The sequence below is a fragment of the Strix uralensis genome, chromosome 2, assembly GCF_047716275.1.
Source record: "Strix uralensis isolate ZFMK-TIS-50842 chromosome 2, bStrUra1, whole genome shotgun sequence".
NCBI classification, from domain to species: Eukaryota; Metazoa; Chordata; class Aves; order Strigiformes; family Strigidae; genus Strix; species Strix uralensis.
The window spans coordinates 115,383,811-115,527,989 of NC_133973.1; the positions used below are offsets into that span (position 1 = coordinate 115,383,811).

The following is a 144,179-nucleotide window of genomic DNA, read 5'->3' on the forward strand; positions in this document are numbered from 1 at the left end:
TTTCTCTTGCAGCCTGATCATCATAGTCATTATATAGTTTGTTAAACATCATGACAGCGTTGCCTACAACAGTTGCCAGTTCCTACATTCCAATGTGATAACATATCTTTAAGCACTGTTACCACAATTTCCACCAAGGTGGAAGTGTGAACATTTAAATCATCATTTATATGTCGCAGCAATATAGTCACTTGTCCTTCTGTCAGAGAACGTGTTCGTCTCATCTATTATAACTGAACGCACTTTTCAGAAGTGTTCTCAGAAATATTCCCCATGCTTTTAAGAGCCATGATGCCCATTATCTCATTTAAAGTAACTATAATTATCAATGTGCCTCGAATCATTTTCGACTGTGGGGTATTACTTTGCCAGAAAACAGAGCAACCCAATATAGCTGCAAGCCAGCTTTTCCACTTAAGCAGGGTCAATATAATGGTTTGTAGTACAAACCTTTCCCAGGATAACATACACCTTTTAGTATTTTTATTACGCTTGTCTTGTTTTCTGTTCTAAGAACCCTGAGAAGTGAGCACACTGATGATATCCTCTGTGGTCTTTTGAAGAACTTCAGGTACTTTATGGTGGCCTAAAGAACCTCAGTGCCTCTCACATTCATCTCATGCTTTGTCCCCAATTAGTAAATGAAGACGGGCATGAAACCACTTTTTGTAGATGTAATCAAAAATAACCAAAAGTAAAAACCAAGTGCACTGACCTCAGATCATTTAAAAAAAAAAAAAAAAAAAAAGAAGATAAAAAAGTACATATGCAGAAGTAAAAAAACCAGCATGTTTTGTTAAAGGAAGCAGGAAAGAGACACAGCAGCTACCAAAAAAAGTGTGAGATGTACATGCAGGGAAACATCTCTCCCAGACAGACAGTTCTGAAGACCCTGAATACTGAGCCATTTATCAGACAGGAAAGAAAGGAGCCCACTGGCAGAGGACAACTACTGAGAGCAGCCTTGGCTACTGAGAGCATTCGGCACCCAGGGGAAAAAGGGTTGTTCTCAAACATCTAAGACCATCAGAGTTTCATGCTCTTCTACCTGAAGAGAACACACTGTGAGTTATAAGAAAATTTTCCTTGCTATAATAACCTGCAACAAGGAAAAAATTCAATTGCTACTACTTTCAGGTAAGGTTTTTATTCTGGCTTGTGCCTGTGTAGAACTTGTATTTGATAAGGGCATCTTCCAAAAAGGTATTAAGAGGAAATGGAACCATTACTTGCCTGGATAAGTTGTCCCAGTGTTTAATTATCTTGCTATTAAATGTTTGAGCTTAATTTTGAATCTGAACTTCTCTAACTTCAGCTTCCAGACGTTACACCCTTTTCTGTTAGATTCAAGAGCCATGTGAAACCCTGACGAAAGTATGTTGTAATCCAGTCATCTCTTGATCTTCTTTTAGACTAACTGAATAGAGTAACTTCTATAAATCCTTCACTATGAGACATTTTCTCAGGTCTTCAATATAATTTCTATGACTCTTTCCTGCAATCTCTCTCATTCTCTTTACCTTTTTAAAACATGCTGGCATGAACTGTATCCAGATTTCAAATACTGATCTCATGGGTCCCCTGTCCAGAAGTAATATTACCTCCCTGTTTTTGTTCATGATTCTCCTTATATCACAGCAGCCCTCTTTGTTATAGCTCTGCACAGGGAACTCATATGCAACCACCTTCTTCCTGTGTAGAGTCAATGCTTTCCACTACGGAGAGCTCCCCATGACATAGGTATGACTACATCATCTCTTCTTAGAAATACAGTTATGCATTTAGCTGGATGTATTAAGAAAACAAGTTGTCTGACCAAGCTGTATGGCCAAAAGCCTCCCTTCTTAGCGCGCTGCCTTCCTCTTCATTTACCATGACACCCATCTTTGTAACATGTCCATTCTTTGCCAGTGGTCCTGTGGGTTATTGAATGACTGCAAATCTGGCACAGGCTCTGTTGGAAGCTAGTGTTTTAAGAGCTTGTACCAAACCAGGTATTAATCCCCTTCAAATGTTTTTTAATGAAAATTGGCACTTGTGTTATAATGACATATGATAAGACAAGTGCCTGTCAAAAATCTGTTGCATCTGTGGAGGAACAAAATATATCTTCCCATTGTAATAACATCAAGTCTGTGTGACAAGACTTATTTTATATTAAATTGATATAGAATGGCAAGTATTCTTTTATTCTCCATTTCCTTTCTTTCCTTCAGAAATGGACAAAGGACTTTTTCAGGATAAGGGAATAAACCCTAAGCATTCTCTATATAACCCTTACTTTAGTTATGCTCCTAATAGTTTTCAGCTTGCCTAGCAATTGAGAAAAAATAAGTGAAGACTTGAACACTTGGTTCACCAACAGGAGGAGAAAAAGAACGTAAAAAAAAAAGGGTAAAATTGGATGTGCATGCCCAGGGTATTCCAGCTCAAAGATTCTGAAAGGTCAGTAATAACTGCATGATTTTGTGCATGGGCAGAGCTTGGCTCATTACATGGTCTAAGTGTCTAAATGACACTCATGTCACACTGGAGATTAAATCAATGTGAAGCTAGCTCCCTGTCAAAAAGAAAAAATATTGGCAAAGAGGAAGGAATTAAGAAGAAGTGACAAACACATTTACAGAACCTCAAGTCACTTCTCACTTTGCAGGAGAGAATCCTTGAAGTAATTAAAGGCAGGCCCAAGCTAGGCAGAGAGCATTCATAGAGAAGATGGATACATATTTGAAAGTAAAGCTTACCCATATATTTATTGCTATCTAAAATTTAATGCTAAGCAATAGAGAAACTATAGAGAAAAGTTCAGGAACAAGGTAACTGGACTGTAAGCACTTTAACAGTATGTATAACTGTCTCAGTGTGACAGAAAAAAACATAATAACTCTACACATTTGCATATAGAATCCTACCTATATGTTACTTTGCTGCTTTACAGAATATTTATTTTTCAACAAATTTTATGCTTAATAAGTTCATCTTTCAAAGTTTTTAATATTTTTCTGAAATTTAAAATTCATATTTTAAATATCACTGTGGATGTTTAAGGAGGATTTTAAATTTCCTGAAAGAAAATTCCAACAAAAGTAATTTCTAAAATGTACACAGGCTCTTGTCATATATTTGGGTTCTTCACACTTCCTTTATGCAACTAACCATAGAATCATAGAATGGTTTGGGTTGGAAGGGACCTTAAAGATCATCTAGTTCCAACCCTCCTGCCATGGGCAGGGACACCTTCCACTAGACCAGGTTGCTCAAAGCCCCGTCCAACCTGGCCTTGAACACTTCCAGGGAGGGGGCAGCCACAGCTTCTCTGGGCAACCTGTTCCAGTGCTCAGCACCCTCACAATGAAGAACTTCCTCCATATATCCAATCTAAATCTACCCTCTTTCAGTTTAAAGCCATTACCCCTTGTCCTATCACTACATCCCTGATAAAGAGTCCCTCCCCATCTTTCCTGTAGGCCCCCTTTAAGTACTGGAAGGCCACTATAAAGTCTCCCCAGAGCCTTCTCTTCTCCAGGCTGAACAACCTCAACTGTCCCAGTCTGTCCTCATAGGGGAGGTGCTCCAGCCTCCTGAGCATCTTTGTGGCCTCCTCTGGACTCGCTCTAACAGGCCCATATCCTTCTTACGTTGGGGGTCTCAGAACTGGACACAGTACTGCAGGTGGGGTCTCACAAGAATGGAGTAGAGGGGAAGAATCACCTCCCTCGAGCTGCTGGTCATGCTCCTCTTGATGCAGCCTAGGATACAGTTGGCTTTCTCAGCTGCGAGCACACATTGCCAGGTCATGTTGAGGTTCTCATAAACCAACACCCCCAAGTCTTTCTCTGCAGGGCTGCTCTCAATCCACTCATCCCCCAGCCTGTATTTGTGCTTGGGATTGTCCCAACCCATGTGCAGGACCTTACACTTGGCCTAGTTGAACTTCATGAGGTTTGCATGGGCCCACCTCTCAAGCCTGTCCAGGTCCCTCTGGATGGCACATCCCTTCCCTCCAGCGTGTCAACCACACCACACAGCTCGGTGTCATCAGCAAACTTGCTGAGGGTGCATTCAATCCCACTGTCCTTGTCGCCAACAAATATGTTAAACAGCACCGGTCTCAACAATGACCCCTGAGGAATGTCACTCGTCACTGCTCTCCACTTGGACATCGAGCCATTGACCTCAACTCTCTGAGTGCGACCATCCAGCCAATTCCTTATACACTGAGTGGTCCATCCATCAAATCCATGTCTCTTCAATTTAGAAACAAGGATGTCATGTGTGACAGTGTCAAATGTTTTGCACAAGTCCAGGTAGATGACGTCAGTTGCTCTTCCCTTATCTATCAATGCTGTAACCCCATCATAGAAGGCCATCAAATTTGTCAGGCACCATTTACCCTTAGTGAAGCCATGTTGGCTGTCACCAATCACCTCGTTTCCCATGTGCCCTAGCCAGGAGGATCTGTTCCATGATCTTGCCAGGCACAGAGGTGAGACTGACTGGCCTGTAGTTCCCTGGGTCTTCTTTTTTTCCCTTTTTAAAAATGGGGGTTATGTTTCCCCTTTTCCAGTCTGTGGGAAATTCAACAGACTGCTACTTCTCCAATATGATGGATAGTGGCTTAACCACTTCATCCGTCAGTTCCCTCAGGACCCATGGATGCATCTCATCAGGTCCCATGGACTTGTGCACCTTCAGGTTCCTTAGATGGTCTCGAACCTGATCTTCTCCTACAGCGGGCAGTTCTTCATTCTCCCAGTCCCTGCCTTTGCCTTCTGCGACTTGGACAGTGTGGCTGGAGCATTTGCCACTGAAGACTGGAGGCAAAAAAGTCATTCAGTACCTCAGCCTTCTCCATGTCCCAGATAATCAGGTCTCCCATTTCCTTCTGGAGAGGGCCCACATTTTCCCTAGTCTTCCTTTTATCACCAATGTACCTATAGAAGCTTTTCTTGTTGCCCTTGATGTCTCTGGCCAGATTTAATTCTATCAGGGCTTTAGCTTTCCTAACCTGATCCCTGGCTACCTGGACACTTTCACTGTACTCCTCCCAGGCTATCTGTCCTTGCTTCCACCCTCAGAAGGCTTCCTTTTTGTGTTTGAGCTTGTCCAGAAGCTCCTTCTTCATCCATGTAGGCCTCCTGGCATTTCTGCCTGATGTCCTCTTTGTTGGGATGCATCACTCCTGAGCTTGAAGGAGGTGATCCTTGAATATCAACCAGCTTTCCTGGGCCCCTCCAGGGCTTTATCCCCTGGTACTCTGCCAGGCAGATCCCTGAAGAGGCCAAAGTCTGCTCTCCTGAAGTCCAGGGTAGCAAGCTTGCTGTGCACCCACCTCACTGCCCTGAGGATCTTGAACTCCACCATTTCATGGTCACTGCAGCCAAGGCTGCCCTTGAGCTTCATACTCCCCACGAGTCCCTCCTTCTTGGTGAGAACAAGGTCCAGCATAGCACCATTACAATCTACAAGAGTTGTTAGTAGAATATGAAATTTCCTAATAATTTTATTTAAGTTAGTACAAGACTACATATGGGGAAAAATCCAAAGGAAAAATAATTCCAGGTAAGAGTGTACTAAGGACTGTCACTTGACTTGGTCCTCCTTCAGGGTGGTTTTTGTTATATGGATTAAAGCCTAGGAGCCTATAAAAAGCCATTAAGAAGAGAGGGAAGGAATGAGCATGGGGACCTGCTGGATTTTCTGAAGGAAGGCCTGCTAGCTGGTAAGGCCCCAGGTGAAGAACATGTGAACGTTTTACGTAAGGATCATTTTTTCCTCTTTGAATTGGGCTGTTTGATTTCTAAGGACAGCTCTGTACTTACTGAGTAAATCAGGATGCATCCCTAAGCCTGATGCTCCTACTGTTCAGACCAGGAAATCACTGGACCAGGTGATGTTTTTCATCTCTCGGCTATATGAACAGGCTTCCTATTCATGGCACACAGGGTCCTGAAAGCAGACTTGCCACGCAGGACATGGCTGAGGCACAGACTCAGAGGCAGTTCCTATGTACTGCCAGTCACAGCTACCTGAATGAAAGAAGTGCACGTGCCTCAACTCATCCAGACCTCCTGGACCCTGCAGGCCACAGACTGCCTGAAGAGTGAGCAACTTCCAAACTATACCCTGAGATAGATAACAGCACTAGACTTCACAGCTGATGCCTCAGGATATGCCAAGATTATACAAAGTCATATTGTGTTACCTGAGATAGGCCAGGGTATCTTTGTACGTCACCATGGCAGTCACAGCGTCAGACAGGGATCCCAGCTCGGGTCCAGAGCCAGTACAGCCTGACCTCTGCTTCCTGTTCCAGCAGCACTAGGCTGTTCTGTGCTAGCTTGAGGGTCAGCAAACATCATCTGTATCAGCATGCTCATGAGAGAGAGACAGAAATCAGTAGCAAGACAGTGGTACAAGATCTCTTTAGCTATGACCCATCAATAATTTTTGCATCTGTTAATTTTCACAATGTTAAAAAAGACATTTTCCTCTAAATTACAAGTGTTCTGTAGTGCTACAGGGTGAAATCCATGGCAATGCCATCTGCCCTAATGACCAAGACGGTCCACCATCTCACTAATAGAGACAAACCGGCAATACAGGATACAAACATTAGCTTGTTTATAATGTGTTGTAATTGGAATGAAAATCATTCACAAATTAACTAAGTGAATAAAAACAGCTCTCCAAAGTCCTAAATTAAAATATTTAATTGAAATGCTGGTCTTCCCCATTTGTGATACAAATGTTTAAACAGGATGAAGAAAAGCTTTTGCATTTTTTAATGTAACTGTTCTAAATGTAAGAGTGACAGATGCTGAAACATACCAAACATACTGAGTCTAGATCAGAGGAAAGTATTTGTTACACTGTCACATAAGAAATCAGTGGATAAATCAGGAAGACAGCCATCAGCAGCAAGGTGATAACCACTTTTAATCCTTGTTATAAAGCAGGAGGGTCACTAGGAATATGAATGAATCATCTGGAATGATCCAACAAAGTTTCCCAAGGCTTAGCACAGTGATTGAGGTAGACTGGAATGAAGGATGGTGTCACGCGCACTTGCCGAGCACGTTACACAACAAGGGAGAAGGAAATCTTCCCTCCAGATTCCAGTTGGCCGTCAGGGCCACGTTTTCCAAAGTGCTTTAGGTATATGGTGGTGTAAATGAGGAGAAGGCATGTTTTCTTAAAACTGTCTGGGCTCATCTAAAGACCAACTCATCCCTTTATTTTGGCATGTCCTGGAGGACATGCTTCTCTCCACTGACAATATGGGGGACCTTGGGAGGCTATCTCCTGCACGCAAACATCTCCAGCTGGCGTTTAAAGCTGGTTGGTGTGGTTCCTCTGGCCCAGTGGTTTCTATGAAAGCTCATTTCCTAACTCACTATGCACTATCCCATAAGTGACAGCTTTGCCAATCTGCCCACGTGTCCCTTAATGTCACCCTCTTAAGATGGCAGGCATCCCATGCCCAGGCTCCCTGCACGCTGCCAGGTGTTACCTGCTCTAGACCTGCTACCGCGCGTCGCTCCTTTAAATCTTTCATACTCTTATTTTCATTTTCCTGCGGTTACACACCGGGAGGCTCGAGCCATGAAAGGCGCCTCTGGAGATCAGCCCTGCTGCTCGCTCAGGGTCACTCTGGGCCGTATCATCGGGTTTTGAGGCTCGCCGGGGATGGACACCCCACAACCGCCATCTCTGCCTCTCTGAGGGCAGTCGCGGCGTTACCTCAGGGGCGCTCGCGCGGGGGAGGGAGGGGGGGGGGGAGAGGGGCGGCGCGGGGGAGGGGGGGGGAGAGGGGCGGCGCCCCCCCCGCTCCTCCCCGCCCCTCTCCCCCCCCCCCTCCCGCGCGCGCGGCGGGAGGCACCTGCGCAGGCGCGCGCGCACGAGGAAGCCCCCCCCTCCCCACTCCCGCCACACACACGCGCGCCGCGGGCGCGCGGAGGGGGCGCGCACCTGCCCTGCGCCCTCCGCCGTGAGGGCGGCCGGTCCCGCTGCCGCCTTGAAGGGACCACGGCGACCCCTCTGTTCCTTCTCCTCCTCCTTTCCTTCCTTCCTTTCTCCGACCCGCCGGGGGAAAGCCCAGGTGACAGCCGCCGGGGGTGCGTGGGGCGTGTGGTGGTGTCCGCGTGTGTGTGGTGACCGCGTCGAGTTTGTAAATTCTCAGGGGATATCCACACCCCCCCCCCCCTTCCCACACGCACAGCCCGGGTGGGGTTTCCTCACAGGGGGTCGGTAAAGGATATCCCCCTCCTCCTCCCCATCCTGGCCGTTCACTCCGTGACCGAAAATAAGCCCACTTTGAAATCGTGGCTGCAGAATAACGGGGGTTACACCGCCCCACAGCCGGCCCCCACCCCAAATTGCAGCGCTTGGTGGGAGGGGGGTGTGTGTTAGCTGTTTCATGGGCTCCCTCCCGTGCCTGTGCCTTCTTCCCTATGCAGGTGAAGGGAATTACCGTTAGGATCACTCAGTTTCCGTGTGTCGGTCCCTTGGCAGATAATCTCGGGCAGTTTTAAGTATTTTTTCCCCCAATGTTTTTATTTTTTTTTTATTGTCACATTTATGTAACAAGTGCCTGCCTGCACATATTAGATTGGTGTTGCTGTCTAGGGCGTTGCATGCTCTGGGGATGCTGTAACCGGTGCTGTGTCTGACTATTAAAAAAAATGTCTTTCCGTTGAAGAAGACGGGGTTAAAATGAATGAAGATCTGAAGGTTAATTTGAGCTGGCTGCCTCAGGATCATGTAGAAGCCAGCTCTACCGAGAATGCCTCAGCTGCAGGCTCCTCCCTGGTTCCTGTCGTAGACCCAGAGCCAGAGCTTTTGGTAAACCCCTGGGACATTGTGTTGTGTACTTCAGGGACCCTTATCTCCTGCGAAAATGCCATTGTGGTTCTTATCATTTTCCATAATCCCAGTCTTCGTGCCCCCATGTTCCTCCTGATAGGCAGCCTGGCGCTGGCAGATCTCTTAGCGGGCATTGGATTGATCATCAATTTCGTTTTTGCATACCTTCTGCAATCAGAAGCTACGAAACTGGTTACGATTGGACTGATTGTTGCCTCTTTCTCAGCATCTGTCGGCAGCTTGCTGGCTATTACTGTTGATCGTTACCTCTCCCTGTATTACGCTTTGACTTACAATTCAGAGAGAACTGTCACTTTTACCTATGTCATGCTTATATTGCTCTGGGGAGCATCTATCTGTATTGGACTGCTGCCTGTAATGGGCTGGAACTGCCTCAGAGATGAATCCACCTGCAGTGTTATCAGACCACTCACTAAAAATAATGCAGCTGTCCTTTCGGTCTCTTTCTTGCTTATGTTTGCCCTCATGCTGCAGCTCTACATTCAAATCTGTAAAATCGTGATGCGCCATGCCCATCAGATTGCCTTGCAACACCATTTCCTGGCCACTTCCCACTATGTGACCACCCGAAAAGGAGTGTCTACTTTGGCCATTATTTTGGGGACTTTTGCTGCTTGCTGGATGCCTTTTACGCTCTATTCTTTAATAGCAGATTACACCTATCCTTCTATATACACCTATGCCACCCTCCTGCCAGCTACCTACAATTCCATCATCAATCCTGTAATATATGCTTTTAGAAACCAGGAGATACAGAAGGCACTTTGGCTCATCTGTTGTGGCTGTATTCCTTCTAACCTGTCCCAGAGAGCAAGATCACCCAGTGATGTTTGATTGGCAGCTAGGAGGATGCTCCTTAACATGTTACTTTCCAGACATTCTTGCGATGCTGTCTTTGGTTTAGATGCATTCATTAAATGGTGTGTGATGGGTTCATATAAAAACCACAGGATGCACTGACCTTTTTGTAAACAGAAAACCCCAGTGACCAAAATGAATCAAGTGGTTTAAGGGAGATTTCCAAAATCAAAATAATCAGTGTTCTTACAGATTTATAATGTTGCTCAGGGTCTTTTTGTTATATTACCCAGACTTTGCCGTGTTTGCCATGATTTTACATTAAGTTTGCTAATTAAAATTAAATTGAAACAGCATACCTCCTTTGAAACTGTTTATGTGATTGAGTTTAGTCATACTGCATGTTACAGTCTGTTGACAGGATATGTTTTCCCCTTTAATTCTTTTTAAAACAGAAAAGAAACCCCAAGTCCTGTTACCCCATTGGTATATCATCCGAATACTCTCAAAATAATGGCCAATTGTACTGATTTATATGGTATTTATTGTAATAATCTCAGTGCAACAAATTTGCTCTCAATGAGGAAATGCTTGTATAGCTTTTTACTTTACATCTCAGCATGAATTAGCTTGATAATTGTTTTAAAGGGTTACCTGTTCTCTCCTGAGTTCTGGCCGGATGTTAAAACAGATGATATGCTTTGCCTTCCTTTTCAAAAGTCAGCCATATGTTTTCACTTAGATATGGGACATCAGAGCTCATTATACTATTTTAAAAGGAATTCAGGGGGGATTTTCAAATTGATGAAACAATATGGCCTCTTTTGGCTGTGCATTTGTAATAGATGCAACACTAAGTTTCTCAGACAAGTTTATCTTTTTAGAAGTGTATAAGAAAATATCTAACAAAATAACCTACAAATTGCTTGCAACACGTATTTAGCATCTTCATGAAATGGTTTCCCTTAAGTTTGTTATCAAGCCAAAGCTATTACCACTTGTTTTCATTGTTCTGCTATATGATTTAAAATACTGATGTTTATAAACTCTAAGAGCATATCTGGTTCACAATTGTATGCAACCAGAACTGCAACACGAAACAATATTTTCTCCTTTTCTGTCAGTTTCATCCATTACTGATTGTGATTCTTCACACTGTACACATGTCAGCTCACTTCGTTACAGGATGATAGTTCTGGTCTAAAAAGCAGAGCTTCCTCTCATGAATGGTTACATTTCAAACTGCTGCTAACCTTTTACCGAAGCCGCATTAAAATGCACTAGAAATATAACATTGTTTTCTAATTTGAAGACTTGATTGTCAGAGGGAAAATCTTCCTGGCAGATGTCTTCGTGAAACTTAAGGTGTACCCTAATGTCAGTGCATGGGAGTTCATAGTGCCACTTCCATTAGTGTTGATGGGAGCTCAATGTGTTAATGCCCCGGCATCAGTAGGAGGTTATATTCCCTTGAATGTCAAAGTCAGCATACCGTATTGTTGCTTCAGTATCTTACATTAAAGTTTAAAAAAACCCCAACAAACTAAAGTGTAAAAATAGCAATATTTACAGTTGAATGAAAAAATATACCTGTATAGTATAGATAGTAGACACAACTGTGTTGCTGGTCTGGATTTCTCCAAATGGAATCTGTCCTTTTCACATGGACATTTGGATGACTGTAGCTTTTTGTGGCAAAGTTGCTGTGACGTTAAGAATCATATGCTATACACAAAGCTGAATCTCAAATGTGAATGAGTTGTCTGTAAACAAGGCTCTGTAGAGATTTTTATGAGCAATAATTAATTTTAGTTGCAATGCTGGGTTCAAATTCCATTATTTACTTGGTTCAACCTTCATGATATTTGGCTCTTACTTTGTAATGTGATTAGTTTAATAATTGCATGGCATGGTCCAGTAGAGCTGTGAACTTGCAGCTCCCTTGGCTTCACTGCTATTTACAGATGCTCAGCACAGTTAGACTATGGCCCCTGCTCAGTGTAGGATATTGGTGTTCTTTATCTACTTCTGAATGCTAATGAAACTCTAGTCATTGCATTTTGTTAGGAATTTTTGTATAAGAAATAATCACTTCATAAATATCCATTCTATGTATGCCTGCAGTTTTGCAAGTATGCAAAGTATTGGGAATAAATGGCAGTAAAAGTCATGAGCTGAATAATGTAGAGAGGCTGAATAATGTAGAACGGCTCTTTTAAAAGCAAAAAAGAAGTTAAAGTAATGCAAAGTTTCTCCCTCCCTCTTTCCCCCCCCCCCCCCCCATTTGTTCTTCTGTATCAAATTGCTAAAAAGTGTCATGAAGATGAGCAACTACAACTGTGACCAAAATTCAGTCATGAGGACAACTGTTGTTTTGCTTATGCAGACCTGTTCTTATCCTCTTGGATAACCTCACAGGCACTAGTGGTTTTTTCCCACAACACCCGGGTGGTAGGGAAGCCAGAAGAAAACAGCACAGGGGGAGATAATGTTGTCCCCTCTTCTCGTGCTGGTTCACCTAGTGTCGTTGTCATCTTCCTCACTCCACAGGCTGCTGAAATCTGCAGAGGCTCTCCAGAGTGCCGGGGGAGCCGACCTTTTCCTTGTGCCAGAGCAGAGAGATTTGTAATTGGAAGCTCCTCTCCTGAGGAGCAGTGTGAGTCGAATGCAGGAAAGAAGGATTAATTATAGAAGTCCCACAAAGCTAGCTCATAGGGATGTGATTTGCCCTTGTTTGAGGAGGAGCACATGGTTACCTTTTGCCACAGACAGATGAGAAACATGATTATGCCTCCCCAAGTTACTGCTGTGACCTCCAGTGAGGATGCTGCCTCTTCCAGAAATATGTTCTTAAATTGAGACTGTGCATCATAGGCCAGAAAATCCTTCTGGAAGTCAATGACATAGGTGTGCCCACAGCTGTCGGACCAAACTTTAACTGGTTTGCAGTACTGTATAGATGCTGTATAACACACCTCTGAACGAACTCTTCGGCGTAGGGGCAGAGCTGTGGGTACAAAGCTGCCTACCTCACTTGCACAAAAGAAACGCTTGACAGACAGCCACTTTTCAGACCCTGCAGCATTAAGCAATTCTCTGCTATCACCTCAGAGTAACAGTGTAGGCCCTGGTTCTGCATGGTGAGGTGCCAGTATCCACCCAAGATTCCTCTAAAACTGGCAGAAACCCAGCCAGCTTGCAGGATTCTGTCATTTTGTTGTCCCATCAAACAACACCTGTGCGTAAGACCAGGGGTGTTAGATTCACCATTCTATGTACAGTGAAGTATTTTTCATATCTTCATCGTAATGACAAAGTACATTTTTCTTAATGCGTATTTTAGTTTAAAGAATTGTTCATTTGTATTTATTAACACACTTGACCCAAAGTTAGTAACAGGTTGTATCTTGATGGGCAAAATTTACTGTAGTCAGTTTTTTCATATATTCATCCTCAATGCTTGGGAGAGGATTTTTTTTTTTAGTTGTCTTTTTTTCTTTTAAACCATTTCTCCTAACAGTAAAATTTCAGCAATAAGGGGAAATATGTTTTTAGCAATAAAATCCTTCATGTTGCGGATACTATAAACTGCTGAGTAAACACAGAGCAATAGAGAGGAAGCAATATATTCTTTAGACAAAAAGTAACTTGCATAAGCAAAAGTCTTCCTTTGTTAAGCAGTTGCTATTGGACTGATGTAACACAAACCAATGAGAAATAGTGTCCCACAATTACTGAGTTCCTGAATAGAATTACTCAATAACCTTCTACCTTAGTTCTTGGATCCTGAATTCATGCTATTTGCAAGAGAGAATTATGTATTGCAGTGGGGATTTTTATTCTTTTCATTGTTTGGCATTTAGTTGAACAGCATTCTATGGATAAATTTGTTGTGTTCAGGATTCCCGATTGTAACTTAATACTAAGAATACTCTTCACTAAACAAAAACTGAGAATACCTGGATTTGTCATGCCCATCAAGATGGATATGATAAATGGTGCTAGCCCATCCTGAAGACAGTTTGGCTGTTAAAAGAACAAGGCTATGGTATCATGGAAAAAAGCCCCCTACCAATACCCAAGGTATCTGGAAGCAAGCTGAAAGGCCTGCTGTCACTGCTGCATCTTCCTACCGTGGACACTCAGTGACATAAGAAGCTGTGACCATCCTTCATGTTCAGGGGCCAGTCTTGAGGCATCTTGAAGTCACTAAAACCCCTCCGTGGACAGCAGTGAATTTTGGCTTAGACCAGCCCCTGTTCTGTCCCCAAAGAGTTATTTTTATATTGCCTCATTTTCTTAGGGATTGTTTAGCTTTTAAAAAATAAGATACTTATGGATTCATCTCTCAAAAGCAATGAGCAACCTGCAGTGTGACTGGAAGTTGGGTTAAAATAGCATCACTACAAACCAAGCCCCTGAAACATAACTACACACTCATTACTTTAAAAAAAAATGTGGTTCTGTAACATTCAGAACCGTATCTGCAAAATGTTGGCCCTGACTTTTATGGAGAGAAGATATGTATGGTCTGCTTTTTGTATGTACAATAAAGAAAGAAAAATAAGAATTGGACAGAGTGGTCGCTATTTCAAAAAACACCAGCTATTCTGTCACTTTATCAGAGAAACTGTATGGTTCTTTGTCCTTGAAACAGAAACCAACTCTGGAAATTTTCTAGAAAATCCTGAATACCCACAAGTCAGTGTAAAAGCTTTGTAGCAAAAGTAGGAGGACTAGCATGGTTGCCAGTGCAGAACAGTTTGATGTAACAGCTCTGTTGTGAGTGGGAAGAAGAATAGTATACCTGCACACCAGCTGTAGACAGATCAAGTCCTAGGTGTATAGGAGTAGCACCAGAAAAAGACCAACAGCATTTCTTTAAATCATACTGCTGCAAGAAGACAACTATGTCAGATAGACTTTCACTGGGTATGGATCCTATGTTGTAAGAATTCAAGAATATTTTTAAGTGCTACTGGCCAACTATTCAGGAACAGGTATCACAGTGGTGTACTTGAGGGGGATCAAGAATGCAGCTATGAAAGACATAATTAAAGATGATGTTAAATATCTACACGTAGACTCATCACATCTCTTAGGGAGAAGATCTGAGAATCATTTCAAGGTTTTACTTTGCTGCCTTTTGGAGCAACTGATTCTAGAACAAGAGGTTGCTCCAGTACGTAGATTAAATGCAGTAAATAATCTGTCCTTTACAGGAACAAATAGCTATTTGCTGTCAGAGTTGTTGTTTGCAACTAGACAACATCTTTTTAATAATACCACAGGAAGCCACTTTACAAAAACAGTTTGATAGCTTCAGTGGTAAACTTGGAAAAGCAAAATTTTCACATGCTTAGCATATTGCACACTTAGTGTATTGCATGTCAGCAAGAAGCCCTGTTTGAGTAGCAGGGCTACTCAAAAACCTGTGAAATTTGGTGCTTAACCAGAAAAAAAAGGCCAGTGCAGATAAAAGTGCATTACTATAACTGGGAAACACAATTTTAAACAATATTTCAATTTCCTGATTCTTTTTTTCTGGTTTTTGAATGCCATTTTATAAAGTGGTGATTTACCCTCTCTTTCAGTGCCACATTTACTTTGGCTTAGTGGTGACCCAGAGATGTGCAGTGGAGAAAAAAAAAATCTCTTAACTCTGCTTATTGAGAGCGGACTAAAGGAAAGGGGCATGATTTACATGTCATGAATAAGCAATAGTACAGGAAGGATAAATTAGGCATGTCTCCCCCATCTGTCACTAAAAGAATGATGGGACTCCTAGTAAACTTGAAAGGTCCTATATCTGGAAATACTTTTTTGGTACAAAAGGAAATTACTCCATAAAACTGGGTGCTACTGGCTTCTTCAGACCAAGAATTGCAATTCCTTTTAATTGATCAGAAATGTGGATGAACTGTAAGGATATGTGCTTTCATGTTAGGTGGATGATGAAAGATGAGAGGATGGTGGTCTTTATGGCTTGGCGAATCTGGAGGGAATGGATGCTTGAGCTTGGATAGGAAGGATGCTTGAATAAATGCATCCCCTGTGAGAAGGTTGTTTTGAACTGTCCATTTTGAACCCTACCTCACATACACAGAGCATGTGAGACGGGCCCTGGGGCTGCCGTTGTTCTGGGGTGTAGTGCAGCAGTTCCGTGTCCTTGAGGCGGGCAGTATTGCTGTTCCTGTTGAATGGTGTCCAGAGAACAGAGAGGAGGAAATAGAATCAGAAGTGAGATACTCCTCCATTGAAAACTTGATCTCAAATGTTTAACTCACATTATTGTCTTGTTAGCACAATCTTACAAGGCTCCACTTGAAATCAGAAGAGGGTTTTTTGTGAAAAAATACGGAAAATATGAAAGTAGAACTAACAGCAGATTATTTTACAGTAAGTCATTATGTATTTCTGTTTCTTCTGAGGAGCAGCTGAGTGTGTAACTTTGCAGTAACTGTTTCCTTGAGAACAGTATGCCTTTGCACTAAAAAACTAAAGAAGTCCATGCTGCAGTTTATTCACACAATTATTGTGATCTTGTAAGCCAGACAAGAAGAAACAGTTGCATATTTCACTGTTACACAAACTTCTACAAGAGAAGGAAAAAAACAAACCTGAATGTAGGTTAAGTGAAACCATATTGCAATTAACTAGTGCATCACTGCTGTGATGAAGACTAATTCAGAGGCATTGAAAGGATAAGGGGAGATTTTTCAGTGGAGGTTCTTTGCAAATGGGTTGAGAGAGCAAAACTAATTTTAAAACAAAGGTCTGTTAAGCTTGCCATCCCAAACTCCTTGAATTGGCTTTTAAAGAAATTGTCCTCACCTCCCCAAACCTTTCGTTTTGCACTCTACATATGCCAAGGCCATTTTTACAAACTTGCTGGCATGCTAGATATTTAACTGGACAAGATAGTATTATGGATTTCCCCCTCCCAGGTAGTGGGTAGACTTTTATGTCCCAGAACTAGTGAACTGATTTGTTTATCTGCTACCTCTAAGTAAAACTGACCTTTCTAAAAAGCATAGAGTACTTGCAGACATTGACTGCACATTTAGCGACTTCATTAAATTGCTATTATAGAGTAATTCAGGTGATGGCCACAGGATTACGGGGTGGGGAGGTGTTTCTGGTTTTTTCTTTCTTTTTTTTCTTTTTTTTTTATTGTTCCCCAATAGGAAGATGTTTGGCACAGTCCTTTCTGTTTGAAGACAAACATTGATTTACAGTTGGACTTGATGATCTTAAAGGTCTTTTCCAACCTCAATCATTCTATGATTCTGAGAACCTGCCTCTCATAAGTACAGTGTTGCATTCTTTGGTAAAAGCTTAATTACAAAGGTTTTAATAGTTTGTTATAACCCTTTCAAATTTATCAGCAGCACTTTTTCATTGAACAACTTCAGTGAGTGTTTGCCTTACACTGGAAATTTATTTGATACACATGCGGGGTGGGGAAGCAAGTGAACTGCTACTGCTTGCTTTATACTGGTGATACTCTTTTTTTTCCTCAAACCATTTGATCCCAACTATATGATCTACCATGATGTCTGAGCAGAGGCCTAGTCCCGGTTTCTCAAGGAAAAAGCAAGCCAATACTAACTGCACATGCTGAAGACTGCATCCTGCAAGGATCCACCTTGGAAAATGGAGTGGCCTTTCACTTTTAAGGAATCGATGTCAACAAAATAGATTTGCTTTTTTAAAAGGTATAAACTAATTTTTAAAAGGCAATACTTATGTCCACGTTCAACTTAAAGAACTTAAGTACTAGTTACATTACATGTGAGTGGAGAAACAGTTTCTTAGAGTATTTTGGTATGCCATTAACTTAATTATTATGAGCTATCATACTTAAATAGCATCATTACATACTTAAATATATACATAATTATTATGATTATTTAATTTACTTTTTATATGTATGATATGCTAGATGTGCTCTATGCCTCTGATGTTGTAATGGTCAAAGTGGAACCTCTTTGGCTAGGCAGTTTCATGTGATTAAAGAAAAACATTGCCAAACTTGTATGAGTGTTGCAAACACTGAAAGATTCAGTGGTAAGTAGTTGGTATTTCAACAAACAAAGACAATCCAGAGGTTTTGGAAGAGAGGTGAATTCTCATGTGTTTAATTTGGACAAAATCCCACTGTCAGCTTTGGGATTACAGGAATGTGTTACATGGCCACAGATGGGACAGAATACAAGAAGGATATTGATCACTAACATGAGCCTATATAGCAGTTATGTTCTGTGCACCCTGTTCTCTCTCTCTCTTTCATAGGTGCTTTGGTGACAGGACTGCACAGGTCATGAGCAGTCCTCACAGTCATATGACACAGGTGCACATTTTGCCCTGGCTGATGCTGATCTGGGGAATATTGCAGTATCAAAAAAACCTTATACATTTATTTTTAAAGGGGAAGTGAAACACACATATGCTTCAGGGACTTTCTAGGAAAAGGGACTCGGACCTGTAAGATTTAGGACCTAGGTATGGAGCTCTTAATGTATTGATTACTTCTAGGCCCCATAGAATTTTCCTCTTACTTCAGTGTTTGCTAAGATCATCAAAATAATCAAGAATTCAGCTTCCACTGCTTTCAGGGAAGAGATATTTTATAGTATGCAAATGAAAGCAACATGACCCAGCCCTTCGAAAATTGAGATAGCCACATCCTGAAAGGGATGTACTTTTGTGTCCCTGTGAAGCTTTGGGGAGTTGCTCCCCATCCATGGGTTTTAGTTTTGCTGCTCTTTGGTTGCCCTCTGACAGACAATGTACTCCCTTAATATATGAGCAGCACTCAAGTCTGCCTTGTGGTGCCTCTGCCCCAGAGGGCTCATGAGAAAATAGCACAGAAGCGAGGCTGCTCTACAGTGTTGATTGCAGAGTCAAAGCCTGCTGGGTTTGGAAGGGAGCTCTGCTCTCAGCAGGGAGCTTTCTGAAGACATGATAGAAAATAGTGAGCCTTCTTTAGTCACATTCCAACCAAATTTCAGCTCCTTTCTTTTATATTTCCTTTTCAATGTAAGCAGAGACTTCACTTAGTCTGGGAGGAGGAGAATAACTCAGTGCTGTGAGTTAGCATGTTCCAGCAGGCACCTTTTTAGGCGGCAGCTGTCCTAGAGCAGCATGGCTGAATATACAGTAGTCTACTTCTGAACCCAGGCTGGTCCCACAGCTTACAATGTATAGGAGGAAAATGCAGTTTTCCAGAATGTGGAAACAGTGATTTGTGCCAAAAGTGTGGAATGGGTATTGCAGCTGAAGAGGCAGGTAAATTGCCTAAATTACATACACAGCAAAATACTCGGGCAGTCTCTAGGGTGACTTGTATGTGCTCAAATATATTTTCCATTGAAGCTGATAGCAGTCCCATGTATGTATGGAGGAGGAGAAGAATACAGACTTTTCTGTTGGGCCTCATCCAGAACCCATCGAAGGAAACAGGCATTCTTACTTTTGTCATTAGTTCTCAAAAGAGCCACATTAGACCTCTATCCATTTCGTATGTCTGCATCTTTTTACTCTTTGGGGCTAAAATCTACAGTTGTGTCGTCCTTTGTTTGATCTCAGCTTTACTGTCACAGCCAAAACTTACAAAAGTTGGTCGTAAATGTGTTTACAAGTAAGAAGACATTTCATAGGATAAAATGTTATAACTGTGCCTCTGAAATAAAGCCCTAAAACTGTATTTAACTTCAGGCCATGAAATTTGGAATACCCTGGGCTAGTAGAACCATTCGTAATTTTCTAGACTTACTAACTAAACTCCAACTTTTTTTTTATTGCCAAATGAAATTAAAAACAACCTGTGGTTTACCACACTTATCTCATGAAATTCTCAGAGAGAACTTTTCCTAGGAAACTTCATATGATTCCTGTAAACTCCTGATACTACAGACTGCAGTGTGGTGCCATGCTGAATTCTAAAAGCTTTAGCAAAAGCAGTTGCATGGGGGTAGTTCTTACACTACATATCTCATTAGGAGCCAGATGGCTTTAAATTCTGCATGATGCGCTTTTCATATGAGAACCAATTACTGGTTTAATACATAAAGGTCTGTGGTTATTTCTTATACTAATTGAAGGGTTTTTTTCATTTAACTGTGGTTGAGGTTTGAACCATAGCTTGCCAGTATATGAAGTAATTTTAAAAGAAAGTGAAACATCTTTGCCTCAGTTTCCCTTAAGAATAAAGCTTTGGATTGCAACTACAGAGCTTCTTGTTGTTACAAGATAGTAATTTAATGCACTTTATTTAAAAAAAGGCACAAATTATTTTGTTTATAAAATGTTACAATTGCACTATGCTGTAAGAATCGGTTACTAAATATAAACTGTACAGTTTTGTAGTCAACATTGTAAGTGTTTAGTCATAAATGATTGAAACAATTACATGTTTCAGTTAAATGTTAATTTTATATGTGGTATATGTAACCATAAATAAATTTTCCTTTCTAAAAAAAGAATGTTGTCTGATTCATTTCATTGAATTTCACATTCTGTTTCAAATAACAAAACAATATTCTTTCTGAAAATATAAATTCAAATATGTTCCAATGCAGAGAGATAGCCGATGACACTAACTAAACTTGAAGGATTAAATTCAGATGTGCAAACTTCAGTTATACTTCTGTAGATCCCCTGCATCCACTAACACTGCAGAAGGAAATACCAGGCACTACAGTTTTGTACAAAAAGTCTGAAAGAAGAGCTAACAGGAATTCTTGAATGTAGAGTTGCAAATGAAAGCCAGGGTGCCCTTCCAAGTTTACTTTTCTTATCCAAGTTAATTTACCTCTACCGCGCTTCTCTTCTGACACACTGCCATTTGTTATCGTTGTACACGCTTAGTTTTGGGGAACAAAATTCAATATGGATGTACAAGAGGATCTGCATTGGGCCTTGCTAAAAGTATGTAAATACTTAATATTTGAGTTAGAGATCATTAACTGGGAGAGGTAAAAGTTGAAAGAAACTATGTTAACCTAGGAGTTTTTTTAGAAGTTCGGTCCTGATCCTCCAATTAAGTAACTGCAAAATCGGATGCATGATCAGAGTTCTGTTTTTCCAATTTGACTCTTATAGACAGGCTAAAAGAAAATGGTGGACTGTCTCATTTTCCAAAATATTTTTTTTAAAAAAAATCTGTATTTTAATTCTTCTGAATGGTTTTCTTGAATACCCAACTTATTTTCCAGCCATATAAATTGATGGAAAGACCTACATCTCTAATGGTAAAACTGACTATTGTGTACCGAAGCCAGTGAAAATGTGACTTCTGAAAGAAATTGACCAGTGGCTGACAGATACCCAGGTAAGAAATGGAGAGTGAGGGTGCTTCCTTTGTACTGTGGAGGACTACAGTCCTGCAGCTCAGCTGTATCCTGGAGGAGATCTTAGTGATGTTTACTTCTACCAGACACAGCTGTCCTTGCCACCTCTCACAACAGACATGCAGGCACCAGCTACTTTTATCTAGAGAAGAAGAAGTTGGTATCATGGTGCACAGGTAGAGTCCTGGTTTGTGTCTCTGCAGGTGAACTACAGCCAGAGGGACTATAGCACAATGGTGATCAGGATGTATTTGATAAATGGTTTTTGCTTAACTAAACATGAACTGCAATTACACATTATAGACCCTTAGGAACTATCAGCCATCCATTCTACTAAACTGGAAAATGAATAAAAATTAATGGGAAAAAACAATAGAGAGGGAGGGGAAGTAAATGTTTCACCTAATGGAGAAGCCAGTATTGAAATGATGTGGCCAGGACTGTTTGGGGATCTCTTTGGTCTTAACTGCTGAGGCCTAAAGTAGAACAATAAACTGAACCTGTTCTGACCATACAACATGTGTTTAAGCTGCTTCTGCAGTCAGGAGGGCCAGGAATGAGCCGGGAACAGCAGGGATGGCTGGTTCAAGCATCTTGGCATTGCTCTGTTGGTGCCCCTTCCGCACCTGATAGCATTGGCATCAGCCTAATGGCTTCCTAGCAGTCTCAGATGGAAGTATCATTAAGAAGGCAAAATGGCTGACTAAATCAATAAATAGAATAGTAAAAACCTGCCAAAACTTAATGGTACTCAGCCAGAATTGTAAACGAATTCCTATTAGAATGGTGGAAGTATTAATGGCATTACACAACTGGTAGGTAACCTGGCTGTGTTTTTGTTCAGTGCAGATAACGTCCTGCTTACAAAGCAATCCAGCAGTATCACAAGCTCAGGAAACAGCACTGTTACTAAAATAGTGTTTTGGATTGACTGGGAACATTAGGTGCAATGCTTAGACCACCCAGTAACAACTACTTTGTGCCCCCTGCCAAATGTATAGTGCTTTATGCACTATGGTCGGATATCAGATATGTCAGCTAAGTCTGGAACTAAGCAGAGGGTAACAGCAGAATTTTTAATAACAAGTATGCAACAGAAAACTTCTGTGCCCAATAATAAACAGTATATTTACAATAATAAAATAATTGAAAGCTGTCAGGACATCAAATAATTTCCATGCTACAGTAAGCAAAGTAAAGTTTCTTTATATGAGGTCCACAAGTGCAAATTAAGAGAGTGTAGTGCAGTGTTACTTGGTTCAAGGAGGCTTGGCTGCAGCGTTCCAGGTACACATGCCTGTTCTTACATACTTCTCTTAAGCGTCTGTAGGTCACGTCAGAGATGAGCTGCTGGGTTAGGTGATCATTTGTACACAGTGCAGCGTATTTTACTAAATTCTTATGAATTATCTTATTTATAGCAGGATATCAAAGACTATCTACAACCTCACCACTGTCCTATAGCATAAATCTTTGTCTATGCAAAACATGAGGCCCATGCAGTTAATGGATATTTTACGTTCATCCCTGAAAACTGTACAGGAAATACCATCAATCTGGCATATATGAAAAAGACAATTTCATTTGCAGGTACTCAGGCTTTTAAAAAGCTCAAATTCATATATACCTTTTAAAGTTATTTTGAAATTATCTAGGATCATATGGATTTAAATATTTTTTCCTCTAGAATTGCTTTTAAAGCTGGCAGCTCAAACCTAATTTTGTTTTTTTTAGATTTTTTTAATTGAAATGTCTTCCTCATAACAGATATGCTCCCTGGGGTTGTTATTCTTTGCATTCCTCTGACTTGGATGTGAGCTGAGCAAACCCAGTGCTGTACAGCATGTTACAACCAACACTTGGTTACTACATGTAAATCAGCTCTTACTTGAGCATCTTCTGCTTGTGGATTTTACTGGGATTTTGTTCTTTCACATCTGCTGAAGTGTTTCATCCCCTTATTTTGTGATAATTGTAAAGATGGCGGCCTTTCAATGCAGGGCATTCTTTATATGACCACAAAAGGTATTTTGAAGTCCCAGGACACTGTCTTCCCACCAGCGGCCTAGCAGAGCTGGTTTCATCTTCATTTTTTATCATGATGTATGGGGTTTAAATGATGCTTGACAGAGAGACTATATAAATACATTTTTAAGATGCATCAAGTTTGCCATCATCATCATTTTGAGCTGTCAAGCTCAAAAGCATCCCCTTACGATTTCCAGAACAAGGATCATCACACTCCAAATCATTCAGCTTACAAGGGGAGTGCAGAGGATGCGGCAAGCTAAGGTGGGAGAGAGCCCTTACAACTCCGGTTTCACGCATTAAGTGGGTCTAATTGGGAGCGAGAGGATTCCAAAAATCTCAGACTAACCTAAGGATTCCCCTGCTCCCCTGGATATTCTTACTCTTCCACCTTCACAAGAGGGGTGACAAAGAGGGGGCTGGTGTTCAGGAAGCCTTCCTGTTCCCCCCTTCTCTCTTACATGCCATCCGTTGCTGCAGCCTCCAGTTCCCGTTTCACTATTTCCAAGATCTGGCCTTTCTCAGTGGTGCAGTTCGAGGACATCCATGGACATCACTGTTAGCCAAACCGTGCATCTCCAAGGGCATCAGGCAGCAGAAGGAAGCATTTGCTATTTGTCAGTTTAACCCAACAGAAAAATGTTTCCAAGCAGATCAGACAGACTCACTGCTCTTGAGAGAGAAGCAAGGGCAAGCTCCCACTTTGCTCACACTGACCAAAAGGCAGGGGACTATAGGAGAGGAGGGGTTGGTCCCTGCACAGCCTGCAGACTCGCCCTTGGCTCTAGTACCCTGCAGATACAGCTGAGTTCACCGCCTGGCAGGGTAGCATATGCTGCGCTGAGCCAGGGCCACGCAGCAGCAGCTCATCTCTCCCTTGATGCTTTGGCTCCTTCTGCAGCGTAGTTTCTTGTTGAAATGGACTCCAGGATTTATTCTCAATGCTGGACTCCCAGTCCCTTCAGACAGCTTTCTGTGAGACTACTAAAGCAGATCTGGGTGGTGGTGGTGGTTTTTTTTTAATTAAACAGCCTATTTTAAGTTCTCTGGAGTTCTCTGTGCTGAGGATGGGTTTGATTTGGGTTTTTTCCTTCCCCTTCTAGGAACAAGTCACAGAAAAATGTCATGACTCCTTAATGTTTGGTCCATTTCATTCATCATGCTCTTTCTGGACAGTGTTTGCCTTCTGTCCAGCCACAGCTTGTGCACAGCATTTACAGAAACGCAGTTAGCCTTGCCAATAGATGTGTCTGGTCTTAGATCTGAAAACCCCAGTGTCTGCCATCACAGGGTAGTTCAGGCTGGCTCAATTTTGGCAGCTGCATGTCAGCTCTGGGTCTGCTCTCACAAGCTGCCCACTTCCCCAGGAGCAGCAGCAGCCCTCCTCAGGTGGCAACAGTGACCTACCTCTGCACCCTGCAGAGCGTTTGCCAAAATTGGCCGTTTCTGCTAGCAGAAGGGGAGGCCAAGAGAGCGTTCCTGGGGTGCCTCTGCTGTGGTCGCCACACTGCTGGGGCCTAGGAAGCCTGGGGTGTAATGGGCAACAGGCACTGGTCAGGGATGCTGATTTTTGCTGATTCCTGCAGAGATGCAGGAATAGACATTTACTTGTCCAGCAAATGTTTGCTGTTCAAACATCCTAGATGATGCATCTCCTAGAGGGGAGAGTCACCAGGCTAGATGGGTATGTGTCATAAGCCAGACTTGTCCTGTGGACGTGCAGCTGGGTTGTGCTGGTAGGAGTATGTACACAGCAGACCCACAGCAGCTTTTTGGTTTCAATTCAGTGTTTTCTTCCCCTGTGTATTTAATTTGTCTTACCAAGGAATGTTTGTTGCATTCTTCTTCAGAGATGAGATAAAGCATTCATCAGACCCAGTAGTTTCCCCTATACTCTAGCATTTTTCTGCTTCTACTTGATTCTATTAGAGGCTGTTTTAATGAGCATTCATTAAGCACACACGTCTCTCTCCAGAGATCTAAGCAGTGGAATCTCCATCATTTCTACTGCTTCACAAAATGATGCAGCACTTTGTTTTAGTCAAGTTAAAAACAGAACAAAATGCTGCTTCTGTGTCCCTTTCAATCATCTCACCTTCAGCAGTCATTTGCAAAAAGACTGTTGCTTTTTCCTCTGCTTAGAAGTTATTTTTTACACCATTTAAATGACAGCTTAATCATATGATAAAGGACTTCCCCAAGCACAGGTCTTTCCCATGTGTCAAAATATCAGTGGATTCCCTATTTAACATCAGCTACAGCTGCGTTGCAGCCGTAGGTGAAGTTTCCCCTGTGAATAGCTTGCCTGATACTGTATCGGTGTAGAGAGCACATCCTTTTAGAAAGCAGTTCTGAGACAAAAGTCAGCAGGCCTCAGAACCCCACTGTGGAAATCAGCAGCAAAAGTCCTGAGCAGCAGCTAAGTACCTGTAAAGATGTCAGTATACAGGGCCATACATAGCATAACTCAGGCTGTTTATGATAAAGTAGCAGTATTATTTTTAAAGATACAGAAACTTTGGCAAACACCTTAAAGTGTTTCACAGCAGATGGCAGTGGAAGCAGAAAGAGATCATATCAAACATGCAGTAAATACAGGTATCTGCTGCTCTTCCTTCTTGCTTCCTTGTCTAAGTGCTTGCTGTGAGAACGTGGCAGATAAGACTAGTGCTCTCTGTCACTGTGCGTTTGCGGGATTAATGCCTAAAAGAAATTATTACAGTGAATTTAACATCTACTTAAAATTTTTAACAATTTCTACTCCTCCAAAAAGCTAGGTTCCATCACACTACCTGTGTGTCTCCCTGGCAGTAGCTTATATCATCTGGAAGAGCTCACCACCACATAGCAGTTATAAAGCTTAACATAAAATGACCATGTTGTCAAGCTTACAATGTAAAACAGGCTGGCTTCAGCCTTCTAGCAATGCAGAAGCAAATAGCAGTGTAAAAAAGCTGGTAATTTGAAAGGCTTCCAGTCACAGGATAGGGGAAAGATACAGATACTTCACAGATTCCATGAAGCTTTGGGCACTGTGCACCACCTCCCCTTGTGCACTGTGGACACGTCTCCTGTCTGAACCAGTGAAAATCCAAGGAGAGATGCAGCATCTGGGAGTTTCTGGCCAATGGATCAGGTTAAAAGCTCTAAGAAGCCTAAAGTTTACTTGACCCATTAAAAGTTACGAAAAGCTTCATCTCCAATAGGGTTTTACCAGACGCTTGATAAAGCAGATGAAGAATGGCCTCATTTTTTCCTGGTGAAGACAGAGCCCAAGAGGTATTTTGCAACGAGCATCCACTGGTTCAACTGCAGCAGAGGTACTATTTCCTGCAGAAAGGTCACAGGCCATTTGCAGCTTTCTGAGTCAAAAACAATCCTTAAAACTCCAGCTAAAAAAACCACCTAGCAGCTGTGTAAAGCACTGTAATTGCCCCTGGGTTGCAGCAGCTGACTACGAGAACCAGAAGTAGAAACAAAATCCAGCCCAGGAGAGATGACAGATTTGTTGCTGATGGTAAAACCAGAGCAAATGTGTAAGTAGAAGAGCAGGACTGCACTTTGTGTGCACAGCATCACGACTGGGTTATGGTGTTTCAGAAATAAATGGGGCAATGAGCTGCTGTGTGTAGTATGGGAGAGCTCATGCTCTCTACAGTGATCATTGTAAAAGAATTCAGGAAGTAATGCAGAAACCTCTTGATATCTCTGCTTTCCCTCTGGTTCGCCATCAGAGGACTGGGTAGCTGGTAAGGTATGGAGATGACATTTGAGATGAATGCGAGACAAGAAACTGGGAAGCCAGCAGGGCAGCTGAGAGGGACCAGGCTTGGACCAGCCTGGAGGAAAGGGTTTTAATCTTGATGCCTGCGCTTTGAAGCAGAGGGCAGGCAGACAAGTGGTGAGAGGAGGGCACAGTCCTGGAGGTACTAGTAGCCCAAGACAACATCTTACCAGTGTATAAAATCAAATTTAGCAGATGAGATGAATAGAGAGGAACTGATGGGAAGCTTTGACATTTATATAAAACATATAGACATCTGTGGTTTTTCCTACAAAGGCTTTACAATACCCAAATTGTCATCAAGATAACTGAGATCAGACTGCTCAACAAATCAAGATCACCTTGTGCTGCATTTTGATGTTAAGGGATTTGTTTTGTAGACACACACCCATGTAGGAAAGTGACAGTACAGGTAAGTCATAGGTGGTTCCACAAGAGCCTGTGAGGAGACACTGTTTTGGGTTTGGTTTTTTTTTTGCAAAGTTTGATCCAATCTGTCCCACAGTGCCCTAGTAATCTTGAGTCAGAGACCCATAACATGGTCTGGAAGGCTTAGACCTTGGCAGAGCAGTAATTCATAACAAGGAGGAGGAGATCAAACTCTGTCCAAGTGTCAACCTCAAAAAAACTGCTTACAAAAATAACTTGGATTGCATGCAGTACTTAGTGCAGTACTCCAGGTGTGTTTTCAGACCTGCTAAGTCAAGGAGAATAATCACTGCTGGTTGTGCTCTTGCTAATGCCACCCTCTATGTCGTGTCACTTCAACAGGCCACTGCTGCCCGCCAGGACCTTTTCAGCCAGGACTGAAGTGTGGATTTATTCCATCCCAGGTGTAAGAATTTGCATGTATCTTTGGTGAACTTCACGAGGTTTGTCAGTTCATTCCTCTAGTTTACCAACATCCCTGTGAACAGCAGCCCTGCCCTCCAGGTTACCCATTCCTCCTCCCAATGTGGAATCAGTTGTGAGCTTACACAGATCCTGTCCTGCATTTGGGTTACTGATGAGAGTGTTAGGCAGTACTGGCCCCAGTAGCAGCCTCTGAAGAGCAGCTCTTGGCCTTAGCTACTAGCTGGGCTTCAAATCAATGGCCTTTTGAGCTTGACAGTCCTTCTATTTTTTCCATCCACACTGCAAGTCCATCCATCCACTTCCTGGTCTGGCCACTAGTATTTCATGTGGAAAGAGCATTGAAAGGCTTGCTGAAGTCAAGGAACAGCCTTGCTGCTCTCCCTTGTCCACATGGCCAGTTTTTCCACCAAAGAGATCACTGTGACCTTGCTAAAGCTGCACTGGTGGTTCCTGATCACCTTCTGGTCCTTCGTGTACCTGGAAACGGCTTACACAGGACTTGGTTCAAAATCTTCCCAGGGACTGAGCCTGTAGCTTCCCATGTTGTTGCACTTTTTGAAGATGGGCATAAAATTTGCTTTTTTCTAGTCACTGGGAAACTCCCTTGATTGCCATGACTTCACAAAGACCTTAGAGAGCATTTTCACATACTGACAACAGCCTCGAGCTTCCTCAGCTCCCATGGGTGCCTGCTGTCTGGACACCCTTAGGACTAATTTCCTAAAGGAGGTTGTGGCTCGGAGACGATATGAGGAGAAGGCAGACAAATGGTGCAGCTTGACACAGTGTGCCAGATTTTATGGCGTGCCATTATGTAACAAGTTTCTGTGCCACCCCTATGATGGCAGGGTGCCTGTGCACATTGTGGGGCACGAGCCCTGGGGCAGCAACACCGTGCACTGAGCACAGCGAAGGCAGCTCTTCCCACCATGCTTTGAACCCAGCTTCCCCTGCAAGTGTGAAGATCCCAAACCAGCCCTGGGCAGGAGAAAAGCCAAAGCCTTTTACTCTGAAGCCACATTTTGAGATTAAGAGTCCCACAGCGGCTGCAAGGCTTTGGTCTGATCAGATAATGCTTTTCCAGACAGACACACAGACGCTGTGCCCCATCAACAAGCAAGCAGCTTCGCCAGACAGGCAGCAGCCCCAGCACCCTCCTCACGACACCTCCTGCCCCTGCTCTGAGCCAGCCCTTCGGGGGTGGGTTTGTAACACAGAGCCTTTCTTGTCAGCACAAACTCACTCCTCTTCCCTCTTTCTCCTTGCTCAGCACAGCTGCCCAGCCCAGGCAGGAGATATCTCTGGATGATGTGACACATTGGTCTCTTGCTCCTTTAGAGAAAAACCCAATGAGGCTTTAAAAAAAAAAAAAAATATTGCCCCAAATGAAAAATTCAACTAAATTTCGAGCAAAACTGTCACAGGAGAAATACGGCTCGTTCTTCCCCAGGGGCTGGAGAGCTGCTTCCCAGCAGCCCCTCAGCAGTGCTGCTGGCTCTCCCACCCTTCCCACTCCTGCTTTGCTGTCACCAACCAGCAGCAACAGAGGACATTTGATTTGGGCCCATGGGTCAAATCTGTGCATCGGTGTTCAAAGGAGAACACGCTTTTGAAACGCTCCCAGAGCAGGTACCTCCAACTACGTCTTCGTAAGTTGAGTCCTTGAATGGCAGGTGATCTTGCCTTTTTGTTTTGTACAGCTGAGGTGAGACAAGCCCCAAACATTGCAACCCAGTCTGTTCCCATGCTTGTAAAAGTATGTTTTTACATAGTCTGAAAAAGAACATTTAATGTTTTTACATAGGAAAGAATCTGAAAAAGAACATTTATGGACAGGGGGAGGCTTGAGAACACAAGTTATTTTGCTTATCCAACGAAAGCTGAAAAGTGACATGAATTAATACAGCATCATGGAGAAAATAGAAGGTCAGAGGAGCACAGGGATCAAACAGAAGATGATATAACATGAGCTAATGGATGAAAGCTGAAGCAAGTCAGAGCCACTTCAACAGCAAGGTATGTAAGTGTTGGAAGACATACCCCAGGAAATGGGAGATCCCCCATCTCCTGACATCTGGCCTTGCTGATGGGATGTCTTGAACCACACACAAACTACTGGAGTTAGCAAAGGAATAAATAGCTGTAAAATTAAAAGAGCTTATAAAATATTGATTGTCTGGCTTGATGATCTAGTGATCATTTCTGGTGTTAAGTGATAGGAATCAATGATCGTGGTAACAGCAGAGCCATGGGCACAGCCTCCACAGGTTACATACTGGATCCTCCTCCTCTACCTCTTGGTATCAGCTGCCTTAAACAGTAACAAACAACTTCAGTGCCTACATTTGGGGGAGGGCAGAGAAAGGATGGGCCCCTAGACATCTGTTTCACTTTTTAGGTGATGCCCTTCATGATTTTAAGTATTTCACCAAATAGTCATAACATTGGGTGCATACAAAAGGTAACAAACACTTCAGAATTTTAAACATTACACAAACATCTGCCTTGGAGCATGAGCTTTGGAAATAAAATTCATTAAAATTGGACCAAGGTCTTCCTTGGCCCACAATGTGTTTATGTCCTATCAGAGACAGAAACAGTATTTAAAATAAAAAGTTAACATTTGTGTGTCAGTCTCCTCAACAGGTAGACCAGAACAGCAGAAAGATCAGAGTTATGGCATGAGGCACCATTAGCATTTGGATTCTGAGTGGGAAAAATCTCCCAGCACCATTAAAAGCATATCCTTTGTGAAACCAAATGGCTCACAGTCACTCAGCTCCAGGCCAAGCCGTAGCCATATTTCAAGTCCTCGGGGCCAGATCATCTGAAACAGTTAAGGCAGGACTGTGTCTGTAGGGTACCTGGCACAACATACCCTGATCCTCACCTTAGAATTGCAGATAACCAATGCTTAATACAAATGAAAAAATATAAAGATCAATCACAATTATCGGTTCACCATGATTTATTTCTCTGTTTGAAATAATTTGGGGGTATCAGTCTAGTTGGTGGTGACTCACCCATCATTGCTCTGACATTCAGCAATTTTATTCACAGACTGGAAAAGAACCAAGAGCACGTAAGTAACTTAAAGGCATCCTGTCCTCCCTAGGACTGAGGCACAAGGAGTCGCTTGCACAATTTCTGGATGGAGTGAGCCTTCCAGTCTCCAGGACTACTAACATGACATATTCAAAACCACTGAAGTCACAGGGGAAAAAAAGAAAAAAAAAAAAAAAAAAAGGAAGAAAATTCTGCCACTGCCAGCATTACCAATCAAGTACTAATGTTTATGAAATAAAAATTCTTTATGGCACCTGGTGTTTTGCTAAACTAATATATACTCCTTAATACTATTTTTACATTAACTCTGGCATTATCTCTCTAAATATAATTTTGCTGCAATAATAAAGTACTACACACCCACGATTAACCGAAATTCCCATTCCCTGCTCTAGCTTGACAAATGGATCAAACCGCCTGAGTAAGCGAAGTAACAGCTCATTTGTCACTGTCCGAGATGGTTGTATAAACCACTTCCTAGGAGTCCTCTTCAAACTGATTTTCTATCTGATTTTAGGATTTTGTCCTGTTGAAAAAGTTTCACTGAAAGCCTACAGAACATGCGTTTTTAAAAAATTTTCACACTCAAAAATATCTGATGGCAATCTCCATGTGTGCTGCCTGGACTGACTACCACAGGCCCACCATCAGCCAAATCCTCCTCCCCTGGCAGCTTCCATCCCCATCAGTCTGGGAGAAAAACATTTCCCCAGTTCACTTGCAGTCAGTCACTGGAAACCCCGAGTAGTAACTGCTGAGCAACATCTTAGCCCACCCTGAAGCACAACAGAACTTGCCCTACACCAGACTCTCAGCAACTTGCCCTCGGAGGAGTGTGAGGCTGCTGGTGAGGTTCATCGCTCAGCCTGGGGATGAGGGAGGCTGGGGGGAGACTTGTCCCAAGGAGAATGTGGGTTATAAACTGGGCCAAGTTTCACCTTAAAAAAACCCCATTGTTTCCTAACTTCAATGTAGAAAATTAAAAAAACACACACACAAAAGTGTAAAAGATGTCCCGCGCTGCCACTGAAACCTGGGCTCTCTGACCTGGGTTATTTTACTGGCCACCAAACCTCTTTTGCTGCTTTGGGTAGGAGGAAAGTCCTGGGGACGATACAGAAAGGGAGGCTGGGGGGGTGGGGGTGGGAGTGTGCTCACATCACTCCCTGAATACTGTGGAAATGAGGGTGGGTGGAGTCCTGTCCATGTGAAGCATATTCCACAGTGGACTAACAACAGCAAACGTGAAGATCCATATGTACCAGGAATAGTAGCACACACACATTTACATCCATCACCAGTCTGCTCTGGAGCAGCTGAGGAGTTCCTGGGGAAGCCTGCTCGGTGTTGGTGTTTCCACAAGCCGTGTCTGTGCAACAAAATGAAGTACAGCTTACCTACACCCAGCAGAGCTGCATATGCAGTGGCTGGGTGTGGTGTACCTGCCACCCACCCCTGGCAGAGCATGAAATCTTGCATAAGCTAAGTCACCCTGCCAAGAAGCCAATCTTAGGATGCACCAGAGCGTATTCTCACTTGAAAGACAAAGAAACTGAAATAAACTGAAGGAAGATTTGTCTTTATGAGACCAGCTCCCAGGGCAGTAGGGCTTTTCCTTAGCTCTATAGCACCAATAAAAAGGAATTACAGAAGCTATATTACTAAAATTATCTTAGGCGCATGCATACTCCTGCAAGAATTAGGAAAATATTAAAACCAGAGCAGCTAGTAACAGCACTATCAGATCTGAAGGACTTGCCTGCCGGTGAGACAGATACCGGTTGTGTAACCGTCTCTCAAGAACACAAGCACCAGGGGCTGGAGGACACCAAAGCTGCTGCGAGGCAGTCCTGGCCTGAGCAGTGGGGCAGAGCTGCCCAAAGCTCAGGCAGGCTGTGCAGGACAAGGTGCAGTGCCACTTCCCTTTTTGCCCTGGTTTTCTCTCTTCCCCGTTCTGGCAGGTATCTTCTTCTCCCTTGTTTCAACTTCCTCTCTGCCTCCCACCAAAGTAGTTCAGGAATTAACAGGGGATGCTTTTTAGCCTCTTTGTCATTACATTTAATTAGAAGACACCCTCATTTGCTTTGCTTTTGCTCTCCTGCCTGGCAGAGTAATTTGCATTTCACAGGCAATTCTCAGGTCTTGTTGAACATCTTCTACCTGAAGTGAGCAGCACAGAGAGTCATGCTGAACAGCTTGACGGCAGCAGCTGTGGCACAGCCAGAGCCAACAGCTGAAGGAACACTGGAAACCCTACAGAATGGTTAAAAATTAACAAAAAAGGAAAAATGCTGAATATGTGGTAGGCCTGGGCTATCAAAGGTCAGTGCAGACACAGAGAGCACCATGACTAGGTGGCATACAGAGAACAAACCAAAGCCCTGAACCCCTCTCCAGCATAGAGTGATAAATTTATAGCAGTTGCACCATCTACACCCTTTGTTTGTAGTTAGGTGCGTGCCTGAAATACCACTCAACAGAGAACACCGTTCTTGAATCCCCACCTCCTCTTTGAACAGCGCAGCAGTGAGGCAGCGGTTCCGTTTCCACGCGCCTTCGTTGTCTGGCTTTGCCAGTGCTGCTACCCAGAGCGGTAACTCGTACCGGATCCAGTGCCGAGTCACTTCTTTGGCTTTGTTGCACATTTCCATCACCAAATCATAACAAGTCATCTGCTTTCAGAAACCAGAGAGCTTTGCGATGCCATGCCCCTTGCCAGCAAGTTAATAATACAGCAACTGTTTGGTGTTCAGCTGAAGATGATCACAAACACTGCCATAATGTATGAAGTAAATCAGATTTTTCAGGAACAGTTACCTTCTCAGTGGATGTTAAATACTAAGAGCTTTTCAGATCTTTTCAGGTCTATAATAGTATAGATCATGCTGTACCATTTCAGATCGATCTTTACTTTTGTCCATGCCTATTCTTAAACCATGCTTCCGTGGCTGAAACTTCCAACCTTCAGTTGTTACAAGTGCAATTTCCAACTTTTGATATACACAAGCATTTCTTCAAGTCCACTCTTGATCCTGAATTATTAAAATTACTATTGGGCCAGGAAAAATTAGTACATTACTATGGATGTGTCAGACACACCCTTTGCAGTAAGCATGTACATGTGTTCACCTGGTGTCCAGCACAGGGCAGCCTCTCCATCGGAGAAAGTGGATCTTCACTAGAAGTGGATGAAAATGCAGCAAAGCATGCACACATCAAATCCTGAAAGAGATTCATTGTTGAGAAGGTAATTTAGGAACAGAATGATGCCTATCTGCTGTATTTTTTGCCACCTGTTCACATGAGGTTTTTTTGGTCTAGTTCACTTCAAGAAACTGCAGTCCTCTGGCAGAGCTGAAATGCAAATACAAATTAAAATGTCAGCCCTGGAATTTGTTTTGGCTAGCGATCTACAGAGATAGGAAGATACAATAATTGTACAATTTGCAGTTTAGGTGCTTAAATAGAATTATCTGTGGATAAAATGAAGAAAACTGCCTTGAAAGAAATAATTCATTGAAATAACTAATTAAATGGACTACATCTTTAAAAGAAGTAGTATCAGAATCTGTTCTCTTCTCTACAAAACATCAATCTGTTTAATTGAATTTGCAATATCTAAAGCTATCTTCTGTATTTTATTTGCCTAGATAGGGTACAACCAAAGAAATCAACTTCCCCATGACAGCATGAGAAATAAGGAATGCAAGGTAGATAAAGGCTTTAAATGATGCAGTAGACACAGTTTTACAGAATAGCCTGTCTATACATGTATCTGCCGTAGACACAAAAGCTGCGATAGAGAAGGTTATTAACCAAGCTGGCTCAACACTAATTTCTGTTCTCCAAGAAATTCTGAGAAAACCTTAGTCTAGAAAAGTCACAGTTTTGAGTGACTCACTTGGAAACCATTATATGTACTCTGAAAAAGGTAATTTTTCAAGCTATTAAAACAGCTCACCTGAAAAGCCTTCCAAAATTTCATCACGTGCCCAGCCCTACCATCCCAAGGGTGAGCCTGGTGGGACTCTCGACGTTCTTTACAACATGAGCTAGTGGACAATGCTCAGCAACCCATGGCCATCTTAAACTGAAGACAGACATGGAGAAATGGGCTCTGCCTCTGGTTCCCAAGACCTTTCCCAGCAGTAGAAGGGCTCTAGGGTTCCACTTCAAGGCACAGCAATGGTTTCCCTAGGAGGCACAGACATCCCTGCCCATTTCTCTCACACACTTTTCCTTTGCCTACCTTCTCCAAACCATGCTTGCCCACTTGCAGCTTGTCCTTTAGTTGACTGTTTGTACCAGATTTCTCTGCTTTTGGTACCAGCAATCCCAGCTCCATCCCTTCAAACTCCCCAGACCCCTCCATTCCCAGCTGTAGCCCCCTTGGTTAGCTGTTCCTTGTTCCTTCTTGGGCAACCAACCCTACTATGAGATGATTATCATGCACCTATTCTCCTCCCACAGTTTTGTTGTCCTCCTCTCCCTCCTTCAGTGCTATCACACCTGCTGGTTCTTCTTGCATCTTTGTAAGTTAAATTCTCGGAGATTTAAGACAGACCTAACTTGGTTGTGCAAAGCCAATTAAAACGAGAGGAGGAAAAAGCAATGTAAAAATACTGAATAAAGTTAATCTTAGATTAGTGACTGTGTTCATCATACAGAAGAAGAGAGCATCGGGGGGATGAGAAACAGCACCACAACTTGGACTTGCGGAAGCTGCAGAGATCCAGCCAGAGAGTCAATTCTCCGGTGCAGTTCGCTGTGCTCTGCTACTGTGAATCACCATAACTGCACAGCATAAAGTGTTATGTACCAACTGTGGGCATTCAGTCAATTTTAATTGCATTTCATGTTGTGACAAGCATTTGGAAAGAGACATTGTTCTGATGGAAATGTTTTCTTTCATTGTCACCTTTCCCATCTATTTAAGATCAAAGCAAATTGTAGAAAAATAGAGCCTGAAGAAAAGAACAGAACAGCTGAATCAGATTGTTATACGGCTCCTGTCAGCTCAAAGGAAAGAACAACAAAATCCAGCAGCAGCAATGTCTTTCCAAGGCACGGTGCATACAGACTGTGGTTACCCTATGGGCAGACCCAGACCAGAAGCAAACTGGATTTGAGAATCACACCATATGCCATAAGAACGCACTGGCACCATGGTCTTTGCTGAGATGGCTGGGTTTAATCTGAAGCCATTCTCTGCTTGATATCATCACAGCGTTAAACTGAGTACAGTTTGGTCTATGGCAAATCTCTCTGCTCATGGGTGGGCTTTGAATTAAGAAAGAGCCAAGGCTCCTGTTCAGGGACTGTAGCTGCCCACCAACTAGCCCTCAAATTTGGGTTAGACTGCAGGGATCACCTTTTCTTTCTGTGTTTATACACCACTTAGCATCACAAGTTTCTGGCCATAACCTCAAACACTAATAAAATGACAACGCGGCAACACATTTCTTGTTCTAAAAGAACAAAAGCCCCATCTGGAAACTGCAGATATATCAAGTTTATTAAGAAAGGAAAAAGTGTTCCTTTTTATGCTATTAGTACTATTAGCTTGTAATCTCTTCATGCAGTTTAGATATTATGGAGTTTCAGATTTAATATTCTGCCCAGAGGAGGATATAAAAGCCACTATTGATTTCCACTCCCTGTAAGCAGGCTTCATCTCTATGTAAATTAAAGATTCTATAACATATTTCACCATATAGATTAGTTGTCATTCAAGCATTGATCTAGCTTCACACCAGCAGGCTGACTTATTGGCAAGTTCCAGACAACAACACACCTCATGAAATCTGGTTAGGTCTTTGTGCATTACCACTTGCATCTACAGACGCATCATCAAACATCCTAAGGAAAATGTGGGATGGATTTCTTATGAGAGAAGGAGCAGTGTACACAGTAATGCTGCAAAAAGCATCACTCACGGTCACTGTGCCAGGGGAAAAATTATCCCCTTTCTTTTCACCAGAGGAGAACAGGGGAAGATACTGATGTCTTCTATCTACCAACTATTCGAATCCTTCAAATAGTTGGAGAAGCTCCAGAAAAGAGAAGAGAAATCGAAGCAGAAGCATGAACACGCCAGGGTCTTTTACACAACACCCCAGCTGGCTTCTCCCCTGACAGCATGCCTGGGGAGCAGGGAAGGTCAGCACTGCCAACAGCTCTCCCCGTACCGTAGCGAGGGTGTTTCCTATGTGCTCTTCCCTTGGTGAACAGGAAACATTTGCTTTGTCCTCTTCAGAGTGATGGTGGAGGCAGCGGTGGGAGCCATATCAGTCATTGCAGTTTGGGAGGGGAAAGCTTAGTCCCATCTTGAAGATCCTAAATCCTACCAGAAGCACCAGGAACCGCATCAAGCCCCAAGCAGCTTGGCCTGACCTCAGAACTGACCCTGCTGTGAGCAAGATGTTGGACCAGAGACCTCCTGAGGGCCCCTCCTACCTGAATTACTCTGTGATCCCATGAAAGAGCAGAGGAAAGGCTTTCTACTCATTTCCACCACACAAAGGGGTACTGAAGTCTAAGGAAACAGCATTAGCTCTAATGCTGAACATATTTCCCTTCTTGGCTAAGAGATGTGTTCCCAACTACCTCCCCATCCAAACCTGTGCTTGCTCGCAAAAGAAATGGGAAAAACTTCAGTCTGCCAAAACCTCTCTGTCCCTCCAGTCCTTTTCTAGAAGGCAGCCACAAAACTCTCTCCTCCTTGAAAACCAGCTTCATCAAACTCAACAAGGCCCTCAGATTATTCCTCATTAGGCTGCTGATGGGCATTAGAAAAATCTGTCAGCGTGGCAAAACTCACAGCACATCTCCCAGGCAAGGCTGGAGGGGAACAACCAAGGTTTTCTAGTTTCATCTTAGGCTCAGCTACAGCCCTCAGAAGTCCAGTGATGAAACCTGCTGTGCAAGTACATCCTATACAACTTCCTTTTATTACTGTTTAACCAAGAAGCAGAACAGCACATCACTACCAGCCATACACCACCTCCCCTGTAGAAAGCGGGACTTAAGACCATTTCTAACTCAAGCATTGCGTTTACAGCACCACAGCTGGTAAGCAGAGATACTCAGCATCTCTAGGGCTTAAGCACACAACTGAAGGCAGCGGGCACAAACTGACACACAGGAGGTTCCCTCTGAACATCAGCAAACACTTTTTCACAGTGAGAGTGACTGAGCCCTGGCCTAGGTTGCCCAGAGAGGCCGTGGAGTCTCCATCATTGGAGATATTCAAAAGCCATCTGGACACGGTCCTGGACAACCAGCCCTGGGTGACCCTGCTTGAGCAGGGGGGTTGGACCAGGTGACCTCCAGAGCTCCCTTCCCACATCAACCCCTCTGTGATTCTGTGAATGAAAAGTTTAAACCATACATCAAGCTGCTGCAATTCACCCCCCTCTCTCCCAACTTCCCTGGAGGCCTCCTCCCATTTCTGCAGTCACATCAGCCCAGAACTAGGGCAGGCTCAGAAGACTTGTGAGGACGTTTACAGGCAGCAGCTCAGCAGAGGTGCAGTAACTTCCTCAGCTGTCATATCCTCTCGTCAGTGCTTTCAGCTTCATGGCAGTTTTGTATTTCAGAACGTCTCTGCCTTGTTCCAACTTCCGGGGGACTCTGAGGCTCCAGAAATCAGCACAGCTGCACATGCACTGAGACTTTGGTGTAAGCCCACTTTTACTGCAGCACCACTCAGCTACTGAGATAGGAACACACAGCTGAAAGTTCTGCAGAGGACAGTTCCCAGGGTCTTTGTCCTCCTGGAGGTAACAACTTCGTAGAGTGGAACTCACATTAAATCTCTTAATAGCTGGGTTTCTCTTATTTCAGAACGCTTGTCTGAACAGGGCAGTGACTCCACAGAAAACACATTCCTCAGGGGGAAAGGAGTTGAAGAGACATTGTTTTAAGACAACCGGCAATTTTAAAGACAGTGAAACTTCACCGAGGTACACAGGAGTATTTGCTCTGTGGTTGTATAGAAAAATAAAGGCACTGAGAGTGTAGGGACTAGTTAAGTGCATGAATCTCCATATTTTGAACTTCTTCACCTCCTGTCTGGCTTCTCATACAGGTACATTTTAATTAGAATGAACTCTTAGGATTGCCCCATTTGTCCACAGGAGGTCAGTATCCTGCTACAGAAACAGTCCTTCTTACCTGATGTGTTTGCAAGGGACAGAAATCTTACAGCAGCACCTCATTTTCCTGTCACAGGATTTTAAGACTTCGGGTACAAGATGAAAACAGAAGCCTAGTATGGGTCCATATTGCCAAAGGAAGCCCTCTCCTTGCATGTCCCTTCTCAATCAAGCTAAGGTTTTAATAAGGTCACACAGAGAATTAAAGGAACCTCAAATGTTTTGTTTTCCCAGATATTAAGCAGACTCATGCAGGGTAAAAGCTGCCAGGGCCCTCCTGCCACTCTCCTGACGGTTGTAGGAGCCAAATACCCAGTTCCCCTCTCAGGTGAAGCAGCATCTAGTTGGGCAGGGAATTCCTAGGTGATGAATAAACATGTTCAAACATTTTCATGCTTCCTGCATTATCTGGCCTTGCATTTTAATCAAATACCAAAGTCTAATTGCCAGCTGATATATTTTTACTATCTAGTTAACCCTACTTGGCTGGTTTGCTAGGATGAGCTCCAGGGAAGGCGCCTGTTTAGGCTGCGACACGCTGCGTAGGAGATGTGCTGCACCACGCTGCTTTCAGAAACACTCCCTCATTAGCAACGCTTCTTCAGCAACTGCCAACACTTCGCCAGACGTTCAGCACATCAAAGATACTGGTATTTGCTTCTCCCAGGCTGAGCAATAGATGATGTGGAAGGATGACAGCAGTAGTGGACAGGAGTGGCTGAGTGTAGCAGGGAAGGGTAAACAGCTGTGAACAGAGCTCTTTGGCAGTCACATGTAGATCACAGCTACTGCCAGGCACTGTCCATACCCCTATTTTAGTTTGTATCAGAAGCACTTTTGAAGCAAGTCTCCTCATTCCCACTTGCCATGCTTTAATTTCTGTCACAGAGCAGCACATGAATTTGATTCCTCCCAGACACAGCTGTGTGAGACCTGCTCTCACTGCAGCCGGTGACATTTACTTCACAGGAAGCAGAACTCCTGAAACCTGGTTAGTGCTGACCTGCACCCCCTGCTCCACAGACCCTTTGAAGCCCACTGCTGAGTAACACAGACACGGTCTGACCAACTAGCCAACATCATGGCTTAGGCCGCAGTTTCACCTGTTTGCAGTTGGGGCCTTGTCATCCATTAATGTCAAGGCAATTCCAGTGGAAGGAAAGTAACACTACCACCAACTCTGCTTGCCTTGGTGTTTCCAGTTTGGGCACCAAATGGAAAAACTGAGGCATTAAATCTGATGAGGTGAGACAACCCCCATGCCATGTATCTCAAGTCCTGGAATGTTTAAGTTCTGTATTATTTTAACTTCTGTGCTAACAAATTAATGGTGCCTCCACTATCTTCAGTTCTGTCCTGCCAAGACCACCAATGTTCTCAGAGGGAAACTTTGCTCTTTCCATCCTACTACCTCTCCGTTTCATTCCACATATGCTTCCTGAGCCAACAAATTTTTCTACATCCTTTCTACAGCACTGGGATCCCTGTTAGCATTCGAACAGATGGGTGAGAATAAATGGTTGCTGCCTGAAACCCAGAGAGAAGCAATACCTGCAGCACACTGGTAATTACAGCCATTGTGCAAAGCTCACACCTGGAAGCCTTAAAATAGAGCTGCACTTTAGAAGCATGCTTTACCCACACATTCCCTAAATATCCTACCACCCTGAATATTCATGTTTTGCTTTCTGAGCAGGAAACATCCCCAGTTCACTAGACTCCTTTAATAATTCTTGTACTCATGAATTCATGAATTTTAAAAAAGACTTATTCACTATTTAAATGTCAACTTAAGTCTATTTATCCTAATCGGGTATCGAGGCCAGCAGCACTTCCAGTGCCATTAGTACTCTTGTGTCTCATCTGATCAGTGAAGGAAATAAAAGCTGAAGCAGGCAGATGGCTGAATCCAAGAGAAAGGTCACTACGTGCTGCAGCTGATAAGGTGAAGCAAATAAAATAGGGAAGGTGATCTTCAGGGAGAAGGTTAAAACTTAGCCTCACCATTCAGAGGGTGTTTCTGTATGGAGATAAAACAAATACAAAGAGAAGTATCATCAATTATTCACCAAAACATCTTCTATTGTTTAGCACAGGAAAATCCCTGGCCTTTCTATTCTTCCTTATCTCTGTCTTAAAAAAAAAAAATCTCTATTTTCCTACCTCCCATTTAAGAGACAGAAGAATGCCACAGATCTCTGGTGTTATTCTCCCCATTTAAGTGAGGCATCCTATATTTAAATGCTTTTTCTCTGGCAACACAGTAAATAAGCAGCAACATTACAGCTAGACAACTCTTATGCCTCTCACGTCAAATAATTCTAGTTGTTAGCATCTGCCTCACAATTTGGTATATTTTAACCAGGTTTGAAAATCCCTAAAGTGAAGATTTATTATCTCTTTCAGCAAAGTATGAAGTAAATCTCTCATGCCATATAAATAATTCAAATAAATTCTAGAAACATAGCAAAGAATATAGGTCAGGAGGGGCACCACAAGAGAGGAATGGAGCATCCTTTACTTAAAGCATGTGGCAGACCTAAATTCAGTTTCCTAGACACACTATGACAACTTAAAGAATGAAGATGGGTCTTAAATAATTTAAAAAGCAAAGGAGGACTAGACAGTCACTGGGGGTTTTGAAGAAAATACAGAAGATGAACAAAAATTAAATAATTAGGTTTTTTAGATAGGAATTTGTCTGATGGAAAGCTGCCTTGTACCCAACTGACATCTTGCTTAACTTTCTTAAAAGATTTGTGAAATGTCACAACGGTGGTTTTCAACAGTTATGGCAAATCAGTGACTGGTTAATGGGAGAAGCAATGAGGCAGCAGGATCCATATATTTTAAAGTAAACCTTAAATGCCCCTGGAAACCATTGACATTTATAAATAATCAAGATCCAGGCATATGACAGTATTTCGATATACACAAGGCAACATAGCACTGCACACATTACATACCTTGATGTTATCTTGTCAGTCAGATTAAATATTTTGATGAACCTATACAAGACTTCTTCCCAGCAATGCACAAATTTCACTAACTGCTGTAAGCAAAGCCCTAAGCCTTTGTTAGAGCAAAATGTGCCATAAACAGAAATCATGTAGAAATAAATTTATGGGGAAACTTCTATTGACAGTCTGGAAAGTGTTACTTTGGTTGTCACAGAATAAGAATCTATTCAAGGGAAAGAAACCATGGCCAACCAACCAAACCGTTAAGTCCTGCTGAAGCAGGGAATGGAAAGATCCTTGGCTGGTAACACACAAACCATTATTAAAAACCAGAAGGAAAAGATTCAGAGAAGGATGCAGAGAGACAGGCTGCAGGCAAAAGTCAGCACTGGGCTATTGTCTTCAGGAGCAGAAAAGCATTTCTACAATGGCTGGTGACTGTGTCCAGTTTGTGAAGGGTGACAAGCAATGGACACAGGCCATTCAGCAAGCCAGAGAAAGGTAACTGGTAAGGGACTAAAAAGTTAAATTCACTAGAGAAATAAAACATTAACAGCGGGATTACTCAGAAAACTGAATAAGGAATTAATCAGCACTGGCGCACATCAAGAGAGTGCCTAATTTTCAAGAACAACAGAGAAAACAGTTGAGTTCTGCCATCCCCTTCAGTACAGCTGGTAGGACCCCTCTTTAGAGTTGCTGTCAAAAATAGATGGGACAAACTGCCCCATACTGACAGGCATTAGTGTAACTGTCAGATTCCCAGCCCTCTTTTCTTCCTTTATCCTACACTGCACTGGCAATGTGAGGAAGTGCTGAGCAGGGCAGATAGCTTTCACCTGGTATGACAGTGTGTGAGCAATTGAAAATGCTGAGTGACTTGGAAAGGCAACACATCTCAGAAACTGTTGAGACCTCTCAGAAACAGCTGCCCTCAGCACGGTTCTCCAGAGCACTCTGCATGTGACCCCTCACCAAGAGAAAAGCGCAGCAGCAGTCCCTGCTCTGGCTAATCAGGTAAGAACTTCTCTATCTGCAGCAGTAAGACTTAATCTCCAAAGAGACTACTATATTTAGCTAAGAATCTCTTAGGAGCTACATGCTTTCTTATGTAGCTGAAAAAAAGCCCAGTCCAGCACAAACCTATGAGACTGCTTTCCCCATGTAGGAACACGCACCTATGTCACCCACAGATGAGTACACATTTCTCCAGAGAAACCTACAGAAATTTGACAGCACATGAAACAGTATTCTTTGACTCTATTAGTAGAGAAAGCAAAATATGGAGTTCCTTCTCCCTGTTTTGTACTTAATACATTTTTTTCAGTGTTCTCATTTTTTCTCTTCACCTCTTCAATAAAAGACGGTTGACTGGAAACCCACAGTAGTTCCAGAATTCCCACACTTCCTTTACAGTCCAAGAGAACTGGGAAGGGTGTTCAGTGACAAGCTCAAGTCAGTCCTGACTATTCTGTGGCAGACACTAGGACCTCAGGGACTGTAGCAGGGATCATAATTTATTTTCATTCCCTGTATGTCATGGAGCACACTGACAATGCTTAAGTACCTGAATACAGAGCTGCCTCAAGATGCTGAAAATCCCTGGGACTTGTGTGTGTTTGTACGTAAGCACTCATACCAGGAGTGCCTCAAACTCAGAATTAACAATTCAGGCTGGCTGTCTCCACAGGGCAAGAACCTTTCCCCAAAGCAGACTACAGCAGGTTGGATTTCTGTTTATTTGGTTTTTCAGGAAGAAAAAAGTGTAATGTCACTTTCTAAAAAAAAAAAAAAAAAATCACTGTCAAAGCCATCTTTGGATAAGTTGTTCTAATATTTATTTTACTCTGCTGCTAGAAAACAGTACCTCAGCTCAAGATTGAATTTGTGTAACTTCAGCTTCCAGGCACAAGATCCTAATGAAATTTTCATTATCAGCAGGTTTATATTCAGTTCAGCTTACAGTGAGATTTTAAACATTTTTAGAAATTACACATTTTCTGTATCCTTAGACGTGATATTTCAAGTGGAAAGGACCACCTCTTCATTATTAAAACAATGCCCAGCACATGAGAGAGAACATACCTGCAAAATACATCACAAGAACCAATCCTCCCAAGGAATCATTTCCCTTCCTCCCAACTCTACCTGCATACCACAGACGAGCTCAGTTTTGAGCTTGTTCTGAACAGCATGCACCTCAAAGATTTTTCTTCTTCATGTAGTTCATCTTAGTACAGAGAAAACTGAAATATCTAAAAATCCAACTGATGTCAGTTTAGTCACACTGAAATATTTTTTTAACATTCAGAAGACAACCGTAAAAGCTGTAGAGGCAGTATCCTGAGTGATCGTCAGTCTTAATTCCAACCCCAACTGATAAATGAGCAGTTATAAATGCTTTACTAAGATAGCCTTTGAACCCAAATTGCAAGCTCATATATTCAGTTTCTATATAGAATTGATGTCTTTGCTCTAAATTACCTGAATTAAATTCAAATCAAAGATGGAAAATTTCAGCAAAATTAAGAACCAAGTGTCAGAGGACTAGAATTTTCAGTTGAATAGAGTAAAGAGTAATTTATTTCCCCAGGAAACAACCAAGTCTAAGATGCATAAACAAACTGTTTAATTTACAATTAGGCTACTATATTACACAATTGATTTATGTAAGTTCTTCCCAGTATGATGAAAAGCTTCTCCTGTTATCATACCAGGTTTTAACATGATTACAATTAAAAGATTAAAAATATTTTCCAAGTAGGCAAACAAGGGTTTGCATTTTACAATATTGTGCTTGGTGTCATTAACCTACAAAGACTCTTTCTTATTAAAAGAAGTGGGGAAGGGGACTTGCTAATACAACCCATACATTCTGCCCTGTTCTTTCTGGAAGGAAAGTTGCTGTTTAATGCATTTCACTAAAAAAAAATTAACTTCCCCACAGGTAGTTTTAATACCTGTTTACACCAGCCAAGAACTTCAACTTGGAACTTGAATCAAGGTTGGAAAAGAACAAAGTAGTACACGTGTTAGGAGCAGCAGCAGTACCTTAAAAGAGTCTGGTTTTGTAGACTCCAATCTCCATCCCAGTAAAATCATGGTTCCTGGGATCACAGATAGCATCTGAAAGCTTTCCATTTCCATTTCCGTTATTTATCGATAAGGGATAAAGATTAGTAGCAAAATCCTACTAATCTAAGGAAAGACAGACAGGCTCAAAAATGAGATTTTATTCATATTTGTAACTTATTCACAACCCAAAGTATGATAAAACTGATTAAAACAGACTAGAATGTTAGTTTACATCACTAAATTCAATTCACATTAATAAAATACCCAAAGGAAAATGACAACATTGCAAGTTCAGAAAAACAGGTTGACTACTATGACTGAAAAATCTACACTATCTTAACCGGTCACAATTGATTCCTTGTTTAATGCTTATTATTTAAAATTAACACAAATTACAAAGTTTCAGACACACCCAACTTCTGTGCTCATAAAATATATCTTCTGTCATATCAAATTTCAGTAGATTGGAAAGAATTTTCTGTTGAGATATTTTATTTCAGCACATATTAAAAGAATACCGAGTACTCTCCTCACCTACACAGCGGTGTAACACGGCAGTCCCAGTTGCACTTTTAGCCAGCCCATCCAAAGAATCATTTTGCAAACCACTGTGCAAGCACACTGTGATGATTGGAACAAACCATCTCTCATACAGTGATGAAAACCACCATCAGTCTATGGCCTAAATTCCATCCCCTGTGGTAGACACACAGACCTCAGACTCCAGGACACAAAATAAAGCAGACTTCAGCTCTGTATTTTAAGGCAAAGACAAAACCACCTCCAGCTGAAACAGAGATGACTACCTTCAGCTGCCACCAACTACCAGGAGTTGTAGTTGCTCACCATTATGCAGAGATTGGTCATACTTTATGAGATAAAGTTTAACACCAACATCAGGGCTGCATATTACCACCATATTATGGTAGCATAAAGACAGCCACCACAGACTGAACTCACACGCAGATTGAACAGCAATGCAGTAGCCAATAGTTTGCATGCAAACATCGTGTTACTGTTACGTTCTCAGGACTAAAACTGATTATTGCATAAACACAAGTTAGATAATTATCTTCCAGTTCTCTTTTTATTTTACATACTTTTTTAAGAACAGACAGGGCCTCACAGAACAAAGGGGCTTTACCAAATGTTAGACCTGGAATTACACAGACTTCAGTTACAAAGATTAAAACTGTAATCTGGTAAGGAAAGAACTCTTTCCCTGCTGTGGATACATATTTAAAAGCCTCATTAGGCAAAGCAGCAGCCTGACTCTCAGTTCAGAAGAGAGAAAAAACAAAAAACCATTTAATCTTCTACCGAAAAAAAAAAGTAATTATTTTTAAAGAAAACAGAGATAGCCAAAGCAGACTGTATGGCAGCAACTGTTCCTAGGGAAGGAGAAAACAAGGTTGTGTATATACATGGCATAGTACCTAAACAGCCATCAACTGTTTTAACTGCCAATGTTTTATCAATGGGATGTACTGGGAAAGAAATACATTCAAAGTAATAGTAGTTTTTAGTAAACGTGCTACAGGAAACAAAACAATCTGTCATGACTATACATGTACAAAATCAACAACAAAACTTATTTACGAACATTTATACCTACAGGCATAAAGACTAAGTTTAATACTTGTGAAATGTATCTGATGGCTAGATCTGGACTGTTCCAATCTTTAGTAATCACAGAGTAACATTATTACACTGCAATAAACATATGGCTTCAATCGGGTCTATCCTGAATCTAGCTGATCTGTAATGTAAAACTGAAAAGCTCTACAAGTATTTTAACTTTCATTTGTAACATGGACATGCACCCACTACCTACCTGAGACCCCCCCAGCACTCTATCAAACAAGCAGCCAGCAACCTAGAGCTGGTACTATTACAGACTTATCCTGTCTGCTCACAAAATGTTAATTCTGGATCATGTGGACTCATTCTTCAAAACATACATTTCATCATCTGCCACATTTTTAAGATAAAAAGAAAGATTATATATAATCAATTCTGTATGCAAAAAGCCTAAGCCCAGATGTGATTAAAAATAGACTAAGGTGGGCATAATTAGTTAACTCAAAAAAATCTTTAGAAAGTCATATTTATGGAACTCAAAACCGCCCTCAAAGGCTAACAACCAGACCAATTCACAAGTACCTAAGTTGCTTACATAACTAAAAGAATAAGATGTAAAGTCAAAAAAAAATATATTTTATCCCTTCAAGATCAGGAAAGTAAAATAAAATGCTGGTTCTGTAACAGTGCAACAACTGCAGCATATTTTGCACGCAGCACATGATTCGCTACATTTAGTGGCACTTAAGTATTATGCGGTAAATACTGAAAGTAAGACAAGTTTCTGATCTGCATAAGCATAATCACATCATTATTACCAGTGTTGCTAAGCTACAGCATTTCGAATAATACCAATTCAATTTTAGCACTTCGATCACTAGTCTTAATACATGTCAACGTCCTGCTTTACATCTTGCTAAGAAAGCAATCACTGCAGCCAAGCATTTAATGAACTTGCCCCTGGGCTTGGACCAGGTTCAATCTGACCAATCGTTCTCATCAAACTCTGAATCATCATCAGAATCACTGTACTCCACAGCAATGCGTCTTGAAAGGATGGTCGCCACATCATTTCCAACAGGCTCACGCTTTGCTTCTTGCTCACGTTGCTCCTGCACCTTTTTCAGCTGAATTCCTGTAGAGACAATTACTCTAAGTTTTCTGGCTCAAGAGATTTTAAATTTCATATTGTCATTGGTGAGTTTTTTTATATTCTAACAATATATTCAGGAAGAAACAAAAGAAACCACTGAGTTAGAGAGCCTCCCTGAGCTAGGAAGAGAGAAAGACAAAAAAGGCAGATTGGAATCCATTCTCAGAGGCTGAATACTTCTAGACTTCTAAAAACACCAACAATGTGTTAAAACTAAGTATTCAGGACTGTACAGGTCATTTTGATCTGAAGATGAAAGTTTTCACAATTGTATTTGGAAGTATCATTACACCCACAGCTCCATGTCGTAAGCAAAGTCAGGAACAGCCATTAGTCACTGGTGAAAAATCAGTGGGCTGAACCCTGGTGTTGGATAACTCAGTTCTTCTGAACAGAAGCAAAAATCCAGGTACATCACTGGCTACTTTACATAATGAACACAAGTACTGTTTTCATTTGATTATGTTCACACAAACACTAGAATGTGTTTGACAAAGCTGTACATCTTCACACATTAGAAAAAGATCCGAAGTCAGGGTTGGCAAATGTTAGAATAGGTGTGTGGTACCTGTGGTTACCTAATCTCTCAATGACATTCCGCCCAGCTGGGAACAGAAGCCATGAACTCAGGTCACTGGAAAACACAGTGCTTTCATTGAAAAACTCAGCTTTTATCAAGAACTCAGTGTCTACTTACCCATTCGAATGGCGGCAAGAAGATCACTCCGTGCATCGCTTATGGGCGGCTGAGCAGGTTCATGACGTTTTGCCTCTGTAGCTGGAGGAGCATGCATTGGGGAGGAAGAGAGGGATGAACCCAGAGCAGGAGGGCCCGGAGGGGGAGGAGGTGGGCCGGGAGGAGGAGGGGCAGTGGCAACAAGCCCACTAGAAGGAGGAGGATGAGTAGCTGCGTATGTAGAGCCAGTCACCAGCCCAGAATGGGACAGTGGCACAGGAAGCTGAAGGGGACTAACAAATGCAGTTTGTGCTGAAGGAATCATCGGGGGAGGAGGAGGAGGGGGAGGACCTGTAGGATTGTAATAATCCACCATCTGAGCTGGAAGCATCCTGTACAAAACAGAACAAAAACATTTAATGCATTGAAAGTTAGGACTTACAGAACCATCACCACGTAAACTGCTCTCATCCAACCTCAGGTAAAACAAAAACCAAAAGGAATTTTAACTGGTGAGTTAAATACGCAAGTGATCATAAACCTATGAATTTTCAAATATTGATTATACATTGAGATTTAAGTCAGATGAGGAAGTTAAAGGCAGTGTCCTTTCAGCACTCCACAAAGTGAGATTTTTATCTTAATACTCCTGCCTAGTTAAGCATAAAGCTGTATTTGTTACTAAACAACTACTCTGTGACAGTATTAAGTACAGAGCCTATGATGAAGGGACCAAGAAACCTGTAGACTACGTGCATCATTTCCACAGAATATCAAGTGTTAGAACAAATATTAAAAGATAATAAAAGATATAGGCATGGAGAACAACGGAAAAGTATGAATGGAAAGATTTACCCAAAGGTGTATCACGCATCTTATGTGCTTCTTTAGCCAAGTTCATCAATTTAAATATTAAATTGATACATTTGATTGATACTTCAAAGAGGAGGTACAGGGAAGAACTAATTTCTCTTATAAAATGCCATTAAAAGAATTCTTAAGCAGAAAAAAACCCGGGAATTAATGTAAGAGTTATGAAGTAGGTAAAGAACTAGAGACAGGAATTGAAGGAAAGTTACTGATGACATTCAGTGATACACATCAATGTATCACAGCTGTGATACACTGACAGTGGTCATATACCTAGGGACTAAGCACAAGTATTTCTGTTACAAACTGGAAATAACAGAGAAAATGCAGGTTGGAGCAGTCAATCATAGCATAGCTGAGTCATCTACAGCATGATACAGTCATGAATCTGGCAAATGCTATCTCAGGACGCATCAAACGAGGCTGAAAAACCTTGGCTTGCTTAGTTTAAGATGACACAGGCAAGACTGACTTCAAATTTCCTGGGGTTACGACTTGGAAGTTTAAGCTATTTAAGCAAAGAACAAGCAGGCATAGACTGGTTAGAGAACAGATGTTTTCTTGCTATCGAAGAGGCAGTACTCTGGAGCAAGCCTTCCTTCAGAATGCATTCTGGCAAAACATCTACACAGGAGTTTGATAAATTCGTATCTTGAATTATGGATGTGTCTGTGGCAGTAGGGAAGTTGATTCAGTGTCTGAGAAGATCCCTTACAATTCTGTCATAAGCTCCTTTAAAAAAATCATTTCAGTGATACAACACAGACTGCCATGTTGATCGCATTCAGCAGTACTTTTTCTGCAAGTATCCTGAAGTTCAAAATATTACTCAAATTATGCTGTAACTATTTTTCACTTTAAAGGAAAATTATCCCCTTTTTAATATTATTTTAAGATCCCTTAGTATTTTACAAGTGTATTGATTTCACCACATTCAATACACAGTTCATTACTTCTGCTTTCACTATTTCTTCACTTAAGCTCAGTTCATACACAGAAATTACACCAATTTTTTTCTGTCCTCCCCAGGGAGATAACTAATGCATTTGGGGTCTTTTCGCACGTATGCATTATATATTACGATGGTTATGAAAAACATTCATCCCTCCAATTTTGTCAAGAATCCACTGGAATAAATCAGGAGTTTTACCCATATTCTGCTGGTACCACAGGTACTGAGCTATGCTGGCCATCTGAAGGCTGGGGTGGCGGTGGAGGTGGTTGCTGAGGTCTGTTTAAAGTAGCATGTCGTGCACTGGTGGAAGGTGGCCTGTATTCGTGCTCATGGCTTTGGGATGCTGCCATGTACTGTGGGCCATCTCCTGTTCCATATGAAGGCATGGCTATCTGCTGATGGAGGGAATGATTCGGAGTAGCAGGATAAGAGTAATCTGTAACATCAGATGCATGGGACCTAAAATTAAAGTAAATGGATGCAGAAGAACAGATTACGTGAGTGTAACAGGGCATTATCTAAATAGCTCACAAGAAAAGCTAAGGAGAATGCAATCGGAATTATTTTTCTTGCAACAGGACTCCCTGTTTGTCAAGCACCATTTCCTTGGAAGTCACAGAAAGCACAAGAACAAATGCAACAAAAAATCATGGTTCAGCTTAACACGACTTGAAAATAAATTAGTCTGAATTAGTCAGCATAAAAGGACTGAAATCGAATGTTCTCAACATTTCAGCATACTAGCTGCATGCAGAATGTCCTCCTATAATGCAGACTTTTAAAAAGGCAAAATATTCAGAGTTTTCTCCAGATTTCAGAGTTCTTTAGTAGTCAAAAGGAGGCATACTGCTTTTGTCAATGATTTTGACAGTCCATTGTTTGAAACTATAATACTTATCAGGCCTGCCTTAAGTTAACAATGGCAGCAGAAAAAGGAAAGCAGTACTGCAAGCACTCACAATTATGCAGAAGAATATATTTTACCAAAGCAGAGAAAACCAATTTCAAAAGTTAGAAAATACTTTTTATTTTGTTTGCACAATTAATTTTGCTGGAAAAGCTTAGAGAAACTGGGAAATGTAAATATTAGTTGAGCAGAGAGTTCATAAAGATACAAAGTCTAGGATGCTCTGTCAAATAAGCCCAAGAGAGGGAGCAAAAGGATCTCTTCATCCCATTACTGCAAAGAGTTGTTTTAGTAATGAACAATCGTGCAGCCTGGCTTTTAGTGAACACAGTAAACTGACGCACTTATCTGTAAGACTGGAAGCAAGGTAAGCAACAAAAAGCCAGGGCTTTGAGTAAAACAAAATGACAAACCCTTTGGGCATTTTGTCCTCTTTCGTGCTTCCTGCCTGTTCCATTTTCTTTGCGTCACTCATGAACTCAATGCCCATTTTCCTTCTCTCCCACTCTTCTTTTCTTGTTCTTACTTTTCTCACATTAATTTGCTGGTTTCTGTTTGGGTTCAGCTTGTGTTTCTCTCTCTAAAGTACAATAAGTATAACAAATACATTGTAAATTGCCACAGTCTGGACAATGGATATCAATGTTTAATGTGCAAATGAGATGAAACATGAGCTTTTTTAAAATTTAGCATTAAAAAAAGAATTACAATATAGCCAAATACACTTCTTTGGGACATTGTTTATAAAACACTGCTCATGCAGTAGCTGTCAGCATAAAAATTGTCTCTGAAACCAGTACTTATTTCTATATGTATGGTTTTTGTATAGCTTAATTTCTACAACTAAGACTACCCCAAGATAAAAACCAGAAAGTCTTCTCTCCACCTCACTACCACTCACAAAATTAACCCTTCACACACGTAAAACACAGATTTCAGGATTCAATCACTGATTCACTGGAATTTCAAGTTCTCCATACATTATAAAATTTGAAAGGCTTATATAAGTGCAAGATATCTGTCATACCACAACATCTATATCCAACATAATGATGCATCCTATAATTTCCACTTAAAAATCCTACAGATAGAAAATATTATGGATATCTGCAGTCAAATACATGTTGACATTGCTGGAAGATAAATCACTTCAATATGATTACTTGAACTCAAGTATCCTGGAAGTAAGGTGTTAAAGCTAGAAAAAGAGTCAAAATGTGTCAAACGGAACTTGTGATGAAAAAATATATATCTTGCACTTGACAGCTGAACATCAATGTCATTTTACCAGATCAACCTATCAAAAGCATAGTCTTAATAAAATATTGCAGACTGACAAACAGGAGACAACATTTTGCCTTAGAAACCGTGAAAAAAAATTGGCGATAGAAGGATTTTAAACAGAGAGAGAGGGTCTGAATATATTATTGACAGAGCAGTAGCAATTTTCTTTAAATTTTCTGTTTCAATTACAAAATGATTACCCTTCACAAAAGACCAAAACATTACATATACAAAGGTCTGAGCAGATTTTATTTTTTTTTTTAATTAATCTCCACTGGACAGCAAACTAAAGGTATCAGTCCACACCTTGGCAGTGGTGACTGCTTCCTCAACCTAGCCATTCAACAATTAAATACTAAATTGTCACACACCTTTTCCAGTAGATTCTATTTATTCTTAACGTTACTGCTAACAATTAACCATGACAAAGGAAATAAAATAAGTGGGAAAATCCTCTAGTGAGACCAGTTCAGTGAAAGAACTCAGACTTCCATGCACACCAGGGAAGGTAGCTCCCACTGAGCTCAAAGGGAATCTCAGCCAAGGAAGATGACTTCTGCTGTGTGCCTCCAAGCAGAGATTTCTGCTGTTTCAAGCAATGATGTTGCATTTGGGTTTGTACGTTGCTTTTTAGACAAATATAACATTGATAAAGCTAAACTATTCCCCCATTAAAGCATTCTGTTAGAGGCAAAGTATGCTCAACTGAGTAGATGACAAAAATATTTATTAAGCTATCAGCAGCATAACATATAACAAATTAGACACAGAGGAAGAGGTACTGACATTATCTAGCAGAGGCAGACTTGAACACTTTTGCAACTACAACTACTCAAGATCAAACATAAAGCATACAGCAAACACTTATTTCACTACAGTATATAACATTATGACAAAATGCTCATCAAGAAAAAAATCATTACAGAATTTGTTATGTTATTTATGCTTTAAAATAATTTTGAGAAGAACTTTAAAACAGGCACTGTATGTTTTGACTATTCTAACTATTCCCAACCTGTAAAAACACCTAATTCTATTCAGTATTTCTGAACATACAACTGTGGTATAACAAACAGCTTTGCTGTAAACAGACCTAGTATCTGGGGACAGTGATCCCTCGGAAGATGCTCCATGGTACACACTTTGAGACAACCTGTTGTCAGGTCTAAGCTCTTTGTCATATGCCATCATATTCCACTCCTGGCGTCTGTTCCTGGCTTTTCTAACCTTTTTCACCTCACGGGTGGTGCCATCTATACGCTTTTGCTCCTAATGTTCAAACAAAAGAAACAAAGCATGCAAAGAGAGAAAAAAAGGAAAGGAAAAAAGCTGGTTAAAATGCAGTTAGAGTGCATGAAAATAAGACCAGATTTACAGATGAAGCCAAGTCTTCATAAAATTTCTCTGCACTGAAAATGAGAATATCTCCTTACACTATGAACCTCATTAGTAGTACAACTGCTGCTTTGCCCTTCTTCTGTAGGATGCACATGCTAGTGGGATACCGACCTACCGATTTTTCCAATACAGTAATGATTTTAAAAGTCAGAAAGTTTAACTTCTTCCAACATTGTATGTCATTGATCTAGACCATCCTGAAGCACTTGTAATTTCCTTCTCCTGCAAATCAATCTTATGAGATTGTTAAATATGCTCAGGGTTATTCTGGTTATTGGTTAGGGTCACAATCACCTTGAGGCCTTGGGGAAGCATGGGAAAATTAGAAACACTTTCCTATTTCATAGTCTATGTGAAATGACTTTTTTTGTTTGCTTTAACTTCCTCTCGCTTCTTAGATCTGACTAACTACCAAAATTCCTCCTAGTTTTTCCTCATCGTTGTTTCCCATTATCTTATACAAAAATAAGTGACACTAATCCTCTCTACAACGTGACAGTAATACTCAGGCCAGTAATACATTACAGCTTGACAGCTTCATGACAAACCAGTCTGGTTCGTTTTTTTATTCTTTCTAAATAATTTCATGCCCAATCAATGCCAGTGTTTATCTATGAGTAAGAACTCCTAATAAGCAGGACTCAATGCTTTCACACCTCTGAAATGTTGTCCTCACCTACTTCCAACTGCTCAGTATGAATAAAAAAACCATATTGGTGCTTCAGTAGAAAAATAAACAAGTTTGCTCAGTCCAAACTGAGAAGAGTATTTATGGGCTACTCCTTTTCTCAACATTTATGAGGGCATTGGATTTTTTTTTTTTTAATCAGCTCTAGAGCCCACATCTTAGACTACTAATTCATAAATAGGTTAAACATGTTTTATCTATTAATATATCAGTATTAAGCTTTTGGCTGCTAGAAATATAGTTTCTCAGGGAAGAATTATATTGATATTGTGAGAATGCAGCCATATGCAATTGTATCTAGAGTTTGGTAAAGTGCCGATATACAAGCATTTTATTGTGGAATCCCTACCTTCAAAGTAAAGGATAATAGTTGGAAAGCCATTCTCACCAAAAAGAGAAAAGTACATCACAGGTGAACACAGGTATTTTACTCAAGCTGTCAAACAGCACTGAGTAAATAATTCTGACCTGCTGATCCACCTCTGTTAACATTAAAAATGACAGAGAAAAGTCTTTCTGAAGTTCAGCCTCCAAATATTCCAACACTTGCTCATTCGTGGCCCCTACAGTGAACAGATTTTTAATCTGATTCATATTAAGTAAAGATCATCATCTTGGTTCTTAATTATTCCCTATAAAACCTTTTTCCTCCCCAAACTTTTTAAAATCACACCCTTTTTTATCCAGGTTATGCAAGGATTTACCATCTCCTTTAATAACACTTCTTCATATTACAATTTTCCAATACAGAAACTGGAGCAGAAGGGAGACAGACTCAGTTGTGCTTTATTTTAAATATATAAAGTTTTGCTAGACACCATGGTTGAATATATGCTTGTTAAAAGCTTTACATCTGTCTTCATTTGATTGCTATAAAATTTAATTTGTCTTAATTTGGGACTTTTATCCAGGTTCATTTATTAAGATTTTGTTACTAAATCATGCTAGATTTGAAAGGAAAGTACAAGTAACCCTTTTGGCTTTGGTTTTCTCTTCTCACAGAATAACAACTCCATCCTCTAAGGGTCACAACTACGTATTTCTTACAAGTTTCTAGATAAAGTAAATATCCACCTTTTGACCAATGTATGATGCTGCTCATAAAACAATAATTTTGATACAATGCCTGTACAACCAGGACTAGTTACATATGATCACTTACTTAAAAGTTTGGTTTTAGAGATCACCATGTTTTTTCTGTAGAAGGTAAATACACATCCATGTATGAAGAAACAAAATAAACACAAAACTTAGTTTGTTTTTATTGGATCAGATTTCAGATGGATAGGTTGTTCCAGACCAGCATCTGCAAGTGTGCTAATGAATAAATATGCTGGAACCCTTTTTACTCAAATAATAATAAACCCCACTGGTATTGATTTTTGGATTAAATATTATCTAAATGCATCTCTAAAACATGTAATTTCTTCCAAAACAGTAGGGCAGGCCAATTACTAGCAGCTGACAAAACTATATATACCTCTAACTACATACACCTCTAAGAGTAGTTTTAAGCTGTTCCAGTAATGCTTCCATTACCTTGACAAACAATGGTGATAGCTCTAGTTTTAGTACTTAGGGCAATGACAACAGAGTTCTAGGGAAGCTGAAGCTTTTCAAAATAACTACAGTTAGAAATATTTCTTAGGAAAGTTAAGCAGCATTAAAAAGAGTTACTTCCTGTAACCAAGTATAAGAGAAGCTGTGGCAGACAAGTGGATGCCATAAATTAAGCCAGAAAACAGGTACATCATTCAGCTGCTGGCAGGAAGTGATTTCAGCAAACACAACAAACATATTAAAGCCCTCAAATGTAGTTAATTTTAAGTTTGATATTTGCACTGAGAGTTAGTAAATGATATTTCAAGCATCTTAATAAAGAGTAAGAGCTAGTAACAGACAATAGCTTCAGCAAGTACTTGCAATACTTTCAAAAAACTAGAAGCATGAGCCTAGACAGTTTTCCTGAATTCACAAATTTACAAGATCCTATCAATCACAAGTCATCAAGAATGATTTCTGAAATACAAGCCCTTCAAATGTAAAGATTTCTACTTATTTAAATAACTAATCATTCCTCGGAAAAAATGGCAAACAATAAAAAGCAAGGTAGAACAACTTTCCTTTGGTTAACCAACAGTTAACAACTGGTCTGCTATGGTCATTCAACTCAGAATATTACTGATATATGCACAAGCCAAAACTAACTTCATCGAACTCTTAGGCACTGATCTACTGAGAGTTTGATGGTAAAAAAACCCCAAAGACTACACCACAGATTTTAAACTTAAAGAATTAAAATTACAGTTTTCTTCAGAGAAGAAGTTCGCCTGAAAGCTAAATCAGAGAAAGCCTATGTTAGATTTTTTCAGTTAAAATGAATACGGAAACAATAAATGATATTTGAAGGCAGGAAAATGAAACTCCTCACAAACCTTCTGCTTCAACGGCTCAAGCATGTAAGGCAAATTACAAAAATAATATTGGAAAACTGATTCTCTGGTGCAAGTACTCCTCTCAGGCTTCACTGATCACCTGAAAAATTGAGGCTAAAAACCAGCTATATGTGGTCAGCTGAGTAGGGCTGTATTTGGACATCTAGCTTACAACATGCTAAACAATACACATCTATTTCACCTGCACAGTTTCTTAACAGCTTTCGTATTTTGTGCTTCTGTAAAGCACAAATTGCATTAGGAATTCTCACTTAGTAGACTCAAAGCACAACTTCAGTCACAAAATTGTTAATAGATGCTCTGGATTCATTCTTGATTCCTGGTCACTGGTATTGTACGGACAAAACCAAAAGAAAATGACAGTCCATACGCAATCTGTGGAACAAACAGTGCCTGTGAGACAGCTCACCTAAACCCTCCAGCTCTCTCAAGGTTCCAGATGATAAAAAGCTCATTTGTACACCAGCTTCTGGAAAGCTAAGAACCAGATATCTTCCTGTCACAAAGTGACATCTATTCATGCAAACTCAAATCTAGGCTTTCTTCTCAGTTGTTCTTGTTACATATTTAATCAAATCAAAGAGAACTTCAGGTAGAATTTATCAAGGGGTATTTCTGTGATGTATGGCTATAATCCTACGTGACTGGAGTTGAGCATATTTTACATCTGGTATTATAGACAATTAAAATCTACAAAAAATATACCATGGATGGAAATAAGTGAGATGTGTTGCCTAAATTATAGTCTAAGTGCAAGTTTATATATAAAGTGATTTTGTAAAAATCTCTAAAGCTATCAAAAAATTTTCAAGTGATAGTCTGATAATTTTTTAAAAGCTTTTTTATTTTTTCCTTTTTAATATTAAATCAGAATGAAAAAAATCGCAGTTGACAGTTTCTTTCTATCCCTTAGTGAAAAGATTTAAATTTGAAAGGAAAAAAGTGGGAGGAAAAAATCCTAAGTGTGCAATTATCCCTATATATTTTTTCATAAAGAAATACTGAATGAAATTTTAAAAAGCAACTAGAGAATGAAAGCTCCTTTATTTCCAGTCTTTTAATGAGCTCTGTGACTTATCATACAGAGAATATAGTGAGATTATAACCTTCCATATACATTTGTATACAATTGTAGAAATAACCAAGCAAATATTTTCCAATACTTTGCTTTAGACAGTAACTTCTACTGAAAATGTTTACCTGGCTTTTTCAACTCTATTTAATATTTCAATACTGAGATACCTGTCAAAAAATAAATCATTTGACTCGTACTTCTAACAGGAAGATCTGATTTATTTCTTCCAGAACTTTTAAAATCATGAATTCACAAAACATTTTAGTTAAACCAACTCTTCATGTCTTGTTTAAAAACGTTGTAGTCAGAAAGTTTTGTCTAGCAACAGCAACAAGGATTTACCAGAATTTTATAAAAACATAATAGTAAAACTTTCCAGTCATGCCCTACAATTTGATTTCTAAGCAGGAACCATACATATCAGCACATTATACACATGATGCATATACAAATACACATTAGCATGTATATTCATGTATTAGACATGTACATACACGTGTATAATACATGTGTGTATATGCTGATATATTATACCTGCTTATATATACATGTATAGGTATGCTAATTTATATGATATATATGCATATGTGTTCATACACATGTGTATATGTATCTATGTGCGTATGTGTACTGCAAACTAAGTTAGCTTCCTTCTATTTCCTCTGAGCAGTCTGTGCATCTTGTTTGGATTCCTTTTATTTTAAATCCCTTCTCTCACTGAACCTATCTAAAAGGACACCTTCTGCCAGATAAGACAGGCAGTCATTGCTTCAAACTTTCCTTCACTTTTTTTTCAGAATTATCTTCAAAAATCTTACAGCCCTCAGATGTGATAAGAAAACTGACTGCCAAGAAGCTGCCGAAATAGCAACTAATTTATTCATTCAAAATTAAAATCCATTAAGAAAATCTTGATGGCATCAGAATTCACATCTTGGATCAAACTGCTGAAGATATCCCCATGAGGACTGAAGACACTTTTCTATAAAAAAAGCCTTTTTTGTTTGTTTTTAACTTAGAATAAGCCAAGAATATTACTTCTAAATTAATCCTCTCACTGCTGAACCACAGAACAATTTTGCTGTGTATGATCATCTTACTAACTTGTAACAGGTGTAGAAAAGTGAAGGGTTACTATCAAGGAATTAAAAAACACAACAAAACATTTATTTCTGGATAAGCTCATGTTTTGCTACAGGAGTTGACGCTGCTGGATAAAGAAGTATGAAAATAAAGGAAACCATAATTCAAATTCCTTTTTTTTTTCCTTCCCCTAAATCACAGTGTCTTTTTCCAAAGCACAACAGGACCATTTTACTGAGTACTAATAAGCAGATACTGGCAAAGGATTAAAGAAAGTATCGTGGAAGATAACTACAGTACTGCTAAAATTCAATTCGCCAACTTCTTAGAATAGACAGTATGAGCTATAAAAACTGAACCAACTGAATCTACAGCCATGTGTCAAAAGGAATAGTCTTTCCATGCACACAAACTAAGTTTGACCAAGCAATTTTTATGCCTGGACAACCATACACAAAATTGTAATACATTTGCTATCATGTTTCTGCTTTTACCTTTTGTCTCCTCTTTTCTTTTCGCTTATCTTCAGTATCTTGTAACATTTTTTCTTTCCAAAGATCAAAAAAATAGGAAGGATCAGTATAGAATTTCAATCCATCTTTCTTATCATCCCTGGAAATACAGTAGAAGAAAAGCTAAGGAAATACAATTTAGTATTTTTCAAGCCAACAAAACTCACCTTTGATGATGATTCAAGCTTCATCTTTTTTGCATTATAGGATGACAGCATGCCAAGTGCATTAAATGCCACTTTTGGTAGTTACAACTTAAAATTGCCTTGATTCATGCCAAGAATGTCAGGGTAAAGCAGTGGAATCCACAGCCTTTTGGGAGGCACACTCCCAGGCTATGGCTCAGCAGGAGCTGGTTTGGCTCCTGCATCAGCCGCTCACCAGAGTGACATTCATGGGTGCTGCAAGAAGATCAGTGCCAAGATAGGATGTGTAGGGGACAGAGGAGTTTAAGAATGGAACTCAGCTGTCTCAAAAGAACTGTAAAAAAGGAGTATTTGGCTCAATCCAGGCAGGTCTTAAGATCTGAATTTAGGAACAATGTAGGTCTGAGACCTTCACCCTTACAAAAGGAAGCACAAGACAGTCACTGTTCTCAGTGGGACTCTCCTAACTAGGGGAAGGGCTAGGAAAGTGGTGGCAACTGAAAGGCTGAATCCTACCAGACTATTCTAGGAGGATTCAAGACAGAGCTGATCTGGGCTTGCCAGCTCCAATTAGCAGCAGAAGCCAGGGACACCCAGACTAAGAAGCCACAAAAAAAAGGTATGCTATCAAATCCCAGTTTGACCCCATGGCATGGAAATAGGGAACCTTCTAATATCCTAAACTCCTGGAAAGCAATAGGTGTAGGGGGAGTCAACATGGCAGGGCAGCTGGCATGGTCCAAACAGTATATGACGGTGATCCCAGTCTAGCTTGCTAAACTGGCATCTTTCAGACTCCCTTTAGGCTGTGGGCCCTAATTTCTTCCTGGGCAAATTTTGATAGCAGGTGAGTACTAATTTCTACCAGCAAGATCAAGAGCAATGGAGATCCAGCACATGGAAACCTTACAACCACTAGAACAGGGTACAGAGAGCAGACCTTGTGCACTGCCCGGTCATACGGCCGTAAACCCCTTACTTTTTGTGCACTAGATCTCCTCACTACAAACGTCTAACCTACTGAAGGGGGTACTGGGCCACTCTTCCACCTCTCCAGCTGTGGTCAAACTACAATTTGAAGTTCATTTAAGCTTTGTCCAAGGCAAATACAAATAATTTAAATTCAGCAGATGTAAAAGACATTACAAGAAATGTAGTTTAAGTAAATTTCACTGAAGGATCCCTAATAAAACAGGAATAACAAGAAAAAGGTCCCTGACACTGTCATCCAGGTATGTATTAGGACATAGCTGTGCAGAACAGCTGATCGATAACAACTCTTAGGAACTGGATGTCTATAAACAAATGCTACCATTGTCTGTAGCAGCAGCAAAACCCACGTCCTTCAGCTACAAATCTAACTATTTTACCTTCCAAGTAAAAGCTCTTAAAAATGAAATACACTGCAAATGCTCTGCTATGTCATTCCTAAAAAAATTCAAATTTACTGCAGATTGAGCGTCTGCTTTACGCAGATACTTCACAATCTAGTACCTCTCAAAAGTTGAAGGACACAGTAAAAACAAGTCCACAACCCTTCAGACCAACAAATTATACTCATTTCATGAGCAACAATAAACTTAAAGGAAACAGGAAATGAAAACAGGAAACAAAGTCCTGCTTGTTGCTATTTTATTCACCAGTAAGTAACCAGGAAAAGTATATGTTGGAGGGAAGAGGGAGAACAGAGGGAAGGCAAAAGCAACAAATCCATCTTTCTGGATTAATGAACCTAAGAAAGCAGTTTAGTATATTAATTTTCTTTTTACTTTTTAAATAATCAATAGCCCTTGCTCTCTGATTCTGTGCTGCCATATAACACTTATGCTGAAATACGATGATTTTTGTGAGGTACAACTCATTATTTTACGTGTGGTAATAGCAATTTTTATTTCCATGAACAGGGAAGTCCCTGAAAAAACAAATATCAATAACCAATACAGCTTTTCCCTTCTGCTGTAATTATTCTTTGCATACAACTAGGAGATAAAGGGCAAAGTACAAGAACACAAACAATATTTCCATACCTATAAGGTGAAAGAATATTCAGAGGTGGTGGTTTGTCACTCTGATTATAAATATCAGCCACTGGGTTAGGAATGCTGTTCTTTGAAACTACCTGCTGATCTTGAATTGTTGAGCTCTTGAATGCTTTCTTCATATTGATATCCTGTAACGATACTGTTAGAAACAAAAAATATTTATCACAGGTCTGAAATTAACATAAGTGGATAAAACGTCCATTTTACACTAGCTATTTAAAGTATTTTCAGCAAAATATAGAAGGAAAACTGAAAGGTTTTTCTTTAGTGGATAATCAGCATATTTAAGCACAAAGGCATATAAGAATTACCATAATAAATCAGATTTAATTCCCACTTGGTCCAGAACCTCACTTAAAATAATGGCACTGTGGACTGTGTCTTGGAACATGATGCAAGAATCCTGTCACATGCAGATGCCAAATGATCCCCGCTTCTTATGAGGTTTAACCTGGACTTCCAATAGCAGAAAGACTGGCTTCAAGCCTGAAACACAAGGTCTGGTATTCCTCTGACATAGCATGCTTTATAATTACATGTGGTATCCATATACGTTCAACCCCATTCTAAGTTTAATTAAATTATGGCCTCCACAATCTCCTGTGAGAGCTCCACATCTTTTACCATCTTTGAGCTCCAAAATCTTTCCATGTAATTGAACATCACCTGATCTTAAGTTTTCCTCATCTCTCTATAGAGCAAAAAAACTTACCTTCTTTATACAGTCCAGTAACATACTTCCATTTTATCTTTTCATGTACACAACTCTGGGGAAAACAATACTAGCCTTTTCATTCTTTCTTTTTAAATGAAAGCTTTAAGTTGCTTTTAATTGTTCCTGTCACTTTTAGGAAGACTTCCTTTCATTCTTAAAATAAATTTTCCTGAGATGGAGTGACCATTGCTAAGAAGATGAGGATAGTGCCAATCACAATTTAAAAGGGGTAGTAAGCTCTCCACGTTATCTTCCATTCTTAGGCAACCTGAAATACTGTTTTTTGACTGCAGTTGAACAGAGTGCTGAAGTTTTCACTGGCTTCTCTACAATGACACTAACCATTTCTTCAATTGTTTTACAACACTATAAGCTATATGAGTAGTGCAAACAAAATGCACTGACTTGTTTTCTTTTTATTCCCATTGACATTCCATCTAATATTTCTTGTCCATTCATCTAATTTATCAAGTCTCAAGAACAAACTGAGAATTTCACATGGTAACTGAACAGTACCGGACAAAAGTTTAATATATTGATGACCTGCAAAACCAGAAAGGCATGAAATTTAACACACACCCTGTAAGGTGCACTGTTGTCCTTTGTCATGATGGGAACCAAATCCCACTCAGACTTCTCTATGCAACTGTTTTTGTTACCTGTGCTGAGGTCTTGTCTCTCACTCCAAGACCACTTAGATTCTTCCGTAGCTTTTAAAATAGCAAAAAATTAGAAACAGAGTATTTCATTCCAAATCATCATTCCCCCAACCACATCACCTGAAGTATCAAAACATCATTTTTGAGAAACTACTTCCTATTTAAACCTGACTATAAGTAAACTAGTAAGGTATTTCATGCAGTTTTTTCAGATATATACATCTGAACTGTTACATTTTTGAAGGAAGACATTCAAAAGAGCAAAACCCCCATTTCTCTGGGGCTTTTTAATGCAAGTTATTTAAATGATTTTGAAAATGAAACCTTAATTATTTTAAAACTTTTTTCAACTGCAGTATTAATTATAGATATATAAATTTTTTCATATATACGCTATATATTAGTAAGAAATCACTGATGCAATTAAATCTAAAGGTTTTTTTAAAATCAACCTAGCACTTGATATTTTACTTAAATGCCTAAGCTACACACAAATATATTTAGTATTAGTGACGGTAGAATGAATTATTATAAAGACTTCTACAGTGAAATAGCTAATAAAATTTCCTACTGACACTAAAATGACAGCGGCTTGTATCTATAGCTTATTAATGTGAAAGACTATTAGCAGTACAAGAGTAATAACTGATGTCAATTTAAAATAAAAACTGATTAAATTCTCAGTCCATACACCAGTTTCTCCTTCCAATAGGCTGCTTTTAATTACTCTTCAAACTCTGAAAACTAGCCAGGAGGTACTGCATAATACAAATGAGACATTAAAAAAACAACAAAAGCAAAACCAGCCTCTGATGAGGACTGCATTTCCAAAAATGTTGGACTTGAATGTCATGAAGACTGACATCATCCACCTCAGCACAGAGCAAGCTAAGCATATGAGTATCTTCTAGTTGCTCATATTACCACCACAACATGCCTCAAAAACTATGCTGAATAGTGACCCCAGAATAGCTTACTTTATGTTCCCATATAGCTCTTGACCTTTAAGACAGCAACAGAAAGGTGCTAGTATCAACTGTGGTACTCTACCAGTTAACATGTTCCAAAACCAGTAAAAAAAGACTTATAATAATTTTCAGACAGTAACAAGCTAAAAATGGAAGGGTAAATATCACACTATTAATATCAACAGTAACATTTAATATTGGCATTAATAATATTAAATATAATATATAAACTACACAAATATAAATATTAAATATAATATGTAGACCATATAAATAGTACTATTAAATAGATCACAAGTAGCATTAACTACTACTGAATATATAGTACACTATTGTCCTGATGTAGCAACATTTTACTAAACATGAGCAATCACCTAAACAGGGAGTACATGCAGTGGCTGGTCAGACATGTAACTGAACATGGAAGCAAACATGCATGTTACAGATTTTAGAGTTAGACAGAGAAACATGTTTTACACATATAAGTGCTTTCCAACAGTGTAATGATGTTACTTAAATCCTTTAGTTTTACTGTGTATTTATGAAGTGAATGACCAAACACGTAAGCAAGTGAGGATGTATTTTAAAGGAAAGCTCTTTCTAGTGACTAGAACGTCCTAGAGAATTTCACCTAGTTGATGCAAACACACAGGGCCTCATTTAGCTCTGTAAAGAGTATTATAAGATGACTGCAGAACAGACACTACCCTGAAATAAATGTAGATCTACTGTCCCAAAATTTTTCCAATATTCTGACTTATTTACAGTAAGGTCTAGATTTATTTATTTCTGATTAATTACACTCACAAACTAGAGGTTTTCCCTGTGAAAAAGGCAGCTCAATGCCTCTATTTCTACAGGGGCTTCTTATAATACTCAAGAATATTTTTTTTTTTTGCTCTGCTAACATGATTTTTCCCAGCTTGCCTTACTGAGAAAACAAGATGAAATACCAGTTCAGGATTACTTTGAAAAGACAAGAGATTGTTGTGTAGTTAAATACTGTAGTCTTGTCAACATCACTTCTGGTTCAACACTTCCATACAATTACCTACCCTCTTCTACTGTTGAATCCAGCTGGGTAACTTTGACAGCAAGGCGATCAATTCTGTCTTGAAGGGAATTTGCTCTGATGTAGAAGCTGTTGGCCTCATTAAACAATTCACCAAATATGTCTTCAGCATGTTTGCCTGTGTAAGAAGATAGACAGGGAAATCCCTTTGCTAAAGGCTTACAAAACAAGACAAATGGCTTCAGTATCATGAAGTTAGAATAAAACAGAGTAGCTGTGGTATCATAACAGGGTAGTTTGTCATTCAGCAAAATTTTGGACAACAGATTTGTACAAAAATGTCAAAATATGTCAAAAATGCTGCCTGAAGCCTGTTTTCCTGGATGTCCTGGTTAGCCTTCTACTTAAACAGGGAGACTTTCAAATTTTAATCCTTATGTGGCTGAACTACTGCCAGGTGACACACAACTGATCATTAAAACATGCCTCTGATGAAAATAAAGGTCCAAAGTTACTGCTGTCCATAAAAACTTCTGAAGTAAATTCTGAAATCTAAAATCTCGCAATGCATGATCATTAAGATTTAATTATAAGCATGAGCACAAGCCAACATCAAAATGAAGGCAAAGTGAAACAGATAAAAACCAGGATCCTCATGCAAGGCAGCCCACTCACCTCTACAAATGCTCACTGTATACACCTTGCTGTCACTGGAGCCATTTGAGAGTAAGACAGCACTGACCACATTTACCCATGGCCAGTCTGGACTTGATATAGCACAAAAGAGGAGCCTACAACCTTTTCAGCTGCCATATTTTCTCAATCACTATGAGAATGGATAGTCCAGCTCAAATCTGCAGCCTTGGGCACTACCCTAGAAGTGCTATAGCAGACAGGAGTGCCACATGATAAACTCAATCCCCTCTTGGTCCACAAATCCTTGTGCACGTCTGTTCCCTTCCTAGACCTCCCAAAGTACTAGGCATCCTCATCCAGTTTGACTCTCCATCTGTCCCAGTATGAACCTCTCAACCACTCTGGATCAGAATCCCCAATTTAACACTTCTCCTGCCCCAGAATCTCCCCTACAAATTTCAGATTCCACCCAAATTCACAGCTCCTGCTCACTCAGATAATACCTCACCTACTTGTCTCTCAGATCCTCCTACCCAGATACTGTTGCTTCAATTAAGATCTCTCCCTCCACTGTTTCTGCAGCCAACACCCCTCAGAACATCGACACTCCATCAGTTCACTGTGCAAAAAGCAAAATCCTGCCTCCTGCATTTAACCATGCTTTTTAAAACAAAAATAAATTTTAAAACCCTACTTCTGAATTAAACTCATCTTGTTATGACCTGTATCGGGATGAGTCTGAAGAGCAGAAATTGAGATGAGAAAGTGAAACCTTGTATAATGGTTGGCACAATATGGAATATGTATTAACCACCTAAATGACAATGAATTCCAAAAGAGCAGCAATTGCTGACATTTTAAGTTGGGTCCTATAATAACCAATCTTAATATCTTACAAAAAAAAAGTACAGACATAATGAAAATGTCAGTCAAGATCCCATCCTGTGAACATCTGGAGACCGTAACTTGAAGTAAAAAGAAGCCACTCGTAGGAAGTCAACAGGATCTTCCCCTTTCTTAGATGGTTTACTTGGAGGGGTGGGGGGGGAAGAGAACACCACCACCACAGTAATATCTGAAAGTACTGTTTGTGAACTACAAATGAAAAAAAATTAATTTGATTGCCATGCTTTGAGTGGAAGACTTTATCAGTAACAGATTTCTTCACTAAACGGAGTAACTAATCTAAAGTGTCAAGATATTTTGGTACAAAGCTCTGCTTTGTACATACGTGGGAAGTGGATAGGCAAGGTGTTCTGCCTACCTGCTCCTATCTCCTCCTCCTCCAAAACCGAAGTCACACAACCACAGAATAGTTGAAGTTGAAAAGGATCAAGTCCAACTCCCTGCTTGAAGCACAGTCAGACAGAGCAAGTTGCCCAGGACTGCATTCAGTTGGGTATAGAATACTTTCAAGGATGGAGGCTCCACAGCACCTCTGGGCAACCCATGCCGGTGTTCAACCACCTTCACACTAAAAGTGTTCTCTAAGTGCTTCCCAGCAGCTAGCTGAGATTCAATTATAATCCTCATTTGATTTAGTTGCTGCAAATGAAGAGGTTACTCCAAGACCTTCAGCTAAATAAAGCAAGTATTACACTCTTCAGCCACCAGTATTCAGAGCTCAAAGCATCAATAAATTTTAATGGATGTTAGTTTATGTTAATGTATTGAAATCAGCCTGCTGAGGGAGGACTGCCGCATTCTAAGATTAAGCACATCACCCCTAAAGTAGTCAAGCAGACAGGTGCTTGTCAGTTATCTTTCAGGAGGCAATGTAAGTCATAAAGTTGATTTGTGAGAAAATACTTCTTTCAATATTGAATTCTATTTTTATTTTCTTTTTAAACACTTGCTACTCTAACACAAGTGAAAGACAGGTTGTCAATCTCCTGTCAGTAAAAACAGTGAGATGGTAAAGCAATATTGGAACACACTATTCTAAAACTTACTGCATCACGTTAATCAAAGTAGTATTTCTCTAGTGTTTTCTATGTTACCATTTTTTAAATTAGATTTTTAACAATACAGAAACAAACACAAAAAACCCAAACTATCAGAAGTTACAAGCATGTGTCTTTCAACTTAAGAGCTGATTTTGGTACTATAAGACAGTCATTTAAAAACATGAGGTGCTTCCCAATATTTAGATTGCTTTAGGGCAACCTAAATATGAATTTTAAAACCACTAAAGGAATCACATAGTCTTTCCTCCTAAAGCTCCCTCCAAACACAGAACTAGTTGAAAAGAAACTTAGTCATGGTGCTGACTCACCAAATCCCCCCTCTCAAGAGGTTTTAATATCAATTAACATAAGTGCCTCTTTCTAGCACTTCTACAGGTCATCTTCACAGATCTGTATATTTGATTACTCACAAAATAAATTTGCAAGCATTGTGAGACACTTCTGGAGATCAGTATTTCACAAATAATTGCAAGAATACCTCTACCCAAATTCTACAGTAATTACATGAAACATCATCTGGCCACATCAATTTATAACATCTCTAGCAGAGATGAGACACCATCTGAATTAATTATAATTGATTTTCACATTCTGCATAAGGCATGCATTGACACATTGAATACCTTGCCCCAAAGGTATCTTTTGTCAGCAGTCAAAACGCTCAATGCTGTAACAGAAGAGTTCAACAATGGTGCTGGCTTGTCTGAAGACTGGAAATCCAACAGTGTTTATTATTTTGGCTAGTTTCCTTTCACATATTTGAGTCTAAAAAGTACAGCTTTCCTTTGCATTCCTTCCACAGCAAAAGTACATGGAAGAACACATTCAAGTTAACAGATTTACAGTGCATTAAAAGGATTACAATTTTTCACACCATGAACATGCGTCATCAAAGAGAAAAGGTAAAGCAGTGTCATCACCTGGCATTCAGGTGTCAGTTCTACGAGACACTGGAAGAAAGATGATACTGGGACTGTCCCAAAGGCAGCCAGTGCTACACTATTACTCTCCTCAGGGTCCTAAGTAAGGACTGAAACATCCTGCAGAACTAGCTGGTGTTTTGTAAACCAGAATTCACCCAGGACATGACCATTCATCATAACATGGAGCAGAAGACAGTGATTCCACCCACCCCTTTGTAACTGGATTAATTAGCATTAGAATCATGCTTCCCCCCTCCTACCTCAGGTTTTTTTTTTTAAATAAGCAAAAGTGGTAGGCTGCTACTGACCAGGTGTTGAGTCTTACCTGCCTCCTCATAGCACCTCAGCATAATAATACCAAAAAAGCTAACCTCCCAACTCAACTGATTTAACAGTGGTAAAAAGCAGTCACACAAAGTTGGATGCAGCATGCTCAGGCCTGCATGCAAACTAGTAAAACTCTGAGCCAACGGCCAACAAATTGGTGGACATCACTCTGTGTGAAAGAAAAAGCCTTTCAAATCCCCACAGACCACGCTTTCCTTCATTTTCTGTTGTACAGCAAAACATATTCGGTATCACTTGCTATGGGTCAAAGAAAGTAGCTCTGTACCCATGTACATGTTTTATACCCATGTAGAAATAAGATTTCAGCCTGACAGGTAGTATCTGAATGAATGGAGAAGCCAAAGATACAAAAATACAAAATATTTGAAGACTCTCAGAAAGGAAAGAAGTGGTAATGCAACTTGAAACACGAGTATGTTAGTGTACAGGCTGAAATCTAATTAAAAAAAGCTCAATAAAGGAGTAACTGTACAGTTTTTAATATTTAGACTTCAATGACAATGAGATGTAATTTATTATTTCTTCCCCATATATACACATATGCAAAACTCAGGATCAAAACCATGGTGCAATAGATCCTGTTGCAGAGAGCAGCTTTTTTCACTGTTTAGAGTTCTGTGGCCGTCAGACCAAACTCCACTGCCAAAAGTAAGGGAGTATTTTGTGAAAGCTTTCTTCAAAGTCTTTGCTCCATGACTATGTTTACTAGGTAAAGCATTATGGTACTTACAGGCATGGGCTGCAAATGCTCCCAGTCCTGTCCCGTCTGCACCCCCCCCCCACCCCCCCCAAGATTCTCTCCTCCCAAGTAGAGGTGAACCCCCGAGTAAAGCTTTTGCCTTTTATATAAAAGTGCAGTTTCATACAGAACGCTGCTCACACTGCCTGTGTTCCAAGCCAGCTGGCTGCAAATGCACGCAAATCTGAAGACGTAATAGAAAAAAGCTCCACTAAGAGCACATTCCTCTTGGACAAGAACTTGTTCGTGTCTCCTGAAAAGAGCAGAGGCAGAAGCAAGCCAAATTTGTACGCAACAGCACAGATCTCCCGGTTTCTAAAATTCACACCAAACTCAGTGCAACATTGAAAAACAGTGTGACTGCAAGACAGACCTGTACTTGCTCTCTCTCTGTGCTTCAAGCTGTGTGAACACCAACAAGCTCTGATGCTGTCAGCAGGACATACTGCATTAGCTCCAGCACAGCATTTTTCTATGATCATTTCCTTGCTCCCAGTTGGCTTGAAACACAGGCAAAACAAACACTGTCTGCTGAAAAAAACCCTCTGCAAACATGACAGATTTTAGACTGTCGATGAGCCTGGTGGTAGGCTTCACTCATTAAATACCGTGTATTCATCTGTTAAAACAAAGGACACATCATTTATTTGCATAGATCTTTAACATGACACTAATAAAGTACTTTAGGGCTGTCTACTGAGACTTCTGATGACCTCAGAAAGCTGCGAAGGGAAAACTGCAGGATATGGATTGTGTAAATAGCCAGTTCCTCAGCAACAATCATAAGAGGATCTGAATATGCAGTTTAACAGACAGATTAGCCCCAAGACCAAGTCTGGAAAAATGAAAGCTAAACATTCCTAGCAAGTCAGACAAGTGAAAAGTGTACTATCCATACTTTGGCAATCATTGTACCATACCAAAATGAGGTCTTATCAGATATCCTTGAACGTAACTAGGACATTAGCCATTCTTCTCAGTTTTCTGAAGCTTAAGGATGTCAATACAATACAAACACAAATTAACTATAAACAACATTAGACACTAAATCAGCAGCTACTGCTCAAGAAAGATCAGATAATCACATGGAAACTTCACTGAAAATATCAACCCAATGTTTAACAGCAACCAAAACATTATAAATTCTTAGGGAACTAATGATAAAACAGAAGTCTGTTTTGATTATGATCTGAAGTCCTCAACACTCCACCTTTAAAAAAACCAACATACTCTAACTTACATATCCAAAGCAGAAATAACAATGAGCAGAAATACAAAATGGTTTCTACCCAAAAAGAGCACTAACAGATCAGGACACTCCAACCTGGAAAAGATATCACCAGTAGAACACAATAAAGACCTAATAAAAACCACAGATGATTACAGAAACACATGAGATGAAATCACCTTTCATTATTTTTTTATAACTCAAGAACCAGAAGGTATCAAAAGGAAGAAACAGATCAACTTCTATTGTGGTACATTCTGCCACAGGTTATTGGGCAAGAAAAATGTGCCATCCCTATCTGAACACATCTAAGCAATTCCACAGATGATTGGTTTGCAAATGTTTGTAACATAGGATGATTCAGATGGACCCCTAGATCAGAAAATCCCTAAATCACTGACTACTGGAAAGGGAAACATGCTCTGTTTCTTGTACTCTTTCCCTAAGCATAGGCTATTTCCTATCATCACAAACTGACCACCAGACTTAGTGGGACCCGTAGTCTAAACTCCATACAGACTTTCTTACATTCCTAAAAACCATTTCCATTTACAAAGTGAAGAAACTGATGAAGCAATAATTTCTTTTCGAAGCAATAATTTCTTTTCTAGGACCAGAGTTATGTGCACAAACAACAGCTGCTGATTGTTAAACACTCTGAAGAAATCTCTTCTCATTCATTAAGAAATATTATTCTTCCTGCAAGCACTCCAGGCACACTTCTAGAATTGCTAGTTGTGGTGTCAACTGACAGGTGTACTGTGTAGGCTACTCTGTATGGAGCTGATGCTAGCTTGCCTCAACAGTAGCACAGGTTTGTTCACTGAACGCCATTCTTTTGATGTATGTGCATAATTTCATTCCTATGAATTAATCACACATATGTAAAGAAAAGGCTTAAGAAGTATTAGCATGTTACGATAAACTGAAATTTCAGTCAAATGTGTCATTTGATGCCAAGAGGCAGAAGAGTTTGCTGGCTTCATCTTGTACAACTGAAAGCTAAGAATAACTCAAGTGCTAGTCTTGTTTCCTGCATCAATTTCTCTCAGCTTAGAAAAACTCCCGGTTTTCTATGCCATAGTTTTTTGGTTGGTTGGGTTTTTTTGGGCTTGCTTTTTGTCTTTGGGTTGGTTTGGTTTTTTGTTTTTTACACTTCTAAATCTTAGAGAGGCTCTTCTTGTGTAAAGTGCAAAACACAGAAGAGCATAAAAACTATGAAGTAGCATTATATTATTATATTACATAAGTGACAATGTCCTGTATCATAATTTTGCTGTTGAAAACAAGCCATCTTAGAGCTTTTAATTTATTCAGGTTTTCGTCAGGAATTAAATACTTGCAGGAAGTTACAGATACTTACTTAAGCTGCTTAGCTGGCGTATGATAGCAGCAAGGGTACTATTCGTTACACATTCCAGTTCACTAGTAATTCCTTCTGGCAGAGCTCCTCGGCAGAGATGCCGTGGTTCGATGTTCCTTTTCACCAAAGGCATGGCTCACAACCTGCAATTCACAGAAAAATACATACAGAAACGAAATTCAGACCTATGAATCTGTGTAGCGTACATTCAGTTTTTTCTACAAAATATACTTCACCTTTCTTTTTTTAAAGCACTTATTCTTCCTGCCATAAGATACTATACGATTTCCACTGAGGCACTGGAGTCATGCACTCAAGCCAGAACATGACAAGAGCGCTGCAGATAAGCACAGAGGATACGGTCCATGTAGATAACCTACACTTTTTGTCTTGGATTTGGTGTAAGATTTACTGTATACACAGACTTGTGCTACAGCACCAGAATCACTGGACTTTAGTGCACATTTGCATTTATAGAAAGCTGGCAGTCCCCACAGGAGTGGTAGGAAAGATTACTGTCTGGAGCAAGCTGGCTTGCTGCCTTGGCAAGCGGGCCACCAACGGACTGTCCGTGCATTATAGCCTCAGACACTGGCCTACCCTCGCTCTGACAGTTTTCAGCCAAAATGATAAACTCATCTGACAGATAAGGGCAAGGGCTTCACAGAAATAGGCTGGGTGAGAATAAGGAAGAAGCTGCAATGTGAGGAAGATGGTTTTTCACAGGTGGTGCTGAATGACAATATGAATGAGGTAAAAGCACATATTGAACAGATTTCAGGAACATGCTAGATGTGTGAAGACATTTATCTGAGAAAACAAAGGTTATCAGAACTGTTTTTTCTGGAAAAATAAAAGAAACTAGGATGGGAAAAAATACAAAGAGAGATCTCAAAGCATCACACAAAAGGGCACAGGGGCATAGAAAACATAATCCTGCAGAGAGCAGCTTTGAAAGCTGGTACACTCAAGTAAGACAGAATTCCCCCAGAAGGGAAACAAGAGCATATAATATAAAAAGTTCTTAAGCAGTTTTCTTTAAAATGGTATTAACACAATTATGAGTCAATTTGATTAGCTTTTTTTAACACTGACAATTCAATGTCCATGCACTACTTATGAATAACACTCTTTTTAAAGATCATGTGGCCTCAAAATTTTCTGGAATTAGAAGTTAGTGTTACCAAGGACATAAGTTTATTTGGAAAAGACTTAACTGAAAATTTCTTTTTTATTGCACTAAAGCAATTGAAGTAACCTTTCAACTTCTTTAATGAAAATCACATTAGTAAATTAAAAATACCTTTTTGCTTTTGAAATGTTGCATAGTAATTTTTGTAATGACTTTGCCCCCTGAAGGTTTATAACACTTCCTTCTCAAGAACATTTCTAAAAAATTAACAGCTTAAGTAATTAACAAAAAGCAAATTATTTAACTAAGATTATTTCAGAACAGACCAGGAAGGAACAGGCTCACAACTTGTAAGCACCAGTCTTGAATTGTATTTTACATCTTTCTTACTATGAAACAGTTTATTCAAATGTCAGAATTTAAGGGCAGCTAGTTTCCTAAATTTTAAACAATACAGAGGTAAGGGAGGAACAACTTTTATTTGATATTAGACAAAAAAATCTTACGTAATATCCAATGCACTCAGTTTTCTGAACTTGATCAAAAATAGGTAAAAATTGGAAATGCACAATTATTGAAGAGCAGCATTGAGCAACATCACACTGCAAACAGGCTAGTGCACTGCAACTGTGAAATAAAAGTCATTATGAGGAATTGTTTCGCTGTGTAGGAAAATGTTCATAAACAGAATTAGTAAGAAGTAAATTAATAGGAGCATAAAGCAGTACTAAAGCAGCCAAGTACAAATCTCAGCATTACTCCAACACACAAGCTACAATGTTTGGTTTTCTCTGTAACATTAAAAACACTGTTGTACAAACTAAAGGTATAAAGACTCCCTACAACTATGACAACATAATTCTGAAATATTGGTGAGTGATTAGACAACTCATAAAATTGTCCTTCCTTGGAACTAATTTTTACATGCATTTCATCAGTAAAACCCTCTGGTGAACAAGGCAACCATTTTACTGGGTTTAGGATTTGTGGGGGATTTTGTTTGCTTTTTTTAAGAGAATTACTGTGGATATGTTTTGCTACAAATGCTCATAACTCATTTTCATTTTTTTTTTTTAACCTAGCTTACTTAAATTCTTATATAAAAAGACCAGAAGACCAGCAAAATAAAGCCCGGTTTCCCGTGGCTTTCTGTCTAGCATTCTCAGAGATAGCCATGCCCTGACCTTTTGCAGTTTACCTGACTTTTTCCCACCACCCCAAGCAACACACTGGGGCCAGTTGAGAGCTGGCTGCACACAGCCCAGCTAATTGTCTGCTACCTCTTGAAACACCCACCATGCTTAGCATAATCAAAATGCCTTTCACTAGAAGAACTAAATTAAGTCCCTTCTCCACATCATGTCCTTCCTCACCTATAAAAGCTAATTTGAAGAAAACACACAACTGCAGTTTGAGTTTTTCATTTTTGCATCAATTCTTCATGAAACGTTCCAATGCGTTCAAGAGCTAGCAGGGGAGAGACAGACCAACACAAGACATTCCATTTCTTTAAAGAGCAGACTAAAACACACAGCGGTGCTGAGGGTGGGGAAGAAAACATTCATTTTTGAATGCATGATTTAAATTATTATGTATCCACCTCATTTCAGTGTGAAGTTTAATTCCAAAAGGTAAACTGAACACTGATGAGTAAATACATGCAACAGATTAAGCAATGCATTAACTGCTCCTGATCAAAGGAAAAAAAAAAAAAGGCCTGCAATTGCAATTATAAGTTTCATCTAATTTAAACCCTTCAACTATCTGAATCACTTACAGACCTATTCAACTTCTAATCCATTAGTAAGTAAAAAAGCTCTTATTACTATGTGTCCTTGCCACTAAAGCACTACCACCCTTTTCTTCACCACACACAACTCAACAGCTAGACAAACTTAACCTTTCTTAAAGAATATTCATGAGAAGTGAGACTAAAATTTTTTCAAAATTATCTAATTTCAAAATATTTCAAAATATGTAACGGAAGGTTAAACAAGAAATCAAGACAAAATTGAAGCCCCTGTAATTCAGAGGCTTCATGAGGCTCAACCAGGCTGGGGGGTAGTATGTTACCAGGTGCAAAAAAAGAAAAAAGCTAGCAGTGGCAGTTCCACTGCCTTCTACTTCCATCTTCCGCCTGATTCAAGCCACACTTCCACCCCAGTTTATTACTAGAGAAGATATTCATCATGATATTCTGTCACTGTATTACAGACATCAGCATTTGGTAAATCATACTCAAGTTTACAACACAGAGGTTAAATAACTTCTCTTCCCTTCCATCCCCAAATAAATTGAAAACATAAAGGTAAATAATTTATTATTTTCAAAAGTTGTATCAGTTCAGAAGATTAGGACCAATCACAGTTGATCGTTTTCTCACATTTTACCCCAGCTAAGTACACAATAGAGCCACAGACTTAGAGCTAGGACAAAAGGTCCAACCCCACTCCCTGCACAGAGCCACCGATGCCAGACACAGCTGGCTTTAAAACACCAGCTGCATCTGGCCCAAGACATGAAGGATCTAAAATGATGCTATACTGCATCTATGTAACTGGCTGCACTAGAAATGTATGAGATATTAGCATCAGACCAGAAGAACAGGAGCAGGAGTCAAAGGCGAAAGAAGAAAACTAAGAGGGCAAAACGTCATTTAACACCTCACTAAATCCATGCATGCCTCATTGGACATGGATTGGGGACAACATCTGGCTGGATTAAACTCTGACTAGAGCTCAAATGGACACTGCTCGTCAAACCCTACAGGCATCAGCAACTGCACAGCTAACCTAACTCAATTTCCATGCACATTCTGAAAGGACGGGACATCAGAAGCTTGAATTAGCTTAGATCAGCCCATTAAAAATTGACATTAGACATGCTCCCTCAGTATTCTCACCTCCCTTTTTCTTCTTTCCCCCCCCCTCAGAATAACTTGCATAACTGCTTTTTGTTTTAAAATTAGAAGGCACTTATCCCAGTAGTTATTGCTGTAGAGGCAAGCAGGGTACAGAAAAAGATGAATTGAAGCATTGCTTTTCCTTCCACACTTCCCCTGCAGTTGCAGGAGTATTGCTCCAGGTTAGTTTGGACCACTCTCCTCTGAACAACAGCTGTTAAACTGCACATAGGAAGTTTGACATTGCATTGACAAGTCAGGTTTTTTTAAAAAAATGAAGTAGAAAGCAGATGTTCAGTAACAAACATGAAAGACGACAAACACAATCTACAATCTTTCCAAACAGCAGAGCAGCTATTATAAGAGACAAGCTGGGTTTTCAAGTATTTGAGCAACTGGCAAAAACTCAAAGCACCAGCTGTTCCCCAAACCTGCCTTTTGCCCTTTCACATCCCCAAAAAGGCACTGTAATTTACACTAGTGCTAAAAATATGTAGCTGAATTTCATGGTTCTTTAATATTGTAAGTTCTTTATATATTCACCAATACCACAAAACGAACGCCAATTCTTTATACAGCCCCTCTACTTGTGAATGTTTCCTTATTACATTTTCTCAAAGGCATTGTTCAATCCCTTTTTTAAACTCTTAAGGGGTTTCTTCTTATACTCTCTAGTAAAATATAGCAAAGCTGAACATTTTTACCATGAAAAAGAGCTTTCCATACATCCACCCTAAATTCTCCATTAATATATTCTATTATTTTCAAGAAGGTTTAGAGCTTTTCACTGATGAATCTCACAGACCTCTGTAAAAGAAAAAAAATATCATCATTCTCCTTCTGTGGAGAAAGACAAGAGATGGATTTAATATGCAGCTTGTCCTAAGTGATGTGCCAGATGGGATTCCATTCAAAATTAAGCACCTAAATTTGTATGACTACATATAGATGAACTCAGTGTCCATATCCCTCTTGAGAGCTCAGAAGCAGCCTGAAGAGCAACTAAATCACTACATCTATTGATAGATACAAGAATGATACAGTGAGTTCAAATACCTCACATGTAATCTCTGCTATGCACCCACCTAAATTTAGGTGTCTGAATCTAGAACTGAATTTCACCTCCTCAAAATCAGAGAAATACTGTTGGTTTCCTCACCTCTAGCTCTGTAACCAAGTCCTAATCACACCGTTTCTATGCTTCCAGCATTTCAAATGTCCTAACACTCAATTCAACACGCTAATTTCCATCTCTGAATGGCACTCCATTTGGTAATATTGCCCATTTCTCCATTTAAGTTCATAATTCTAGACAGTCTGCAATTGCCCCACCTTCAAAATTTATGTATGTGCTAAACAGAAAGAGAAGGGAAAGCAGGAAGATAAAAGACCCCAAACACTAGTTCTGGAGATGCTCTCCCTCCCCATTTTTTTTTTCCAGTCATTATTATCACAGATCTCCCTGTTCTCTAAAGGCCCCTCATCCTTCACACAAGACACAAAGAAAGGGCTACATGGATAGCAGACACTGCTATCCCTCTTATCTCAAGAGAAGGAAAAGAATGCACATGCCTTTAATGCACATCGCTTTGTTTTCCCCATCCTAAACGACTGGGAACCCGATGTTTGTGAACCTTTCCTACTTATCATCTGTGGACATCATTTTACTTCTTTATCAGTAATGACAAGTTAAAAACAAATAAACTGGAACTAGCATATTATCTGGAAATCATTATTTTAAGTTGATGATTTGTCTAATGTCATTCATCTGTACTTTAAGTTCGGGGGTTTTTTTTAAACTGGCTTCATTCTAACCAGAGTTTGAATCAACATTTTGTATACTGCAAAAGAATATAAAATATTTAGCCATCAGTTACTGTGCAACACTGCTCCAATGCCCCTGAATTATTTTATATTTACCAAAAAGGATCTAGATAAGACTAATTTTTAATAGCATCTTCTGGTTATTTTAGTTTTATCGAGTATGTAATTCCTCTCAGCCACATTACTATGGAACAAATATCAAAAGAAAAAGTTTCACTAAACATCATAATTACACTTCAAGTACTTCTATTAGAGCTCTCCCAGTCTAAGGGACAAACAATGTATTTATTAGTTTTCATACAGTTTTTTATGCTTCCCCTATTTTTTAATGCAACTCTAGTTTGATACTGAGTTTGCTGGAGCAAGGGCAGACATTTGTTAGAAGTATGCACAAAGTCTAACAAAATTCTGTTCCTTAAGGATAACTAAAAATCAAGAACATCTTTTTTCTTATCTGCAGCAAACCACATAATTCAACAAGACAATACATGTAAAGTGAAATGGCTAGAAAATGTTCACCTTGAAAAAATAGCTAAAGTTTTATATATAGCCAACTCTATCAACATCATTTCCACAGATTTTTCTCCTGATTATCAGATCTACATGAAAGGCATGACAGCCAAGGCTGGAATGAAAATAAGGTTTTTCTTCTTAGCATCAGACCACCACTTCTGATCTTCTCATATTATACCAACCTAAGTAATAGCAACGATGAAATGGGCACAGAAATCCCTAGAGCAATTTTGTTTCTTTAGTACAGCTCTTATTTTAATGTCTGTTGCAATGAGCTATTTCTGAAGGCTCATCAACTTGGAGGGTTGTTTTCTTTTTTTTATTTGGCTGGGGTTTTGTCTGTGCTGAGCTCTTCAGGCCAAATTTTATGGTCCAGTGATATTATGAAGGAAATCAAGACATTAAAGCAATGACAAGAGAAAGGACAACAGGGGGGGCAATGGTGTTTGGCTTTGTTTATTTACAACCTAAATATATTTTATGGACCTACATTTCCCTAGCCAACCCTCCACAACTCCAAAAGCCCTCTAAGAAGCAGAACAAAAATTTTGAGTTGGTAGTTACCTCTGCTAACACTGTGGGCCTGCAACACAAAAAGTTTATAGAACCATTAAAAGGTAAACATATTAATTCAGAAATTTCCTCTAAAAAGTTGGGAGAGAAAAAAAGTAAATGGATCTCCACAGCACTGAACATTTACAATTATCTTAAATTTAGGTCTCAAAATTTCATGCTAACGCTAACTCTAAACAAGCATATGCAAGATAATATTCACTAATGCAGAAAAAAAAGTCCTGAAAATTATTTAACCTGAAATTAAGTAGCTATTTTTTCTATGAAAGTGTAGACTGTAACATAAAAGAGGTTTTCAAGTACTATCAACAACTATGAAGACAAGTCAGAAATCCTTATTTTCTGTAAATCTTGCTGGCTGGCTTTTTTTTCCCCTTTGTTCTACAACCCCATCTTCACGTTACCTGTTGACTGTGGTTCAAGAACGTATTTGTCCATCTGCCATGCTGTAATAGTGTCAAAGGTCTCATCAACTTCTCCTTAAGTACTTGTGTCTACAGTTCACTGCCTAATAAGCATGCCTCTATGAATAAGATTGAGGGACCACTTTAAAGTTATTGCTTTAAATTTTTTTCTTCCCAACAGAAATTAAATATTCCAAAACTACAATCCCAACACTTTTTCCCATCACAATATTTTTCCCCAGCAGTTTCTAGCAAAATAAAAGTCTTATTATGAAGTACAGACAGACTATGATAAAGTTTCATCTTCTGCTCCAAAACAAAGGATCATATACATGTCATCCAATTAAATGGCTTCACCACTGTTAAAGGAAGAAATAAAGGTACTTCTTGCTCTCTGCTAATGAGGTTACTGCACCGTTCTAGCTCCATTTCTGGAACTAGAACTATAGTTCTAAAACATATCTATATAATAGATATTCCATTCTATGGAGTAGAAAACATATCTATGGAATATCTTTTTTTTTCCTGCATTAAGTTTTCCCATCATCCAAATTAATGGATTTTGCAATTTATATTCACAGCATTTTATCACACTGCCCAACATGCAAGAAACTTTACCAGTAAGTTAGTTCGGATTTATTTTTTACCTCTGTCACTTAAATCTTTATACTTTCTAGAGATGCCTTATGATTTTTATAGAAATACAGGAAAAATATATACTCACTGTATTTTTCATGTTGAAATACTTTTTTTTAAACACTAATATTTAATTTCATCACTCCATTTCTTCATGGGAGAAAGTTTCCCCAGAACATCTGTGACTATACATACCTCAGCTAGTTTTAATTTCTGCTTTTTCTCACACCTCTTTCCCCTGAAAGCTAAGATCTTTGGTTGTGTTACCTTCTTCTGATTCACCTTCTCACAGCTTACCGCACAGTTTCAGGCTTCAGGCATCTCATTCTCAAGTAGCCTTCTTGAATCTAATGTCAGATTCCCATTCCTTAAAATTCTCTTCATTGAAAGAAACACAAAGCAGTGGAAGAAAACCACTGTAGTCCCATTAAAGCTATTTGTTAAGCTTTTAAATACGATTTCTCCTTCATTAACACATTTTAATCTTCCTTAGTACACTTAATGTTACTAAAATATCTATTTAAGAACAGATTTGCTTACCTGAAATCTAATATAGGTTCCCAGATTGCACAATACAAAAGCTTGCTGTACTGAATCCACTCACTCTGCCAGCATCGGATCCACCCACTCTTTTCTACTCATCCTGTATCAGAATACAGATGATCCAGGACACCTTCACACACAACTCGAGTCTCTCATTTCTAGATCATAAGCTGTACTTTCTCTAACCAAAATTTTGTTCATTAAGCCAAAACATGCTTTCTCTCAAAAGAAATAAGGCTAAAGGGTAGAAGAAATCCAACTGATTAAACTGGAAGACATCCACATATGGTGCACTTGATGCTGTAAAAAAAAAAAAAGAAGGTAAAAAAAAAAGTAGTATATGAAGAGTTTGGACTGAAAAACCTCTGGAAAAATGTGTACAGAAGCTTTTACTCAAACAAGTAAATTTAAATCTGGTTTAACAGAATGGTATTACCTGACACCATGCTTAAGGGTAAAAGGTGGCTAGTCACATCGCTATAGCATGCTGAATGGGGAAAAAAAAGTTGATTTGTGCCTGTGTGGGTCCAAGTCCAGACTGACCACTATTACATTTATTAATTGTTCTATATAAATCACATTTTCTCTTGTCTTCTTTCCATATCCACATGGAAAATGTGACCACGCATGCAATGACAACAACTCACATTGTTGCTTTCCACTGAACGAACAATGACCACTTTAAAGTATCAACAAAAGATGCCGACACATTAATCTTGTTCTTAGTGTGATGGCTGCTCATCCTGCTCACAGTCCCCTCCAGATGGCTCGGTGTGAAAGGGATGGTGGGATGGGGAAGAAGAAATATTCCATACTGTTCTGAACATCTGCTCCACTGCATTTATACATTTAGAAAAACCATAAACCTTACTGCCACCATCAATTTTACTATTTCAGCCTAATACTACTAGGCTAACACCAGATATAGTGTAAATGTTATGCATGTACACGAGAAAGGAAAAATGCCTTTTCAAGTCACACAAGAACATTTGTTTAGTTTTTGCAACCTTAAGAATGGCCTTGTTTCAGTAAGGAAGTACTTCTGCTGCACTGAAAATGTTTTTTCTTTCATATGACCTTTCTTGAAATCTGTATTATACTCCAGAAGTTTATTATCATCCCTTCTCCTATTCAAGCAAACAGGACTGAACTGAGTCACCATTTATTTCCCTTTAGTTTTATTTGTTTGTCTTTACTGAAAAGATGCACACTATGCATTTGTTGGAGCTTGTTTATATTCTATTTGAACAGTTTTGCACAGCAACTCAAAAATATTTTCCTTGTGCATATACAAAAATAGTGGTAACTTTTTTAAGCAGAGTTGAAAGAAAGAAATAAAAAGATAAATATCTTACTACAGTATACAGTTTACATCTCAAATAACATTTACCCTTTAAAAATACCATCTCTTGAAAAGAAGCACTCAGCCAGAACAAGAATAAACTCGGCGAGGAGTTAAGAAAGAGGAGGAAGTAGCACTTTGTCCTATAGCACAGGAAAAGAGACTTAGATTGATCATTTCCACCCCCCCCTCTTTTGTATGATCCTGACATGTGTGAACCATATGGCTGCTGAATTATTCAGCTCTTTCTACTTTGAATAGCCAATGATTACACATATGAAAATTCAGAAGTACTGAAACACTGATTGGAAGAGCGTCATCCTGTAAAATCTAATTTTGTTTTAACACTTAGGACCTAAAGGGTAACATTAAGTGAGTATAAACTGGATGAGGTCAAAAGGAGCAAAATCACAAAGCAGCAGAGAGCTAGTTGTAACATCAAGATAATTACATCAGGAACAGCCCACCACTAGCAGATCAAAATGTTTCCAGAATTTATCAGGCTTGGACCCAGATTTGAGCACAGAGTTGGTTCCGTAGGAAGAGCCACACAGCTCTCCCTCCATAGCCAAATTCAGCAGCCCAGATAACTACAAAAATGTCTATATGCCACTCTTCCAATCACCAGCAGAAGTATTCCCATAAAATAGCTAAGATGTATCTAGCCTTAAAGTAAATCATGGTTTAAACACCTTGCTGTGCAACACCACTGATTCCCACCTATTTAGTACCGCTTAATTTTTCTACCAGTGGCAATAAAATTAAAAAACAACAAACCCAAGAGAACTGCTGTTTAACAATACTATCACTTATCTAACAACCAACTATACCAGGACATTTCCCACCTAAAGGAAGTTTCTTTTTTGTTCACCACCCACCTATTCAAGGATCTGATAGGACTACAGTCCAAAAAGCATCAACACAAACTCCCTCTTCGTCAACCTGATTATTACAAGAGGGCACAGAGTAGCTTTTCATTACCCAATTTACTACAAACTACTGAGAGACCATTTTAAGTGTGATTCTTTCAATATGGTCTCTTAAATGATGGCTTTATACATCTTAAGAGTGCTTACTGTAAATCTGCTTTGGATATCTAATACACATTCTTCTAATAGCTTAGAGTTATGGAAAGTCACATTTTATCTACATTAGAGAAATGGAGTAATTCTATAATACAAGAATCATTACCGTATGATATTTTACACTACTTCAGACAATTTGATGCTGGAACAACTTGTAACAGAATACTGAAAGTCTGCAACTATAAACTAGCCTTTCTTAACACATGGACTACAGTAATGCACAAATAGCTCCTGGAGACCATTCTGAGCACATTTGTCCCAGTCTTCCTTCTTCACAAACAATAAGTGTTATCAGCAGCAAATGCCTTGATTATGAAAAGAAAACATAAGTTGCACCTAGGCCTTGCTGACTTACATTGATCCCATTTACCAAAGCCTTACTGGATTCAAACTGCTCAAAATAACTGTCTGGGTCACAGCCCATGTGACAAAGGTCACCAGGTAAGGCCTCAGGAGCCCACCTGCAGTGAGAACATGCCATTCAGATCCTCAAATGACCTCAAGCTAAACTAGAAACAAATTCAGTAATTTGTTTCTCAGAACTCCAATTAACCCTAAATTGGAGGTAAAAGTAAAAAAGGGATGAAGTATCCACTTCATTCCAATAATATCAAGTTTTATGGCAATACACAGTGTTCCTTATTTCCCTTAACTAATTTACCATTAAAATGCTTTCTGAATAGCATTTTTCAGAAAAAAAAAGTGTTCTTAAACTCTTTTCCCCCACCACAGCAGTTGATCTAAAATCTAAAATATCACAGGGAAGTGTTAAGTTTTCTTGTAGTTCTTTTCCATACCAAATAACCTCAGAAAATTAAATATGCATACATACATAAGTACACAGTTTGTGTACATACATATTTGATATAGACATAGGACTTTTTTATACATATGACACTCTGCAATGGAAAAGAGCAACAACATAGTCAAACTACAAAAGGAAAAACACCTTGTACCATGCCAATTTGGCATTAGACTTTGCCTGCCTCGACTCCTAATGTGCTTCCTCCACTCCCAGCTCTTACCAGCCAGGACAGACCTTCCCACTGGGAAACAACTGCAAATATGCTTTATCAAGCTACCACAGCATATCACAATCCCTGAATTACCTTGCAGTCAAGCAACTTCAATGTCCACTGAAAAAACAGGTTCTTGGAGACAGCGGCAGAAGTTTCCTGGCACACGTTCCCAGCACGCAGACAGCCCATGAAGATTTAAGTTAATCCAAAAATAAACAAACATCCCTAAAATTCCTCAAGGTGAAGACTGCCACCTACCCTTGCCATGGAATTTTAGCAGGAAACTCAGGATTTCCCTGATTCTTCTGATTATGAAGCTACCACCAACACTTCACTTTCCCTATGTATCAGAAACCTGGAAGTGGCAGCTAGCCTACACTGGAAAAAAAACCAGATTTATTTTGGGTGCATTTTAAGGAAAAACTGGACAAAATATTGTGTTTGAATCCAACAGCTGAGTCTAAGTGAATCAACATAATTCCCAACTATTTTCATCCTGAGCCAAGCACGCCATCTGTTCCCATGAAGTTCATCTTCTGGCCACCATACTACACCGTATAACAAAGTGCCAAAGTGATTGAGGACTGGTGCATAAATCAAGAAATACACTATGAGCGATAAGAGCGCAACACTCAAGACAGCAAGGGGAAAAAAAAAAAAACAACACACACAAAAAACTCAAACACCTACCACCGAAAAAAACACCACAAAGCATAAGGAGACTTATTAAGGCCCAGCATTAATGCAGCCAGGTATTCTGCAGCTTTGGGTGTTGTGGTTATTTCACTCTGCTGCCTAAGGAGAGCTGAGCTCTGATTAGAGGTTTTCCCAGAGTGGTGATGCTTTTCATATCCTTCCTACTGCCAGTGTTCAGTAACTTGAATACTAATAATGCAATTTCTCTGTCAAGTAACCTTCCTCTCTCTTCCACATGGTTACCATCTTCAAGTTAATCACAGAAACCATTCATGTTTGATGCACAAGAAATTAGCAATTCATAATTTTCCAGTTCATAAAATAGTAATAGTTACAGATGGCACAGTGGAACATCCAGTTATCAGAAGTACAGGAGCTCCATATACCCCTACAACTGAGACACAAACAGGGTCCAGCAGAAATCAAGATGGATCATACCCCTTTTCCTGGCCTTACTGATACTGAAGTTTTTTTAAAATTAAGTTACATAGACAGATATCCGTTTGTAGCTTTCCCCAGGAACAGAATACCAAAAGAAATAAAACTGCAGTAAAAAATAAATCTGAATACACTTGATATATCTAGTATTTTATTAATATGAAGCACATCAAGATTGAAAGCAGCTACATCTCCACAAATATAAAACATTATTTTCCCTTGGTGTTTCTGGCTCTTTTGTGACAGATCCTGCCTTTTACTAGCATTCCAAATTCAGATGTCAAAGTTCTGCCCACCATTAACTTCCTAATAATTCAATGTATAATCCTTATCTCAGTTTTTTCATTTGTTTTTTGTTTGGTTTGGGGTTGTTGGGTTTTTGTGGAGGGGTTATTAAATAAAGCCTAAAATGAATGTCAGGCATTAGTAAAACTAACATGTTTTGATACAGTAATACTGGCTTACAAAACCTTATTTGCAGCATTAAAGAGACTTCCTTGTTACACATACAGTAACTCCCATTACGAGGTAAATAAGCTATTATAAAACCATAGTGAGTCTCAGACCAAATACAGCAGTTAGCCTTCTCTAAAAATCCCTTTTCAAGACTTGAAGGCTGAAAAGCTGTGTTCCATGAAATTTGGCATTGTATCAACAGATCTCCATGGAACTGGCAGGGTAGAAGCGCTCCAGAAACCAGCTCCATGGAAAAAAAAAAGCATTCTTACCATGTATAATCAATTCCTAAAAAGAGGCTTAAGCAACTTTTTTCCCCAGCTAAAACCACTGAATTATAGCTAAGATTGCAGGGGATGCAGAGGTTACCAATGATAATACTAAATTTTTAAAGTCTGCTCTCTTTCAGCATTTCAAATCAGTGCATTTAAATATCTCTTGTGGAACCTTTTTTCCGTCTTTCTTCAAGACATACATGTATATCTGTCTTGAAAGTGTAAACATAGCTTTTTAAGAGTCTGTGCAATTTCAGAACCTAACATTGAACATTTGGAAGAATCATACAGATTTACTGCTATCTCTATAATTCTCCTCTTAGTCAATGTCAAGTGTGAGTGAGTTGGGAGGAAAAAATAGTATAATAGTATTACATAGTATAATAAAAGTAGAACTGAACAAAAATACGTGGAGGCCACAAGAAAGAGCAGCACCATCCATCAGTGGTTTTCCACTTGAGGACTTCTGGGGATGTTCAAAGACTTCAAAAGGAATTAAGAAAACAGTAGCTAAGGTTAAAGACTACAGTAGCGAGTTGTGTAGTACAACAGGAGCAGAGAGACCTATAGAGCAGAATAGCTGGTGCTGATGATCCTGCATCCATCTTCTATATGGTCTTTTTTTTTTTGGTAGGGAAGCAGGGATATTTGTTCCAAACTAGCTCTCACCTGGTCTCATGGTCCATTAGACACTGAACACCATCAGGTATGCTCCTGGAGAGTACCTTTTGTTTTTAGACTCATCAGAAAGGAAAAAAGTTCATATACTCCACAACAGGGGAATGTGCATCATAAACATTCCTGGATACAAACAAAGCAGATAGCATAAAGCACCCTAAAATGCCTATTGTTTCAACATGTTTTAGTTCGCTACATAAAGGTTGAAAAACAATGGTTTTATTTTGGTTTAATCTTACAAGGACAAGGTGGAAGAAAATAGGCAAATACTGGTTGAAAAAAAACCCATCATCTTAAGGCTGGAAACCTGAGACAGTATTTTTTACTTACGTCTCCCTCCAATGTTTACAAATGAAGGCTTCATGGGAAAGTAGGGAATAAAGACACTATGCACAAGTGTCTCCTTCCCTATAATGCACTCAGCCACCCAACACTTGGGGAAGGATCTCATCTTCCCCACTAGCTGGCAGTCAACCACATACCAAATTCCTGGCAATACAGCCAACTAAAACCCACTGAAGGAGGAACAGACTGGCTAAACCTAGCAAGGTGCAACTGCAAAATAGCATCAGAAAGCCTATTACAGTAAAGTTGCATAACACCTGTGTTGCTATAGTATCTGTACACCTAGACTTTAAATTTACTCTCCAAACTTGAGAAAGCCAAGAAGCAGCATCTCAATTATCCAGTTGAGAGGCACAAAGCTACTTGATGACGCTAGCCAGCACACAAGGCCTGTAGGAGGATCAGAAATTGGACCTGGATCACACCAGTACTTAGCAACAAATGCTTCAACCACAAGATGAGCTATATTTCCTTCTCAGAAGCAAAACCCAGTTATTGCCTTAGGATCCACTCCACTTCAAGTTGTGCTTTTTAAGACAGCTGTAAGCCAACCACTTGTTGATTTAATTAAATGGATTCCTTTCCCCATCCCCCATTTCAACATTTCTGCTATTATAGCTGTTGCTCCTGGCTGAGCTGCTTCCAGGGCTGAAATCAGATTGGAAGCGAACAGAAACTTAATCCAGAGGAAAGAAGTCAAAGCAGTTTATGGAATTACTGCCCTTATAGCTGAGGCCACACAAGTGACAGTGAGAACACTCCATCTGCTTCAGCACACAGGAAAAAAAACCCACACAAACAGCAACTCAAGCCCACTTCCCATTTCATACTGAAACAGGACAGACACATTCAAAAGACCAGTTACAATGTTTAGTTGCGTAGATGCATAGCAAACTAAGCACAAGTGACTACTCAAAATGTGTAACTAGACCTGACAAGGACTAACTGCTTTCTACAAGAAATGGCATCAATCTTGTCATAGAAAGAAGACTTAAGTCTAGTCACAGAATCATAAAAATATCCTGAGTTGGAAGGGACCCATGAGGATCATCAAGTCCAAGTCCTGACTCCACACAGGGAAACTGAAAAGTTAAACCAGATACCGAAGAGCATTGCCTAAATGCTTCTTGAACCCTGACTGGCTTGGGGCCATGACCACTCCTCTGGGGAGCTTGTCCCAGTGCTTGACCACCCTCTCAATGAAGAATCTTTTCCTAATATGCAATCTGAATTTCCTCTGATGCAGCTTTAAGTCATTCCTTTGTGCCCAACATCAGAGAGAAAAGATCAGCACCTCCCTTTCCACTCCCCATCACGAGGAAGTTGCAGACAGCAATGAGGTCATTCCTCAGTATCCTCTTCTCCTCTCCTCTTCTGAACAACCCTAGTATCTTCAGCTGCTCCTCGTAAGTCATGCCCTCTAGTCTTAGTCCATCATATTGGAAGGAATACAGACCTATGACACCAGAAAGCTCAGAGCTGTTGCAATCTTCTGTTAGCCTGTGCTCTCATTTCCCAAAATCATGTAGGAGTCACAGCCAACTCTGAGAAAGTCAACAAAAATTTTACTGAATAGAAGAATAGACATTTCTTATATTTTTATTCCTCAGGCTCAGAGGCATCTGTCATGTCCCAAGGACTGTATTACATGACATCTCATGTAGGCATTACAAATTCTATTTACCTTCTTGGCCACATAAGTAGTTTATGCCTGCAACATTTCCATCTTTGTTGTAAGATGCTGCTTTCGGTGAATGCTAACTCAGTATACGTTGATTTCTGTGGTTTGTTTACAGAAAGAAAAAACAGCATATATTCATAAATATTTAAGTCCAAATTAATTTTAAAAGCATGAAGTATTAAAGGATAATTTTTTTAAAAATATACAGTACTCTGAAAGAGGAGGGTGGATGGAAACTCAACAAAAAATTGATATCCTCTTCTCAGGAGGAAATCACCCATCTAATGAAAGGTACCATCACATCTCAAGAAAAGCAGTAGTTCTTAGTTCCTGGTAAATTGTGGAGTCCCTTTTCTCTCTTCCAAAAACGTAAGACGGAATCAAGGACAAACCATTAAAAAGAAATAATCAAAGGAACCTATTCTCTGTATGTTTGGGATGGCAAAAATCTCTATTAATTGCAAGAATTAAGAACAGAGCATTTCTTTACTTGCTTCCCACTACTTTAACCATAATGTCATGAAATAGTATACCAATAGATTGCATGTTGAACTGATCACATTGATAATTTCAGAGACAAACACCCATCCATCAAAATTCTGTAGCCAAACACCTGAAGAGAAGCCGCTCAGTTTTATACTGAGTTTTTTACTGATTATAAAGATGCCCTGCCTACATTTTAGAGCCACAGTCCAACCTTTCCCTCCTTTACAAGAGCCCTACTGACAGTGATTTCTCTTCTCCTCCACTTCTAGCACCAGTTTCGGCATACTCTCTACTCCAGTTGACAATACAGGAAGGAAGGCTGTGTGTCCTTTGCACATCTTACAGTTGCTTCCCTCTACCAGGGAGTTTACTAGCTTGGACTCTGCTTTGCACACCTCACTTCTGGCTATGTCATGTTTTACTACTATTATAGAACATGCCAGCTGCTCCAACAAGAGTTGGAGGCACTGGTAACTAAGGGGAGAGATATAAACTAATGCTTCCAACTACCCTTACACACACACATACACACACACAGTTTTACATTCCAATGTTTGCCTACAAGGCCTGTTTGGTACAAAACCTTGTTCTTAACTATTTTTTGTTTAATTAGGACTTTTTACTAGTCATAGACAGATTCTAAAGAGTGTTTCTTACTCTCAGAAAAAGAGTCCATTAACTAAAAGAATGGGACCTGGTAGCTGCCCCTCCCTCTTTCCTATCCACTCCCCATGTAAGACCCAAACTCCTCTCCAACTGTCAGGGTAAAATACCTTATTCAAATACTATGTTCTTATTTGAATATGAAAACTCCTCAGACAGGCCCCATATCACATCAACTCTTTTCACAAACCCTCAGGACTAAACGCAGCTTCTCCTCAAATCATGGGGAAAAATGTACCTAGTTAACTAAATGATAGCAGGATACAGATCAGGCAGCTGCCTGCAAAGATTCTCGGTGCTTTTTTTTAAAAAAGTATAAGCAGCCATTAATACCTATTTTTAAACTTTTTAATGCATAGATGAGGCACCTACATAAAGAAGCTTTGTAGCTGCAACCAGATGAACAGAGTTTAAGGGCAGTCTGTTTAATTCTATAAATAGACAAACTGCACATAAAAAATGAAGAAGCTTTACAAGTTAATGTTTTATTTACAGGAAAATGTTTATGACTGGAATGTGTATTGATGAAACATGCTTTAATTTTACTCCTGAATTTAAAGAGGAAATGGCAACCATCTAGATCCTGATGATCACTGTAGTCTCTTGTGAACTTTATTAAAAAGCAGTTTGAAATTAATTTCAACACCTATTTAAAAAAAAATTTATTCTATTCCCCACTCTGGTTCCACAGTGGTTAGTCCTGAATTTTGCTTCAAAACATATTTTGCATATTGGACCAAAATATTTTCAATATTGATCTGCCATTAAATTGCTTTGAACAAAAAAGTTTCCTGTAAGTAGATGTTCATTCTTAACACCAGTAAGTAGATTTTGAACCTAAACATGCTGAAGTGAAAATAATGGAAAAAAAATTAAATCCTAGAATGTTGATGTCCAGGGTGGTTTTGTTTTTCTTTCAAAAACAGAAATAAAGAAAGACATAGAATTCTGAAGCCCACTTACTATAAACTTGCCTCCATCCCAGCACTGCTGCTGCTGTTATCCTGGTGATAAAATGTTCTCCTGTGAAAATGCAATTATTAGTTTAAAACACATTGAGCTGATGGGTTCCCACAATCCAGGAGGAATAGATTTCTTGACCATGGCCATAACCAGCTGGCTGCTGAGCAAAGAAAGAACTGCTATTGCCACCTCTGTGATGAGACTCCAGGAGTCAATACTTCAGCTGTTAGCACCCAGCCTGAGGCTATTTGAGAATTACATCAAACTGAGCAAAACCTGTGCAACTGCACTGGAGAACACTGGTTTTGTGGACTGCTAGAATAACATGTTGACTCTGATTCTCAAAGACTGTCATTTAAAGTTATCTATTGTTACATCAATCTTCCATACACCCCATCAAATTATAGAACAAGCCTACCAATACTTACATTGCTCTTAACTACACTTTAAAATAGTTAATATAATCTACAGAGACAAGCTGCACATATGGAAAATAACCCAAGCCATTAGAGACTAATCTACACACAGTTCAAGAAACAATTTAACTACATTGGTTAAATTTAGAAACTGATTTAGTTAATCACGCACAGGCAACCAAGATTTAAACCTCATCTTCAAGCAGATGCCTATGCACTAGCTGAATAATTCAAAAGGGAAGTTACTATGATGCCAGTGATAGAAAAAGTTCAGAGAAGAGGCCAATGACTGCATTTATTTGCAGTACTGAAGTAGCACTGAATTTCCCAGTCTTAGACAGTGATAATGAAGAATATTTCTGTATGTGTTCATATCACTATCTTGAAAACATGATGAACATGCTAAGGCTCTCACAGCACAAATGCCAGTTTTACCAAATTACTACTCCTTGTGTATTAACAAACCCATTTTGCCAGGCTGCAATTTCAAAAATATAAAGTCCCTCAACTCCATGCTATCAAGTCCAAAACATAACTAAGTGAACACTGAATAGAGTTTAACCCAAAACAGGCAAGAGTTGAGCCCAAATATTCAGCCTCTTCTAATATCGAAATCAGACAGAAAACAAAGAAAGCTCATAGAAAATGCATGCACCTCTTAACTAAGATCGGAATCTGTGATCAGACTTCTCTATTATGTTTTAAGTCAGTCTCTCCCCAAACTGGTTCCACCTCATTTTGGCTTTACCATTTGTAATGCAAGGATTCAGGGATACTTTCTCCTCTCCCACAGACCTCTTCTCTCCCCATGAGACCATTTGGGAAACATTGTCCTACTTCTCCCCCCATCCACTGCTATGTAATCTTCAGCTTTTGACGGGCTGAGTAGTCCAAAAATTTTCCACCATTCTCCAGAAGACTATTTCTCTCTCCTGCCCATCCTACCTTTTGCACTCATTCTCTCCTATTCTGAAAAGCTTTTCCTTCAGGAAAAATGCAAACTCTAGTCTTCTGCAGAAAATTCAGAGGAAACTTTTCTTAAATTTGTTTTAAATCAAGAATTTAAGTTACTAAATCATTCTATAATTTGCCAGCCACAAGGCATACAGGTTATGCACCTGAAGAGTCAGATAGTACAGGCAAAAGTCTTTGCAAATACATTTGGTTTAACCCTGACTAAAAATATCTAAGTCGCTTTCACAACAAAAGTATTTCTGAAGACTACAACAGCGTTATCCACACAGAAATCAAACATAATTTTAACACCTTTCTTCAAAAGATGTAACTGAATATGCAACATTTTTATATGTCAAACAATAAACACATATTTCTTACCACATACAAACAATTCTAGAGGAGTTCTTCAGATGGTCTAGTGAATTGACATTCAGGGCCAGTAAGGACCAGGGTCAAGCCCTGCATTTTGGTACCTCCTTCCTGACTACATGCTCTCTAACTTTCTTTGTGGGGAACACTTCTGTAGTGTACTGTTGTAGGATTACAATGGAAGTTTAGCAAATCTGGTGCATGCTACTTAACACAGGATGGCACGTTAAGGAATCAGCAGCTTTCACAAACGTATAATAGTTGTATTTTATTTTGAGCACCTTGACAACTTTGGGGGGCATTTATATTAGCAAAACACAGTAGGAAATCCAGATAAGACAAGGCACAATTATAATCCAAGTGACAAAATGAATGACTTGATTTAAAATGAAAATGCCTCACTATGCATGCAAAACAGGTGAATTAATCCATTTAAATTTTTTATTACTGAAATGTAAGTGAAATTCTTTGAAGCAGAAATTTAAGAAGAAAAGTATTACATTTCTGTAGAAATCAATCATTAGTTTTAAATACAAGCTTGTCATTTTATTGACCAGGTAGTTGCCAAATTGTATCTCCTATTAGAACGTTTGTGATACACGAATGATCAGCGTTCAACCAAAAAATAGAATTTGTTATGCTTAAAATTAGTTTTTAATATTTTTAAAAATCAAAGGCTGATTATTTTCAAGTATGTTCAGCATTGTCTTTAAATACCCTTCAACTACATTAAACTCCAGACACTAGATACCTTTCAATTAAACTGTATGTGAAAGTTGTGCTTAATCTGCACAAAGAAATAGTGTAGTATTATCAAATATTTTCTGAGTATGAACAGCAAATATATCAAAATAACTTTTTAAGTTTTATGAATAAATACAACCTACGTAAAATACTCCTAAACCTAGGTTCTTATTCCTCTAACAACTAATCTCTACAACATCCCATGAATAAAAGCAAGCAACCATGTCTCTATCTAGCATGAAATGCAACTGAAATGTAACAGTGCTGTAACAATTGTTAAGCTTATAATGTAAAAAAAAAAAAGGAAAAAAGGAACACTGGAAGTGACGGCAGTCTTTTTTTAATCCAAAGAGCAGGAGAAGAGGTCTGTAAAGCCAGCTACTAGAGACCTCATAAAACTGGGGGCCACATACCGGAGAGATCAGGGTTCTTACAGTCAGCTACTGGAGTGGCCACAGATATGGATTAGCTACTGGAGAGACCTTTGCACACACGTTCGTGTGCGCACACCTGTGTGACAACAGGTCACCTGTAAATACATATCTTAAGAAGAATAAATCTCACCGTTTCATTAAGCAATACGCTAATCTAATAATCTAGTAGTGAACCATATTTTCAGTCTTCGATACGTCCATTAGGTTTACCATATTTTTTGCAGACTACTTCCCCTGACACCTTTGAAATTTACAGCAAGTGATCTTTTTTCCAAACTATTTGAGTAGATAATCACCAAGTTACATTACCATTAAATAGGAACGGCAGGAGAGGCAGAAGGGGGAAAGAACAGGTTTTCTTTCATCCCTCTCCTTCCAAGGCTGTTGCCATACCTTTCACATTTCTATGTGCACCATACTGCTTCCCCATCCCCTCATCCCTTACAGTAAAATTTCTTACTCGACATTGTGGATGCATGGATACATAGCAGAGTTCTCCAGAACACCTTTCTTTGAGTCTTTCCTGATGTAGGGTGCCATCTGTTTCACAACATATATACTGATAAGCATCTTAAATATCATCAAGTATATAATCAGAACTCAGAATTAAAATCAGCATGTGGATTTCAGCCGAGGGAACAAAGTCTACCAAAGGATTATAGCCAGGGTCAGCTTTGACATAGGCAAAGTCAACAGCATCCTAAAGCACTGCTGCATGCTTTGCTTATTTCAGAGATCTGAAGCAAGGCTGGCTGCGGTTTCTGCCAAAGGCAGCACTGTGGTGTGCAATGCAGGAAGAAAGCCATCTCTCCTATGAGTAGCTAATACTTCTTTTAACCTCCTCATCCTCTCAGAAGGAAGAACAAACCAACCTGCTCTCCAGCTTCTTCCCCTGCTCAAAAGGTTTCTCTTTTCCACTACAGAAGCAGACAAGCTGCAGCCCCCTAAAAGAAAAAAAGTTATAATAATCAGGTTTACTTAGATTCTAACAAAATTGTCTGCACTTTGCCAGTAGTCCTTCATTAGTACCACCCAGTGTGGCCCACATCTTATGCCACACAGTGAAGGAAGTGCAACACAGCTGTTTTCATACTCTTCCACCAACACAACAGATATTCCTCATCTAAAAGTCTGTGGTGTGCATGTCACAGCTGAGACAGATTGGGGAGAGGGGGGATTTTTCCCCACAGAGCTAGTTTAATATCAATAAATATAAATCTTTTATTATCCGTTGCACTTTGAGGCACACAGTCAAACATTTAACCCCAACAGATTTAGTTTAAATCTCCAAGACGACACATCAGCAAAGTACAGATTATACAGGGTAAAAGTAATTAACAGATGCAAATTTATAAATCCAATATCTCATGAACATCCATGAATAAAGTAAATTTATTTCTGTTTTCCACACAATAAGATTAGTGTTTAAATGATACTGTCTCCTGAGCTAGCAGTGCTTTTGACATTTGTTTCAGGGCCTAATACAGCATATCTGCAACACCACAAAAATATAAACCTCCTTTCCCAATGCTAACTCAAAACTTTCTGGATAGTTTCCAAGTTTCATCACTGGTCTTCAGTTTAAGGGACTTACCACAGTTTTCAAAGCTATTTGTAATAGATTCACACAAATGCAAAGTAAATGACAAGGTATGTTCAAGCAAGAGCTCCCTTGAACAACTTACCATTTAAAAAAGGGAGTAGAGAATATCCTTTCTACTTATACGTTTGAGAAGACAACTGTTCTGTAACTTGCTAGCACATTCAGGTGGCTTTCTCTGCAAACAAAGACAAATTTCAACTTTGCTTTTCAATAATAAAGATATGCATTAAAAAATCAAGTTCAGTGATCAGTTAAAAATTACTAAAACATGCATGACCAGAATCTAGACATACTTTTAACTGTTTTGAGCTAAACATTGTTTCATGCTACAGCTTAAATCTTATCAAGGTAAGAAAATAGCTTGTGTTATTTTATAATCAATGTCCCCTTTTTTTAAACTGGAAATATCTGCAGAGAAGGTAACATTTACCCACTTAAAAGACTATGGGGATGGAAAAATGTGAGATAGTGCCCTATAGTAAAGCCTAATAAAACACCAGGTTTGAGTCTCTTCAAGATACTTCACAGTAAATTCAGTATTACTAAACAAACACCCACTAAAACAAACACACTAAAAAAACAATGAGAATCTCTTGCAAAAGTATTGAGACTGTTTCCATGAAAATATTACAGATCCTAGTATCAAGAGAATATTCTGACTTACAATAAACATTTAGTCATACATTAAATTTTTATAAATTAAGTTTCTGTGGTTAAGACATAGCTGCCCCTTCTGCAAGAACTGTATAATGATGATCTCTAAACTAGACTATTTGATCATAAGAGACTAATACTACAGCCATATTTTTAAAGGCTGCTGCTATACATTCTCTGATGGAACTTGATTAGACATTTTAGAAAATAAAAATTTACAAGAGAGATGAAAGAACTTCTCTATTTCAAGGACACATTCATAAAACATGATTTATAAAAAAGCCAAAGCATCTAGAAGAGCTAGACCCTGTTAAAGTCACCACACACAGATTTCTCAAAGGCAACATCAGTATCCTGACAACACTTCTTGCTCACTGTCACCACTCTGAATTTCCTTCATCCTCTCTCAAAATATTAGAGCTTTAATATCATGGTGCCCCCACTTCAATTCCAGAAAGTGTTAGTGCAGTGGCCACCTATTCTAAATATAGTATTGCCCTTAGTCAGCTTGCTACTAAGATCTACCAGTTGGTCAAGGCTTTAGTCCTCACTTAAGTGTTTGTGTGCTTACAGATGGAACTGTTCTGAAGTCACACGTTATAAAAGGCTCAGTTACATATAGTTCATTGACATTCAGAGGTCTCCCTATCTTATCATGAGAATAGGTACTATATGAGGAAGGTGCCTTCCAAACACGGCTTCGCAATCCTGACTAAAACTATGTCAGACAGGATCCGATTATCTATGTGATTTGAATCTACAGTGATTTATTCCAGTATACCTATGGTTCAAGAAACAGTAAGTCTGCTTTGGAGCAATTAGTACTAGACTGAAAAACACTACAGAACAGATGTCAGAGCACTAGCCTAGTACAAGGGGACTGGAACTTATATAGAACTCAAACCCTCTAGTACTGTCAGGATGGCTGAGGATATATTTACACACTACATTACTCTCAGCAGCAAAGGCACCTTATGAGGTTCCCCATTCCCCACACTAGCTACTCGCTCCTGTCCACACACTGCAGTTCACCGCTTCCATCAGTTACACCAACACAATGTCTGTAGTGCTGCACTATGTCAATGGCATCACTGAATCCATCCTGTGATGAAGGAACTCTCCTCTCAGGTCAGCAATGTCTGACCTATACAGCAATGGGAAGCAGGAAGAAAATTACCGCATGAACAGTAAGGATGAGACTCTTGCATGGTTTTTACAATGAAACGAGATCAACTATCCTGATATATTCCAGGGGCTAGTACAAATCCTTACATGGTTAAAAACATCAATAGATGGCCAATGCCAAGCAGTCTTATATCTTTTTTTAAAATCAGATTTTTCTGATTTCTTTTATTTTTTAGAGTCAATTATTAAAAAAGACCCAGAATAAGATGAAGAAGAAACACTGGACTCTCATTACACGTTCTATGTTTAAGATACATAGTTATGATGAAAAAAACATTGCAGAGGCATGCAAGATGAGTATATTTCAGTACACCATTAATAGTCCAGCAATATCTATCCACTGGCATAACTGAATATACATGCTCCATTTTGAATGGATTCTTTTTCCCATAAAATATTCAAGAAAGAAATCTCAATGAGAGCCATTATGAAAAGGTCCTTACTCATTACCAAGTACATCACTGACTCCTCTGCCAAGTGCCCCACTTGACTCATATTCACTGACTAAATTTCAGAAAGTACTGAATAGTTCCAACAGGATAAGATTTCAGATACGCAGAATGTGTAACACTGACTTCTGGTTAGAAATGTATATCCAGCTGAATTGTTTAAGATCAATATTTTAAAACTTTCTAAACAGGGCTCCTAGAAATGATATTGTATGCAAGCAATTTGAAGAACAAGCTATATGACACACAGAGGATTACTTCAGAAATCCACAGGAAAAAAAATAAAGGATTTAATGCAAGACATTAACTTTTATACAGATTGAAGATTAAAAGTATCCAAATCGTCATCATGAAAATGGTGAAATAAGGATTTTATTTTGAAGTCTGTTTTCTGGGGTGAGGGGTGGGTTTTTAACCATGGTTTTATATATGGAGATCCAAAGCTTATTACTGTAGTTGGGAATTACAAAGTAAATGTTTCATCAGTGCATGCACACAAAAAAGGAAGTGGTTTAAATCTTCGATACTGATTTGCCTTGTTAGCTTCCTGTGTGTCTTCAATCTTAAAAGCATGAAACTCAAACCTTGGAAACTACTGTAACTCTACAACAGACATCTGAAAAACCCAGACAGTTTTCGGAGTCCTCAAAGAGCAGAACTACAGATCAATTAGTGGCTAGGTCCCACTTGGTCTTAAGTGCTTCTACAGTGGGGTAAGGGCCTTTTCTGTAAGAGCCATACAATCAATTCCTTAGAACCAAGGGCCTCTTGGTGGCCCATCCTAAGCAGCTTTCATAAGATTGATCAAGACAACTAGAAAGTTTCTTATCTTTAAACAAGGCTTGATCCAGAAATGCAGATGTAGGACACATACTCTTCTTGGAGTGCGGAAAGCAATCTGCCCTTAAGGGACAATTTCCTACTCCATATCTTCTGAGAACCAGTTTGAAGGTCAGACTTGGTCACAACACCCAGTGTGTCCTCTGCCAGCAATTCCTTCCAAACAAGTTCAAGCTCTTGGAGTTTTTCTTTAAAGCACAAGCAGATAACAAAGTAAAAATATTCATGTTGTATAGTACCTGATATCTCTTTTATTCATTTTCACTCACTGGATTATGGCACAAATATTCACTGCCTGAGTATAGCTGTCCTTCAGTATTGGACAGAGGAGATTAGCTAAACTGGAAGCTGGCAAAACCCTAAACATCTTGTGGAATTTTTCTGAGGTTAAACACTTGATCTTCAGAGATTTTGCAATCTACAAAAGACAACACATCAAGCCTGTGAGCCAGCCAGTAGCAGCACTGGTTTGTCAGACATTCTTGGCTGCTAAGAAACATGCTAGCATTGACCAGCCCTCACATACCTCACCTCTTTGGTACCTCACAGTAAGAGGCTTGCCCAGGACAACATTCTCTTCCTTAATGGTCCGCACTGCAAGTGAAGTCAAGTGTAAAGATAAGGCTATACCACAAATTACTAGTACCAACCACAACAGGCAGGAAGCAGCTCTTTCATTGTCCGATCTCCAATTCAAAAAGAAAAGATTCTCCCATGACTGACAAAGAAGTCCAATATCTCTGATAAGGAACAATTTTCAGCTGGGATGTCAATATTAAAATGTTTTCAAACACCTGAAAAGGTTTGCTGGCAGAATTTACTATCCCTAAACCTTCACAGGTAACAATCCTCATCTCACAGCACAAGCCCTCTGTTCTATCAGCCTGCTCCTCCTCCCAATATAGCCCCACACTCTTCTCCACAAGTTTGGTGCATACATCTTTACACAAAAGTGAAGAGGTCCCTCCTAACTCCATTCCCAGTGCCTAGAGATGTCTCCCTAATGCTTTATATAAAGGAATGCTGCTGGCTTTACATCAAAGTGGAGATCCACTTGAGTAACAACACTAAAACTGGACCTTCCTCAGCAGAGAGAGCCTCTGTAATTTCAGTTGTTGCCCACCCAGCCAGGAGGAGCTTTCTATTTGTCAGTTAATAAGATTTAAGAACATGCTTAAGAAGTCCCTTAAATTCTACTTTCTGGAGCATTCCATCTCATTTCTTGTGGTTAGCAGATATTGCTACAAAGTATGAACATCTAGACAGATGCTTTGTGTAAGTACCTACCGCACACAGAAGAAAACCCATAGGCTCATTAAAGAGATCAATCCGAGGCTAGATGACAGGAAAGAGAGAGGTACAGGCTTTCAAATTAAATGCTTCACTTAGAAAAGTGGATACGGTGACATGAGCAATACAAAAAATATTGTGAGATAGCAGCTAGCAGTCAATATTCAAAACAAATAGTGGACTTCACCCTGCCCTGAACAAAACTTAAGACTTTCTTTAGCTCAAACTTCTCCATAAGTAGAAGAAGGTCATGCAGTTTGTACTCTGTTTCATAACATTAGCGAGAAGTGGCAGAAAAAGGGAAGCATGAATCAGCGTAGGACTAGGACACAGAACCCCACCGAAAAGTGTTAGCCAAAAATATCACATGTACACATATATACCAATAAAATTAGACACCTAACTACTAGATTGATAAATGAAATTACTAGGCTTCAGAATGCCTAAGAAAAAAGCAAATTAAACAGTTCTGATATAATTTTTTAAAAGGGAAACAATATCACATCTATAAAGAAGTGCAACACGGAGAGAGGCAACAGCAAGGTCATACTTAATGGTATCTTCTTCAGCACTGCCATAGCTGAGAGCCAGCTTCAATTCCATGGAATCAGAATTATGCAGATGGTCACAGGCCAGATCAAGAAAGCAGCTGCTTTCCCTAGCACACCCCATCCAGGGGCAAGACATATTTTTACATCTGTATCTAGTAAAAAGTAACCACTCACATCACTATGACTAATTTCCCTATAGCCTGGAAGTGAAAGAGAAATGGAAAAACAGAAGAGCATTAAGACTCCGTGTTTGGAGAACAGGAGGCAGGCACATCCTCACCCTAGCAGACAGAATGATGCTTTGTGGTATAGACCTGAGCTCATAGAAAAATCTCACCTTCCCTGTAAATACATTCTCCTCAGACACCACATCCTTTGTTCGAAAACCCATCTGAGATGAGGCTTGCTTCCTTTGTAAACTGCTCTATGATCCCTTAAAAGGCTTTTTTAAGTACATAAATAGCAAGAGGAGGTCTAAAGAAAACATTGGACCAATACTTGTTGAAGATGATTACCTAATTAATAGGGATAAAGAAAAAGCAAAAGCATTCAGTAGTTTTTTGTTTCTGCCTCAGTCTTCAATAATACTGATAGACCTTGGGCTCCCCAGTCCCCTGAGTTGGAGAACCCCGCCTGTGGGTACGGTGCCTTTCCATTTGTGGACACTGAAATTGTAAGGGACCAGCTGTATCAGCTGAATATTCACAAGCCCATGGGGCCTGATGGGATTCATCCCAGAGTACTGAAGGAGATAGTGGATGTTATGGTGGGACCCCTGTCGATCATCTACCAAAGGTCTTGGGACTCTGGGGAGCTCCCTGGTGACTGGGAGCTAGCCAGTGTTACTCCGATTTACAAAAAGGGCGTAAGGGAAGAGAAACTACAGACCTGTTCGTCTAACCTCAGTTCCTGGAAAAATTATGGAGAAGATTATACTGGGTACTATTGAAAGGTGTTTAAAGAATAATGTAATCATCAGGCACAGTCAACGACAGTTCACAAAGGGAAAGAAAGTCTTGTTTAACTAATCTGATATCCTTCTATGATAAAGTCACCTGCCCAGTGGATGAAGGGAAGGCGGTGGATGTAGTTTTTCTGGATTTTGGTAAGGCTCTTGATGTTGTCCCTCACAGCATCCTTCTGGACAAGTTGCCCAGCTGTGGGATGAGCGGGTTTACGGTGCGCTGGGTGAAGAACTGGCTGAAGGACAGAGCTCAAAGGGGTGCAGTGAATGGGGCTACACCTGGCTGCAACTGGTTACCAGCACCCTTCCTCAGGGCTCAATTCTAGGGCGAGTCCTGTTCAATATATTGATCCATGATCTGGATGCAGGAGTTGAATGCACCATTAGCAAGTTTGCTGATGATCCCAAACTGGGAGCTGCTTTCGGCTCTCTTGAGGGACAGGAGGCCTTGCAGAGGGATCTAGATAGATTGGAGCATTGGACTGTGATTAACGGAATGAAATTTAACAAGTCCAAATGCCAGATTCTGCACCTAGGACAGAGTAAAGCTGGGCACAAGTATAAATTGGGAGAGGAGTGGCTGGAGAGCAGCTCTGCAGAAAGGGATCTATCTGGGGGTGCTGGTTGACAGCAGGGTCAATAGGACTCAGCAGTGTGCCCTGGCAGCCAAGAGGGTAAAACAAAACACATCCTGGGTGCAGCAAACAGCATAGCCAGCCAGTCAAAAGAGCTGATTATCCCACTGTATTCAGCCTTGGTGCAGCCTCACCTCAAGTACTGTGGGCAGTTCTGGGCCCCACAATTTAAGAAGGATGTGAAGGTACTCAGATGCATCCAGAGGAGGGCAACAAAGCTGGTGAAAGGGCTGGAAGGAATGTCTTATGAGGAGTGGCTGAGAACTTCAGGCTTGTCTAGTTTGGAGAAAAGGAGACTGAGGGGTGACCTCATTGTTCTCTACAGCTTCCTGAGGAGGGGAAGAGGAGAGGGAGGTGCTGATCTGTCTCCCTGGTATCTGGTGACAGGACACATTGGAATGATTCAAAGCTGCATCAGGGAAGGTTTAGACTGGACATTAGGAAGCAATTCTTTACCGACAGGGTGGTTACACACTGGAACATACTTTCTAGAGAGGTGGTCGATGCGCCAAGCCTGTCAGTGTTTAAGAGGCATTTGGACATTGCCCTTAATAACATGCTTTAACTTTTGTTCAGCCCTGAAGTGGTCAGGCAACTGGACAAGATTAAGTGCCTTCCAACTGAGATATTATATTTTGTTCTTATGAACAGTTCTCTCATATGTACATACCTAGGTATGCTGCTATTGCAACTTAGTTCTTAGTATTTATAAAGCCTTTCATATTATAATCTCTCTAGATATAGAAAACCTTTATAAAGGTTCAGTAGGACACTGACTGGAAGTTATTTGTGAAGAGTGCACATTTTCCCCAAATTGAAAGTCTCAAGTTGTTTTTAGGCAGACATAGGTATCAGATTAATCATTAAAAAGCCATCATTTATAAAATCAAAACTCAGTGGAATTAAACAGTGACTCCTTACAGTTGACCGCATACAGGGTTCAATTAAGGACATTACTACATAAAGAAATGAGGAGGGTGAGAAGAGAGGGAGAGAGATTAAAGCATTTTTAACAGGTGAAACTTATGTGTTTAATTATTCCATTTTATACCCCAGCTGGAGAGCTATTTTTGAAAGAGATTAGCATACTCTAGTATTAACTACATGGTTCAAGTTTATCCCAATTTCTCAACATTTTTTCTTCCCCTCCTGCTTTTAAAGGGCCAGATGCAACAGGCACTTTTGTTTGTTTCTTTTGGATCTTTTTTGTTATTAACATTTTTATTTATAAGCCAGTTAAACTAAAGCAGTTCTGCATGGATCTATGACCTCAAATCTCATTCAATGTAGAGGAGCTTCACAGTTTAGGAAGGTCAAACAAATCACAGAAATACAGAAGTATGTGAAATAAAGTCCACTTTTTCTTTCTAAAAGGAGGCTGAAGTGGCTTAAAGCTGAGATTTTTATGGTTTTAATTAAGACCTGTTTTCATAAAAGGGAATTTTAAAACTAATTCTACTTCATACTGTTTAATATGGGTAAGGAAAAGTATAAACTTCATTATCCTAATCGCATAACCCGTCCAGGTTATCTACTGCTTTATCATCAGACTCAACACCAAGCATTTGATACTAACTCAAGAGATCGGATTTGCCTGTTCCCACTAAATATTCTCATAAATTCAATAAATCCTATTCTTCACAGCCATGTTTAGTCTTTTCTATTCAAGGGGGAAGCAATCAGTTGCCACAAATGCAGCATCTTACAAAGGTAATTTCCATGAAGAGATTTTGAAACAATGAAAAAATCTTGATCTGATAACCAAGTCTAAGGAACCCTACATTTTTTAATACATACAATACTGTATGTATACATATACATGCCAGATCTCTCTTCATAGTTCATAATAATGTGATTGCAGGTATGCCATCCTATTCTCTGTTTCTTGCTTGTGTCCCTTCCTCAGTCTTCCAACAACTATAAAATACCCATTTCAACTTCATTTTCAAATCCTGCTCCTGTTGCCTTCCTCTATTGAAGATTTTGAAAACTGCAAATAATATAGATTATTTTCAATAACTAAATACAGATTTACATCATGTAAAATGCAAAATACCTTGACTTTGGAATAAAAAAAACACTTTAAATGTTTTGAAACAGTAGCAACTGTTTACTGAAAAGCATGGGCCACCAAGAAATCTGCAGTAGCTTTTTTTTTTTCATTTGAAGAGCAAAAGCTATTGTCTTTAACACTATGTAGACAGGAGCGGAGGCACAGAACCTAACACAGGAAAGGAAGCATGCCATGTCCCAAGGCAATACCATGCCTGCCCAGGCAGACGCTGACAGCTCCAAAGCAACATGTGGCTTACACTCAGGAATGGAAGCAGCTAGATATTTTGGTTATTACCGATGACTCTGCTCTGGGATGGGAAGGAGGAGAGAAGGGACAGCAGGGAATCTGGCAGAACTTCAAATCCACCTCTTCCCACCTCCATATAGGAAAACAGAAACCACACAATGCTTTGGGGCTCCAGCTCCACCTCCCAGAAGACAGGGCCAGAGCTGCACAGCTGTGACATATTGCTTCCTCTTTCCTTCTTCATTTAACAGCTGCTTGGTGCTGGCAAAAGAACAGTAGAGGAACAAACTGTTACCAGAAAGAGAGGTTCAATTAAATGTTTGAGAACTACTGATATTCACTGTGTTAAGCTTTTGCTCAAACAACATAAGCACATGCATTGCAGATGTGTGGAAGCTAGCAAGTAAAGCCACATTGGATTGAGAACTTGAAGCCTTATCTTTATGCTTCTACCCCAGGTGACCTTGGTTTGAAATGCTTCATAGGTGACCTCTATGACTAACAGGTGGTGAGGTGGTATAAGCACAACAATCAGCTGAGCAGACCACTCATGTTATTACATGTTACAAAAGCCCTGGCAAATTCTGCATTGAGTACAATGAACTGAAACAGATCATCCAAGAAGGCATGGAACCTTGTTTCGTTTGGGTTTGGTTTTGGTGGTGGTGGTTTCAGGGGGGTTTGGGTTTCTTTTTTTTTTTTCAAAAGCCTGCTTTATGAGGAACCACTTAAGAGTATTACCTGATCCCACATAACAATTTTTATTTCAGCACAGTACAGATGCATACTGGCTTTCTTATTTTAGCAACTCTTGTTGCAGATCACCACAGGAATCACATTGGTTTTTTTAAGATTCTATGTTTTCACAGCTTACTGGCTGCAGAAATAATGGTATTTTCTGTTAACTAGCAGCATAAACTGGCATTTCCATAAACTACTGGCAACACACTTCCTGTCTCACCGGTTTCACTCCTGCCATGCAGGTCTCCTTTAGAACAAAAAATTTCAAAACAGGTTTCATTAATGATTTTCTCTCTTCTTTTGACACACATGGAAGATCCGAGCTCAGATCTCCGAATTGAAAACACTAAGTTTTTAAACTTTGTTGCCCTTAAATGTTTGGGACATTCACACCAATGGAAATATACAATTGGCATTTAAATGTGCTTAGGTTACACTAGTCAACTAACTATATCCTTGAGGGTTGGTTTGTTTGGTTTTTTTTTTTTTGAAGTCAAGACTTGCAGAAAATAAGATTTAACCATGCTGCTGGCATACATAGAAGAAAACCAAAGGGAACAAAATCTTCCACCTACCTCATTCTCAAGCATGACAATAGTACAGAGATGCCCTGCCCTTGAGAAAGGCTTTTGTTTAGGAGTAGCCTATTATCAGGTTAACACGTAAATAACATGTAAAAGCACCAAAGCTACTACTGTAAAAGGGAATCTTGCAACTTTAGAGTGGACAACTTAAGCTATAATTAGGACAAGCCCATGTTGAAGTGCTTCAAAATAAACACATAATCAACCATCAGGACAAAGTACGCAATCATGGGGTGAGGGTATTTTCCCAATAGAAAGTCACAGTAACTGGCATCCACACAATGATCTTTGTTCTCATGCAACCCACTGAAAGACTGAGGTTCAAGATTTCACAACTTCAATCAAGACAGCTTTCTAGATATAATCCTACCGCTACAAAAATAGCAATATCCTCCCCTAAATATAAACAGAAATCAAATAAAAAGCCCAACCACACACCAGCACCAATCCTCCACTGGTGATGTTTTGTTGTATTTTTCAGGCAAATAGACCACTTGTTTTGTGCAAAAAATACATTAGTCTAGCTTGTACAATTAAGTGGAATTTTAATCTCAAAACTCCTTCTCCATTGGACTCCCTGCATCTGACCACTCTTTTTCTTCTTTTACTCAAGTAATTAACAACTACTAATGGAAAACATCATTTAAGTAATAACAAAAACCACCACAATACCACATAAAATTTTGGACCAACAGGTCAATGGGATTTCAGGTATCAGCAGAACTCTCTCTTCCCCTACCAGCTTCTGGATCTTTGCAAAATGAACTTGCCCAAAGCAGTTAAGACTTCTTGGGATTTAAACCCAGACTATTTCACAGAGTGATACTGCACCAGCAGTGGGAACCCACACAATACCTATTTCCCACAAATACAAGACCTCTCCTTAGCACAACCCTCCCTTCCCTCTAAAGGGATTATGGAACTTTTTTTAAACCAAGCCCAGTAAACTAAAGACACAGCTGACTAGGCCTAAACTAAGACTAAACTTTCCAAGTTCTTGTACGATTACAATACAGCTGATAAAAAACTAGAATGTAGTAGAGATATTTATTAAGCAATAAACAGACTTATGAGAAAAAAGTTTAACAATGAATATTGTACCAGATGCACTTCTGAAGAAATAAGAAGCAAAATAAAAGGGATTAGCCAGAATTCAAACAAAAGCACATGAGAACATACATGAGAACACACAAGAGGCATATTTTCAGATTTCATGCCCCTTTGCAACTTACCTTCTTTGCTGTCTTTCTGCATAGAAGGGGAACACTGATTTAGTCACTGAAAGTGATATTATACTATCAACAGTAAATAATTTTTGCATCCCCAAGCACAACCGGCTCTAAAGCAATGTATCTGTGCATTGGGAACAAAAGGTATTAAAAATACAAAGTATGTGAAAACTTTCTACATCAGTCGCGTGATTTATTAAAGCCTCTTCTTGGCTACCAAGAATCCATCTGGCAGACACTACTCATTAATAAGGAAGAGAACTTCACTTTCTCCCAAGCCTTCAGAATATCTGTTCCTGGATAAAACTGCTGTAAATCCCAGTCTTGCATAAGACAGTTCACAACTAACATTTTTTTGTTTCAGGTGGGAGGGGAGGACTGGATACCTGCAGCTACTGCATCCTTATGGGCCAGCGGCTCCATAGGTCATGTTCTTTTCTACTCAGAATCACCAAAAGTTGTTTCAAGCCTAAAGAAAAACATGCTTCCCACTTTGACCAAGTTCATTCTTCTTTTAATATCCAGTAAGAATTTGATTTAAATCAGCAAGTCCTGCATGCTTTGAACCAGAAAGAGGATCAACACTTCATTATATACCTGCAGAAATGAGCAAAAAAGCATGGAAGGCATATTTTATAGAACACTACTAATATAATGCAAATTAACTAAACCACAGTGAAATTTAATTATTTCTACAGTCTTATCTTTCCCACAGTTACATTTATTTTTGTTCAAAGTGGATTTAGAAAACTCAGAAACACACTTTAAACAAAAGAACACTTGTCCTTCAAGCTCTGTATTTCACACAAGCTTTTGTTTCAAGGTTTCTTCTATGTATTTTAGTTCTAAAATATCAGGTTGAACATCTTAAAGAAAATAACTTTCAGTAACCCTCAATTAAATTCACTGGTTTTATTCCTCTAGATTCAATACCCATGCTTCCTACTCTCACAGTTAAACCTCCCTAATGTTTCCCACTCAGTGCTATAGCACAGGATTCTTCTTCATTCTTAGCCTATCCTTGTAAATGAATGAACCTAGACAAACTTCTAGGGTAACTGGGACTGTTCTATGCTGTATCTGTTGTTCTGTAATGAAGCATGAAGAAAGTTATCTTTGACCAACAAATCAAAGCTATTCACTGTTTAGACTGTCACCCCCTAGGTTTACAAAGTTTACGTCAATGTATTTTCTAATGCTTCATATTCAAAGGCATTAACAGCCATAATTCTACCAAGATGAACAAGACTGGGGGTAGTCAAACTACAGATTAATAGCCAGAGGTCTTACAGTCCCTATCACAGTTAGCACGAGCATAAAATAAAGCCTCATTTATTTATATCTGAACCTCAACACTTAAGTATAGCTTTGAAAAATTTCAAAAAATTATTATAGATTGCCTGTGTGTTTCTCTGGAGCTCAGTAACTTGGCTGAGGAAAACTCTTGCCAAGCTATGATTAGCATTTAGCAGCTTAAGGGCTAACTGTGCTTGTTGTTTCAACCTTGACAACCAACTGTAAGGACACACCAGTAAATTTAAGCTTTCAAAAGCATTTAACATTTGATTCTGCCGAAAATACAGTTTTGCTACATGTTTTGAAAATAAAATCACTTTTTTCTCTTTTAGAAATCCATGATGATGCCAGACATATGCTTGTTTTCCAAACAACAACTGTTTAAAAGAAAGAATACTCTTTCTGATCTTCCTGCCAAAAATAACATTCTGTGGCTTAAAGAAATCTGATAGTAGGCTGTTCACTCAGTTGAGGGAAGGAGGGTTTACATTTGGCAAGGGTTTACATTTCATGTCTTCCCTCTATTTCCCTCCATTTTAAGTTTCTTTGGGGATGAATGTGGCAGCAGGGAGGGTTTTTGTTGTGGTTTGGTTTTTTAACATCTCCAAGCATTTCACTCCCTAAAAAAAAAAAAGGCATCTGTGGGTTTTACCAGAAATGACACAAAGCAGAAGTTCATCACAATGCATTTCTTTCTTATGGAGAATACTAGGATATAAAAGAGAGAGTTTGAAAGGGAAGTAAAAGACTTCAGAAGCAATGCATAGAAGAGTTTACAGCAGGAGGAAGTGGAACAGAAAATTCGAGTGAGGAAATAGCACACAAAGAACATTAACAGCTTCATCTTAAAACATAGGACAGGGAGAGAAGATGGATTTGGGGTTGCAGCTGCTGTTGTCCCAGACAGCAAAAATACTACCTGCCCAATAAATATGGTTATTTCACTGCTGCCTCAATAGTTTCAGATTAAGAGACAGAATGGGTAGTAGAAACATGCAAATTGGACTACATACTGCATAAGACTTATTTCTGCGCATTTCAGAAAGCCACAATTTTAAGACAAGGGTTTGATCTGCTACAGTATTTGACTTCATCCCTTATTAATTAATAACTCCAAGAAGTAGTAACTGGACTCATTTACTAAGTAACATAAAATATTTAGTCAACTTGAAGCATCTACAACAACAGAAGTTCTGGAATTTTCCCCAATTGTGGAGTTTTACTTGCCACTTCCCAGTGGTTTTTGCCAATAGTTATAAATCCCATTGAACAAAACCTTGCCATGACCCTCCAAGATACAGAAATTCCTGAAGGCTGCTAAACCTGCTCCAACATCAAGCCAAGTAGTCAGACAACAAACACTTCACTGAGCTGAGTGACCAATAATATCATCTCCTATACGACAGCAAGCTACAGATCCATGTAAGCTTAGAAAGGCCCTCAGAACTGTTAGTATGGCAACCAGAACATTATCGCAAAGCATGTGCCTGCTCCAGTATAATAGCAAATATTTTAGAAAAATAAGGTCAGGATCCCTATGATATCACAGCAGTATTTCAGGCTAATAAAAATCCTTAATGTCAAAACCCCAAACACTTATTAGTCTGCCAACATGGAAGCTTTTCTTGTCATTAGCAGTGCAAATCCAGCACAGAAATTCAGCAACTAGACACGAAGGTCTGTCTTTACAGCGTTGTTAGCTTGAGCTACAACTAGGTGTTGCTCCTAATCTTATCTACATGCTTGTTTAGAATTATCCACCCTGAATCAAAGGATGCTTGAAATTTCAAGATAGTCTACAAAAGTATAAGCAGTGTTTGATGCTAGAGGCAAATGTTCTAACAGCTACATTTCATTTGAGGGCTGGAAGACTGTACCTCAGTGCATTCTCAGACACTCCTCTTGAAGGCATTTGTACCTCATCACTTCAACATTCACGTATTTCACACTTGCCATGCACAAGCTCTACAACTCTCTACTTGCTATAAATATAAAGTGATTGCTACAGTGAAGATGTACAAGACCTGTAGGATTTGAAGAATGGAGAGCTTCAAGAGAAGCAAGCTGACTGAGCTGAAGACAACAGGATCCCCTCCATCTAGAAAAAAATGAAGCCCCTGAACTGCTAGTTCCTGGTTCTTTCTGCAAAAAGGGTGGATAGAAAGCTCATGGCTTGCACATCTGCTTGTCTAGCATAGCCTGGCAAATACCCTTCTCCTACTACACACTTAGATAACCTGAAACTAACCAAACCACTTGTATAACTGTACCAAGACATCCTCTTTAAATATGACTAAGAGTTAACTGCAGCCCCACTCCAGCTCCTGAATTGGCATGAAGAGGTTAGAAAGAACTTCAATATTCAAACTATGTGAAAAAAACAGTAATACATGTATGAGAGTGTCTTCAAATTCAGCATAAAATCAAATGTAGGCTTCATTTGAAGTGATGCATTATCTCTTCCATGTTTGCAGCTGTTTAAGCATTCAAAGCAGCAGCCAAGCTTGAAAAAGAAAAACAGCACTTTCCCAGGAAATAACTCTACAATAAACCTGTGCTGAGATGAGTTCCAGACAATTTCAACATTCTACAGAAAACTCAGCAGCAAGTTCTAACTGCTGTCAGAGAAAGAACTAAAAAGCCACATTTTCACTAAAGCCCCTCTTCTAATTCAGAAGTTCAAACTTCATTTCTTCATTCACATGTAATGAGGCAGAAGAACTTCTCAAAGGAGAGTTTCCAAAGGCTGTTTGAAGTTTCTAAGTAAAACAAGCTTCCCAGGCCTTGTCTTGTAGCACATTAGTCCCCACAGCTGCCTGTTGCTCTGTTAGGACAAAACTAAGTCCACAGCAGATGAATGGTTTTCCTCAGCATCATGGAATACTGACCTTTTCCACTATGGGATTTCAAACCAAACATCCAGAAATCAATTCCAACTTTCACTAGAACACTGTTAACATGTTTTGATATATTATGCCTGTCACCGATTACATACACAAGCTCTCTGACCATTACTTGTTATGAGTTGCCACTATGAAATTGCACAAGAAATCTGGGATCCATCAGCTGAAGAACTAAGGTCTCTGGCGATGAGGAAAGTACATATCCTAATGTCATTTAATTTTCCACATCATAGGAATGCGGAAAAGAATCCATGTACACCTCTAACATCCTTTTTTTTTTTATAAAATAAGTTAGGGATCCAGGGGTTATATACTGTTCACTTGCTCTAACCGGCCTCTCCACTCAGGTACACAACAGCGACCCAAACACCACCGTCCTTACCTTATGGGGCATCAGAAGCAGAAAACAGAAGAGACAAGTTAGCCCTTTCTAACCTTCAAAGAAAGGCACTGCAAGAACAGCAGTGCTATGCCACAAGAAAAAGCTACTGGAGAGGGAGGAGTGGGCAACAGCTGCCTGCTTCAGCTATGACTGCAGACATTAACTATAAACCCGCAAATAAGTAAATACTCAAACTCAGGTGGCCATTACAGTCATCAGCACAGGAATAAATTTCACCCCCAGATTGAATGTGAACCCCAGCCCCTACTAACAGCCCTGTCAATGGCATCTCATTCTGCAGCAAGTGACAAGCAGATAACTGGTTAACAAGTCCATGGAAGAAAGTCCTGATGGTCACATTTTATATAACATTCTCCACCTATAAATATGGCAGAGCTCCAGTAATTCCCAACTTATACTCATTGTCCTTTAAACACAGTCTTAACATTGTGTTCTCTTTTCCCTGGCAACTAGACTTGAATAAAACATTTTTTATGAGATTATATATGCTTTTCAGTCTTCACTGATGAGGTGCTTTGTTCACTTTTAGTTTCTATGAATGTATCAGTGAAAGGAAATATTTTTGCACACACTATTCTAAACAGTCAGTGAAACTCAAGTCCTCTAAGGCCTCTAAAATGCTATTACATTATAACTTTCATGCTATCACAGAATCATGGATTATCCTGAGTTGGAAGGGACCCATGAGGACCATCAAGTTCAACTGAGTCTGCACAGAAAAACCAAAAAGTTAAACCAGATACCCAAGAGCATTGTCCAAACACTTCTTGAACCCCAACTAGCTTGGGGTCACAACCACTTCTCTGGGGAGAAGTTCCAGTGCCTGACCACCCCCTCAGTGAAGAACTTTTTCCTAATATCCAATCTGAACCTCCCCTTTAAGTCAATGCCTCATGCCCCATCACCCAACACCAGAGAGAAGAGATCAGCACCTCCCTTTCCGCTTCCCCTCATGAGGAAGTCCTAGACAGTGATGAGGTCACTCCCCTCAGTACCCTCTTCTCCAAGGTGCACAAACCTAGTATCCTCAGCCGCTCCTCACAAGCCATGCCCTCTAGTCCTCTCACCATCTTTGTTGGGCTCCTTCAGACACACTCTAGTATTTTTGTATCCTTGTTATACTATGGAGCCCAAAACTGTTTGTGTATTTTATTTTATCAGTGACCTCTGCTTTCATAATCTACCAATACATTAAGAACATTAAACAGGCTTCATAAATCATGAAGCAAGCACACTAATCCAGAACATCACTGTATGCTAAGATCCAACTACCCACCCAGCAACCTAGAGGAAAAGACACTAAAGAGGAACGCAGACAAATACAAGCAGAAGTAGCAAATTACAGCATTCCAAGAAAAATGTAAGATCAGCTCAATTCCTCACAAGGAGACACAAGTGTTTCCTAAATGAGCAATCTAACACATTAACAGTAAAACAGCAAGTGTTTGGTATTAAGAGACCCATCCCTAAAAAATTAGGGCTTCCACTCAGGTAACCCAACAGGAAAATACACGCGGCCGCCTTTGCGCGTGGCCATCCAAATAGAGCACTTCACAAGATGCAGTAGCCTCTACACCTTACGAGCATAGTCCCGGCCCAAACAGCACCCTGTTTTAGTACTTCACTGTTCAATGAACAGCTTAAATATACACAAAACAGTTACATGTGCTCATAGACGAGCCAGGCACCTGAAAACATGACAACATTAACTTAGACTCAACAAGCAAATTTCAAGAAAATCTCAAAGAAAAAAGTTAGAAAAGGCTGACAGCAAAGTTTTTCAGAACTCTTTGCCTAATGAAAAGTATCAAACAGGCTTATGTAAAATTTCAAATGTCTGAAAAAATATAATTGTAGCACTTGCTACAAAGTTGAAGAATTTTTTTTAATCTATCAATTTCTTTAAGATCATGCATTAAACAGCAGTTTCACTAGTTATAATTTAAACTTTCATTCCCAGTTTTGAAGTTCTATGAGCAAAGAGAAGGCTGACAGAGGACTTGAGAATCACCATAATATATACAGAACTCTAAATCAAGTGTGTATATATATATATATTCAGGTACCAAAAAACCATCCTGAAAACATATTAAAATGCATAGTCACAACAACCAAACAAGCCTTAACTATGCTTTAACACCAGCAGAGGAAGAAAGATAATCACTGCATAAGCCTCCAAAAAGTCTGTCTCATTCAAAATTAATAGTGATAAATATTTTTCATCAGTGTGATTTATCTGTGCATTATCTGTGCACACTGCTGTGTAAATGAACAATGCTTGAGAGTTTTACCACAGGAAATTATTCTATAGTTTCTATATTGGTCAGATTTCAACAACAGGGATGTACAATAAAAGCTCATGCCAAAGAAACAGTGAAATACAAGTTTGATTTATGGAACAAGAGAGAAAACATGCCAGGCTGTAATTCTGTGCACAACATTTGAAAACCTCGGGTTTTTTCTTGTCCTGGAGAAAAATACATTTAAGTCAACCAAAAATGCTGGTTTTGACAGATTAATGGAAGTTACAACTGCCTTAGTATAAACTACTTCTATTTATATCAATTATGACAACTGTAAAATATGAACTCTGAACAGATTCAAATTACCACTGATATCTGAAGTACTTTATTTATGTCACTTATGAGCATCATATTCTGAAGACTATTATAAAACCTAAGTATCTACAGAATGCAAGATTAATTCAAAAACTAAAGCAAAACCATCTGCATGCCAGCCATGTCCAAGACACTTATTTTAGTGTGTCATTATGTTCACTAATGCTTAGCCAATTCTCTGACTCAGCACCCAATAGTCTCTGTTGGTTCTTTTCATTACTTCTTACCAAAACACCCTTGCAAGGAAGTTTACGGTTATGAATGTTTAGAAGAAAACCTAGACATTAAATATAATCTGTTTGATAGTATACAAATGATGGGAAAATATTTTGCTCTACTGTCTTTATTTTAGACTGACATCTGCATTTGAAACAAACACAAACATCAATCAAGTTCAACCTGAATAACACTAAATTTTTCTGTTTATTCAAAATTGCTTAAAGATGCTCTACGTTTAATAAATACAGTGATAGGGGACAGTGTGTGTTTCTAACTACCAAATCTCTATAAGAATAAAGAGATAATATTTGTAACCAACAGGTAAGAAGGAGCTCCAAGAATCCTGAAAAAAAGAGCAACTAAAATTCTGCTATGTGGAGAGGTCCAGCAAAAAAAAAAAAATCCCAAACACATAACAGCGATCAATTCTAGACCCAGAAAACACCATTAGTTTAATGGTAGAGCATTTCAAGCATGTGAAAGAAAAAAATAATTCACAATATGCTGACATTCAGAACACCTACAAATCCCTAACAAATAAATCCGGATTTGTTTTTTTAAAAAAAAACAAACAAATCCAACAAATGCTTACCATATTAACAAACCTCCAGCAAAAGTTCTCCAGCTATCTCACCTGCCAAAAATAAAGAAAGCAAACAAGATAAACTCCTAGTTTACAGCCTAAACAAGCATAAAGACTTGCATTTTGATCTCCAGCTGCTTCTACACACAAATTTCTTAACTTCTTTCACAAATGTTTTGTTTCCCCTTTTGGCAGAGGAAAAAGAAATGACCTCTATCAGCAGCTAAAAATATTTCAGTTATCCAAGTTTTCAAAAGAGGGGTGAAAAACAGTGCTTTTCCAGTTAAAAAAACACCCCAGTGCAGCATTTCAGTAGCTTTTATAACAGGCTGGCTTCTGAACAGTTAGATCTCAGTAACAGGAAGTGTGAAGGAAAGCACTTACAGGTTAAAGCTGAAGAAATAAATCTGATGTAACTTCAGGTTATACTCATTATTACCTCTAAAGGCAGACTAAGTTCTCAAGAGAGAATCTAAGGGCTACAGCAGTTCTGCTACAGAGCTTAGGCTCAAGATGCCTCAATTTAATTCTTGAGTACAATTCTTACATTACAGGTATTCTGTATGTGAGTCTTCCATATGGAGAAGTCAATATTCACCCTCTACCTCTTTACCTGTTCTTTTAAGAGAATAAGTAGTTACAATCTGTGACCCATAGTATTCCTTGTATAAGGAAGCTTCTGAAAGTAACATACAGTTGTATATAACACTGGGAAGACATGTATTTGCAATCTAATCCTATTAATGATCTGCATATACTGAATTGATTTAAGATTAGAGAACTACTAAGGGAGACTGATAAAAGCAACTTCATCATTACTGTAAATTAATATCCTTCTGCTATTAAGGTAATTGACAAAACTTAGTATCATAACCCACTGGACATGCATAGCCTGCTTAGTAACTTGTGCTAGTAGCTCAATTCACCTGATACACAGCCTGTGGCTCCATATCCTATGCAAGCAAAAATAAAATAAAAAGAAGTTACAATAATGACCACAAGAAATCCAAACATTTTAATTGGAGCCACACATGAATCAGGAAGAAAACAATACATCACAACTGAATTAAAAAGGCCAAAGCGTGCTGTATTATACAACCTATATCTGATTCAAGCTCAGTTACAAGACCATATCAAGTACACACCAACTAAAGACAGGCCTGCAAGAGCAGACTGCAATTAACTGCAACAACATTTCTCACTCATTCCTCACTAAAAGCAGTCAAAAGAGCTCTGGAAGTGCTGTGGGAGGGATCAAAAGAACTGCATATATTTATCTTTTAACACCATGAGTCTTCCATGCAGATTTTCTCCTCCCAAGGCTCTTTCCCACTCCAGTTACTACAAATTACACCAACATGTAACTATCCATGCAGGAAGTTTAATTGAGAAGGGAAGACTTGCAAAGGCATGAAAGCTAATTCACTGTCCAGGTGACACCGATACAGTGACTTAACACTCAGCTACCATCAACTCTTCTGGAATTCTTCACCAAAGTGTCTGTTCTAGCTTGGTTTGGTTTTTAGAAATCTTGTCCTGCTGATCACTGCACATAAGAAACTTCAAAATAATATTCCTATCATCTGTTACACAATGGCTTTTCTTCCTCTTTCATCCATACAGGAACATTGTCTGCAGACACTGTTATTCTTGTTTCAGAGAAATATATGGCATGTACCTTCTCAGTGAAGAATAAAGTAAATAAACCTGAGCTAAAGTAGTCACATGGAAGAGCAGCTGGTCTGCAAGAAGTTTATATTGCTAGTCCTAAAATCATAATCCTTTGAGGCATGTTGTACAGACAAGGCATATACTGAAAAACAAAGCAGGTTTATGCTGCTATTAACTACGAAGTGTCACACACATTGTACCATATAAATCAAACTTGAAGCCTCAATAACTTATTCCTGCTATGAAAGTCCCTTTCTAAAGCACAAGCAATTCTATTTCTGACATATAGAATCATCTTTTATTACTTCCATAGACAAACAGGAAGATTAGCAAAGACCATACAATTTCAGTAACTATTGTGTATAATCAAGACTATTGTTTCAGTATCTGATTAAAAAATGTTTTGTATTTTTTCTTTATTTGAAGAAAAGAGCCATGAAAAAGGAGAAGAAAGAGGACTGGCTCAATTATATATTATTTCATGTACAACAAAACCTCTGTGTTCACCACCTAATAACTACATTCACACTACTGCTAGCAACACAAACACAAAACTAATCCTCCACCAAGCAATAAAAGTTTGCTTTGCACAACTTATGCCCAAAATTCAGCTGGAAATAAATCAAGCTTCCACACTGCTCAAGTGGAACGTGGTCTTGTCCTGGTCCCAACTGAAGAGCTGCAGATAAAGCATCCTTCATACAGGAGCTACTGAAAGCCACATCCTTAATGAGTAAGAATGACTTAGGGCCTTTGTATTTTAGTGTGGGCAGATAACTGTCCTTCCATCTTAAGCGTATTTTCCTCTGATGGAACTTAAAGGCAAAAGTAAGCTCTAACTTACTAACAAAGCTCAGTTTCACAGCTCAAATACAGGGTTTAATCCTGAATCTTTAAATTCGCAAGCATTGCAACTTGTAACTTTAATCTTACAGGTTTCCAACTTGGGTAGCCTACATAATTATTCCGTATCGCGTCAAGCTCCATGTATTAGAGGCTACACAACTTAGCATCTGAGCTACAGATTGCTGTAGCATGGGAGAGCGTGCTGGAGTATAAGAACTGCAACCTTATTCCATTACTTCATTCCCTTCTTCAAGCACACACACTATTAGCTACTACGGAAAATATTGTTTCACGCAAAGTCAAAACAACAATCTGTCTCCTATAAACATAATACTTTTTGATTCCTTAAGTAAAGCTTTAAAAAGAAAAAAAAAAGGCCAGTCTTGCATGATAGGCAAGGCAAAACGACCTCCTCCATCTCACCCTCAGATTTCAAGTCTCTTGAAGTTCCTGGCTACTTTCATAATTTGCCCCCATCTTTTTCTAATAGGAGTACTTTCCCCTCATTCCCTGTAGTTACAAAAGAGGCACAAAGAACCACAGCTACACAGCTTTTTCCTATTCCTGGACAAACAGCACACAAACTAAACCATTTGTGCTTTGAAGTATTTTCTATCAAGGAATCTCACAACTGCATCCAATAACCCATCACTCAAGTACTGGCCCCACTTCACAGACTGTTGCTCAGCCTAAACTATCAGTCCTTCTCCCGCTAGTTATCTGCAGCAATTACTGAACTGCATTAGAAACGAGAAGAATAAATAAAGCATTTCTTAACCACTTTTCAGCGAGCATTAGACATTCAGCAGTTGCAATAAATCCCTGTCTTCACATGCCTGCACTCCCCACATCCCAGCATCTTCTCAGCGACACATTCACTTAAGGAGTAAGTGGAAAAAACACTTAATATGCAAAAAAGCACAAACAGAAAGGAAAAAAAAAAAGGTTTAAAAGTTCCCGAGCTGTCAAGGACTCCCAGCGCCCTTCCAAGCCAAAGACGATTATTTTTAAGTACTTGAAGACCGCTCGATATCAGAAGAGACTTGCCGGTGTCACATCCCGGTGCTGGTGCGGGGGCCACTCGTGGATATTCCCCCCCCCAAGCGGGGAAGAGGACCCCCAGCTTGCGCTTCTCGGGGCTGGGCTGCGGGGAAGACAGCGCCCAGCCCCGAAAAGCGCAAGTTGGGGGGCCCCTTCCTCGACCCCACGCATGGGGGACTCCGCAACCCCCACCCGGGACCGAAAGGGGGAAGGGGAAGGCGCCCGCGGCTCCAGGGACTGGCGAGGGGCCGAGGCCGGCAGGAGGGCTAGAAACAAAGCTTCCCCCCGCGGCTGAGGCGAGGGCCCCAGGACGGGCAGCTCAGCCCGGGCCAGAGGAGAGCGAGGAGCCCCGGCGCAACCCGTCGCTGCCCTCCCCGCGGCTCTGAGGAGAAAGGGCCGCCACGCTGAGGGGGCTCCCACAGGGCAACGGCGGGATTAACCCCGCGGGCTGGCGGCGAGACACCGCTAAAAAGAGACTGCTCCCCCTCAGCGCCCCTCCCGGCGGCCGCCGGGCTCCCGAGGGGGGCACAGACCCCCCAAGCACCGCTCACTCGCTCGCTCGCCCTCCCTCCCGCCGCCGCGGCTGAGGGAGGCGGGAGCACAGCCCCAGCCCCACACCCACCTGGCGCCGCGCTCCGTCCCATCCCGCGCTGCCGCTGCCGCCTCCCGACCGCTCCAGCCGCCACCGCCGCCGAGCGCCTTCGCGGGCTAAGCCTCCGCGCCCCACACCGCCGCCCCGCCCCTTCGGCCTCGGGACACGCCCCCTCGCCTCCCTTTTGGCCTGTGCCAAGAGGGGCGGGGAAAATCCCGCCAATGGGAGCCAGGGCTTCGCCGCACACATTGTTGATCGGCGTGGAGAGCATCCAATGAAAACGCAAGGAGGGCGGGGAGCGCTGTCAATCAGCGGCTCCTACTGGGGTTCGCAAGAGGCCGGGCGCGGGGGCGGGCAGTTTTCTCCCGTTGACCGGCTGGGCTGGCCCCGCCGCTTCTCTCCCTCTCTCTCTCTCTCTCTCTCTCTCTCTCTCTCTCTCCCTCCCCCGCCAAGCCAGGCCTCGCTCCCGCCTCTCGGTGCGGCCGCCGAAGTCCCCGGGGTGTGTAGGCTGCCCTGGGGCTCCCGCCGCCTGGCTGCCGCGGGGCTTTCGTGTCTTCGTGTCCCGTCCTCCCCCCAAGATCTACCTGCCGCTCAGGAGCAGCCGCCTCTTCCCCCGGCGCCTCACCGGCTGCTCTGGCCCTGTTGCACCTCTCCAGCCGCCTCCTCCCCACCCAGCGCCCCGGCTCCCGGGCGCCCATGCCCCGTCCCTCACAGCAAGCTGCCGCCTGGCATCTGCCCCACGCTGCCGTCGGGGCCTGCGCCCTCACCCGCCCACTGCCGCCGCCCCTTTCCCGCCTGCAAGAGGCCTCCGGGGCACCCCTGCCCTCATTCCTGACTGCCACAGGCATCCGCTGCCCGCCTGCCCTTGCGACCCAATTTCTACTGAACCCAGCTTCTGGTCATCCAGGCCTCAAATGGATTTATATTTATACAGACATGCACCTTAACGCTGAGGGGGTTTGGTGGGGCTTGATTCTGGGAGGGCGGCGGGGGCTGTGCCCCGCTGGGCAGGGTGCATTGTGAGGGCTGCAGCTGCTGACCCAGCCCGAACAATGTGCCCTTTCCTGAAAGCATTGCTTGAGATTTCGGCCTTTGTGGTTATCTCTATAACGGGGGCTTTTGTTGCTCGCTGCAAAGCCTTTCGAAAAAATAAGTCGGACTTTTATCATGTGAATGAGATTGGGGGGGGGGCAGGGGAGGTAGAACAATAGCCAAGCGAACTTTAATGGCCCAGGGCACTTCAATAAATAATCACAGCTGAAAGTGGGGGTTATTGAACACCATCTCGAGTCAATCACCTTTAGCAACTGAAAGTTTACTGGGCTCAAACCCAATTTACCACTGGCTTCAGTTAGCCACACTTTGCCTTACAGCAAAGACATGGGCTCACAAGCACCTCCTTTTCACAACAAATAGTATGCAGTATTGCTATTACTTCGAGCAAAATTACTTCTATTTAAGATACGGGTATCAGACGTGGTAAGAAGCAGCAGCTGAGAACCACTGCTGTAATCACTCAAGGGTACACGGCAAAAAGCAGCAAGCCAGCTTTGAAGTGCAGATGGTGACAGTTTTATGATCACTAGCAAAGCAAACAGAAAAGAAGTCATTAAGTAACATAACCCTGAAAGAAGGAAGCTGTGGTCTTTTCACTCAGCATAAGGGCTCACTAAGACAAAAATTGTAAGAGGAAAATAGTCTCTAGGTTTTGAGAAAAAGTCATTCTCTATTCAAAAGGAGAGTATTTTCCCTAAAACACGTATGTAACAAGAAAGAGGAAACTCTTCAGAGACCGTAAAATAAAACGGAGGGAAAATGACCTGGCATTGTTAAAACACAGCTGCATTCATGCTCATTCAGTGATGCTTTTTTCATGCTGAAAATGGGATCTTGAGGTTTGAAAAATATTAATTTCAAGCAGACCTATCACTACCAGTAATTTTTTTCTGCTCCATCAATACAAGTAGGTAGCCTGTGTGATGCGAGGTATTAATGAACATTTATTCCATTCCAGCTGCTTTCCAGGCTCTTGGATTCCTTCTCAGCTTTCATTTTTCTCCTCTGTATTCATGACATTTTTAATGCTATTTTTAATAATATCTACATCTCATAAAAAAGGAACTCAGGCAAAGCTTTATTACTGCTGTTTTGACTTTGCCTTGGAATTGACAAATAAGGCAAATTTGGCAAACAATTTGCATTTAATCTGTACTGAGTTTTCATTAAGAGACAAAAAAAAAAGGTGGTAAAATTATCTGCAGAGAGTAGTTGAATCAGCTTTTGTCCAAACCATTATTATTTTTAAGTGAAATCATGCTTCAGAAAAGTCCTCTGAAGGCAGTAGATACAGGTTTGGACTGACACACTAAGAGATGTCCAGGATTGATCTTTCTCCTATTAATTTCACTCGAAGGCAGAATCAGGCTTCAGAGGGTAATGAAAAGGGAGGGTTATTGGAGACTGAAGCCAAGATGAGTTAGCGGAAGTAAGCATGACATTTTCTTAATATCTGCTTGTAATATCACTGACTTAGATCAAATTTATAAGGACCTCCTTTTCTTGAATTTCATACAAAAAGGGATAGCATAAGAAGAAGCAATATTTTAAAAGTCTGTTATACTGTTTGTTGCTTCCTGATGAAGACCATATTTCATGATACAGAAATCTTTTTGTTTTTCAGGAATCACAAAAGTGCTGAATAATGTTAAAATAAATAGTGTTATGCAAATGATTTGCAATGCCACCAATAATCATTACAGCATCACTGATTATTAATGGGACATTGATAGGCCCCTGAAGAGTTTCTTGCTGAATCAGCTTTTGAAATAAATTGCTTTCCCTCCAGCCGCAGCAGCACCCCAGAGAAAGGGGAACCATGTCTTGACTGAGGTAATTGATTTAGAATAGCTAGCGAATACAAGCAATGCACAACGTAAGATGCTTTATGAATTACTACATCTCTGTTAACAGAGTTTATTTTCCATTAACGCAAAACTATTTAGCCTTGATAAGGCTGCGTATGTATTTCTCATACTATTCCTATTTTTAATATTATTGATATTTCCATACTATCCATAGTTTTCAGGAATGTTTTCCTGGCACTATTAACTATGTTGCTTTTTTTTTGCTTTTCTTTTAATATCCTTGGATCACTGGAATACTGAAAGACTAGCAAAGTATATGAAACCAAGATGCAAGGAGATCCTCAAAGGAAACATTCAATATAAGTTCAAAGAGGCACTGCGTAATCCATCTTGAGAAAAAAATGTAGGGAAACAAGAACAAAAAGAAGCCTAATAACTTTTCAAGACATCTACTTTCATCAACTAAACAAGAGTTGTATTTCTGCCAATTAATAGTAAGGTCCATTAACTGTAAGTCATAAAAACTATTTGCTATGCAAAGCGCTCATTTTTCTTTGCTGACTCTGACACTTGGTAGGGCAGTGTAGTAGGATATCCTATGAAGCAGGGACTGGTGATCTCTAGCGGCAGTGGACATACATAAGTCTCTCAATAGTTTTACAGCATTGTCAGTTGAACAAGCTCCCTTTATAAAAACAAACACACAAAAGACGTGATTCCAAGTTCCTGGAGAGATTAAAAAATTATATACAGAAGCTGTAGTTAGTCATAGACTGTTGAGTTAGCAGCTGTACGATGCAGGGCATGGCTAGGACTAATGGGATGAAGCTAAGAAACAAGAACCACAGAGTAAATATCTAGTCTGAAAGAAGAGAAGAGAAGGTCAGCTCCCAAGGATAGTTGGGTTTCTGCAAACAGGACTGTGTGAAGTGTTTCAAAGTGTGCTATACCGGACACTTTTCCACCAACTAAGGCTGAGCTACATTTTACATCTCCTGGCTGGGTTCACTATAGCTGTATGCTTTTCACAGACCCAGTAGTCCTTTCCTAAACTTCTGTGCCTTGTTGTATTATGACCACCAATCATAAGGGAGGTATAATGTTAGGAGGGAAAAAAATCTCTTGTTAGGTAAAAGTAGGCTCTCCTTGATTAAAAAAAAAAAAAAAAAAAAAAGGTAAAAAATAGCAACATGTTGCTCAGAGTCAGAAGATTTATGCAGCTGAGTTCTGGGAAGTCCCTAGCTGCTTTCTCACTCTACTGAGCCCATAAACAGACATGGATAGTGAAAGATTCATGATAACTATGTTTGATTGCTCCCAGCCTGACGTCCTATAGTTATGGCAGCCTCACTTCACCTGATTTGTCTGTCTCCCTTGTAGTATCATTGGTAAAGTTTACCAACATGGACTGCAATCATTCACTTCCCGCTAACTTTCAGCAAGAAGTTATCATCTAGCTCCCCTATGTGCCAATTACAAATCTCTCTTCTCACCCACAGAAACACACAAAAGAGTGAGTGTGTCAGTGTTGTACTCCACTAACATCTTTAACTTTGGGAGAGTCAGGGGGACAGTTAGACACAACCAGAGCATGAAGATAAGCTATCTGACCATCATGTGGCTCTGGCTTATATCAGAACCTCTGTGATTTGCCTTGGATATGAAGATACTTGGAATGACACATGAATGTGCAAAACTTCGGAGCCAAACCCAACTTTGTTCAGGATCTTGGAATGTCCCAGCAGCATCCCACCTCTTTGGATGGACATTAGCTGCAGTCTAGGGTGTAAGGTAGGGTAAGGAAAGAATAATGAAGGAGATGGCTGTGAGGAAAGTTATTAGTTACATTAAATGATTTTCCATCTTTTTTATTCAACTATAAAAATCATAGTGGATGCCAATAAAAAATTTGTTCCTGGAGTTGTTAGGAGGCATATTACATAGCAAGCAAACATGGGGACTACGGTCAAAAATGAATAAAAATATAAAAAATATTAAAGCATCCCAGTCTTTCAACCATATAAGTATGTATAACTCATCAGAATAAAACTGTCATGGGAACACCTTAATTACTAACCTTAGTATCTGCCTCACAGGAATCAACTTCTCTATATGCACAGCCATTGATGTGCCTGCTCTTAGACTGCAGTCTTTTCATGGCAGGGACCAAATGTGTGTATAAGTTTGCACAACAACGAGCATAAAATGCTTCTGAACTTTCCCTGGCCCAATGTATGAGGCCTCCTCTTAAGAGTTCTATGACAAGTGCACTGTTATATCCTGTTATATTGCAGGGGAGTGACTCAAGGCCAGTGAGACTGTCTCCTTTCCTTCTAGCACCTTGCTAAGGAGCACATTTTCCAGTTGAGATGCCCCTCTCCAACACCTGACCCCAGCTGCTAGACACAGCTGGACCACAAGTTAGGCTTACCCAGTGGACTTGGCATCTGGTGTCCCAGAGTGGAAGAAGCTGAGATGTAAATGATTGAGGTATGGAGGTAAAGGTAAGAGAGCACCAGAATAAAATTAAATGCATGAATCTCATATAGTTTGGATGAGGTGAGACAGGTTTGTATTGAGACCACCTTTCAAAAATATATATAAATTAACTGCAAATAGAAAAGTTCACACTAAAATTAAATAGGGAGAGTAGTGACAGAGACACAGAAAATGGGGCCAAAATGACATCAAGAGATCTCTTAATCCACCCTCCTGTGCCAAGACTGGATAAATGAGAGAGAGAGATGGTTATGGGCTGATGTGTGTTTGATTATTTTAAGGTATTTAATCTGAAGCAGAGAATTCCACAATTTCCTCCTGCATTCTTGCCTAATGTTTATTGTCAGAAAGTTTTTACTAATGTCTAATGTAGCTCTTTCATGATGTAATTTTAGCACTTTCTTTTCTCATGCTATCCACAATGGACGTGGAGAACAGATAACAACTTGTGATTATCTGAAAGCTTCTCACATCTCTCCAGTCATTCATTCAATAAATTAAACCCTAGCTCTTTCATTCTTGCCTCATAGGACATGTTTTCTAATTCTCTGGTCATTTTCCTTTCTTTCTTTTGGATTGCCTCCACATTTGCCGAAGTTCACTGCACAGATCTAGACACTCAGCACTCAATAACAAAGCCGCATGTTTGCTTTTACTGTAATAGTATGATATTGTTGATACATATTCCACTTGTGAGTCACTGTAACCTCAACATCTTTTTCAGCAAAACTTCTGCCTAGTCAGCTGTTTCCCATTCTGTGTTAATGCACTTGATTTTTCCAGATTAAGTGCAGACCTTGCATTCTCCTTTTTGAAGTTCATCCCATTTTTTTAGACCAGCTGTTCCATTTGTCAGGATCATTTTGATTGCTATTCCACCAGGTTTGTGACATCTGGAAATGTGCTAAACATCACTGAAGTAAATACAAAACATTGCCAAACTTAGGACACATCCCTGGAGAATCTCAGCCAACAGTTTTACATTGTAACACTGAACCTTTGATAACTATTCTCTGATTAATTCTTTCCAAACAATCTTCTCCAGCTTCTTAAAAGAATGTCATGCAGACATGTCACATAGCAGTGTAAAAAATCACTATCTATGCTAACATTTTCAAGGGAGCCGGTTTCCTTAAAATTCATGTTTATATTAAAGTTGATTACTTATCCTTTTATCTAGTATAGAACACCTATATTTGCACAAGGGATAAAAAATTATGTTTCAGAATTGTCAGTGAAAGTTGGGCATTTTGGACACCAGGCAGGCAAAAGTTGGCTTTTCTCTTATAAAAGTCCTTAGATATTGAGCATCATTAAGTAATTTGTGTTGAAGTGTTTGCTCACATGACTGAGGGTCAACATCGCTTCTACACATCTTGGAAGGCCTCCTTCCATCTCTAATGCTCCAAATTGTCGCTTCCCTATGCTTCCCCAGTATCCCTCAGTAAGGTATCCGGCAGTATTACATTCATTGAAAATATTAGCCTAAAGTTGAGCAATGAGTTAGATGATATTACAAAACTCTGCCTAGACTTTATCAGGAGTATTATATTATCACTGTAAAGACTGGCCAGTGATACCTGGTATGAGAGAGACTCTGGTAGTCTTCAGGGAGCTTCAATACCCACTCTACCCCCTCAAACAGCTGTATTGCTCTAAATATGTTTTTCCACCATAAGCCCTCCAAAGGTTTCCTTCTTCGGCAGCTCCAGCCACTATAGACTGAGCTCCTCTTTTGAGCAGCCCTCTGGTGAAAGAAGATGCCTTGACTAGGGCAGAGTTGAATGAAGACCAAGATTAAAAGCAAAGTTATTTCTGCTTCAGAAGTAATAGTGATTATGGCTTGATCAAAAAAGCCACTAGATATTAATTTTAAAAAATAATCAGAGCAGAATTTAGATCTTCATCAAAGTATTAAAATAGTTGAAAAGCTGTCAGTTTGAAAGACCAGCTTTCTAAAAATAAATAGAGATGAGATGGGTATTTGAAAACCAACCGACTTTTTTACAAGGCAAAGCTTGATGCATAATTGATAGGTCACTGGGGGACTTTTCAGCAAATAAATATAAAGCTGAACTGTTTAATTATCAGCATAATTTCAGCAACTTATTACTGCTGCTTCTGGTAGGACAGACTTCCCCAGTAGTCTGGAATGTTACTGAAATTAGCTAAAGCTGACATCCAGCTGATAGTTTAAAATGTAAGCTTGAAAACAGGAAAACAAGGCTTATTTTCCTAAATAGACACACTTAATCTTGAAAAGGACAACCTTTCTTTGCAATGAAATTTGGAAGTGCTGTATTTATTGGATTTCTTTTCTGAAGCATATTCTTTAATTGTCCTTAACAACAGAGCTTTAGCATGTGAATTCTCTAGCTTTTATTCTTCTTTTTGGCTGAAGCTAATACAATTTAGCTATGCTTTACATTCAAAAGCAAGGGAAATCATGCTCTCTACCAAAACATAATGCACGTTTCATTATGGGATGTTGAAGAGCAATCACCGTGTTAGGTTTCCATCTTACACATTATATCCTAAGCCTCCTGTTACCTCCAATTACACTTGTGTACCCACAAAGCATGAAGCATGAGTCTCTTCAGATATCAGTCATGAGTTCAGTCCTGCCGACTGCAAAGCTCCCTTGCCCTTGTGTTATCATAGGACTTTTTGGCTGAGCTATGTGGGGGTTTAAAAGTTCCACCTGTACTTTCTGGGTCAATACGCTTGTTTCTTTGCAAGATGAAACCTTATATGAAAAGAGCATGAAAAGTTTCATATTCTGTGGGTCTTAAGTCTGCCTGAAAGCTGCAAGGATTCCTAAGGTCTTCAGGGAAGATGCCTACAGTCTCCATTCTCATATACAATTCATATACAAGTTCCTCAATGCACAAGCAAGTCTTATCCATGTGCATGCAAAGAGGAATAGGCAAGAAGCATTGCACTGCACTCTGAATGCTCTGTGTGTCAAAAGGAACAGAAGTGCAAACTCCCAATGGTAATTAAGCTTTGCTAGGAAATCGAGCATATGTCATATAGAATAGGCTGTCTCTTCTGTTTTCCTTCACTCCCTCCCCCCTCAACCTCATTTTGGGTAGAAAGGAATCAAAAAATGGTATGAGGGGGAGATTTTAAGTAAATCTTAACAGCAGCTTTTCAGCTGTAGGGAAATCTGTTGTTTGGATAACAGCATTAGAGGAGGAATTCTTAACTGATACGGAGATAAATAAAATGAACCACAGCAAGACAGAACAAAAACCTGTCAGAATAAAGAAATCTTAGTCAATCCACAGAAAGGGCTATTGGGAGGCTCTATGGGAGAAAGAGAGTGGCAGAGCCCTTATGCAGTGTAAATGCTTAGGGAGGCAAGGCAGAAGGAAGAAATAGAGGCTATTTGCTTGTTCCGTTTTAGCTGGAATGGGAGATGGCTGTCTTTCCTGCCATACATCAAACTGAGCTCCAGAACTCCGGAACAAAAACAGTTCAATACAGACTGTCTGCAGCTATGTCTTTTTGATTCTCCTTTTTCAACCAATGCCTCATGGGAAACCTCCCTCTTCCCCCACAGAAAAAAAGTCAGTTTAGAAACAACTGTCATTACATAACATATTTTCCTCATTATAAGGCACTTAAAGAACAAGAAAAAGCCATCTGCTGTAACTTGGCTGCCCTTTCCATTTTAGGTTAATCCACGTTTCTGTCTTTTTCATCATTATTACCAATTAAATCCTTCTCCAAAACAAATTTAGATGTTTTTACAATTTTTATTTAAACCTCCTTATTCAATGCCAGTCCTTTTGGCAGAGTATCTGACAAAATCAGCGTATCTTATATGAAATATTTCTGCCTAAACACGTAACTGATCTTCCATTTTTAGATTCATCTCTGGGGAAAAGGACTGCAAACTCCCATGTGTCTAATAGCCCCAGCTTTGTGCTGGATGCTGAAGTACAACGCCATCATAGCATACCTTGAATTTTAAATACTTCCTTGTACGGAGTTCTTGTGTGGAGCTTTCTGTTCACTTCCACTTTACATTTCTAGGAAGCTACTAGAAGAAGTGGTTGTATTGTGCTTTATACAGTCAGAGAATTGCACCATGTCCTGTCTCTTGGGAAGATGTTTGATTTTTGTTCTGCCTAGTTGTATCTACTGTGCCTTAATCTAATAAAAAAGTATCTGTGTGGAGAGCAGAACGATGGGAAATGCTTGCCCTGGAGTTCTAACGCTGTCTCTCCTATTTCAGCCTTGTTAATGAACAGCAAAACAAAACAACAAGCCGACAAGTCTGAGCTTCTCTTAGATATCACAGCAGGAACATGGAATGGCTTCTCCCAGGCGTACTGATCGCTTTTACCACATTTACAGTACTCTAAGAAATGCTTCTTGGAGCCGCTCCAGGCAATTGTAATTAATTCTCAGTGGGATGCTCATAGTGGTCACCCCGAATCAGAAAGGTCAGGTCTTTGTCTGTGCCTTTACAACATTAGTAAAAATTAAATACCCACTTTCCCCAAAGGTCATCACAAGCCAAATACACGAAACGATCAATCTTAATCAGTTTCCCGTTCCCTGTTGTTTCTCATTATTTCTGCAGTTACCCTAAAAATTAAAAGTAAACACATAAACAAATCAAAGCAGAGGCCGTTTTCAGTGCTGATCTAATCCTCTGTCCCGTGCAAGCGACTGATGAAGACATAAGCAGGAAAAGTGAGAGAGCCCCCCCGAACACGTGGGGAGCCATTCACCTATGGGGACTCTGGCTTTAATTAATCTCCCGGCCTTCTTAGGGTGGCTAAAAGAGGAAAATCCAGCCTGGCAAACATCTGTTGCGCCGCGCACGCAGCAGCAGCAGCAAATCAAGGTAAAAGCCAACGTAACCTGAAGGAAAAGGCTCCCCCGGCGGGGGCCTCAGCGCCGCGCGGCGCGGGCCCAGGGGCGCCGCCGCCGCCGATCAGCACCATGGACAGGGCGAGGCCGGCCCCGCCGCGCCGGAGCGGGGGCAGGGCGGGGCGGGGAGCTAGGGGGACGGGGGGGGTGACGGGGGGGGGGCAGGGGGGGACGGGAGGGACGGGGGGGAACGGAGGGGGACGGGAGGCACAGAGAGGAACGGAGGGGGACGGGGGGAACGGAGAGGGACAGGGGGGACGGGGGGGGACGGAGACGGATAGGAGCGACGGGGGGGAACGGGGGGGGGAATGATGGGGGGGGACGGGGGGGGGACAGGAGGGGACGGAAGGGAACGGAGGGGGACGGGAGGCACAGAGAGGAACGGAGGGGGACGGGGGGAACGGAGAGGGACAGGAGGGACGGGGGGGAATGATGGGGGGGGACGAGGGGGGACGGGGGGCGGGCGGGGAGGCGACCCGCACGGCGGGCCCTAGGGGGCTGCCTCCCCCGTCCCCGCGGGCCCCCCGCGGGCCGGGTCGCCCGCTCCCAGCCTTGGGCTTGCAGGCCCGCCTGGCAGGCGGCCGGGAGGGACGGCAAGCTTGGCGACACGTGTCGTTATTTACTGCATGCATGCCAGGGCTCCGCTTTATCTTCCATAGCTTGTCATGCCCTTTGAAAAGGGCAATGTGAAATTGATTGTGAGTCTTCTTTCTCTTGTTTTTCTTTTTTTTTTTTTTTTAATGCTGTGTATCTTGGAACCTGGCAGTTTTGCAAAGGAGGAGGAGGGAGGAGACCTCGACACCAGCAAAGCACAAAAATGAGGGAGAGAAATAGAGCAGTGTGTGCCCAGCCAAGAGGGGAAGCCAGAGTCATGCACAAAATAAAACCAATTCTGGACCATTCTAACCACTCAGTTACTCAAAACTACAGTCTTCCCAAGGGGCAGAACATCAGTCAGATTTTTCTCAGTGACACTGGTGTAAATCCAGATGCCTCTTCAATATCACTGGTTTCTCTTTCCAGTGCCAGAGACATCAAATTTGACCCTGGTGATTTTATTAAAATTTTTATTTAAATTTTATGGCAAATCTTTCCCTGCTTCTTCTACCATAGTGTTCCTTTATCTGACAAATATTAGTTTCTTTCACTGGCCTGGTGGAAATCCTGAACATGAAATTGCTTCTTTCAGAAACCATGTAATTTTGCTTGTAAATGTCAAGTCCCATTGTTCAGCAAGCGAGGTGCCAGCCTCAGGGCCAAGACAGCCAGGTTGGCTTAAACAAGTGCAAGAAACAGTCTCCAAAGACTATCAGATACTGGGTGTCATTACACTGCTAATTTCCCTTGGGACACTCCCTATCTTTGCTCATAAGCTTCTCACAAACCCCTCCAAAGTCTTCGTCTCAGCCTCGCTCACCTTACATCAATCTCTGCCTCCCTCTCCTCTGCCCTATCCTCACTTGTGTGCATCGCTTCTCTCACTTTGTTTTTCTGTTTAGTCATTATGCACCCCCATTAAGACAACCAAGGAACAGAAGATGTTCAAGCTTCGCTGCCTTTTCCTCGCTGCCCCACTTCCCTCAAAAAGCCGGGGAGCCAAACTAAGGTGGATACCATCACATCCTACATGATGTATTCAGGGGGATCTCTTATATTTTACTTTACCTTGACTGCAACTCCTTGGGCAGTCAAACTCTGAACAGCTCAATCTCAGTAGATCTTTGGCTGTCACTGAAGTACAAATGAGAAGAATTACCTGTCTTCAACTTGTACACAAGATTACTTCATTTTCCATCAAGTAGTGGTCTTGTAAGAGATGCAGACAAGTGATGGCCTCTGTCTGTTTATTTTAAGAAGTGCAACAGCTCCTATGATGCAGCCCTCCCTCTCTGCTCTATCTATTGATTCCCATCACATAATTAAATTGAGAACTCTGAAAGGGAAAGCCATCTTTCATTTCAAGTACTGATCAGCATCTAGCCCACCAGGGCTCTGTGCCCTTATTAGATCTCTGGTAATACTGCAATGCAAATAGTAAGGGAGCTGCATCTGCCTGCTCACTAGCCCCAAGACTCCACGCTTGCCTAATGCAGGGGATCTTATATATCCAATAACACAATAGCCAGAGTGACAGATCATTACAGTGCTATTGTGCCAGAAGTGTTGTTATGAGTATAAAGGATTGAGCTGGTTATTAATCATCTCAAAGTGTTTTACACGGGCACAAACATAAATCACTGCACTCCATCCAGTTGGGTAATTACATTCTGCCACAATAAATTCCTTCTAAAATTTCTACCAATAATAGTATTTTTCACTTTCAGTCCTAAACTTTGTGCTTTGTTGCTTTACACCACTAAATAACTGATATATTTCTTTTCTGAGGTGATCAGTTGCCTTCTGTGAAAATTCAGATGTACACAGAGCTGCACTATATTCTTTATGTAGCCATCAGAGAACTCTATAAAGGCCCTTCTTCATATTAAATTATGTATAAATGTACAATTTTCTTACTCTAAGGAAAATGCATTAATGACATTTAGCAACAGAGCTCTTTAGGCAGCCTTTTTGAATGCCAAAATAGTAAACATTGACTCCTAAATCATATTTATCCCATGATGTCATCAAATCCAAAAGCAGTCAGGAAAGAGGGAAAATACTCTAATCTCCTCTTAATGCACCTTTCAAAATCTCCATATAATTTGGACAGTTATGCATATAAAATAGCAATGTCATTTGCAACTGGTTATTTATTATTTAGTATACAGGGCTATACAGATGTGCATTCCTTTATAACACATGAAGGGAGCTTTCAATTAGTAAAGCAGGGAAGATTTGGCCCTTTAGACAGCCACGCTTGAGGACGTTTGAAAAGCCTTGCTGAACCACAGTTTCTGAAGACTTGCACTGCTTTTCATAGCTACTACTTAGGATTTGTTCCTCAGAGAGAGCAGTTCCCCCTGACCACAGTAAAGTGTTTGTGTCCAAATGAAGATGACATGTTGGAGCATGCCGTGCTTGTGGCAGTGCAAGTCATTTCCCTTATTAGAAAAAAAAAAATCATTTTGCCGGTGGCCTTATGTAAGCCTCAATGCACTCTTTAAATCAGCTTCCAAAGAGAGGATAAATGGACCATCTTTTCAAAACAATGTCTTGAAATTATGTATAACACCTGATATCATCGGTCTTGCAGCTATCTTTGGAAGCTTCTCTGGTTTAGCAGCAAACTAAAGAGATAAGCAAACACATACTAGGATCTGCATCGTTGCTTGGAAACAATCAGTTTGGGAATGGCATAATCCTATTAGTCTAAAGAAGACCAAAATTTTAATAGACTTAATGCAATTCAGATGCAAACTCTTCCTCTTGAATCAAATTTTACTACACATAGATAACAGTTTTCCTCTTCTTTTTTTTTTTTTTTTCCTCTCTACTAAAGGGCATACATAAATGCCTCATGGCATCACAACAATGAATAATGATGTGCTAAATCTTTATTGATTTGCTTGGCATTCTCATAGACTCCCCACTCCCAAAACATATGCATTGAATTACACACTTATGTTTGCAGTATAAAAAATACATTACATGCAAAAGAGAAGATTGAATAGCTTAAAGGACTGCTAATGGAATATACAGGTCTGGATTATTCAAGATGGGCTTGGCACAAGAGCACATCTGGGAGCACAGGAGGGATGTTTACACCACAATTTTAGGCACCTCAGTTAGTTAGCATGTCTGACTAGAGTCCTGCTATTGTGAATGGAGAAACACCAGCATTTCCTGTAACCCAGCCAGAGCAGGAGTCTAGCTTACTGTCTTACTCTTTCTCCCTTTGGTACAGAAGGAGCCCAGATACCTAAAAAGTTCACTGAAGTTGAGCAGAGCAGCCTCAGGCCTACTGTGATGTATTTTCAGCAGTCTCAGGAGTGAGATCGACACCCTGGGACTGCTGTGGCGTGGCGAAGCCCCGTGGGGAGGCCCTGTGCCCGTGCTGCGGTGCCAGCCTGGAGGCTGCTGGAGCATGACTCAGTTCCTCAGCTCCAAGACGTAGATAGTTCTAGTGGTGACTGATGAAGACAACTTTCCAAATTCAAAGTGGTGCAGAGCATCAAGAAAGAAACAGGCTGAAGCCTGTAGTCTTCCATGGCTGGAATTCCATTTTCAGAAGTACTGAACTGTGCACTGAAATCCATCCTTGTTCGGCAGAGCTCTCATTTACACGCTGAACTGCCATCCACTTCAGTGGAGCAGAAACTTGTGTAAAGTGTACCATACACAAGAGCGCTTTCCCGGTGAGAATAGCTCCCGCCTTGTGGTCATGGCTGCTGGTTTCAACCCAGCCAAGAACGATAGTCATCTAACCTTACTGTATCAGTATGAAATTCGCTTATCGGCCCTGGGCAGCTCCTTCTGAGCAGATATCAGGATCAGAGCCACTACCACAGCCCAGACTCATTTCAAAGCTGGTCAGCAGCAAGGTAAGGGATAGGAACAGCCTTATGAACAGACCTGCTTTTTCAGCCCAAGACACTTCTCTTCAAGGCAGGGTTGACACATGCAGGGCAGTAATAATGCCGAGGCACCTACTGATGTTGCCTGGTCTGAACTCCATTCTCTCAGGCTGTCAAGCAAGCCTGCACTTTCAACTGGTACAATATTCCTATTAAAAGCATGAATTGTAAAAGTACAAATGGGAGATGATTCTCAAAAGGCATTTTTATAGTCAGCAGAAAGCTTCATGCCAACTGCTTAAAAAGGCTTTGAAAGTTTTCCAGGACAGCACAACACAGGCTCAGATCACTCCTACCGGTTTAGCTTCATAATTGCCTTCCCTTTCAATACTTATTTTTGTCTTCAGATGAGTGCGTCCCTCCTTGCTGCCCAAGTCCCCTCTCACTGCCAGCATCCTTCAGAAAGGGCTGAATAGAGCTTCCCTTCCCACCCCACGGACATGACCTGGCTGTGCCACAGGTTGCCGTGGGCAGAAGCACAAGGTGGACTTACTCAGCTGTGCCCAGAAATATTTCCAACGTTCCCAGTGTGAAGTATTAGAGAGAAGGTCCAGCTCTTGGGCGCAGCACAGCTGACTGCCAACTCCTGAAACCTGGAGCCATCCTACAGCGTTCGGCAATTTCCGCTTTGCCAACACAACTCTCACAAAGCTTAACCGATTCTGTCATCAAGAATTACATGACCAGCTGAGAAGAAGTATTTGTGTTTCAGCCAGCCCCTCTGAGTGTTGGGTTTTACTGAGACATGTTTCTGCAAGTAACTTGAATAAAAGATCATACTCTAAGCTCTAACACAAGTTCCCAGAGTTTCCCAGAAGTCTTTTTTCACCTGCATAACATCTGTTCTCAGCCAGTGCTGAAGATCCCATGAATTTCTAAATGCTGTATTTGGCTCAGAATTTTTTAACCTCCTTTGCTGTCATTTCTGTACATGTTGCAGAAGAGCTATCTGACCTGAGCTCTCTGAGATTGTCCTAGAGAACTTTACTTCTGTATTTACTGTTCTGCTGGTGTCTAGACCTCCTGGGCACTTGTACTTCCACTTCCAGATCTCCAGTGGTGCTGCCCTCACTCCTACATCCAAGCACTGAGAAATTGTTGAGCTAGGTGCTTCAGAAATGCAAATCAGTGGATGAGAAGATAATAATCTTTTCTCATTTGTGTTCCTTAACAATTTTTTCTGTTCGTAAAAGGTCTGCTTTTTTCCCTTGTCTTTTTTACACCTTCAGCAATTGAATGATTAGTCTACTTCTTATTTCTTCCTCTTTGGATGTTTTTTATATATTCCTAACACATTTTTATCTCAGAAAGATTTCCTGGGTTCTTCTGTGTCTAACCACAAGATTCTTTCTTATTAGTACGTTATTGTTAGCTGACTGTTATTATATATATATCTATGTGGGATACAGCTGTTTGTGCACTGGTCCTAACTGGTCCTGATGGTCAAGATTTGGTGGGGAGAGGTCAACACAGCGTGAAAGTGATGATGTCAAAGTAGCTCGACACAGATTTTTATTTTATCCTCTGGCTTTTCATAGCCAAAATCTGCAAGGGCCATTCTACTCTGAAGTTGTAGCCCCACCTCCCAGTCTACATCCCATATATCTGCAAGAAGTAAGGGGGTCTTTCAACTCCAAATGTGATCTGAGCTCTTTACTTTGCTCGTCCCTCCAAGGAACCTAGGTTTGGGATGGCTGTGGGTGCAGTTCACATGGAAATATCTGCAGTCATCACAGCACACATTTTGGGAATTCAGGGCCACCACAGGGAGCAGAGGCTGACATCAGCAAGGAGACATTGGTGAGCCAGCAGCATGGAGCCCACCTGGGTGAAAGGGGGAATAGCCAGGGAAGTGAACCTGGTATTAACCAAAGGAAAAATTGCCTTTCCAGTGAGGGTGGAGGCAGCAGATCATGGCAGAAAGCAAGTGTCCACATGGTGAGGAGTTAAGGTCTTGCCTGTTTGTCACAAAGCGTGATGAAGTTGAGGATGAAGAATGAGACACAAGCGCTAAGCTTTCTGAGAGGCTTATTATTTCAAATACCAGAACCCATAGCCCTGTAACTACAGCACTGCCACTGCTTGTAATGGGCTGTTATATGCAGTGCTGAGTTTGCAAGGTCTCAGAACTCAGGCTTCTTTTGTCTGAACTTGTTTTAACCTGCCTAGAGCTTTGTTTTAAGCCCGGTTAGCTGTATCTGCATTTTTTTCTAATCACTAGGCAGCTATGCTTGATTTGCTTTCCTTTTGCTTATTTTTGTATGCTATAACCATAATGTTTACATTGACGGTAGCAACAAATAGCTCTTCCATGCAGAATGAAACCTTCACGCCTAACACAACGAGGTGGTGTAGAGGAAGGCAGGCTGGCCATGATAGCAGGGGCCTTGAACGTCGGAACACAGGACATGGCGTACAGGCATGGGATGATAAGAAAAAGGGCAGAGGCTGACATGGCAGAGCCCAGGGCTGTAAACAACTCACCAATAGTCAGTTAAAGAAATGAAGACCAGGGAGCTGGACAAAACATGTTTCAGGGGTAGCAAACAGAGCAAAGAATCTAACATAAGTAAAAGGTACCATATATGCAGATTTGGTTGCAATGCAGGGTGGCAAATCAAGGTGTGAACCATATTAGCACACTTATAGAAATGATCCCAATTGGCTCCTACAGGAACAAGGAAGAAACCATCAACCTGATGAGGGACTCAGGGGTGCTGATGTCTCCCACCATTCCCCCAGTCTGAGGCATCAATCTGAGCCCCCAGAAGGACAGTGGAAGGGATTGCAAAACACTGGAAAAAGGACCAGACACTAAGATTGGATATAACAATTTTAGCTGTATTGTTATTATTGAAACTTTTTCTATAGTAATTTTCTTTGCTTTTTTCCCTTCCTTTTTCTATAATAATTAGATGTAGATTAATAAAAATTCTTTGATTAAATCATTTATATTTCAATTATGCTAACAGCAGATTCTTAGCTCTACATATGAAGTGTGTTTCCTTTTTGTCCATAACAAGATTTTGAGCTTAACACATTCCATAAATCCCCGATGCTTTGGGGACTGAGGCAATTTCTGATTTCTCTCTCTGTTAAAGGGTACACACACCAGACACCTGAAGGCACTAACATTCTCTCCATTCTCCCAGAGCGATGTGAGTAAGAGCAGGAAAGAGACACTCAGCAGTTGCAGAGCATCCATTATAGCCACTCAGCCAGAGTAGCAGCTTCACTGGGGCCCTGCATAACTGCCCTGATAAAAAGGATTTTTAATTCCTGTAAGAAACATTACTCTTCCACATGATTCCATAGTGCATGCAAGATAATTCCCACCAGCTCCTAGCAGGTCTATGCTACATGTTTTAATGTGCTCTCCCTGCTTTTCTGAGTATGACAGAACGAGGTCCCGAAAAACGTGCGAATGTCCGCAGCACCTTTGTTTCTGCACTGTGGCCAAGGGGATGTAGCACTCTATTAAGACAGTCTTCAGCCAAACATCACAGAGCAGAAGAAAGCCCCAGCTCATATTGGACACGTAGGATCCATTATACCAGTTTCTTGCCTAAAGAGACAGTCAGCTCTTAACTAGGCTGGTTTTATGGTCATTTTGCCTGAGGAGAGCAATTTAAAGTAGGTGCAGCATCACCAAGAAATGAGGCCAGTGACCTGGAGTTTCAAAGAGACTTGAGCATCTAGATGGAAGTACAGCCTTGCTGAAACTACCCCACACTCCTTGGGATACTCCTCGCTCTACTACCAACTACCTGAAGTTGCTTTTCCCCTGGTTATTTCAGCACTTCCAACATTTGCTCAGAAATTTCCAGAACTCTGCTGAACTTAGGAGATGAAATGCCAGCATTTTCTTCTATAATCATCAAGATAATCCACCGAATTTCCAAAGTTGCTACATGCAAGTCTCACTCAATATCAGGAGCTCTGGTGGGAAATCAGTGCCTCTGAAAGTCCAGCTACAGACAAACTGGAGAGTATATTGGTGAATGAAATGGAAGAATAACTCTGAGAGATGTGGTACCCCCTGGAGAAGAGGATGCCCAATCTGGCTACTGTATAGATTTTTAAGTTGCTTCTGAAAAAAAATGTCTGGCTATGAATATGTAAAAAAAAGGTTTCGCTGGCAGATTAGCACCTAAATTCTTTGCAGACGAAGTGAATTAAAGAGGAATTTGAGTGAGGAAAGGGCAGTTGTTTGGGATGGGAGAGCAATCCCCTAAGCACCGTGTATATGGCCTTACGATGTGCATGCATTTTCCTTATGTTTCCCAACTTCCTCTCTGCCCTCTAATTTAAGGTTGCATGTTCCAATAGTAAACATCTCACAGCTGCAGAAAGGAAGTCACAGACAGCCTGTAATTTACTGCCAAACATCTCACTGAAGAAGTTTGCAATTTGTGATAATGGTATTGTTCCTTCAATTCCGTTCTTGTAGCTCATCCTTCATTACACACAACGCTTTACCAAGCCTTCTGTGTTTAGCAGCATTAGCCCCTCAAGCAAGAGATTACAGTAAGAATCTTTAAAATTTTATTACTGCATCTAATTTTTTTAAGTCCCTGGTGGCAGTAAGTACAAGGTATGAGTGGGTAGTGCCAGGAAAAATCATTCCTGTTTGTATCAGGCAACAAATAAACCCCACATCTCTAATAGAGTTTGACATAATAAACCCTCAGTGCAATTAGCCCTTAGATTAGTAATTTTATAATTCAGCTGTTCAGCAATGACTCAAACCTGTTGTAGCCATCTTTCAAGTAACGATATAAATAGCTTTAGCAAGCAAAACAGACCTGCAATTTATTGTTTCAAAATGCACTTTTCCATTCCAGATCTCTGATCTTTTTCCTGATAAAACTGTCTGAAAGTGATTTGGATTAAATGGATGGGCTTTACCCAAAGCAGTCTGAGGCTCAGTTAAAGTGTATTATCTGTGTCAGCCCTGAATGGACTGGGAAAGTGTACCCTCACCCAACAAAAGGCCATTTCTCTAGTAAAGAATTTGCACTTTACTGCTTTCCCAGGCAAGATATGCATCATCTCTTACCTCTAAGGAGGGATGGGGGTGTGCACAGAGGATCACTGTGCAGAATCATGCACGCAGAATTCCAAGCAGACAGATTTGCCATTTCTTTAGGCTAAAGACTGAGGTCTGCTTCTAATTATGATACTGGTCAAACCCACATAGGATTCAGATTTGTGAAATCCAAGGGTTTTGTCTGGTCTTTTTTTTTTTTTTTTAATTTCTTTTGATTTATGATATTGGTCTTGTTGAGTTTTCCCATCAATGACTCCTTCGAAAAACATTATTTAGTGTCACAAAGGGCCTCCTGAGGAAGGGGGAGTGCTCAGCTCTGCTGCAGAGCTGTTATTCACAGACCACATGCAATTGCTCAGGATCTGTGACACTGTACTTGGCTGCCAGATTATTCTGGTACTTCTGCATCCTATCAGTACCCATTGTGTCCTCTGGAGTGTTATATTTAAATGGTTAAGCTTTTCCTCTTCTGTGTTCCAGTATGTTTGTTTCTTTTCCTCAACTGGGATACACCTTTCCTTTGCAGAAATAATATCAGTGCCTCAAAATATTCTTGTGCTGTGGAAGTACACTGCTTCCTTTTTGAAGAGTCTGTGTTTTACCCTAAAATATGATTTTACCCTCAGGGTTTGTAACCCCACTTTATACTATAGCCCAAACTCCAAAGCCTTATATCCCATGTCTTTCTTCTCACTTTAGTATGATGGGAAAGAGGGAGCCATGAAGTCTAGATAGCTCATCTGCTTCCTGGAGCACTGACCCACACTGGTAGCAGATGGGTTGTACTCTTCCATGTGGCCTCTGTTCAGCAGATAAAAGTTTTTCTAACTCTGGTAATATATATCAAAAAGAACAAGGCTCCTGGGAGGCCATCACGGTAGACTCTGCTTCAGGTGGTAAAACAGAAACAGGAGTATGAATGATCTACCTTTTTCGTAGCAATCATTAGCTATGTTTAATTGAACAATAAAGGCTTGTGATCTGATAATTCCTTTAAGTGGAATGAAGTTGACTAGACAGTCAAGTTGATATGGCATTTGTGAATTTGGATTTATTTTTCAAGAACAAGTTTGGTAAGGTTTTGTAAAGCTAATGTGACCCTAATGATGTTAAATATAGAGGTGATATAATTAGAAGGTAGTTCATAGTTAATCAATATTATAAGATTCTCCAAATGCTTTGGTGGGTAGATCATCATATATAGTTTTAAATTAAAATACAAATAAAATTGGTCATATTTTCAGAGCAATTCTTTGGCTGAATTTTTTTTCAAAATACATTGCTATCTTGTTCTGCCAAGATGAGAAGTTCAACTGCACAAAAGAGACGAACTGCTACAAGACTGCTTTGTGAGAGTGCTTAAAAAATCTACTAACAGAAAATGCTTGCTTTGCTTTCTGATTTCTTCTTAAAGAAATCTTCAGCCTTTGTCATTATTTTTTGTGTGACTGGTCAGGAGTAAGTCTAGCAGAAGTCTTATACAGGCCCTATCTCATTGCAATGTAACAGAAGTAAGGAGTGTCCTTTGTGTGATTTTTTTCCTTTTTATTACTAATATTTACATCTTAAAGTAATTTCATAAATACAATATGCTTTATTCTACTTCTACCATACCCTAAAATAGAACTTTTACTTAGGTTTCTTCAGGGAATGGTGTCTGTAATTTTCAGGGATTTGTAGCACATGCAGCCATGTAGGTATGAGGCATCTTTGGGCAGCAAGGTCTCTTTTGGCAGCCCTTATATTCTAGCTATTTCCCAGCTTTTCTCAGTTAGCAAAGAGTTCCATAGCAGCAGGGAACCCCAGAAGACATCATGGAACCTGTTTGAACAACACATTAAACACCAGTTGCATGCAGATTGCGGCTGTAAAAAGAGACACGAGCTCTCGGTGGAACACAGACTGACCCCCAGAATGGCTCCGTGCACATTTCTGAGATTGGGCTTCACATGAGAGAGTTTTCGGAAGGCCTTGCTTCACAGGGCTGCTGACTTGTGGGAGCATGTCTGAGAACGTGGTGTGACATGGTCAGATGGGGTGATACTTCAGGTTTGCTGTTAACAATGGGAGACATTTCAGCTACCAGTCCCTAGAGAAGAGAGGCTGGGAAAGATGTTGCTTCTGCTTGCTGAGTACAGATTTCCACCAGAACTCAGCATTAAGAGATACCAGCCCTAAGAATAGCCTTTTCCAGATACTTTGTGAGTCCTTAGGAACCTGATCACATCTCAGGGTGAAGGCTCCCTCACATCTTTCCTTTCTTTGTTAAGTATTTGTATACCTGCAGATTAGCACCTTGCCCTCATGTTGCCAGACTGGTCTGAGCCCACCTCAAGAGTAAACACAGACACTGCTGGTAAGACAAAGCCCCATTTACTCACCAAGAGATAAGGTCAGGTTTCTGTTAGAAGATTGCAAACTAAATTGCCAGCAAAGCATAAATACATCTTTAATCTCAGCCCTGCAACACAGTGTGTCTCTTTGCTTAGACTCTCTTACCTAGGACATCTCTCTGCTCTCAGAAGAAAGGGCTGAAGGCACCATCCTGCCATCAGGGTGTCATCCTCTCTGCTATCCAGAAGCAGAGACTTCTTCCCCAACATGTTGCTGGTTTATAGGACTGGAGACAGAGGTAAAAAGGCAAATGCTGAGGAAAGTATTCAAGGAGTCAGACTGGAATTGAGAACCACCGTAAATATCTACAGACCATATTTCCTCTGGTCTCTAGACGAGATAATGTAATACATTGCTGTTATATACTTTTCCTGTAATTGATTACCGAAAAAGATTTTGAAGATCATATGGCTTGCTGTGTACTTGCAGCTCAGATGCCCATTTAAATATTGCCTTATTTCTGTCCTTCTCCCTCCAGCAAATGTGACAATCAGCATAGCAGCGCTTCTGAAGGTCTTGTTTTCCTCTGATAGCATGAAGCAGCCCAAATAATATCAATGGATTGTGGCTATAAAGCTTCACTAGGCAGGAGAATTAACCCAGTTGAATAAATATGGGTCGGCTTTGGCTAACACCTCAGGGTGAAATCTCTAGGTCACTTTGGCTGAAAAAGACAGTATGAAATAGGTCACATCCAGGCCTCAGCTCACCCTGTTTTCCAGGCTCTAAAGTCAGTCTTCACAGACAAAGCAAGCAGGGAATGTTTTCCTGCTAACTCAGGGGGTTAATGGGCTCAGGGAGGGCACAAGGGAGTGCTGGAGCTTGCAGAAAAGGATGGAGACAACTATCCTCGGGGAGGAGGAGGCAGTGGAGAGGAGGCAGAAAGGGAGCAGAGCATTGTTGCAGCGATGGTGAGCTCCTGCAGCACCCAGTTCTCTGCACAGTCGACAGAGAGGAATAATCATGTTTTGAAAAGGCTGGTTTTAAAAGACAGGATAAATTTCCTGACTGACACCTCCCTGCTAAATGTGTATAAACTCCCTTGGATAACATGCCGCTCAGAGAATTACAGGCTCTGAGTGCCTGGGTAAGTTTTACTGCTTTGGTTTCTGTAGGCTGGCTAATGGCTGTGAAATTCCCTCACAGCTCTCAGTTTGAACACTGCATCCACAATTTAAAAGCACTCGTGTGTTTACCCCTATGTTAGTTAGATAAAGAAAGGCTACATGGGCTATATAGTATGTTGTACTCCTTGATGCAGCTAGAGGGATACAAGAAAGCCCAGTCCATCAGCAAAGCTGTAACCTTAAGTGAATAAATACACAGAACAGCTTCTCCAGCAAAAACCAGCTTTGAGCACCAGGAAGAATAAAGTCCTAATTCTGCAAAGATGTTATCAGCAGCCACTGCAGCACCTATTGTTTGTATTCATAAGCTCCCTCCTGTATCTTTGCCTCTTTTATTACATTGGTTTCAGGCTACTGAGAAATTCCTTGGTTCCCAAATCATGCTCAAGCTACTGTAACCCCTGGATGCACTTGAAAGCAGCTGATTCTGATTTGTTTTTTGCTCTATTATCTCAAGTTTCCTCCCTTGACCTCTTGAAGAGATACCATTCAAACACTCTGAAAAGAAACTCTGACTTGCTAGTTACATAAACTTTCAAACAAAAGGCATGCATAATTAGATCACCCAATTTTGTGCAGTAGCAGTAGCCTTATTAACAGACAGCAACCCTAGAAAGACAGCTTTTTCTTAACCAAAGCAAAACTACAGTGTGCTGAGGCTGTAATGCTGAGAAAACTTGGACAGTGCTGATCTACTGCAGTCTTATAGATGACATAATGCTGTTAATTAATGGACTTCAGAGAGTCTTCTTCATTTGTCTTTGTCTACAAGCACATTTAAATTAAGACTTTTCTATCACTGACCTGAAGTCTCTTCTAGGGACCAGTTCTGCATTGCATTTGCTATGGAGACAAACACCCTGCATATACATAGAGGAAAATAGCTGTACGGCCAAATAGGGTGTTCACTTGGCACAGAGTAACAACCTCGTGTTCCTGTCTGTTAATGATGGGGATATATCAGTCGTCGGACAACATGAGGTGTTATACACACATTTGCACAAAGCAAAGCTAAAGCTCAGACACAGTGGCAATGGTCACTTCGCTTGTTTAGCTGTAACAGCAGTTGTCTAACAATGAACACAAGCTGCAGGCAGATTATGGCTCCTCCAGACATGGCCATTGTTCAGCTACTACAAAAGCCTCTGACATGCTCCTCAACATGGGACTACCCTACTTACTGGGCTACGTGGCCATCATAGGTAGTGAACAGCATCTCTTGATGTTTGGGGACATAGAGCAATTTGTATCTTCATGAGAGACAGTATCAAGAGAAGCTGACGCTGTCCAGAGGAGATATGGACCTAGTTATTGTCCAGATCACAGACACAGCCTGGGGCTGTGAAAGGCTCAAACAGCTTCATTTAGAAGAATGTCCTCTCCTGTGGGAAATGAGGAGAATGGAGGCAAGAAAAGCCATCCTGGAGAGTTCAGCTCACCTGTAAGGAGTTCAATGCCTTGCACAGGCACAGCATAGTGTCTTCAGAGGGTTGAAGAGTATGTTTCATTCTGATCTTGCATCCTTGCAGGCACATAGCTTCAATGTATTCTGTGTGAAAGCTGTGGGTGCACAAAAAGATGAGTTGAAAGCACAGCTGGGCCCAGGTGTATACAGGGACAGAGAGTGTGCTGGTGTGTGCAGGATGGTGGAGGAGCATGGCGTCTGGGCGTTCCCCTGCAAGGATCCACCTGTGAACAAGATGTCTGCTCTGCCTTTATGGTAAA

At 40.2% G+C, this 144,179-nt stretch overlaps 2 protein-coding genes across 9 annotated transcripts; one reads left to right on the forward strand and one right to left on the reverse strand.

The window, feature by feature from the left end:
- Positions 1-7,960: 7,960 nt before the first annotated feature.
- GPR12 (G protein-coupled receptor 12) lies at positions 7,961-20,159 on the forward strand. Of its 2 annotated transcripts, none has more exons than XM_074859929.1 (2): positions 7,961-8,101; positions 8,702-20,159. In XM_074859929.1, the coding sequence occupies exon 2, from the start codon at positions 8,716-8,718 to the stop codon at positions 9,718-9,720; it is 1,005 nt and encodes a 334-aa protein (XP_074716030.1). In that variant the 5' UTR covers positions 7,961-8,101; positions 8,702-8,715; the 3' UTR covers positions 9,721-20,159. The 2 variants fall into 2 exon arrangements, with proteins under 2 accessions (XP_074716030.1, XP_074716031.1); XM_074859930.1 differs by having other exon boundaries at positions 7,992-8,101; positions 8,705-20,159.
- Positions 20,160-45,105: 24,946 nt separating this feature from the next.
- On the reverse strand, positions 45,106-119,260 carry WASF3 (WASP family member 3). Of its 7 annotated transcripts, XM_074859932.1 has the most exons (12): positions 119,150-119,247; positions 95,606-95,698; positions 94,793-94,864; positions 91,001-91,060; positions 72,347-72,489; positions 65,186-65,320; positions 61,774-61,927; positions 59,583-59,700; positions 53,482-53,657; positions 50,393-50,656; positions 48,394-48,764; positions 45,106-47,678 (listed from the first exon to the last, which is right to left on the reverse strand). In XM_074859932.1, the coding sequence occupies exons 5-12, from the start codon at positions 72,477-72,479 to the stop codon at positions 47,521-47,523; spliced, it is 1,509 nt and encodes a 502-aa protein (XP_074716033.1). In that variant the 5' UTR covers positions 72,480-72,489; positions 91,001-91,060; positions 94,793-94,864; positions 95,606-95,698; positions 119,150-119,247; the 3' UTR covers positions 45,106-47,520. The 7 variants fall into 7 exon arrangements, with proteins under 7 accessions (XP_074716033.1, XP_074716038.1, XP_074716032.1 ...); XM_074859937.1 differs by lacking the exons at positions 53,482-53,657; positions 91,001-91,060 and adding an exon at positions 51,518-51,684; XM_074859931.1 differs by lacking the exon at positions 91,001-91,060.
- Between the last annotated feature and the right edge of the window lie 24,919 nt (positions 119,261-144,179).

What these genes read in the sequence shown, in the direction of transcription:
- GPR12 (XM_074859929.1), top strand. Translation starts at nt 8,716, where the DNA reads ATGAATGAAGATCTGAAGGTTAATTTGAGCTGGCTGCCTCAGGATCAT.
- WASF3 (XM_074859934.1), bottom strand. Translation starts at nt 72,479, where the DNA reads ATGCCTTTGGTGAAAAGGAACATCGAACCACGGCATCTCTGCCGAGGA. An exon ending in GTGGTACCAGCAGAATATGG is followed by an intron (nt 48,765 to 50,392) that starts GTAAAACTCCTG and finishes TGTTTTGTACAG; the next exon opens with GATGCTTCCAGCTCAGATGG. An exon ending in TCTTGCCGCCATTCGAATGG is followed by an intron (nt 47,679 to 48,393) that starts GTAAGTAGACAC and finishes TTGTCTCTACAG; the next exon opens with GAATTCAGCTGAAAAAGGTG.